The sequence below is a fragment of the Phodopus roborovskii genome, unplaced genomic scaffold, assembly GCF_943737965.1.
Source record: "Phodopus roborovskii unplaced genomic scaffold, PHOROB, whole genome shotgun sequence".
In the NCBI taxonomy this organism is placed as follows: Eukaryota; Metazoa; Chordata; class Mammalia; order Rodentia; family Cricetidae; genus Phodopus; species Phodopus roborovskii.
In genome coordinates this window covers 40,278,594-40,407,280 of record NW_026126517.1, presented here as the reverse complement: position 1 = coordinate 40,407,280, position 128,687 = coordinate 40,278,594, and the positions used below count along the sequence as shown (strand labels likewise).

The window sequence follows — 128,687 nt, the reverse complement described above, 5'->3', positions numbered from 1 at the left end:
TTTTTTTCAAGATAGGGTTTCTCTGTGGCTTTGGAGGCTGTTCTGGAACTAGATCTTGTAGACCAGGCTTGTTTTGGGGTCACAGAGATCTGCCCTCCCAAGTGCTGGGACTAAAGGCATGCACCACCACCACGTGGCTAATGAACATCATTCTTTAACTAGATATTACAATTAAGGTTGTTTTTAATATTCAGTATTTTATTATAAATAATTATATAATAGCGTTTATAATATTTATATAATATTATATATTATTATATTATATGTTATTATATATTATATATAACTATATGTAATATATAAAAATAATAAATAATATATATTATTGTACATTATTATATATTATATAATTATATATAATATATATAAAATAATAAATAATATATATTATGTATAATATAATAATATTATAATATAAATATATTATACATATAAAATAATATAATATATAATATATATAAATAATATATATAAATAATATAATAATTATATAATAAATAATTATAAAATAGTGTTTATGGAGTGCAATTTACCACTCTTCAGAAATAGCACAGATGCAAGCACATCTGTATGGGGTGTGATTGGTTGAGAGTGAGGACCTAGAGATACAGGCTGAGACGGAGGACTCAAGAGGCCTCCTTCTGCCAACATTTCTGGGGTGTTCCCAGGGTGCTAGACTAGGGGTATAGAAAGTTATCTCCAGTCCTGAGGAAGAAGGGCATGCCAATGTGAGGGTCCTGCAAGGAAGGGAGGCTTGAGGTCTAGAGGAAGGCAGATGGACCACCAATGGCAAAGCCTAAGGTGTTGGATAGTGTGTGGGGAGCTCTCTGAGGTCAGGAGACAGAGAGAAGAGGAGAGATGCAGGTAAACCATCTAAGGGCATGACATGGCAGCTTGGAGGCCAGCCTTTAATCTCTAGGGGGCTGATGAGGCCATCTCCAGCTGGCAGCCTGGTTAGAGAGTAAGGAAGAAGGTTCTCTCGTGGAGGAGTGATTGACAGGTGTGGAGGAGTGATTGACAGTGCACCATTTTACACAGTCCTTCAGGTAATCTAGCCTTGGAAAGCTATGCTCAATGGAAATGTGCTCAAATTCAGCTGTCCTTGAATACTATCTTTCTTTCTTTTTTTTAAAGATTTATTTGTTATGTATATAGTATTCTGTCTGCATGTATGCCTGCAGGCCAGAAGGGGGCGCCAGACCTCATTACAGATGGTTGTGAGCCACCATGTGGTTGCTGGGAATTGAATTCAGGACATTTGGAAGAGCAGCCAGTGCTCTTAACTTCTGAGCCATCTCTCCAGCCCCCTTGGATACTTTTCTTGTACAGAGGCCATGCTAATCTCTGTATTGTTCCAATTTTTAGTATATGTGCTGCTGAATCGAGCACTGGATACTTTCTTATGTGAGGATGTCTGTCTGAGTTTCCCTGAAGGTTGGGAGAGTAAGTACCTGGAATCAGGTCTTAGGTCAGTCTGGGGTAATGTTCACAGTGGTAGTGACAGTCTCTGATCAGATATTTATGGACATTTTCATTCTACGCCCTGGTATATCTGGATTAGTTTTTATATTCAAAAGGTAATCTGTTGTTAGTAAATATATGTCATAGCATAGGGAGGGATTAAGAGAAGAGAACAGGGAGTGAAACAATTAAAAGTCATTACATAAATGTTGGAAAATCAAGCAATTAAAAATTTAAAAATATATTTATTTATTTTACACATTTATATAATATATATTAAAGAAAAATATATCATGTAAAAATACATTTCCTGGTGCTGGGTAATGTAGCTCAGTTGGTGGAGGGTTACCAGCATTCAGGAAGTCCTGGGTTTGATTCCTGGCACCTTATAAATCTGTCATGGTGCACTCCTGTAATGTTAATATGGAAAGGTAGAGACAGGAAGCTCAGGAATTCAAGTTTATTCTTGGTTGTACAACAAGTTCAAGGCCAGCTTGGGCTATATTAGACTGTTTTAAAGGACAAAAAAATTTTTCCAACACCTGAGTCAAGTCACTTGTCCAGGAAAAAGCCGTTAACTTCCCAAGGCCTCAAAACCCTCACTCCGGGTGCTTGAACCCCTCGTTCAGCCTTGGTCGTGATCTCACTATAGCAGGCTTCGGGTCCCCACACATTCCCTGGAGAAAGCTGACAGTGGTAAGGGTATTTGTCCTCTCCTAGAAGTACCCTGGGGGCAGACAGCTACACCTCCAACTGCTTTGCACAGGTGAGATCTCAGTTGCTTCCCTCTGTGACCTGGGTGCAGATTCTAAGAGTACTGAAACTTATTTGTCAGCTTGGAAAGCAGGCAAGTCCCTCCATGAGTCCTTTAGTGATCCCTTTGTGACCCTGGCCTGGCTGATTCAAACTCCTATGATTGCCAGCCCAAGAGATTTACCACTAATTTAGTGGTCCCACTGGGTAATAACTGGCTCTATTCTCACTTTGCTAACATGAGCTACAGTTCACTGAATCCTTATTCCATGTCAGACACTGTGTTTGTCTGTGTGCATGTAAATGTGCGCATGTATGTATGTATGTTGAAGCCAGTGTTCAACCTGAGTGCTGTGCTTCCTCAGGTACTTTTTTTTTTTTTTTTTTTTTTTTTTTTTGGATATAGAATGTCTCACTGGCCTTGAACTCGCCAAGTAAAGCTAGTCTGTCTGGCCAGGGAACCCTAGGGTACCACCTGTCTCTGTCGTCGTCTTGTCGTGTCGTGTTGTGTGTGTCCCCCCCATAAGATTACAAGCATGTACCACTATGCCTATGTTTAATTTAATAATTTAATTTAATGATTTATTTTGGTTTTTCAAGACAGGGTTTCTCTGTGTAGCTTTGGAGCCTGTCCTGGAATTCATTTTGTAGACCAGGCTGGCCTCAAACTCATGGAGATCCGCCTGCTCCTGCAGATTAAAGGCATTGCCACCACTGCCTAGCTATGCCTGTGTTTTAAATTTTTATTAATTTTAATTATGAATATGAATATGTGTTCTTTTTTCTTTTTATCTTTCTTTCTTTCTTTCTTCCTTCCTTCCTTTCTTTCTTTTTTCCAAGACAGAGTTTCTCTGTGTTACAGTCTGTAGATCTCGAACTGATAGAGACCCACCTGCTTCTGCCTCCCTAGTGTTGGGATCACAGGTGTGCGCCACTACTGCTTGACTGTATATGTGTCTTCTATGTGGGTATACACACATGAACACAGGTTCCTGAAGAGGTCACAGACACAGACACAGACACAGAGTTGGAGTTACAAGTTGTTGTGAGCTGCTTGATGTGGATGCTAAAAACTGAACTCATGTCCTCTGGAAGAGAGCAATTGTTTTTAACCATTGAGCCATCGATCCAGCCACCATAGCCAGCTTTTTTAGTGTGTATTTTTGGAATTGAACTCAGGTCCTTATGCTTGTGAACTTAGTATTTTTCAGAATGAGTCCTCTCTCCAGTCTCTAGACAGTGAACTTTGATATTCCAAACCACCTTTTAATATCAAACCATCTAAGACTCAGATTTTTATAAACTTGAAGTGATAAGACAAGCCTGTAACCCCAGTGCTGCAGAGGCAGGGGGATTGGAAGTTTTAGGATAATCTGGACTACCTACTGAGTTCTAGATCAATCTGGGTTTTGTACCAAGATTCTTTCTCAGGGAGAAAAAAAAAAAAAAAAAAAAAAAAAAAAAAAGAAAGAAAGAAAAGAAAAAAAAAAAAAAAAGAAAGAAGAAAAGATAAGAAGGAAAATAAAATAAAATTGTGCAGTGCAAAGGAAACATTTGAAATGTATCTTAGCTGTAGTATGTTTGCCTCCGAAGTATGACACCCTAGATTCAATATTCATCTTCATGACTACCACCACCGCTACAAAATACCCCCCAAAAAGGAGGAGGAGGAGGAAGAGAAGAAGGGAAGACTCAGGCAGTCTATCTGTAGACAGCCATCTGTTGGAGGAATTAGGTTTCCAGTCTAGGTCAGCTGGACCTTTTGGTCCAGGCTCTTAACCATTAGCCCATCCTGCCTGAGACTGTCCCCAGTGCGGGAGACCCGGGTTGGCTAGAAGAATGCCAGCAACTGGTTCAAGAAGTCTATGGAAACATTCCCCCTCATTCAGAGATAGAACAAGGAGGAATCATCCTCTCTGAGAGGCAATCATGAATAATGAACAAATGAAGGAAAAGCAAAGAGGGTGAAGTTAGAAACCGATTAAACCAGTGTGCCTGGTGTCACATGTCCACTGGTGATCCCCAAGTCATTTGAGGTGACACACAGTTAAATAGACTTACTTATTTGACACTCAAGTAGACATGTGTCTTTGTTTGCCAGTGATAAGTGTAACTAGCATATCCATGCCTTTGTAGATGTTATTAATTACAAGTGGATTGCATGCTGGAGTGGTGGCTCAGGGGTACTTGCTCCTCTTGCAGAGGTCCTGGGTTCAGTCCCCAGCACCCACATGGCAGCTCACAACCATTTGAAACTCCAGTTGCAGGGGATCAGGGATTTGACACCCTCTTCGGTCCTCTGAGGGTGCTGGGTATATATAGGATACACAGACATACATGCAGGCAAACAATTGATTTAAAACATCAAGTAAATAAGTATCTTCGACCTCCAACACTACATAAACAGAACACAGAGGTGCATGTTTGTAAAACTAGCACTTAAGAGGTAAGGGAAGGGATGAGAATCAGAAGTTCAAAGTCACCCTTGACTATATATCAAGTTAGAAACCAGTGTGGGTTATGTGAGGCTCTATCTCAAAAACATAAAAATAAATGCCAAATATTATGGGCTCCATCTTCAAATGTTTGACAGCAGAGCCTGGATATATGTGTCTTAGCCTTATCTCCTGCTCCACTTCCTCCATCTGCTCCCACCCTGGCCCAAGCTGCTGCTGATCACCTAGCTACCTGCAAGGCCTCCTACCAGGCTCCTGCTCTGGCCTAGTGTGCAGGCTACTCTCTACATGCAGTTAGGGGGAGTCTATTAAGGCAGAAAGCTGCCTGTGCTAAGTGGTAAAACCCTTGCCTAGCATGCACATGGTCCAGGGCTTGATCCCCAACACTGCAAGTCAACGATACAACCTGGAAAGCAGGTTCTGCCTCTCTTGCTCAGAACCTTCTGTGGCTTCCAACTGACTTAGAACACAAACCAAAGATCCAGAGATGGCCTGCATGATCCCACATCTGCCCCCAGTATTTCTCTAACCTCTTTACCTCTGTGAAGGCCCTGGAATGTTCTAAACACATGCATCTCAGGCATGCTCCTGCCTCAGGGGATTTTGCTCATTGCTATCCATTCCTATTACTTTTTGCAAGCAGACAATGTGATAGAAACCCCCTGACACACACATACACTCACACAACTACCACTATGATTTCAGTGTCACCACCAAGACCTCAATTTAGTTATGTCACCAATACAATCTTATTCCCTCACTCCAATGTCACCTTCCCAAGGAAGCCTTCTCTCACCTACCTCCTCTCTCTTTCCTCTCCTTTCTTTTATTTTGATCTTGGGGACTTTGTTTGCAGTACTCTGTTCACCCTGCTTGTTTTGTTGTGGTCTGTCTCTTCCCACCAGATTCCATGAGCTCTGGAATTACTGGACTTTGCTTATTGCAGGTTCCCAGCTCTGAGAAGAGGGTGGGGCACCCAGCAAGAGCTCAACAAATACCAATGAACCAAAAACTTCATTAGAGTATATGGGCATTTTTCCTCCCTCCCAAGAAAGTGTCTGTAGAGCACATATCAGAGTTTCAGAGGACTGTCTATCACTTTCAACTGTGCCCCAATTCTTCCACTTGGGGTTATGTTGGCCAAGTAGGTTGCTTTCCAAAGGAGTAGGCAACACCACTTAGCCAGTTGAGCCTATGGTTGTTCTATAACATTTGAATGGATAATTGTTCTCCGTAGTGTTAATAGGCAGGACCTGGGCATTCACATTACTTTCTGTGCAGTGGGTTATGATGAGTCTTCTGGTCAATTCATTCAGTTATGGCAAGAGGTGGCCAGGCTTCCTTATGATTTCTTTGTTTGCAAAATGTGCTCCCCAGATCCCAATTCCTTCCCACAACCCAGAAGCAAGCTCCAACTTCTTGGATTTCTGCTGTCTCATGTCTCCTTCCCTACCAGTTAGTGTGGAAACTTCCTAAGGATAAAAGATCAATTTTTTTTTTTTTTTTTTTTTTTTTTGTAGAACCAGGTGCACTCTAAGGAGATGCTCACACACCTGGTTTTGACTCTGCCACCTGCTGGCTGTATGACCAGAAACAAATAACCTAACCTCTGTGTTTCAGGCACTTGGAAAGAGTCTAGGAAGAAAAAACAAGACCTTCCTTGTGTTATCAGGAGACTGGGAGAAGATGATATCTAGGAGGGCTCAGCCAGGTAGGAAAGAGAGATCATTAATGGGAAATTTTAATTCAGCCGCTCCACAGTTACTGAGTGTTTGGGGGCCAGGGGAAGTCTCAGACAGGAGGGTTCCCAGCATCCCTATTCTGATCCACACTGATGTGGGTGACCTAGCCTGACAAGTTCCCCATCTCTGCCCTTGTAGGCTTTTGTTTCAGAGGGGAGAACATGGATCTGAACTGCCAAAAGTGGGGTGATGCTGAAATGAGGATCCATGGAGTGCCCCCAGGAGAGACGGGAAGGATACAGGAGGCAGGTGTAAAATCTAAGGGGTCAACGTCTCTTCTTTTCTTTCTGGGGGACTTCTTGCAGCTGTAGGACCTTGAGGATGGGCAACTGAGGTTTGCCTTCCTCCTTTCCTCTCCTTTCCCTACATCTCAGGGAATACAAATCTGGCAATTTAGTAGGGTGGAGGTCAGAGCTGTGGCTCCGAGGGCCTGCACAGTTGGGCTCTACCGTATACACCCTCTAGTGGCTACAAGGTGTGTCAAGCACTAAGTTGGATGGGCCCTGAGAAGGAGCAGTCAGTCCTGTGGCACAGAGCGCTGATCTAAGGCTTCTTGTCATTTAGTGTTGGCAGCTGCCCCTACTATGATTCCTATTCCCATTTTATAGTGGATAGATAACCCACACTTACCATGTGGAGAAGAACCGCAGCATGGACCCTGAACTCAGATCTACCAGACTCTGGTTGCAGCGCAGGAGTGCCCTATCCAGGTACTGTCCCCAACTGTCCCCACCCTATATCTCCCAGTGAGCAAGTGCCAAGAAGCTAAATTTTGCTTAAGCTAGCAGCCCTTATAGTTATTCCTTTATTTGATTTTTTATTTAGTGTGTGTTTATGGTATCTGTGTTGTGGGTATGTACATGTGTGAAGCCAGAGTTGACATTGGGTGTCTTTTTGATCACTCTCCACCTTATTTTTTTTTTTTTTTTTTTTTTTTTTTTTTGGAGACAGGGTCTCTCATTGAACCTAGAGCTCATTCATCCAGCCAGACTGGCTTGTCAGAGAGCTTCAGGCATCTGCCTCTCTCTGCCCCAGTCTCCCCAATTCTGGGTTGCAGACCAGCACTGCTGTGCTTGCTTTTTTACATGGACCTCTAGACACACAAATTCAAACAATCTCTACATCCCTTGGCTTAAGGTAGCAGGATTCTTGAGGGCCTGCTTTAGTTTCTCCTGGCCTGGTACATCTCAGGAACTTTGCAGGAAGAGATGTTTGTACTAGGAGTAAGGGGCAGGAGGGACCAAAGCCTCAACTCATATTCCTCTTCAGGGCTGGTATGGGAACCCTTATGGAAGTATCCATCCCTACCATGAGGGAGGCTTTTTGAATTGTCTATAGGCAGAAAACCCCTCCTTCAGAAGTCTTGGTGTCTTTGCTTCCCATGCACTCACTCTTTTTTCTTGGCCAAACTAGCTGGGTTCAAATCCCACCCCTGCCAATAATGACAGCTTGTGCAGGCTATTGTGTTCAAGGCCTTGTGCCGTAGTTTTATCTATAATGTTGGTTGTCAGTCATCTTCATCCCCAGAGCATTGTATTAGGGAGTTGTGGCTTCTTACCACATGTTGGTCCAGCAGGTCTAAGAGAGGCAGTACCCTGCACCACATTTTGGAAATCTAAAGGGTATGCTGTGACAACACAGGGGTATACACCTCTTCCAGCTTTGGGGATGTAAGAACACAGCTGGTACCTGCCTGTCTGGTTTTAGTGCTCCCAATGTGGCAAATTAAGTGAGCAAGTTTCTGTGCTTCAGTTTCCTCATCTGTACACAGAGAAAATTAAACTGACGAGGATGTGAGACCTAAGTGAATAAATACATGCTGGTTAGGCTTGAAACTTCTGTTACCAGGGTAAAGAGCTCAAAACATCTGCTATTATTATTGTAACCTGGAGCCAAGGCAACAATTATCTTCATAAAATAAAACATATTTGGTTTGTTATTGTATTTATTATTTTATTTGGGGGGACTTTTGGAGACAGGGTCTTTTATGCAGCTCCAGGCAGGATTCCAGTTCAATGTGTAGCCCAGGATAGTCTTGAACTCCTGATCCACTTTCTAAGTGTTGGAGCTAATGTGTGTTCACAACCCTATAGGGCTTTCTTTGTATTTTAGGAGCCATCAACTTCTTCACAGGAGAGAAAGAGACCCAAGGCAAGTTCTTGTGGGTACTGACTGTACACTCGTGTTGTGTACACTTCTTAGTAAGCACTGTTTCCTAGAATCTTCGTTCTGAGGCAGGCATCAGTCTCAGCATTTTCAAAGGAGTAACAGTGATCAGGACTATTCATGTTTCACCTTAGCTAAAATAGTGAGGGTAGGGTGTGACAATTGGCCCTCGCAGCACAGGAGTACCTGACTCCAGGTAAGGCTCAGAAAACGTTTCTAGCGCTTTCCGGCAACACGGCCCTTCCCCCAACGCACACCCAGACCTGGCCCTGGGTTTGGACGTTGCGGTCACACCAGCCCAGAGCACGGGTATTCTAAGTGGGGGGGATCACAAATCCGCGCCCCATCCTCTGCATCCCGCCTCCCGCGGGGAGCGGCGTCCAGCCTCAGGCCAATGAGAGTAGCGGAATTTCTTTCATTGAGCTCGGGGCCCGCTCCTGCCCGGAAGGGGGCGTGGCGCTGCGCCGGGGGTGGGGCCGCGGCGCGCCAGGGGAGGGCGGGGCCGGTCCTGTGGCTGAGCCAATCGACGCCACGCCCGGGAGGGGGAGGGGGGAACCAGGCCCTTTTTCCCCTCCGCGCGGGACCAATCCCGACTTTACAAGCTTGAACTTTTGCCACCCTCGGACTAGCAAGCACGCCCGAGGAGGTACCCCGCCGCGCCGGCTCCAGGGCAGGAGCGGCCTTAACCCTTCCCGTGCCGGACCCCCAAGTCTGTCCCGTTTTCATAGCTGGGGGAAAGCACGTCCCTCCATCCACATCCCTCTCGAAGGGGCAGAAAGTAAATCCAAGAAGGGAGAAGGAAGGCAGTGCCCGGCCTTGAGGGGGTACTGGAAAGACAGGCAGCCTGGCGGGAGAGCCCAGGCGACCAAGAGGAGCCATCCAAGAGCAAGAACACTCCTGCCCCTATCCCACCCTGACCAAGTCCCTACCTCCGGCTACCCTGGAGTTCTCTTGATCGAAGTGTTCTACCCCCACCCACATCGCCGTGTAGCCTAGTAGAGCGACCTCTAGTTCTGGGAAGGGGAGTCTTTGTGGGTCACGAAAGATCCCGCTACATCAGCTTCTCGGTCGCCCCCCAACTCCCCAGAGACGCAGGGAAGGAAGGCGCGCACACACGCCCATTTTTTATTATCCCGCGCTGAGGCTGGGGGTTTGGACCGGCTCTAAAGTGCAATGCGTGTTTGAGGCTGGGGATTTGGACCGACTCTAAAGTGCACAAGCCAGATAGAGGCATAGGGCCGCCTTGGAGTTCGGGTCGCAGTAGGTTCACGGAGCAGAGCTAGGTAGCAGGGTGTGTGTGTTTGCTTGCGCGTGTGCGGGATCGCTCGTATCCGTGCCCTAGGCGGGACGTGAGCTAAAGAGCGAGTCGCGGGCGCTGTAAGCCTCGGGGCGGGGGTGCCGGGGCGGGAGAGGGGCGGGGGCCCAGTTTCGTCCCGCCCAGGGAACCAGCCCCCTTGGAGCCTCGGGCTCAGCAATGGGACGTGTTCTCCTTTAAGAGTTAAGAAACTTGAAACCTTGTTTGCGCAACAATCAGCGCCGCGGAGCCGCCAAAGTGTCTAGACTGGCATATGATGGGAGGCAGCCAATGACTCCGCGGCGCTCCTCCGGGGGCCCTCAGTGTGCGTTTGAGGAGAACAAAAAAGAGAGAGGGCGCCGAGCGGGGGAGCGAGCGAGGGAGCCCAGCCCAGAGAAAGAGCCGCCGGGCGCTGCCTCGCCAAACCTCGCTGGGACCGCGGGGCCACCAGGAGGCACTTTGGTGGAGGGGGAGGGGGGGCGACCTCGGCAGCCTCGGCGCCCGAAGCGACCCAGCGTAGCGTGGGGCGGGCTACGACCTCTGCCTCGGTGGATTGCATTTTTAATTAAGGATTCCTAACAGCTCTTGGGATTTTTTTACGGCTTCCACTCATGTGTTGACACCCGCGTTCAGGAGAGATTTGCCCCAAGTGCACCGAGCGCCCGGGACCTGAGACGGAGTTGCTTTTTCGTGCGTGCAAATCCAAGTATTTTGGGTTTTGTTTGGGATCTTTTTCTTGCTTTGCTTTTATTTTTATTTAATTTTATTTCATTGCAGGGATCTGGGAATTATCCACAAGCCTGAGTTTCGGATCCTGCAGGGAAAACCCATGCAGCGTAGCACTGGGCTTTTGAAGGCAGAGTTGTGCAGACACATTTGGGGATACGACGCAAGCGCTTTGTGCTTGTGTACCAACCGCACAACTTTTGAAGGCTCGCCGGCCCATGCGGGGTGTTTCTAACATCGCTTCGCCGGTGACTTCCCGAAGGCTCCAGAGCGGCTGGAGTTGAACAGTCCCGGCCCATCGCGGTCGATGTAGCCCGCTGGTCCCGCGCGGACTGCGGCTCGGCGCGCGCGTGTCCCCGGCCCGGCCCGGCGCGAGCTCCCTCATGTTGCAGCCCTGCGGCGCCCCTTCGACGACAGGCTGTGCGCGGTCTGCACGGCGCCCCGAGGCAGAGCTTCATGTGGGGCTGCGGCCCGCGCAGCCGGCGCCTCGTTGAGGGAACGGACCCCCGGTAACCGGAGACCGCTTCCCCTCCCACCACCCCAGGCGCCAAAGGATATCGTATGTTCAGGTCCAAACGCTCGGGGCTGGTGCGGCGACTTTGGCGAAGTCGTGTGGTCCCTGATCGGGAGGAAGGTAGCGGCGGCAGCGGCGGTGGTGGCGACGAGGATGGGAGCCTGGGCAGCCGAGCTGAGCCTGCCCCGCGGGCACGTGAGGGCGGAGGCTGCGGCCGCTCTGAAGTTCGCTCGGTAGTCCCGCGGCGGCCCCGGGACGCCGTGGGACCGCGAGGCGCCCCGATCGCCGGCAGGCGCCGGCGCACGGGGGGCCCCCCGAGGCCGGTGTCGGAGCCGGGAGCCGGAGCTGAGGGCTCTCTGCTGGATGTGGCGGAGCCTGGAGGCCCGGGATGGCAGCCTGAGAGTGACTGCGAGACGGTGACCTGCTGTCTCTTCTCCGAGCGGGACGCTGCGGGCGCGTCCCGGGACGCTGGCGATCCCCCAGCCGGGCAGTCCCCGGAGCCAGAGGAGGGTGGCGGGCCTCGGGGTCGCGAAGCCCGCTCTAGGCTGCTGCTTCTGGAGCAGGAACTCAAGACAGTCACGTACTCGCTGCTCAAGCGGCTCAAGGAGCGTTCGCTGGACACGCTGCTGGAGGCAGTGGAGTCCCGCGGCGGCGTGCCCGGCGGCTGCGTGCTGGTGCCGCGCGCGGACCTCTCCCTGGGCGGCCAGCCTGCGCCACCGCAGCTGCTGCTCGGCCGCCTCTTTCGCTGGCCAGACCTGCAGCACGCAGTGGAGCTGAAACCCTTGTGCGGCTGCCACAGCTTCGCCGCCGCCACCGACGGGCCCATGGTGTGTTGCAACCCCTACCACTTCAGCCGGCTCTGCGGGCCAGGTGAGCGCGCGCGCACGCACGGGGTCGCCTCGACCTACGCTTTCATCTTCTGATCCTTTTCTGTAGTCATCTCTTTGTGGATGCTCTTGGGAAACTCCTCGGTGTTGGGAGCCTGCAGTGGGTTGAGGAAAGCTGAGGGGTAGGTGTCTGCAACTTCAGTTGGTAACTCCACTTGTAGCACCAGAGAATTTAGAAAGGACATGCTCGGATTTTCTGTATGCAGCTCCTAGGACTTAAAGTAGATCGCAGCTTTGTGAAACAGGATAGTAAACCATGGAGAGGCCAATGGAGTAGGCGACATCTCCCTTTTGGAGAATCACCCCAGTCGGTAACCAGCGCCTAGCATTTGTATGCACATCCTATACCCTGGCTGTGCTTTTCTGCACCCAGGTAGGTATGTCTGTAAAATTGTTTGCAGGCAAATCGTACCTAGCGGCAAAAGTGCTTGCAAAATGTTCAACTCGTCCCTTTCTATGCTGAGCCCAGATTCAGCAGGGCAATCTCTCTTGTCTCCAACATCCTTTGGGGACAAGAGGTGGGGGGCGCCAGGCTCCTCCATCATCACTGTTCTTAATTCTTGCCTTCAGCTCACCTCTAGAGTTGAGGGTCCTAAGGCATCTGAGCATCAGAGGCTGCTAGCTAGCCCTTTTGTTATTAGCCCCTTTGTTCCCCTGGGGTCTTCTGTGCACATCCTACCTTAGCTTTGCTTACCTAGACAGGCTCAGGTGCAGGAGCAGAGAGATTTAGACAGATGAAGGCCCCTGATGAGCCCGGAGCTCACACACACACACACACACACACACACACACACACACACACGCACACACACACGTTTTCTGTACCATTAGAAACACTCACTATAGGTGTTGGTGAACATATTCAAGGCATCAGAGGGTTTGCAGGGGAGAACAGGACAGGTTAGTTTCAGGCTCTTTGCTCTGGTCAGTCTCCTGACCTAGTGTGGAAAGAGAACAAGCTCAGGAAGCTTGGCCTCTTCCCTGTGTATAGATGAGGGCCTAGTAGCACGAAGAGAAAGTTTTCCTCCCATTATTGTGGTCCCTGATGTGCCTTCCTCATGGTTTCTCCCTCCAGGCTCAATGTAGAGGCTTTGGGTAGTCCCTGGCTGTCTGGGTGTGGAAGCTACCTGACAGCTTCCCCTGGAGGAAACTGCAATCTCTGTCTCTGGGGAGGAGGACCCTATTTGTACTTGTGTTGACTCCTCTCGTTTTTTCTTCTAGTAGAAAATGGATGGTAGGGCCCAGTGTACTGCCATAAGGCAATAGTGGATATTTCCCCCTCTGTGACTAAGACACAGTACTAACAAGTTTGTTAAGCTTTTACTCTGTACCAGGTACTTTATGTGAGTATATGTGATGTATGTGTGTGTGTGTGAGAGAGAGAGACAGAGACAGACAGTAGCATTCATACTGTCAAGAAATCCTCCTGGGAAGTGGGAAGAAGTGGGAAGGAGGTGAGGGGGTGGGGCCAGGTCAGTGGTCTGAGCCACCGGGAGTGCTGTGGGTGTGTCTGTAACTAGATCGCCTCTGAGAGTGCCCCGCCTTTAACCTGGAGCAGCCTCAGAGGAGGGGGGTGGACCTAAAGAGGGCTTGCACAGGTGGGTGGACCGGATAAGGAGGAGCAACGAGCAGGAGGCCTTAGGACCAGACCCCACTCTGCTCCTACTCTTTGTACTCACTCAGAATTGACCCTGCTTGGCCAGGAGGAGATTGAGAGAGACCTGATGAACTATAGAATCTGGACCTAGGCTCTGTCCAGACGGTGACCTTGGATGAGTGTGTATGTGTGGGAGGGCTCTTTAGAGACATTTTCAACTTCACTGAGTATTGGAACTTAATTCCCTGCTTCCCTCATGAGGTACTTCCCGCTGGGCTGGTGGTGGAAGAGCATGCTGCATGAATCTATTCCCTGCCTCTGCTAGTCATGAACCTAGGAGAGCTCTAGTCAGCCAACTAGGGGGACCTCTGAGGACTGTGGTTGTGGGAAAGAAGCAAGAGTTTCCAGTATGCAGGGTTGACCCTCTTGCTTTCCCTTGGACTGGGGACTGGGGAAGCCCTTTGCTGCGCACTCCGCCCCCGGGGCTGGCCGCCAGCCTGTCTCCTCGAAATGGGCGGGCACATAGCTGGGGTTCAGCCGAGCGAGTCCTGATAAGGAGACCGCTCCTCCCAACTTTCCAGCTCAGGGAAGAGGGCTGGGGCATGGGGCAAGCGGGCAGACAGACAGACAGACAGACTGTCTGATCGCACATACAACTAGAGTAAAGTGCATGGGAACTCGCGCCTAGCCTCCACCCTCAAGGTTCCCAGTGTCAAGACATGTGGGAAGTATGGTCCCCTTCTGAGCCTGGCAAGTTGATGGCCCTGGCCTCCTCCCATCTGTAAAGGTCTGGGTTAGCCCTAACACCTGAGGTCAAGAGGTGACAGGCAGGTTCCCAGCCCCATGGGCTCTGTCTTAGAAATTGGTGTCCTGCGCAGTCCTCGCCCTTAGTACCAGGCTCAGTGGTGACACAGTCTGGGGCCCCCTGGGAATTATCTTTCCCCGGGCCTTTCTGTTTAGGACTAAAGGCAGCACTGAGCTTGGTGGGTGCCTATGTGGACGGAAATGTGGAGAAATACTTTAATCACAGCTCTGACCTGTTTATAGAGTTCCTTTCTCTTGCAAGTATCCATTAACTCTGGAATGAATCTCCTGCTCTTTGCTTCCCTACTTTTTTTTTTCTGTAATTATATTCAGTAAATTACTATTATCCAAATTGTGCCCGGGAAAGAGAGAGAGAACTTCTAAAGGGCTGGAGGAGGCTGCCTAGGAAAACACAGGGTTCCCAGGCCAGGCCTGGAGGAATTAGAATGGGCTAGAAAGTTTTTCCTTTTATTTGGCCTGGCATTATCCCTTTGAAATGAGATCAATTTCAAGTTGGGCTTCCCGGCCCTGCCCCGCCCCCTCGCAGCCCCTCTGCTCCCCCGCTCCTCTCTTGGAGGTGAGGAAGCAGTGATAATGCCCAGTTTGCCTCTTGCTGGCGCCAGCCGGCTGTGCTGTTTATCTGGCTGCTGGGGGAATCTGGGCAGTTAGGCTCCTTCTGCCTTAAAGTGCCAGGAGCTCCTTTTCTGTCCCCTGATCCTGAAGCTTGGGGTTGGAGTCTTTAGGTTCTGAGGGAAGAAGAAACCGGCATCCAGGAGCCCCCCTCCACTCCTGCCTGCCTGTCACCCCTTGAGAGGAAGAAAAGTCCGAGGCCCAGGCAAGCATGTGGATCTTGTTGTACAGCAAAGAGCTGCCCTGCAAAGATGGGTGGAAAGTGATGTCAAATGGAAACTCCCTCCAGGCTCAGGGAAAGGCTGGCCTCAAATGGAGGTCTAGATTCCAGAAGGCTGGGTATCCCCTGAAGGCTGACCAGAGGGTCCTAAGCTGAGCTGACTCTGCTGCTGTTGGCCCCTGGCTTTTGGAGGAAGTTAGGGGAGAGTCTTCCAGGTCTATGGGCTTGGAGTTTTGATCTTTTTCTCTTGTCCATGTCCAGTTCTCTCTGAGGATCCTACAGAGACTGGAAGAGTTCTGTTAGAGTTGCAGTGTGTAAATTATTTTCAAGTCAACATAACTTTTAACAAGGGCTAGGATATCTTCTGGACAGTGGGTGGAGAGCTAGGGGTCAACTTGAAGATTCTCTTCTGGTCCTATGTCTTACCTAGTGGACTGCTCACCTAGCCTGCCTGAGTTAAGTGTCATATGGTTCCATTTTCCTAAATCCTGGAGGCTGTGTGGGAGGGGAGTGGGAACAACAGGAAAGAATTACTAGTATTGTTCACTGCACATCATTCATAACAGCAAAATGTGGAACCAACCCAAATGTCCATTAGCTGATGACTGGATAAACAAAGTGTGATGTATCCACACAATGGAATATCATCCAGCCATAAAAAAGGGCGAAGTGCTCACACATGCCAAGGCATGGATGAACCTGGAGAACATTGTGCTGAGTGAAAGAAACAGACACAAAAGGCTATAGAGTATATGATTTCATGTACATGACACTTTCAAAATAGGCAAATCCATAGAGACAAAAAGTAGATTATTGGGTTGCCTGGGGTTTGGAGTTAGAATATAGGAAGTGACTGCTAGTGGGGATAGGGTTTCTTTTTGTGCTGATAAAAATGTTCCATAATTAGATATGGTCGTACAACTCTTCTAATGTACCCCAACTAAATTGTATACTTTAAAGGGGTGAATCTTGTGATCTTTGACCCCCCCCCCAAGATTACCTGGTATTGGTTTCCAACAGCAACATGATGACTTCCAGCATGGCCTTGGGAGGTCCTTTACTGGCTGGATATCAGGTGCCCCATTGATAAAAGGAGTTGAGAGCTTCTGTTGGTGGTACATGCCTGTGACCCCAGTGCTCAGGAGGCAGAGGCAGAGGCAGAAGGATGCTTGGATGCAATTGGAGCTAGCTTGAGACCCTGTTGAGTTTGGTGAAGCCTCACCCCCTTTGATTTCTGACATGCTACAGCTCTGCATTCTGGTCTGGTGACTATAAGCCTTATGCTTTTTACTTTCTAGAAGGATCTGTGGTAAAATGAAGTGCCTCCCAGAAGCTTGGCTGTCTTTTCCTGGCTGCATGTCTGCAATTCTGGCTTACCTGTTTTCTTTCTGTCTCACTGACAATGTTAGAAACCTCTACCCTAGGTATGACTGTGGTTAATGGGTGTTTCAGAAGGGGAAACATGATGAGACACTGTTTCAAAAACAAAAACAAACAAACAAACTCAGAGAAAGAGGGGTTGGATAGGGAAGGCTAGGATTGGTGACATTTACTTGTCACATTCTAGCTACTACCGCTGTTGCTGGAGACAGGTGTGGGGGCAGGTGTCTAGCCATGTTCTGGGTTTCAGGGATTGTAAAAGGGGGTGTGTACCAGACATGGCTCTGGTTCTGGCTCCACAGCCGGTTCCTCAGGAAGTCACTTCCACTCACCAGGCTCAGTCCCCTCTCCCTGAGAGCTCCAGGCCTTTCCATTTACTGAAAGTGTGTAGTCTTCCACCCCATGTCCTGTATGAAGTCACTGGCAGGTCTTCTTTGCCTCTCAGATCCTTTATCCCATTTCTTTGTCTTTGCCTGGGAACATTATGTGAACACTGGATGCAGAGGGGCCCTTTAGAATAGTGAAGCCAAATTCAGGCCTGGGGGAAATCTCAGCTCTGTCATGATTGTCTTGGGTGGCAGGAGTCAGTCTGTTTTTTCATCTCCAAAATGTGGATACTGTCTTATGTATTTTTTTTTTTTATCTCTGAGAAAAGATTAAATTGAAACAGGTGTCTGATGAGTGTGATTAACCATTGTGTTCTTGGGGTTTATAAGAGTTAGAGATGAGGCTGGAGAGATGGCTCAGCATTGGCTTCCTTTCCAGAAGACCCAGGTTCAATTCCCAGCACCCACATGGCAGCTCACAAGTGTCTATAACTCCAGTTTCCAGGACTTCTGATGTCTTCACACAGACATACATGAAGGCAAAACACCAACGCTTATAAAATAAATAAACAAATCTTTAAAAAAAAATTAGAGACAATACAGAAACTTGGAAGCATCTGGCACAGAGTGAATATTCAGATCTCTTCAGTGGCTTTGCCCTAATTGACCTCTCCTCTGACCCCTGACCACAGAGTCCCTGCCCTGGACTCAGAGCCTTCACTCTGAGGAAGCCACTTGTGGCTTCAGAGGACAGGTTGGCAGGAGAGGGAAGCTTCCTTTGGGTGTATGGAGCGCACATAACTAATGCTCCTGTAACTAATGGTGCCTTATTATAATTGCGAAAACAGTCATTACCCTGTGTCATTCCTGATACCCACCTAATAATAGTTATTACTCCTTTATTACTGTCGAGTTTGCTTTACCTTGCGATCTGATGGGGTTCAGTTTCATTTACAGAAAATGGAGGGTCATCTCATTCATCCAGATTGTTACTTAGTTTAGCAAATTGTTACTTCCCGGTAAAGCAAGAGCCTAAGAAATTCCTCTGAAGGCAAAGTATATGTTTTGAAGGAGGAGTATTTTAGGCAAATGAAAGGCAGCCAGAAGGAAAACACTATAGGCAATCAGGAATCAAGGGTCTGAGCTGGAAGGCTGGGACCCAGCCCTGGCCTTCCCTTACAAAGCAAGACACCGAGTCCAGAGTCTGGAAGTGACTAACTTAAGAGTGTGAAGGAATCCAGGGCCCCATAGCCTTGCTGTCATCCCTTGACCCAGGAATAGTGGTTCTAATGTGGGTTAAATAATTTTTTAAATGAATTATTGTTGTCATGTATGTAGTGGGGGTGTGTACATGGCATGAAATACATGTGAGGCTGTCCTCCCCTTCCAGCATGTGGGTTCTGAGGATCAAACTCAGGTCCTTAATCTTGGCAGCAAGCTTCTTTACATGTTAAGCCATCTCACCAGTCTCCCTGTCCCCCCTTCTCCTCCCCAGCCATGTTTCCATGTGTGGGCCCTCTGAACTCTGATTTGGCTTGTTGGGCGTAGCAAATAAAAATGTAGGATGCTCATTCAGTTTTTCTTTCACATAAGCAACATAAAATTTCAATGTAAGTATATCCCAGATATTGTGAGGCCTGTGCTTACACTAAGAGACCGTACTTGGTGTTTAGCCCTAATGCAAACAGAGCTGAGCCTCCTGTATATTATCTGGCAGGCCGAGCGCTGACTTCTGTACTAGTGTTTTTCTAGTCGTAATGATAATAAAGGTGCTGTTTATGGGAGTGTGACCAAGAGCTGTGCTAAGCATTTCACATATGCTATCTTTTGCCCTTCTGGCAAAACCAAAAGGTCTGTGATTATCACCCCTGTTTTATAGTTGAGGAAATCATTTTAGAGAGGTAGGGAACTCTCTCTCACAATGCATAGGTGTCGCAAGTAGGGACTGAGCCCCAGGGAACAGCAGAGATGGTGGAAGACGTCCCGGGGTCAGAGGTTATTATTTGAGGAAACTAATAGTTAAAAGCATGTGGAATGCCAGGTGTGACATGCTGTATCCTGTCTTCCAGAATCACCGCCACCCCCCTATTCTCGGCTGTCTCCTTGCGACCAGTACAAGCCACTGGGTAAGTGTGCCCTCCCCTTGAGGGGTGGGCTGAAGTGGGTGCTTTCAAACAGGGTGAAGTTTTACAAACACTCCCACGGTTGGGCTGCTGCAGGGAGACTATTTACATCTTCAAATTCCAGGCTCCTCGTTAACCTCTCTATGACCTTTTAAACATGGGCTTGTGGGAGATGAATGGGTTCTGACTTAAGCTGCTCTTTGGAGGTGGGTTGGAATTTCTGGGTCTCCTTCCCTTCCTTCCTCCCCAGTTCTTGGGTTACATCCACCAGTGTGTTAACTGGGAGTGTGGCAGGCAAGCAGGGAATGGAGTCTTTGTTGAGCTGTATCTGTCCTTGTCCCCCACCTGGACAGGTAGACAGGTGGCTTAGCTGTCTCTGAGGGGACTTAGTGGAGAGGGTGTGACATTTCAGACAAGTCCCGTGCAATGGCAAGACATATTTTCGATACAACTTTGGGGCTAAGTGTCAGCTCATGTTCTGGGGTGCACACATACAATCTTAGAAACAGATGAGGAGATGGAGAGATGGCTTATGGGTTGAGAGCACATATTGCTCTTGCAGAGGATCTGGGTTCAGTTCCTAACACCTATACTAGCAGTTCCCAACTGTGTGTAACTCCAGCTTCAGAAAATCCAATGCCCTCTTCTGACCTCCAAGAGTACTTGCATGCATACATGAACACACACACACACACACACACACACACACACACACACACACACACACACAATAGCTAAATAAATATTTAAAAGCAGAGATGCCTTGGGCCCTGGGCTCTCCTTAGTGGATTTAGAGCAGTGATGTAGTCTGTGAAGTTCCAGTAGATGAGCTAGCCTTGAGTTCCATAATTAAAAATAATACAAGTAAATTTTTTTAAAAAAATAATAGGGCCCAGCCTGTGACCTGGTGTTGCTCTTTCAGATGAAAAATAGCATCGAGGCTCCAGGCATTCTGCATTAGGGGCAGTAGATATTAAATGCAAACTCAAGGTAGAGAAGATGGCCCAATCAGTAAAGTGCTGGGACATGAGTTCAATCCCCAGATACGGTGGTATGCTTGTCTCACCGCTGAAGAGGCCAAGGCAGGAATTCTCCCTGGAACTCACTGGACAGCCAGTGAACTAGCCAGTGAGAATCCTGCCTCACAAAGCAAGGTGAGGAATGGGCACCCAAAGTTGACTTCTGGTGTATACACTCACATGTACAATGTGCACTTACATATAAACAAACATGCAAACAGACATACATTCACACAGTGCAAAATTTTAAATCTTTATCATTGAAGTTTTTTTTTTTTTTTTTTTTTTTTTTTTAAGATTTACTTATTTATTGTGTATACATCATTCTTCCTGCATCATGTATCCCTGCAGGCCAGAAGAGGGCACCAGATCTTATTATAGATGGTTGTGAGCCACCATGTGGTTGCTGGGAATTGAACTCAGGTTCTCTGGAAGAGTAGCCAGTGTTCCTAAACTCTGAGCCATCTCTCCAGCCCCCACTGAAGGTTTTTTTTAAAGATTTTTTTTGTGTGTGTGTGCGCCTTTATTTTCAGTATTGTTACCAGCAGATATTTTTTTTGTGCCTTGAGAAATAGTACAATATTTTTAAAAATAATGATTTCCTTTACTTTAAATTATTTCTTTTTACACACACACACACACACACACACACACACACACACACACACACACTTCACTTCTGGTCTCTCAGATCATGAGACCAGGAACCAAAATAAAACTCAGCATCTGGCAAGTGGGAAATGAAAAAAAAAAAAAGAAAGCCAAATTGGTTAATGTTTCATCTTTCCTGCTCTTCAAGCTATGCAATAAAAGGGGGAAAAATTCCTGCAAGATGAAATGGAATTCTAGCTAGCTAGAGCCTAAGCTGAGGGAATTGTCCCAGGAATCCCCAATCCCTGGTGGCTGCTGGGCCAGCTGGAGCTGGCTGAGCTGGATCTGGTGTGTGTTGGGTGACCAGAAGACAAAAAGATTTCAGGCCCTCTGGTCCATGTCTTCTCAACTCCTAGCCAGGCTTTACTGGAGACAGCCCCAAACTGCTAGTTACAAAGTCCCGGACCTAGGGGGAAAACTTCCCCGTCTTCCTGTCCCCCAGAGCATGAGTTTATGAAACTAGTGGAGCAGAAAAGGTTCCCTTCCGACTCAGCGCACGCAGGCAGGGGATGGCTGATGATGCATGCCATATGAAGTACTTAATTAAGTCTGCTTTTCAAAACACAGGCACCAATACAAAACCCAGCCCGAGCTCCACAGGCCGTGTGGATGCTGGGGAGTGGGAGAGGTGAGAGAGACAGCAAAAGTTAATCTGAGAGCAAACACTTGGGTCTTAATTAAAGGCGTGTGGGGACAGAGGTGGTTAGTGATTTGCTCTTTTTCTCCAGCTCTGGGAGGAAGAAAGGAAGGAAAGGGGGAAGGAAGCAAGAACGAACAACTTCAAGAATTTTAATAGTTGTGATTAAGTTTAGCAGCTATGAATTGTTCAGGGACTTAATTTAACCTTACCCAAACAGGCTTCAAGCTGGTGCTTGCTCAGTCCCTTGAATGTGGACTGTTCCTGTGGTCAGGGCCACTGAGCTCTTCCAGGTGTCAGGTCACGGTGGTCTGGGTTTTTCAGGAAGAGATCTGGGGCTAGATGGTTGGCCTGGTCTGGGGTGATCCTGAGACTGGGTCACAGAGTGACACCAGAAACTTGTGAGGGGGCTGTGGGTGTAGCTCAGTTGGTAGCCCGCTTGCCTAACATACATGAAGCCCTGGGTTTGATTCCCCACACTGCGTAAACCCAGTTTGATGTCCTGTGATCTCAGCATTCAGGAGGTAAGAGCAGAAGAATCAGGAGTTCAAGGTCATCCTTGGCTATGTACTGAAATAAAGGAATAAATATATAATAAATATATAAATAAATAAGTGGTCACCAGGCACATCTGCCCTTTGTATGTGGGAACAGATGCTTTTCTCCCAACTGAGTTCGATTTCTTTTTCCCCTTGAACAGATCTGTCCGATTCCACATTGTCTTACACTGAAACCGAGGCCACCAACTCCCTCATCACTGCTCCGGGTGAATTCTCAGGTTGGCATATTTCTTCTTACTTAAGGAGCGGTACTTACTGTGGGCGGTACAGTGGGGACAGATGTGGGTGCACTGATGGGAGTGATTTTTGGAAAGATTTTGATTTTTTTTGTGATTTTTTTTTTTTGTGCTCGTGTGTGTGTGTGTGTGTGTGTGTGTGTGTGTGTGTGTGTGTGTGTATGTGGTGGTCTTGGAGTTAAGGACTGGGTGTGGTATTATTGCATGCCTGTCAGCCCGGTACTCAGGAGGCTGAGGCAAGAGAAGTTCAAGGCCAGCTTGTGTCTATGTGGGTAAGAACCTGAAGGTAATAGCCTGCCAGGTTTAACCTGGTGTCTACCATGTTTCTCTCATTCCCATGACTTAGGCCCCTCCATCATTGTAGCCAGGGACACTTCTCAGAAACAGGAGGCCTCAAGTGGGTGTGCTCAGGGAGGGCCTGTGGGTAAGCAAAGGGGATAGCATGGGCTGACTGGCACAGGAGGAATTTGCTAAAAGCTGCTAGTATCAATGCCCTGTACTTGGCAATAGATGGCAGGCAGGAAGCAGGTGGAAAGAGACTTTGATGCTGTCCCCTAACTGTCTGAAATGCCCAGCTACTGGCCCTAAGGCCCCTCACATACAAGGGAATTCTTGTGATAGTGTAGTTAGGGGGGAAGGGGGACAGGAGGGCCAGGGACTTGGGTGGTGAAATCTGTGTGGCCTTCTGGGAGCATGGTGGGTAGGGTGTGTAATGTGGCAGCTGGGCTTGTGGCCTGGGGGCAGGGATGGCTAGCTGGGCCTCTGTATCTTTTCCTGACTCTACACCCAAGCTATAAAAGCAAAGTGTTGGGGTGACAGGTCACCCTGAGTCAGGCCCCACCCCAGTACCTTACATTGTTTCAGGATGGCTGGGCTATTGAAAACCATAGGTATAGTGATTCCTTGTGTTCCTCAGGGCCACACAGAAGCCTTAGTGGACACAGGCATCTTGCTTCTCAAGCCTGAGCTCCTAGCTACTATTGTGTCCCCCTTCTCCGTCTGAAACAGTTTAGTGTAGCTTGATGAATATATTCCCAGAGTTCCCTCTCTAACTTCCTATCCTAAGGTGACACAGTTCCGACTGCTCCCAGACACCTATCCGTTTCCCTAGCCTTGAGCCCTCACTGTAGTGAGATATCCACCCCGCCCGCACCTGTTGCAATGACCATGCCTGTTGGGGCATGGGGACAGGTGCGGGTGTGACCTGGGGGGACTGGGTCTGGGGTCCCGGACCCCAGCTCACTCTCTTACTTCCTGGTCGGAGACAGAACATCTGGAGGCATCCTTGGGACGGGAACCTGAGGTTGTCATCTGTTTCTGGTGTTAAGTGATTTCTCCCCCAATAAAAATCCATCAGCCTATCGTTTCCCAGATTCTTATTTACCACCCATTACTTCCCTGTCCATTCCCTGGTCTCCCCATAGTCCTGGGAGGAAACCTCAGGAGCATGGCTGTTTTAAGAGATGGAAACAGAAAGCAAGACTCTACAGTGAGCTCATGGCTGAGGTGATGCAGGAGTCCTGGTCTCCTGTCCCCAGCTCCTGTCTACCCCCTGGTCCCTGGTCCCCTAATCAGGCCACTTTACTCTATACTCTTCTTGTCCAGTGTGCTCTCCCTCTCTCAAAGATCCAGCCCAGGTGGCTGGGTGTGGTGGAGCGAGTCTTCAAGTCCAGCACTTAGGAGGCAGTGGCAGGCGGATGTCTATGATATAGATCAGCCTTGTCTGTAGTTCCTTCCAGATGAGGATACATAGTGAGAACTGTCACAAAACAAAACAACAAAACAAAACAACAACAAAGCTACACTAAAGATCCAGCCAGGTGACATGAAGTTAGAGCATTCTTTCTCATCTGTCGATGCAGGCTCCAGCAAGGGGCTCTGATTTTTATTTATTTATTTTTTTTTTTTGCATTTATAATTCTGGGTTTCTGCCAGCTCTCATGGCTGTTGTTAGCCTGTATTGCCTTGGTGTGGATTGCAGGGCAGATGGGTGCTTTGATGTCCTCTTTCCTAGTTAATAGTGGAAACTTGTATGTGTGTCTTTCACAGAGTGTTTGCGTTTGTGAGCTCCCTTGATTCCAGAGGAGGCCTAGTGCATGGTTCCTGCTTGAAGGAGTGAACCTCAGCACACCTCTAGAGGCCTCTCCTCAACCTAGCCCCTGCAGAGAGCCCCTCCCCGCCCACCCGCGTGCACACACAGCACATGGGGACTGTAGGCTGGACTGTGTTGCAATGGCCTGTGCTGGGGATTTCTGTCCAGGTATCTCAGAGCTGAGCATCTAGTACAGGGCAGAGAAGAGACCACTGCTGGTCTTGACTGTCATGAAAAAAAACAAACCTGCCTATGGTTGGCATTCTGAGAGGCTAAAAGATGTGGGAAGAAAGTTTGGGGTTTCCCATGTGGGAGGATGGAATGAGGTGGTAATGGGCTTTGGGCTGGGTTCCTCATGGCCTGAGTAAGCAAGTGGAACATTTTTTTGTGTCCTGAGCTTTGGGCTGTGTTGGTGTTGGCTGTCACACTAGAGGAAAGACTCAGGGAGGGGTCCTTTGCAGGTGGGGAAAGGCTCCAGGAGGTAGCAGGCCTTGGTGGATAGTAGAGTCACAACTACTCCATCCTGTGGGCCAAGAGTGATGTCACACAGGAGGGAATCAAGGGGTTCGACGGCCGGGGGCAGAGTGGGCACAGGGTGTGGGTCAAGCCAGGACCTCTGATGGTTAGGGGCCACCAGGGTGGAAGAAGTGCCGGTGGTGATGTTGGTGTCCCTTGACCCTCACACTCAGATCAGTACTGGCTGTTCTTTATCTCCTTGACTCTGTTCTAGCATCCAGTGAGACAGTTGGGATCCTTCCAAGTGTACCCACAGTACCCCTAAAGCCCCGTCAGACTGTCTTCTCTACACTGCTTCCTCTCACTGCTGAGTGGTCAGCCCCAGTTCCCAGATTGTATGTGGGGAGGCTTGGGCAAAGGCTTGGCAGAGGCTTGGCCAGCTTCAGTGCCAGGGCTGGGGTGAGGGCTCACTGACACAGGACTTCATGCCTCTGTGCAGCTCCTGCGCAAGCCCACCAACCAACTGTGTCACCCTTCTGTTCTGTGTCCTGAGGGCCTGGTGCCCCTGAGGGCCTGGTCCCTCTAACATCACAGCATAGGCATCTTGCACACAATGACAGTCACAGCCTGGCAGAACTTCCTGTTTCTCTGAAACTCCTGTTAAGAGTCTCTCTGTTTATCTTTCCTGTTGTGTGACTGAGGCCACAGAGGGAGATGGCCAGATTTAGGGGTTAGTCTCAGGCCCTGGTGGACAAAGGACGCATGAGGGACTGCAGGAAAGGGGGTGCTCCTATTTGACAGAATGCGGTCTCGTTTTGGGGGACACACTTGGAACTTTGGTGCTATGGTTTCCATGCTTCACTTGGGTACTATCCCTTTGCTATCCAGAGTCCCCTTAGGCATCTTCCTTACAGCGCTAACATTCCTCTCCTGTTCCCTCCCGTTAATTCGAGGATGAAGTATGAGGAGCTAACATAGGGTGGCTGTAGGTTACCCTCTTCTGGAAGGTAGAATATGCTGTCATTCAAGGAACCTCAGAATGAGAGGGCAGAGGGAACCGGTGTTTTGAGGAAAGCTGGTGGAATAGGAGATAGTCTCATCATCCTCTACTCTAGCCAGAACAAGAGGGTGCTCCTGAGACAGGAACGTTGGGCCCTGGCTGGGTGAAAGAAGGAAGGAGCCTCTGTCAGTCCAGGTTGTGTGTTAGTTGTCCTGTGAACACTAGTCATTTAATGGGAACTCTAGGTGATGGGTCTCTGAGCACTTAGGTCTGCCCAATCCCATGCTCTGGGTTCAAGTCCCCTGCTCTGGGTCCTGATTAGTTGAGATGGGGTGGCTGCATAGCCATCCTGCCCTCAGTTTTCCCACTTGTGGGATGGGGATAATAATAACATGCCATTTTAAAGAAGGTAACTGAGCCTCTGGTCAGCAAGGTGTAGTCTTGTGCTAGGGTGTGGCTGTTAGGGGGCACCTGGCCCGGAGATGAGACTTGCATCAGTTGTAGCCTCCAGGTGTGCATAACAGGTGCTGTGGCAGGAGGCAATTAGGAGCCTCCTGTTGAGAGGCAGCTAGAAGTCTCAGAAGAGGGGATACCCACAGGGGGTTTTAAAGATGACATCCATCCATTCATTCATTGTTAATACACATGTGAACTTGAGTGTCACATGTGTGGAGATTACATGACAACTTGTGGGAGTTGGCTGTCTCTTTCTGCCCATGTGGGTTCTGGGGATCCAACTCAGTTGTCAAGCTTGGCACCAAGCACTTTTACCCAATGAGCCATCTCACCAGCTAAAATCTGAGTCTGATTTTAGCCAACATTTTTACCAAGTTCATAGCATGTAGGAATATAGGGCCAGCTCAGTGAGTTTCAGTAGCAGTCATACCTAGTGGCCAGCAGGGCCCGGGTGCTACTGTCACTGAATGATGTTCTTGGGATGAGCCTAGGTACACTGGGTGGTTTGGAGGAGAATGGAGATAGCAGGGAGGAAATGTTAACTGAAGAGATGGTTTTCTTAGGCCTCGGAGTGAGAGGGATTGTGACACTCCGTAGGGGTGGTGCGGTCTCATACTTGATCCTGGGGACACATTGGGGGACTGGTAGGGGAGAAATACGGTCCAGTGCTGTCTCAACATGAACAGCATCAATCCCCTTCCTTTTTAATCTCCATTTTCTCTCCTTTATGCTCCTGACACTTCACAGAGGCTTCATCCTCCCAGGCTGGTAGCTGGAGGTGACAGGGCATGCAGAGTGATAGAGATGGCTACTGTAAAAGGACCAAGTGCCTGCTATATGTGTGTGCTGAGGTGGGGGACATCTTCAGGAATATGTGATGGAGCATCGTGGATAAGGCAGCTTTCCAGGGTGGGTTCCGAGCTTAGCTTTGCTCTTTCCTGCCAGGTGACCCCAAGCAAGCAAGGGCCTTGCCTCTCACATCTCAGTTTGTGGTGCTGCACAGGAGCCCATTGAGCCAGAGATCCCAGACTCCATGGTCCGGATGTGCTCCTGAATGTTGGTTCCTGCTCTTAGGCCGTAGGAGGAGGATGGGTGCAAAGCTGGCTTTTGTGGCCTACACCATCCTAGCTGCTCTTCTCATTATTGTCCTAATGCACAGTAGTGGCTTGAGACACAGCTCCTCAGGGTGAGAGGACTGGTATCCCGGATGCCAGGATTCTGCTGGGAATGTGGGTGTTAGGGAAAGCTTCACAGAGCGGGCCATTCTGGGTTTGGTTTTGTAGGCTGACTAAGCGCTAGCTGCGAACAGACTGTAAGTGTTCTCTCGGTAAAGGGAACAGCTTGTGCAGAAACAGCTGAAGGTAGGCGTGGGAGGGTGGGAGGATGTGGAAAGATGAATTCTGAGTGCTTGTCCTGTATGATGGAGGGGTGGTTGAAACAGAGGGATTATGGCCACTGGGGCCAGGGAACCCTAGGACATCCCTGGTCCTAAAGGGCATTTTGTAGCATTAGGCTGGCCTCACAGCAGGGGCTCACTTTTGTGAGCAGAGAAATCCTGAGGGAGTTCATGGAGATCAAGACAGAGCAATCATCACACACTATTTAATGACCTTGGAAGCACAGAGCCCGGTGCCAGGCGCTTTCTCAAGTGCCATACATCTATGAGTTCATGGAATTTTCCAGCATCTCTGTGAGCAGCCACTTTATTAGACAAATTAAAGGAAGAAATGACTGAGGCTCAGAGAGGTTAAGATGCTTGTCTTGGTTCACTCAGCTGGAAAGTGGTAGAATTTGGAAGCTGGGACGCTTGGATGCCCACCCCACCCCATGGGGTCTAATAAGGTACTCACTCTGTCTGCCTCCTTGGAAAGTGAAGGGCTCAAAGTCTTTGGGCTTCTGGGGCTTCTTTGCCCTCAGGGAAGCAAGGTTTAACATGAACAGATGTCTTTTCATTCCAGTTAGGGGACCGGTGATCAACAATAGTATTTTATTAATGTTCACCTTGGGGAATCAGTGAGTTTACTGGTTTATTCACAGAAGATGGGTGAAGGGTTCCCTTTAGGAGCCTCTGTGACTCCAAAGCAGCAACATCATTGCAAAGTTCCACCCCATCATGGAAGGCGACCATTGGCTCCTTCCTAGCACCTTCCAAGAGCACTTACTGCTGGGGAAAGGCAGAGGGAGTGATGGTTGGACACAAGGTCCTCACCTCCCTCTCTTGAACTAGGGCGTGTCAGCAGCTTCTTGAGTATTACATAGACCTAGCTATCTCTGTATTGTTCTGCTGAATTAGTTGCCCTAGTTACCAGGCCACGATGGTGATGGAGTAGTGAACATGTTATCATTTGTAACAGGGCATCTCTGCTCCTGGGCTGGTGGTGAGTAAAGGAATAAATTGCCAGGGAGATAGTAAGAGAGCTGAGATGATGTGGCTTCTGGGATTGCTGGCTAGATTTTTTTTCTGGGGTGCTCTGAGCCAGGTTAGATGGCCTCACTCTCAGGACACCTTGAGGACCCTTCTTCCAGGTAGGTGGGTGGTCTATGGCACTGTAAAAGCAATCGGCTTCCTGAGGACCGTCCAGAAGGGACAGTTAGCTACCTCCTGTCCTTTGACCCTCGGTCACACTTTCTCTCTATCCCAGTCTGGGCATCTGCAACACTCAGGTGCTACCCTTGAAAGTTTCTTTGTCTGGGCTGAGCAGCATTTCTTTCATGCAGAAAATATCTCCTGAAGATACTTGACCAGATGTTTTCGTATGAAACATTTTTTTATCCCTGGCCCTTGGCTGCTTGTCCCCTTTTTGTGGAAAGAATACTTGAGACTCATGGGCCTGTCCCCATGGTCCCCAACCAGTCCCCATGGCCTGAGGGACTGAACTCCGCAGAGCAGTCCATTACCCGCCTTATCCCAAGCCTTGTGTTAGAAGGCCCTACTCGACGGGCAGTGGTGGCTCATGTCTTTAATTCCAGCACTCAGGAGGCAGAGGCAGGTGGATCTCTGTGAGTTCGAGGCCAGCTTGGTCTACAGAGCTAGTTCCAGGACAGGCTCCAAAGCTACACAGAGAAACCCTGTCACGAGGAAAAAAAAAAAAAATCAAAAAAGAAAAAGAAAACAAAGGGGTGGGGATCGGGGAGAAGGCCTTATTTACCTTATGGTAGAAGTTTCTGGATTTGGATAAAAAGAGGTGTCAGGTCTGAAACTGGCCTCAGAGCCACCAGCCCAGACTAGGTGAATCATTGCCAACATATTAGTGACATTAAAAAGAGGAGCGAGGGACTGGGGAGGTGGCTTAGTTGGTGGAGACCTCGCTTAGCATGCACAAAGCCCTGGGTGCAGTCCCCAGTATCTCACAGATGGGCATGGTGGCTGTACTTGTAATGCGAGCACCTGGAAGGTGGAGGCAAGAGGAACAAGATCATCCCCAGCTGCATAATGAACTGGAGGCCAGCCTGGGCTACATGAGACCCTGACTCAAAAAACCTAGAAGTGATTTTATTCTGAGTGGCCTGAGGTCAGGCTAGAGTGGACAGAGTTGGACAAGCCAACCATCCTTGCCCGGTTTGGGATAGTGCCAGATTGATGAGGTTGCAGGAAGGTCACTCAGTGTGAGATTGGGAGGGACCGGGTTGGCTATGTGCAAAGAGGCCTGGGAATCAGGGAATTCCACTGATAAACCCATTTTACAGATGGAAAGTCTGTGCAGTGGCAATCTGAGATGACCAAAAGTAGAAGGCCTGGGCCTCCAGGATCCCTGGCTAGGTGGTGCTACTTTCATACCTCAGAAGCTGCTGGGGCTGTCTTTGATCTCTGCTCAGTGAGAGAGAAAGTGGCAGCAAGCTCCAGATGGGCAGCCATGCAGAATGGGCAGAGCCAGAGCCCTCTCCACCTTCCTCAGCACTCAAAAGCTCAGATAACTGCAGAGTCCTACAGGTGGTGTAACCCATTTCTGTTCCAGACCAGAGGCCAGAGTTTCCTCGGCTAGACTGGAAGCCCCAGCAGTCGTCCTGCCCCTGTTCCACCCAGGTTGGGGTTACAGCTGTGTTCAGGACCACACCCAACTACTTATGTGGGTGCTGGCCTTGAACTTTGGTCCTCATGGTTGTAGAGCCATGCTCTTACTACTGAGCTATCTCTCCCGTCCCCATATCTAGAGTGAGGGTATGAATGCCCCATGCTGCTGCTAGTTGTGGGACGTGTGGAGAATCTGTGAGTTCTGTGCATCTAGTTCACTTAACGTCACTGTTCTAGGAATCTGTGGCTCCTAGTTCGGAGCTCCTATCCATGATGCAACCAACAGTAAACATTCCTGAGCTGGCCTTCTCAAAGACACAGGGACATACTTCTCTTGGGAATGGTGATGCTGGCTGGCCATGGTTAGCCTGTCACCTTTTACTAAAGACTCTGGGGGATTGTTTCCAAGGTCATAGCCTACGTATGTGTATGTATATGTTTATGTATATTGGGATGTATTTGCAGGTCACAGGGAAACCTTAGGTGTCTTTCCTTCAGATGCCATCCACCTTGTTTTTTAAGATATGATCTCTCTATTGGCCTGGAGCTCGCCAAGTCGGCAAGGTTGGCTGGCCAGTGAGCGCCCCAGCAAGCTGTCTGTCTCGGCCTCCCCGGTGCTGGGAGTATAAGCACATGTCACCATTCCTGTTTTGTTTTGTTTTCCCTGTCCCTGTGATGTGGGCCCTGTGAACTCAGGCCCTCATGTTCACAAGGCTGAACCTTGGAGACGGTCTTTCACACAACCTCCTGTCAAGGCCACAGTGTTTCATTTGGGGTGATTGGAGGGGAGGTTTTGCTCATTCTAAGTGGCACTGCTGGGCCTAGATATGGGATCTCTCTTCTGGGTCCAGGACCTGCCCACATGGCAACAGTGGCCCAACCTGTCACTCAAATGTGAGTCCTTGTCCCTGGGCAGTGCACTCTGGGAAAAACAAAAAGGAGAAAAGAGTGGAAGGAAACTCACCACTGGAAAAGAAGTGTGTCTCCAACAAGCCAGGCCTTTTACTGGTGGCGAAAACATGACATTCCTGTACCCTAGGAGCCACAGCCAGCGTGGCCTCTGAGCTGTAAATCTTCCTGGGAGCTGGGTTGAGATCGTCCCTGGGACACAGAGACGGGCAGTGTCTTTCGGGCTGTTTGATGGCGCTGGCTTTTGGGGCAACTTCATCATTTTTCAGTACTTGCTATGGCCCAGGTGCCAGGGGCTTCTTGTAAGCCACAGGAGGGGCAGTGTGCCACTTACCCTAAGGGCTCCTCTGCCTGCCCACCCTCCCTTTCTTGGGTGCTTTGATGGGTAAGAGGTATTTATAGGCTTGATTCACGACCCAGTTACCAGGGTTTTCCACGGAAATAACTTATTAAAGGGGCCAGGCACACAGCAACATTGAAGTCTAGAGGGTGGTGTGCATCAAAGGCAACACTGGGACCTGCAGTCAGAGCTTTGAGGGGTCCAGGGCTGGGGACAAGGGCCAGGCCTCTGAGGGGTAGACGGGGCAGCTGGGCTGCAGAGAAAACACTTAGGCCTAAGAAAATACCACAGACAGACTGAAATTAAAACTATTGGAAAGAAACGTGTATGCTGGGACCCGTATATGGGTGGGGGTGGGATGGGTAAGGCCCACGGTCCCAGACCAACCCCACCCACCAGGAATGGGGACACACACGCAGTGCCTAAGCTCTGCTGTCATGCCCCTTGGCACAAGTCTGTTTGAGGGAGGAAATGCCAAGGATGAACACTGCTGGGCACCGGCCCTAGGAGGATGGGCAGAGCCATCTGGTGGAGAAGAGAGGTTTGGGAAAGGAATCTTTCAGGCCTTCCCTTCCCTGGTTCTTGTTATCCTATTTGGTTTGCCCAGGCTAGCTTTAAACTTGCTATATAGCTGAGAATGGCCTTGAACTTCTGATCCTCCAACCTGCCTCCTTCTCCTGAGGGCTGGGAATATAGGCTTGTGCCACTGTGTCCAGCTTTATGTGATTTGTGGATCCCAGGCAAGCACTCCACTGACTGAGCCACAGCCCCAGACACTCTGATTTTTTTCTTCTTTTGCCTTTGTATGTGTGTGGTATTCATGGGTGTGTATGTATGTGTACTGATGCATATGGGCCAGAGATGGATACTGAATGTCCTCCTTTATGGCTTCATCACCCACCTTAGTTTTGGAGACAGTCTCTCACTGCTCTGGAGCTGACTGTTTTAGTTAGTTAGGCTGGATCGCAAGCCTCTGGGATCTGCCTGGTTTTGCTCCCTTCCCCTACTCCACACGTGTGCATTGGCGCATGTGTGTAGCGCCACCCCCAGCTTTTACTTGAGTGTGAGATTTGAACTCAGATCCTTGTGTGTTCCTTATACAGAGAGCACTTTGCCTGCCGAGAGATTTCCACACCCCCTCATTTGGTTTTGAACTTTACTAAAAGCCCTCCTCCTCCAGGAAGCCTTCACAGCAGATTGCAGCCCTCAGTGGCGTCTCTTTTCTGTGCTTTTAGTGGCTGTTATATTGCTACTGTGCTCAAGCAGATTTGTATAGACCTTCTGTCCCCTGCCAGATAGTGCATGGCTTTTGGGAAGGATCTGGGTCCGCTTCTGCCCTTTGATAACACATCATGCTAGAGGTGTGGCTCAGAGTCACTCCCTGTGACTACATTGCTCTTTGGTGTAGTCATGATAGTCACAGTAGGGGTATCGTAGTGACCAAGAACAGCATGAGGGGGACAAATATCATGCCCCTTCCTTCCTTCCTTCCTTCCTTCCTTCCTTCCCTCCCTCCCTCCCTCCCTCCCTCCCTCCTTCCTTCCTTCCTTCCTTCCTTTTTTGATTTTTCAAGTCAGGGTTTCTCTGTGTAGCTTTGAAGACCAGGCTGGCCTCACACTCACAGAGATCCACTGCCTCCTGAGTGCTGGAATCAAAGACATGCTCCACCACCACCCGGCAATGCCGTGTTTCTTATTCTGTATACTTAATCATTTTATGGAAGAGAAAACTAAGGCTGAGAATGGAGAAGCTACCCAAGATTGCCAAGAGAGTAAAAGTATCAGGGACCTGCACTCAGATCCACCTGTATCCAGAGTCTATAACCCTGATAATCTAGGCTGGCATGGGTCCCTAGGCTCTATCACTAAGTTTATCTGTAGCTAGAAAAACAAATCAAGCCCTCTGGAGCCCACAGGGTTTGGCCCAGGTTTTTGTTTTAAAGCATCCTATTGCATAAAGTTTGTCCCTTTGGACTATCACCACACAATTAAGATGGAAAACAGGGCTGTGAAGACAGCCTGGCAGTAGGGTGCTCTTATATGTACTTGATACCCAAACATCTCAAACGCTATCTAAGACTGGGCATGAGGTGCCTGCCTATAATCCCAGCACTGGAGAGGCAGAGGCAGGAGAGCCAGTTCCAGGTGGTCCTCCACTGCCCCAAGTTTAGGACAGCCTGGGCAGCGTGAGGCTGTCTCATACAAACAAAAGAAGCATTGTCTTTGGGTTTCCTTGTGGCTCCATGGTTCAAGTCACTTGTGTATGTGTTCCGTAAGGTTGCTGGGTTTTAATTCACATTTTCCTATTGGGGAAATATAATGAGATTTTCTCTGCACAGCTTACTTCCTGTGTGTTTTCTTGGATGACGTTACTTATTCTGATCTTTATATGACTTTTATATTGTATTGTATGCTTATTGACTTTGGCTGCTATTTATATATTCTAGGTATCAGTGGTGTAGAAGATATTTGCAAACATTTTCTCTCAGCTTATGGTTTGTCTTTCCATTTTTTCCATGGAGTCTTTTGAAGAACAGAAGGTTTTAATTTTTGTTAAAGTTCTCTTTATCAGTTGTCCCATTTCATACTTTTCTTGCTTTCTGAAGGGCTCTTCCAAACAACAAGGTCACCATATTTTCTTCTAGAGATTTTATTGTTTCGGTTTTACATCTGTATAATTATGATGAATTCATTTGTTTGTTTGTTTGTTTTTGTACAAAGTGAATATATATAGGTCTAGAGGGTTTTTTTTTTTTTTTTTTTTTTTTTTTTGACAGGGTTTCTCTGTGTAGTCTTGGCTATCTTGGAACTCGCTATGTAGACCAGGCTGGCCTCAAACTCAGAGATCCTCCTTCCTCTGCCTCCCAAGTGCTGGGACTAAAGGCATGCACCACCACCAACCAGTAGATCTAGATTTTTTTGAATGGTTATCTCCTACCATTGATTCAAAAGACATTCTCCCTTCTTGAGAATTACATCAGTTGGTATCTTCGTCAAAAGCCAATTATGAGACCAGGGTGTGGCTCATTAGAGTGCTTACCCAGCATACAGGAAGCCTTAGGTTCAAACTGTAACACACATCAACCAGGTGTGGCACAGGCCTGTGAATCCTAGCACTGATGAGGTGAAGGCAGAAGAATCAGAAGTTCAAGGCCAGCCTGGGGTACATAAGACCCTGCCTTAAAAACAAACAAAACCAGTTTATGATGATGACACGGTGTGTTTCTACTTCTGGACTCGTCTGCTTGTTTCAGGGTATGTGCCTTTCCTTGTTCGTCACCTTGGAGTATTGATTGCTATGGGCTTTACATTTTTTATGATGAGCTTGGAAATCAGGTAGCATGAATTATCCAATTTTGTTCTCCTCGGAGTTTTGGGTCTTACAGGTTACTTCCGTCTCCCTATGAATTTTAGAACAGTCTGTTGATTGCCACAGACAGGCCAGTGCAGGTTTGCTTTGGGATTGCCTGGAGTCTGAAGGTCAATATGGAAAAGACTGTCATTTAACTCTTCCAGCCAATGAATATGCTTTCCCCCCAATATTTCCCATCAGGGCTTCAGCATACAGATTTATACATTATTGTTAAGTGTGTACCTAACGCTTCATAGTTCTTTCTCCTTTTCTTTCTCTCTATTTTGCTTTTTGAGACAGACATGATTTCTTTGTGTAGCTCTGGCTGTCCGGGAACTCATTCTGTAGATCAGGCTGGCTGGTCTTGAACTCACAGAAATCCATCTGCCTGCCTGCCTCCTGAGTGCTAGGTTTAAAGGCATGCATCACCACCCAGCTTCATGGTACTCAGAATCGTCACAAAATGGTACTTTATCTTTTCCAGGGAACGTCCCTGGGTGGGTACAGTGCTTGGCTGGTATGCACAAAGCCAGGTGTTCGGTCTCCAGCAACGAAGAAACTACATGTGTTAGCTCACACATATAATCCCAGCTCTAGGATGGTGGAGTCAGGGGGATTGAAGTTCAAGGTCATTTTCTGTGCATAGCAAATTCAGAGGCAGCCTGTCTTCAAACAAAAAAAAAAAAACCCTCCTAAACCAGCAATTCCTCCTCTCCTCCCAAAAAACACATTTTCCAGCTACATACTTCTAGTCATTAGAAACTTAAACATTTAAAATTATATTTGTTTACTTTGTGTGTGTATTTGGGGGGTGCACTGCCACAGTAGGTGTGTGGAGGTCATGGGACAACTGTGGGAGACGGTTCTCTCCTACCGTGTGGGTCACAGGTAGGCAGCTCAAGTTGTCAGGTTTGGAGGCCTATGCCCTGACCTGCTGAGGTTTCAGAAATGGCTAAGGCCTTATTTTGGAATTTTCTCTTTTTTCCATGAATCAGAGAGGGCAGAGTCTTAGCCTAGGGAGTGACAGTGGCTGAAGGGAGGAGCCTAGCTCCTCAACCCCCCCCCCCATCTGTACCCCTCACCCTCCACCCTGTACCCCTGCTTTGGACTATGTGGGGCCAGAAGGAGACTCCAAGGCCAGCATAGGTGCTGACAGCCAGGAGGCCTGAGGCCCTTCCAGGATTGCTGACACTCAGAGGTGGCCAGTTCATGTTTGACTGTTTTCAAAATCTGAAAGCCCCAGGCTTGGAAGAGTGATTTTGGCTGACCTCACCCTGAGGTGCTGAGTGTGGACTTTAAAGGCCTTTGTAACTCTTTGGTTTGGAATGGGGCTCTGGGCAGAGCTGGGGAAAACACTGGAACCTGTTACTACTGGCCTTGTGGCTCCACCTCTGGGAAGGGAGGTAACTGTCCCTTCCTTTGTTACCACAGAGGTCCCAGGAACCTGACAGACAGGGTGCAGAAAGGCAGAAGAGGGCTGGAGAGGGCCCTAGCTAGGCCTTCAGCTCAGAGCCAGGAGTGGCTCCAAGCATTTGCTAACTGCTCGTTAGTCTTGGCTTGCATTGGAACCTCTGAGTTATCTCACCTTACAGGTGAAGGAACGGAAACCCAGAAAGGGGTACCTCACCTTCCAGTCACTCCAGGAGCAAGTGAAGGAACTGTGATTCAGATGAAACTGTGTGTGTACTCACGTGTGTTTATTTTTGTATGGGAGGGCAAACATGCATGCACATGCATGTGGAGGATAGAGGAGAGACTGGGATTCCACTTTTTGTTCTAGTTAAGGTTGCTTATTGGCCTGGAACCTCACTGAGTAGATTAGGACAGCTGGCTGGAGAACTTCGGTGGTTCCCCGTGTCCTTCAGTCTCTGCCCCCATCTTACTGTCGGGATGCAAGTGTGCCCATTGTGTTGGGCATTGTGCATGGGTTCTGGAATATTCATTTTTGCACAACATGTGCTTAACTGATGGAACTGTATCCCAGCCCCAGTTTTTATCAGTGATGGAGCATGATGACTTATATATAGGGCAAGAAGTTCTGGAGCCAGACAGTGGTGCTGGTTATACTATCTTATGACTATATCTACCTCCACAGGACTAAAACTCTGTGTAGCTTTGGAGCCTGCCCTGGAACTTTGTAGACCAGGCTGGCCTCGAACTCACAGAGTTCTGCCAGCCTCTCTGCCTCTGAGTGGTGGGACTAAAGGCTCGTGCCACCACTGCCTGGCTATTTACTATTCTTTTGGTTACATTTATTTATTTGTGTGCACGCTATGTGTTTGGGTGTGTATGTATGTATGTATGTATGTATGTACGTACATAAGCCATAGTATGTGTTTGTGGAGGTCAGAAGACAACTTGTGGGAATCAGTTCCTTCCTTCTACCATGTAGGTCCCAGGGATGGAATTCTAGTTGTCAGGCTTAGTGGCAAGTGCCTTTACCCACAGAGCTGTCTCACCAGCTGTGTTGGGTGTGTTTTCCTTTCTTTAAATTTTTAAATTTTATAAGTGTGTGTGTGTGTGTGTGTGTGTGTGTGTGTGTGTGTGTGTGTGTACCATGTGCATACCTGGTGCTCATAGTGGTAAGAAGAGGGCATTGAATCCTCTGGGACTGGAGTTACAGATGGTTGTGACCCACCATAGGATACTGGGAGTTGAACAATAATCTTCTGCAAGAGTAAAAACCTTGCAGCCTTAACCTCCGAGCCCTCTATCCCTGGGGTGTATTTGTTTTGTAATTGCCTATGCCAGGCTGCCTGTTGATAACACAGGTTCACTGTGTGGCAGAGGATAGACCCTTCTGTCTCAGGTCCAGAATAGTGTGCTGCTGTGGACTCTGGAGAACAGGAAAGTTAGGGTCCTGGCAGCACTTGGAGGATGTCAGGACACTCACTGTCTCAGAGATTTTGATTCATGTAAGAAAGGCGGGGCCTGGGGTGACCACAGCCTGTTGGACAACACAGTCATGCTGTCATTCAGGACTGGTGAGAGTACATGGCATGATGCCTGCCTACTGACCCCTGCTCTTTGTCCTTTGGCATTCGCTGGGAGCAAATGACTTCTTCCCCTAGTAGAGAGACACTGGAGCAAGATCAGGAAGGACATCTAATCCCAATTTCCTGTTGGGCCATTCACACTGGTAAAAAACAGCTCTTGAGAAGCTGAGGCAAGAGGATATGAGTTCAAAGCCAGCCTCGGCTACAAGAGATGCTGGCTCAAAACACCAAATTCTGTCCTGAAGCAAAGTTCTAAGGGTAAGGAGGCAGCAGGGAAGCTCCCTTCCTCCTCCTTTCAACAAAGGAAAACTCAGATGAAGTAACTAGTCTTAGGTGTAGGATTAGCATATAAACACAGGCTGCCCTCTTGCATTTTGAGTGTGTATTCATGTGCCGGTGGGGGATATGTTTACCCATATATGTACCCAGAAATCAGTAGTCAGGTGTCTTCCTCCCATTTATTTGCTTGTCTAATTTATTTATTGTGGCATGTCTCTCACTGAAGTTAAAGCTTGCCATTTCTGCCAGACTGGCACCCCAGTGGTGAAATTATAGGAGCATGCCTCATTGCTTAGATTTTATTTTGGTTATGGGGATGCAAATTCAAGTTCTAATACTTGGGCACCTTGCCCACTGAGCCATCTCTTCGGAGGCTCCCTCTACCACTCCTGCATGTCTATTGTAGCTCAGGCTGCCCTTGAACTCCTGATTCTCCTCCCTCTACCTCCTGAGTGCTGGGACTACAGGCGGGCATCACCCCCACCTGCTCCCACTGGCACTGAATCTGAGATAATAAATGAAAACAATTTGCATAGGCATGTCCCCAACAGTATTTGAGACAGTGGTACTAGAGCATTCTTCGATGTACATGGGAGATACAGTTTGCCTGCACAGCCTGTGAGTCTGAGTTATAACACTGACTGACCAGTGCAGATCCTACACATGGTTTATGGGCTGTTGTCTTCTCCTGCCTCTGGGCAGCAGAGACTGCAGTGGTAGGATCCTCTGGCCATACCAGGGGCTCACCCCAGACACCTATGAAAGCAGAACCTCTTCAGTACACCTTGTCCCCTCAGGTGGCCATGAGTTCTGTAGGTGGCTTTAAAGGGTGACATGGGCCAAGGGTGATGTAGGCTAAGGATTCCTAGCCTGAGGATTCAAATTCCATTGTGTGTGAATGTAGAAAGGAAAATCAGAAGTGGAGAAGAAACCAATAGAAATTTCCTGAAGCCCCTGCCCTAGTTTGTGCCCAGGAATGTGCTAGGAATGAGCTGGAGCTCCAGCCTCTTGGGAACTCACACCCTTCCCCAACTTAGCATCGTCCCAAGAATCCACAAGAGGAGGGAAAAGTTCAGCAGGGCTCCTTGTACATGGACTTTGCCTCAGGTTACCAGGACATCAGACTTTCCCAGTCTCTATTGGTCCCGTACTTGAGTGTCCTGCCAGGCTGTTGTCATTCTCCAGCCAATCCATCCTATGTCATCATGTGTTATCTTTTTGTAAATGTCCTCTGAGGAAGTATTTCTATATACATGGCTGGGAACAGGTAATGAAGCATTGCCCAGTCCTTGGGAGGCAGAGGCAGTTGGGTCTCTGTAGACCTGCCATAGAGGCCCCAGGTCATCTAGGGCTACATAGTGAGACTCTGACTCAAGCTCAAAAGCAAAAGATGGAAAAAGAAAAATAGTTGTCCTCTGACCGCCCTCCCACGCAAATGTTATATGTACTCTTTCTCCCTGCCCAAATTTAAGAAAAGAAGTGAGTCCTTGTCCTTGCGCAGCGCCTATTCTTGGGGTGCAGGGACAGACAATCTTGGGGAGGATAGGACACAGAGTTTATCCAATCACACAGATTGATTGGATGAACATCCTGGTTACAGACTACAAACAGATTGACACGATGATGTCTGTTTGCATCACCATAAGAATTGGTGGTGACTGCCTAGGGGTGGGAAGAGGTCTATGATGGACTGGGTATGGAGTGTTTGCCCAGCAGTTTGGCAGCTTGGGTGGGGGGCTCTTCCTTTTGGAGCAAGGGCAAATGCCGAAGGAGCCAAGATGACTCTTGAGTTACTGTAGTGAATTTCTTGCCATCTTTGGATCCTGAGTTGCTTTGGGGAAGGAAGCTAAGGCTCCCTCCTGGTTGCAGGTGAGTCCTGGGAGTGGATCACTCCATCTTGTAGCCTGAGGGACACTGTGAACGTTAGTGCCTATTTTCCTGAAGTTCCTGTGGTAGGCCTTCTGTCTGCAATGGTGTAGTACTGGGTGGAGCGTGCAGGCAGGGTCCACTCGGGACCAGGTGTGTGTGCTTTGCCGTTTGCACGTGCTTCTGTGTTCATCGCTCCTTATCGGAAGTCTCAGGAAGAGAGCTGAGAGATGCAGGGAGGGAGAAATGACACAAGGGGGAGGGAGGGTGTCGGGCTCCCAGGGTTAGATTTTGCAAATAGCATCATTGTTAGGGTATTTTAACTTCTTCTGCTTAACTTTTACCCCCGTTTTTTTTTTTAAAAAAAAAAATACAGTTTTTTTGTTTTGTTTATTGAGACGGGGTTTCTCTGTATTGTTTTGGAGCCTGTCCTGGAACTCGCTCTGTAGACCACACTGGTCTCGAACTCACAGAGATCCGCCTGCCTCTGCCTCCTGAGTGCTGGGATTAAAGGGAAAAATACAGTTTTGGTACTGGGGGTGTAGCTCAGAGGTGTAGCACTTGCCTAGCATGCATGAGGCCCTGGGCTTGATCACTTGCCCCACGGTAAACAAACACAAAACACATATATACATACACACATAGGTTTTGCATTCTGCCCTTTCTCCCTAGCATATAAATGTTTCCCTATGTCATTACACTTTTTATAAACATTGCTTTTGATGGCTTTGTTCTGTTATAGCTCAGCGCTCTAAGGGCAGGCTTCTTAGCCTGAGACCCACAGGGGCTTCCAGGTAGGCAGAGGGGCCCTGGCTGGGGTGGGACCTGTGCAGGGTGCGTGAGGGTTCTGAAGTTCCTTCCTTCAGAACCCTACTGCATACAGCTGGAACGGTGGGGTAGCCTGCTGAGCACGGTGTCTCCCCGGCTTCTACTCTTTCTCTTACCCTCCCCTTTCTCTTTTGCAGAATTCTGGCTTTAGAATAAGGCTTTGCCGTTCATTAGCTCCGACCTTTGTCAAGTTCCTTAACATTTCTGAATCTTAATTTCTCATCTATACAATGAATGACAATGACAACCTATCCAGGGGTTGAGAGATGGCTCATCAGTGAAAGGACCCCAGTTTGGTTCCAAGTAGCCACATGGCTGCTCACTACAGCCTATAACTCCAGTTTCAGGAGATCTGATGCTTTCATCTGGCTTCCTGGCACCTGCACATATATGGCACACACACACAGGGCACAAACACATAAAATCCAAAAACTAATTTTTAAAGAAAGATGGCTGTCTGCTGGGTCCTTGGGAAAGATAATTGGGATATGCCCTTGGTGTTTAGTCCTGTGTCAGGGTGCTTCAGTACTTAGACCCTGGCTTTTGGTTACCTCCCCTTTCACTCACAGGAGCAAACGGCCCTGTTGGTAACGTGGACGCCATCACAAATGAGTGAGCCAGTCTCTGTCCCTTCCTTCTGCTCACACTTCATTGGGGGCCTAAGGCCACCCAGTGTTTGATTCTCAAGTCCCCTGGAGGGTGGAGTGTCAGAGATGCTGGGCTGGGCTCTGTTGTTGAGCTGGGGAATCGGCAGTACTATTAGCAGTGAGCCTTAGCTGTGTCTCTCTCCAGCTGCCAGGCATTTGTGAGGCTGGCTGTGTGCCGGTGGCCGGAGGACTCCAGTGGTCCTCATCTCTCTGCCTTCCCGATGGAAATAATTTGTGTTTGAGAAATAACAACAATAACAAAAAGTTCCATCTCCTTTGGACTTCAGGACCAGGTGGGAAAATGGCGGATGCATGTCAGCTATCTCTAGAGGCAGGTGGGTGAGAAAGACCCCCCAGTCCTCACTCACCACTCCTGCTAACCCTGGCTGATCTGTAGCATCCTGGAGCCCACACTGGTGTCCTTTGAACTCACAGCACAGAGCTTCCCATCTGCCCTGCTTAAGCTCTGCCCTTGCCTAGCTTATATCTGATTAGGGACATCTAAGAGCTTTGGGTCACTTTCCCCATCTGTAACATGAGAAAGGAGGCCGAGTGGGAGGAACTGTCACATTCGGACTCAACATCATACAGAAAATAGGGCCCTGAACCTAGGGTCTCATCCAGGTCAAGAGGCCTGTGTTTCATGCTGAGTACAGACCCAGGTCCGCTGACTCAGTCTCCAGGGTAGGGCCTAGGAGTATGTAGTTTGGGGGCAGTTTAAAACTGGAAGTTAAGGGGTGGGCAAGATGGTTCCATGGGTTAAGTTCATCAGTGCAAACAATTGAATTCTATCCCTGGATGAGAACTGACTCTGCCAATATGTCCCACTTCCTCTGGGGACTTCTGTGTCCTTGCGGGGACCCCTGTCTGACAGTGAGATGCTTGTTACCAGGCTGAGAGTCAGAGTCACAATCTTCCTGAACTAAGATGACTTGCAGGGCCAGGCATGTGACTCAGGTGGTCCAGCACTTGCCTGTCTTGACCTAGACTCTGTCCCCAGCACTGCAGAAATTGTTTGTAGTGTCCTGAGCCTGGGAGTCCCGGCCCTTGGGAGGTGGAAGTAGAAGGATCGGAAATTCAAGGTCATCCTTGGCTACACAGGAAGTTTGAGACCAGTCTGGACTATGTGAGAGTCTATCTAAAAAATAATAAATAAGCAACAAACAAACAGATAACTAGCCTTCCTACAACTTTCCAGGGAGCAGAGCCCACCAAAGCCCCTAAGAGGTGAGTCTAACCCCAACTCAAGTTCAAGCAGCTCATGGCAATGAAAGAGGTCACGGGGAACCCTTACCCTCAAGCCACCCCTCTCCTCTGCCTCAGGCCCCTCCCATGCCAGTGTCCCCCTCACTGCCATGAATCGGCACAAGGGCCTAGGCTTTGCCCCCATAATCCCACCCATACCATATCTTCCCCAAATGTCCCTTGGAATAGCCTAATGTATCTAGAAACTTTGCACCCTAGCAGGCAGAGTTCCATGAAAATCACAGGATCTTGGAGAGGAGAGACAAGTTACTTAATTTTATTTTATTTTTGGTTTTTTGAGACAGGGTTCTTTGTGTGGCTCTGGCTGTTCCAGAACTCACTCTATAGACCACTCTTGACCTCACAGAGATCCACCTGTCTCAAGGCGAGTGCCACTACCACCTAGGGAGACAAATTGCCTTAGCTCCTATCTTGTCAGTGAAAGGGACAAGGTCTTACCCATTGCACTTTGAGCATCCAGCAGATGATGTAGCAAGCCCTGTCCTGTCCTAGAGTGTGCAGTACTCTTGACCAGGACAGTCCCTCTCAGGTCTCCTGAGCTTTCTTGGGCATTGAGACCCCACATAAGTCAGCCCTAGGGGTGCTGTGGTCCCATGTATAGTGAATGGAGCTCCCATAGTGGGACCCGGCCTTTCCCTAGGAGGGGCTGGAGGGTTAGCCTGGCCTCATAGCTCTGGGATTCTCCTGTCAGACCCTGGCTTCACCACAGACTATTTCCTGATTTTTCTGACATCATGGCTGTGTAACCTTTTCCTCTGTGGGTCTCAGTTGCCACATCTGCATAATAATAGGTCCTTTCTCCCTGACCTTCTGAGAGTCATTGATGCCTTTGGGGTAGAAGTTTCCCAGGGAAGATGGGAGTGATATCTGCTACAGCCAGCAGTACCTCCACCCCTTCAGAAGTCTCCTCAGCCTTCAGAGGGAGAATGGCAGTTGTCAATTTTCTTCTTAGAATTAGTAGTTCTGGATAGGGTGTTTTTCTCCAAATACTATCCTCCAACCCCCACCCCCACACACGCCAATACCACGGGTCTGTTGTGCTATGTTCTCTTGGAGCATCAGCTGTGAGAGCCCAGGAGATGAACAGGTGGCCTCTGAGCTGACACCAAGTCAGATTTTGCATCTGTTAAATGGGTGTGCACTCAGAAGGGCCTTTGTGAGCATAAAATGTGATGACATAGGACAAGCCTTGTGCAAGAATTCCCTTCTTGGCTGTCATTTTCTGTGAGGCCCTCATTTTTTCTTCCAGTTAGCAAATGAACCAGTAGATTTTTCTCTTACTCTATACGTGTATGTGTATGTTCACATGCGTGTGGATATGTGTATTTTACTGTATGTTTGTATATGTGTTCACACGTGTATGTACAGATGCATGTACATGTATGTGCATATGTGTGGAGGCTTGAGATTTATATCAGAGGTCTTCCTCAATCATTCTCCACCATATTTATTGAGGCAGGGTCTCTATTGAACCAAGAGCTCCCAATATGGCTAGTTTGGGCAGTTTGCTCCAGGGATCCCGTCTGCTTTCTGAGTACAAGAATTATATATAGACAGGTTGCCATGCCCACTCAGCATTTAGGTTTTTATTTGTTGTTCCTGGGGACCTGAACTCCAGTCCTCAAAGCAAGTGTTTTTGAACAGTGAACCACCACCCTAAACCTATTTATTTTTTATGAGTATGTTTGTGTGTCCCAGGGTATATGTGTGTATGCTGTTGTGTGCACATTAACCCAAGGAGGTCAGAGGAGGGCATCTGATCCCCCGAACTGGATTTATAGATGGCAAGCATGAACCACCAGGTGGATGCTTCAGTACAACCTGGGTTGACAAGATCACATGTAGCTCAGACTAGCCTCAAATTTACTATGCAGCTGGGCATGACCTTGGACTTGGCTCCTCAGGCTTACCTCCAAGTGCTGGGATTATACGTGTATGCCACCAACACTCTATTTCTTGGTCTCCCTCCCTCCCATCTCCTTTCTTTTCTTGCAACTCATGATTAATACAGAACATTTAGAAAGCAAGAAAAGCCTAAGGGAAAAACAAACTACCCTCAACTCTTGTTACTCTGAAAGCAAATAATCCTGTTGTTATAATCATTTGGAATATTTTTTCTTGCCATCTTGTTTCTCAGCGAATAAAGGAGCTCCTTTTTAAAACATGAGATGGGGGGTGCATTTTTCTCCATACGTTGATACGTGAGATACGTGTGAGAAGAACCCTACACAGTAGAGACGCCTTTCCTTGCAGCCATATTGAGGATATTTCCTTAATTCAACACATATTCCCTGTGACCTTCAAGGCCTGTTTAGTATTCTTTCTCATGGACCCAGCATGTTTACCCAGCCAGTCCCTTTAGAGGGAGCAGTGGGTCTCTCTCTCTCCCCCTCTCTCCCTCTCTCCCTCTCTCCCTCTCTCCCTCTCTCCCTCTCTCCCTCTCTCCCTCTCTCTCTCTCTCTCAGACCACAGACACAACCTCTGATCAAGCATGCTTGCACTTGAATCCAAATCACTGGCAGTTTCCTTAGGATAAATTCCTAAGGAATCTTGTAGCAGCGATGGAAGAGAGGACCCAGATCCTGTAAGACTCAATCCTTTGTGACTTCCAAACCAGCAGCCCAGAAAGAGTTAGGGGGGAAAAAATTAAAAAATAAAAACCAGTGCTCTGGGAGCGACTTCCTGCCAGAGGAAGGGAGGCATTAGGTAAATAGTCCGCTCCCAGCTTTTGAGTGAATGTCCTGCCGCCTGCTAGGCCAGGCCCCTGGGCTGGTACCTGGCTGCTGTCCTCAGGTGGCTTCCACCTGCCTGCAGGAGGAGGACCCACAGTAGACCCACAGACACCCACCTTGTCACTTCTGTCCCTGGCATCTGGCTAGGGCTGCATAGAGAGCATCACCAGTGGCCAGTAGCAAGCTCCTGGCAACAGAGGCTGTTTTGTTCATGGCTTCACCAAGCCAAAAGTCCAATCACTGCACAGTTACTGGCTGAGTGAGCAAGCATCCATAGTTCAAGAAAGGGGTGAAGTGTAGGCTAGGAAAGAACACAGGATGGGACACTATGCTGGGCCGCTCGAAGGCTACACTCCCCTGTCCTCATTCTAGGTCACTGTAGGACCCGAGTTGAGCCCAGGGTTAGTTAACTAAGCCTTAATTTGTTTTGTTTTTAAGGAGTCTAGTCTTGGTTCTGGAGTAGGGGAGCTTTTTGCTGTTTGCTTTTGGACCAAAAGTCTGGTGTGGCAGGGAAAGGGTTGATTTGGCCGCACTCCAGCTCCCCAGGTGACTTGGGGTGAGGGTCATTGCTCTCTCTCTGGTTCTTCCACTCCTCACTCCTCACTCCTCCTCCAGAGAGCATGGCAGTCGCCCCTCCCTTGGCCCCTCTGTTTTGAATAAGATTGTGTGCTGTTTATTTTCAGGAAGAGAGGCCCCAGCCAAGCATCCTGCTTTGGAATCTTAAGTTCTAAGCAGCTCTCTCCCTATGCCCAGACCCCTGTTTTGCCCCTTCAGGCTGGTATGCCTTCTGCCTGAGCTCCTGACTCCAGCAGGGGAGTCTTCCCTTACAGCAGCACTCAGTGGCTCCCCTATCCCCCCCCCCCCGAGTTTCACCCCTCCTTTCTCAGGGTACTTGACACAGCCCAGTTTTAGGAGAAAGGCTGGAAAAGTGCACTGTAGTGCAGCCTTTGCCTCCAGCTTGTTGTGTGACCTTGGGTGAGTCCTTTCCCTTTTCAGGCCCTGGATGCTTAAGGACAGGAATAGTTGGTAGTAAGTGCTCTCTGGGTTCTTCCCACATCTACTTTTCTTTGTAGTGATGATCACATTGTATTAGGTGGGTCAGCCCCTCGAAGTCCCTGCACAGTCCTGTGGCACTCCTGTTGCACACCACTTCCTGCAGTCAGTTTGGAGCCAGAGACAAAGGGCCACTTCAGGCAGGAGGTGTGGCCTTCAGGGGTTTTGCAGGTACCTGGCTGGCCGCTCCTGTGATCTGCTGGAGGGCATCAAGGCAGGAGCAATGGAGCAGGCTGGGCTTGCTAAGAGAAAGGGGCATGGCAGCCTTTCAGTCTGTGACTCCTGTCTTATTACATGTTTGCAAGGCTGGGGATTTTCTGTTCCCAACAAACTTGAGACTTTCAAAAGGCACATGGGGCTGTGTGTAGGGTGTTGGATGTAGGATGTAGGGTGCGATTAGGTTGACATGTGAGTTTCTGGAAGTAAAGGTCTCCCTCCCTGCAAGCTGGCTCTTTGTTCTACATCCTCAAGGTCCCTGCCTGCAGCCTATTGTTTTCTGTGTTTGCTGTTCCTCTCTGGCTTAGTCCTCAGATGGTGTGATGCATGGGCTGGGGATAGAGTGGTGTACAGATCTACTTAATAAAAGTCACTGGGGTGATAGCACAGTGGTTAAGAGTTTTGACTACTCTTCTAGAAGACCCGGGTTGGATTCCCAGCAGGGGCATGGTGGCTCACTGCCAACTGTAATTCCAGGTCCAGATGGTCAGACGCCCTCTTCCGGCTACCATAAGCATTGCAGACATAGCAGGCAAAATACCCATGCACATAAATAAGTAAAATTTAAAAAGTCAGTTCTGGGGATGTAGCTCAGTCAGTAGTGTGCTTGCCTAGCATGTCTGAAGCCCTGGGTTCTGTCCATAGGCCACATAAGATGAGCATGGAGATGTGTAGCTGTAGTCTTAAGCCTGGGCATGTGCAGGCAGGAGCATCAGAAGTTCAAGGTCTTGCCCAGCAATATAACAAACTCAAGGCTAACCTGGGCTACATGAGACCCTGCCTCAAAAAATGAAACCGAGCCAGGTGTATGGCTCACACCTTTAGTCCCAGCAGTAGGGAGGCAGAGACAAGTGGTTTCTGTGAGTTTGGACCAGCATAGTCTACAGAGTGAGTTCCAGGACAGCCATAGGTCCTAGGTCATAGACCTACAAAAGAGTCACTTCTTTAGGGAAGGGTGCCATCTTGAGACATCATTTGAGTGTGGGAGGGAGGTACAGTGACGAGTTACCTTGGTTTTTCTATCTGGGGTTACAGCTACTTCCAGTTGTGGCTGACTTCAGGCTCAGGGGTCAGGAGAAGAAGTTTCGATTTGAAAGTATCTTGACAGAGGCGTGTGAATGTGATGGCCGGTGACCCACCTATGAGCACAGCATGGATCCGTGGATTTGGATGTGTGGGCTCAGGGCTGCAAAGAACATGAGCTTTCAGGGTCAACTTTATTTTGTAGTCTAAGTAAGGGACAGGAGTGTTTAAGCCACTTTCCAGGATATTGTGTGCAGGGACATTTAGCATGTCAATTATTGGGATAATAGCGCTAATATGTGAAATTCCTTCTGGCTGATTTTCATTTTATAGAGTAATCCAGTTAATATAACTGGTTCCATTGCTCTTCAGTGACAGCCCTCAGCCAAGACAAAGGAATAGAGATTGTTTTCTCTGTCTGGCAAGTGGGAAGAGGATGGCCTGGCCAGAGGTTGCCTGGTTTGAGGGGCCATAGGGTTTGCCCCCTAGGGCATGAGTGGCTATATGCCTCTGGCTGGCAAGGTGTTCATAGCGGGAACCACTTGTACAGACTGACTTGTGCCAATCTTTTTGAGTTCCAGCCCATTTCTTCTCTAGGAATTCCTGGTGCTTAGGTGGAGGGAGCTTGGGAGGTAGGAGGCAACTTCTGTGTTTCCCTTTTAGTTCTAGCTGTTGACTGAAAACTGAAAAATGGGCCGGTGGGATGGCAAAGGTGCTTCCAATAAGGGGACCAAGCCTCACTTTTTTAATTCAGTCCCAGAATCAGTCCCAGAAACACAAACAGTAGGAGAAAACCAGTACTTCTGACCTTCAGGCACATGCCAGGCCTCCGAGTAAATAAGTATAATTTTTTTAAGGAGTTGGAAAGTGAAAGGTCTTTATTCGACAGAGGTTCAGCAGGAAGTCCCAACTCATAATGTAAGTATGGTGGCTCACTGGGAGACGTGCTCACCATGCATGTATGAACACCAGCACCTACAGAGGTAAAGCCAGGCACGGATACCCCTGTAATTCCAGTATAAATGGGTGGGGAACAAGAGGGTCCCTGGCTGGGGCTTGGTAGCTAATCAGTGAGCCCCAGGCTGAGTGAGAGACCATTACCTCAAAAAATAAGGGAGACAGCCATTGAAGGAGACATTAAATTGACCTCTGGTCTTCATACACAAGCATGTGTACACATGTTTACACACATGAACAATACAAGATCTCACACAGACAAAATGGATGGCTGAGGTAGGACACTGAAGTTGATCTCTGGTTTCTATATACACACGTACATGTGTACATGCACACATATACACAGGCATGCATGTGCACCCCCCCATACCACACAAAGAAAACACAAGTACAAGCAAGCTTGATGGCACCTGCCACAAAATGAGGCAGGTGGATATCCAGTTTGAGGACAACCTGGGCCACTTAAAGAGACCATATGTCAAAACAAAACAAAACGAAACAGAGCAAAGAAGTGACTCCAAGGCCTTTAGAATTAGTCCTTGGCAGTTGAGAACACTGGTTGCTCTTCCAGAGGTCCTGAGTTCGATTCCCAGCACCCACATGGTGGCTCACAACCATCTATAATGGGATCGGATACCCTATTCTGTCTTGCAGGCATACATGCAAATAGACCACGCATGTGCATAAATAAATAAATCTTTAAAAAAAAAAGAATTACTAGATGTCAGGGACTGTCTCTGGTGGTCACTCTTACCTCGGCCATCATTTTCTTGGCCACTGATTACACCCTTCTGTCCCATTCAGACCCACTGCCCCTCATCCTATTCACCCTTGCAGAGGTGACTTGCCATCTCCCCTGAGAACCCAGCTTCTCCTGACCCTGGCACTTAGCCAGCCCCACATCCTAACCCGCCTCACTGCAGCCAGATCCTTCCCTCTCTAATCACAAGCCTCCCCGGGCACCATAAATCACCCTAAGAGCACATTCCTTGGGGGATTTGTAAAATAATCAAAATATTTGGGGGAAAGACCTTCAGATTACTTATGGCTATTAGTGGGATCCATATATTTTGGCACCAAGCATGGCTTAATTGAAAAAATATGTGTGCATGATGATTTCTTTCTTTCCACCACTCCCCCTCTCCTCTATAAGGAGTAGGCTCAGAGAAGAGTGGTGGGGTGGGGGAGCTAGGGAGGAATTGAATATCAAAGCATTTGTGTGGAGGACCTGTTTACAGAAGGGTGGAAAATATAATGCTCACTGGGAAGCAAGCCCTGCCCATATAGTCCAGGATTATTAATAGAGCCTAGTTACCCTGCACATAATGAACCTTTTAAGAGGCCTGGGACAGCTTTCCCCTTTGCAAAACAAGTTTCCCTCGAATAGCACCATTCACACTGCTAAGGGCATTGGGTTACAACAATAAATAAAAATGAACAGTGCCCTGAGATATTCAAGGAATGCGCAAACGCTTCAGTGATTTAGTATGAGAAAACACGGTTTCAACATTTAATTGAAGGGTATACTTTCATCTGAAGGTTGGTGTTGGAAACTGCCCTGCCTCTCCGCATTAACTCTCTGGGCCCTTTTCTGGGAGGGGTCACTCTGCTGCCCCCCTCTCTTGCTTTTCCCCTCCCTGCTGTTCGGCTCCTTAACTTGCCTTTGCCTGGGATTATCGGGAAAAGGAGACTCCATGGGAGTTTCCTTGTAAAGCCACCAGGAGAGACTTGGTAGAGGTGTGCTTTTCCAAATGTCCCCAGTGTTTTCTTTGCTAGGCACGAACCGTGTAGTCCTGGTTGGTCTCTGGCCATCTGTAAGACTTGGTTCCTTCCCTTCACCCTTCCCCTTTCCCTGCTTTGGACTTCAGTGTCTCAGACTGGCCTAAACTGGCTACCTGGCTAAGGATGACCTTGTACCTCTGACCTCTAGCTTCACTTCCAGAGTTGGGTTCCTGTGCACACACCTGCTTCAGGCAGTACCGGAGCCCGAACTCAGGCTCCCCTGTACCAACTCACTTTCTAACTTTGTCAGTACGAGTCTGGTACCTAGGCTGAGTCTGTGGCACTCGACTGTTGTCTAGTATGTACAGGGTTTTAAAACATGAGTAGAAATATGTCCTTCAGGGTCTCTGCAGAGCTAGGAAAGGAAGGAACAGGGACACAGTGTCCCTGGGCATCCCCTGGCCTGTCCAAGCGCTTGGTGTTTAGTGCCAGGTTACTGTGATAGTGGAGCCAGTAAGGGGCTGCTATCAGGCACACACAGACACTGTGTTTGTAGGAGGGTGGCCAGCTTTTGTCCTTCAAGGTTAGCATGTGCACACCTGAGAGCATGAACAGATGGACAAATGACTCTTTGTTGATAACCTGAGCCCCCCACCCTTCCTGTTCCGTTCGTCCCCCGCCAGCTGCCAGGGGCATACAGGGGCTTCTCACAACCTGACCCTGGAGGAGCTTGGAGTCATTTTTCAATGAAAGATAGCAAGGCTGTGACTTGGGCCTGTAGCCTCTCAGGGAGGCAGAGGTCTGCCCTAGGTGCTGCCCAGGCAGGCCCTGGGGTGGCACACACCCCTTTCTCTGCAGGCATTTTCCTCTTATCTCCCAACTTGACTGGAGGTGCCCTGAGGACAAGAACAGGCTTTCTTCTGTATGCTCAGAAGATTGGGACATCCTGTGGCCAGTGGATGTTCCCAGAGTGACTCACCAAAGTTGACATGCTCCATGTGGGTACCTCCTAGGAGTTGACTCATGAGTAGCAGCAGAGAACTGAGCAGATGGGTAAGCATTGGTCCTTGGTCCTTGGTCCTTCAGCATGCCTTGGCTCTCAAGGAATTGGGGCCTGGCTACAACACAATATGCTCAGTGCCAAGGAGACATTTTCTCAGTTTAGATGTTAACAAGGGCAGGGACTGAGACAGAAAAGGAGTTGACCCAGGAAAGGCCGGAGAGAAGGGAGGAGTGGGGCTGGGGACATTTGGAGCTCCTTGTCTCTGGGCAGCTGAAGCTGTGTCCTGTGGGGACTTTGGGGACCAGTAGAATGTGTGTTGTGTCCTTCCTGGGGTGATGGAGCTGTGTTGTTATCCCACTCTGCTTAGGTATGTGTTCCTGGCACCTGAGTGAGTGCTTAGCAGCCCAGGTGTGGACATCTGCCTTGAGTTGGTGAGGGCTCAACATTCAGTGGTAGTATTTGTTTAATTCATGGAGCTCACATCTGTTGTGTCTCCATGTGCTAGGCACTGGTGGCTTACAGACGACTCACTCTTGTGGGGAAGCCTCTCTCTCTCTCTCTCTCTCTCTCTCTCTCTCTCTCTCTCTCTCTCTCTCTCGTGTGTGTGTGTGTGTGTGTGTGTGTGTGTGTGTGTGTGCGCGCACGGCTCTGGAGAAAGAATACACCCCAACCCTGTCGGCCCTTTTTGTGGAAAGCTGGGAGGATGCTGGTGACTGAGATCTGCAGGCATTTCTCCTCCTATGGCAGAATCAGAAACAGGCTAGCCCCAGTTCACCAGCTGATTGTTAGTTAGCCTCAGGTGGTAGCCTGCACGATACCTCGAGATACCCACCAGATGGGTACCCTTTTCCCACCCAGCCCTCCTGTGGCCCTCAGTGCCACTTTCACAACAGGAAATCAGTCCAGGCATCTCCAGAGCCTCTGCTTTCCTGATGACACAGTCATGTATTGAGGTCAAAGGCAATATGGTAAAGCTGGTTGGTGGGGGGAGCCCAGAATTCCAGGACTGATTCCAGCTTGCAGGTAACATGGGGAACTTTTGAGTCCTTCTTTTGAGATAGATGTTCCTCACAGTACTGCAACTGATTCTCCCCTCAAAATGCTCACAGTTTAATGGAACAGAACTCACTTAGAAACCCATACAGACCTCTGTATGCTGTAGCGGGAATGGTCCAGGTGAGTGTGGTGAGGCTTTCCTGAGGAGGGAACCACTAGTCTGGATAGGGTACATATACCGAGTGACATCCGAGGGGCAGAAACTTGGGATGAAACAGAATTTGCAAAGATGTACTATGGTCTTGCTTATTAGGTGTGGACATCATGATGGACATCCCAGAGTTTGCCTAATCATTTCCAGTATGCTGATGAGCCCAGGTACCAAGGAACGTACACTCCTGGCTGTACTTCTCTACAGCCTCACACACAGGCCCTGAGGCCCACTGGGACCATCACACTTCTTTTAGGATCGGATGTTAGAGATAGGCGATAAAGCTGAGGGAGTGCCCAGGGAAGGGTACAGAAAGTCCCCTGGCCTGTCCTGGTGTCACCTTAGTAGTGGGCAGCTTCTCTGGGTTTTGTGTGAGTCACGTCATCTCTGAGGAGTCCTATGACTCCTCCCTATCTCCCTAGCTCCAGCATCACTGCTCTGAGGTCTGTCTTTCCCTAGTCCCTCCGACAGTCTGGCTCCCTGGGGTGACCTTGGACACAGCCAAGCAGGCAGGCAAGGTTGGCTTGGGGCTCCTCTCCAAAATCCCTCAGTGTCCCTTTGTGAGACATGTCAGGTGTCGCTCAGCTAAAGAGTCCATTCCAGGGGACTGGAGCAATGGCTCAGTTGATGGGAACTTGAGCTTGAAACTCCAGAACCACTGTGAAAAGCCTGACATGTGGGCACATGCTTGTAATCCTGGCGCTGGGGAGAGAGAGACAGAAGGAGTTCTGGATGGCCACTCTAGCCAGGTGAGTGAGAGCCTAGTTCAGTGAGAGTTCCTGCTTCAAAACACAGGGAAGAGGGCAAGTGAGAAACACACATGATGGTTGGCCTCTGGCCTCTATATAAGCCTAGACATGACTTCTCTGAGGCTCAGAGAAAAATACGCCTCGGCCCTAGACCAGATACTTGTGTACACATGTGCACACACTGGAACATATACACAGACATATTACCCCCCCCACACACACACACAGAATATACAAACTAAAAAGTACTCCAGATAGGGAAACTGAGGCTCTGAGGAAGGGAGAGACTTGTTTGTGCCCAGAGTCATATGAAATCAGAGACCAGGCTGGAATGCTTGGTGACCCTGACACAGTGACCTGGGTGGCTTATCCAGTCCCCCACCATGATAAAACGGTCCCGGGAATCCACAACTTTCTCTCTACCTTGCTTGGTTCAGATCTTCCCACCCCCAAAGCCCTCGCTGAATTTGAAGAGTAAACTTCCAGACTTTCCCTTAACTTCCCACAAGGCTTTATAACTCTGGAGTGTTGCTAGGACTAGAGTGCCATATGGGGGCTCAGGACAGCTCCCTCTGGTTCCTTTCAGGAGCGCCACAGTTAGCTCCTCACATGTTCTGTCCTATTCAAGCGGTGAGCAGTCCTGAAGTCCCAGAGACAAAGGGGCAGCTCCAGTGTCCTCAGCCCTCCCATTCTAAGGTTTCTGGTTCTGTCGGCGTAGAGAGTCACTGTCACTAGTGGGTTACCCTCATCTGCAGCCAGGTGACTCTACCCAGGAGGGGGCAGGCTTCCTTTATCTAGGCTGTGTCCTCTAAGTACCACACTTAAGCCACAGCCCTGTGCACCCTCTGTTAAATCTCCTGAGTGGGAGAAGCTCGACACTGCGGGGCCTCCTTTTATTGTTAATTATGCGTGCACACACACACATGACTGCAGTTCCCACAGAATCCAGGAGGGTGTCAGATCCCCTGAGCTGGATTACATGTGGTCGTGAGCTGCCAGGCATGGGTGCTGGGAACTGAACTCTTGGCATCTTGTGAAAGCAGTATGTGCTCCTAACTACTGACCCATCTCTCCAGCCTTAGGCTTTCCTCTGCTGCCCAGTGGAGGGACTCAGTCACCCTCCTTGGTGTATTCTGTATGGATTTCTCAGAGGGTCCCTGGGGTGGCAGATGCGACTGTCTGGAATGAGTATCTGCTGGCTGACCAGCAGAGACATTTTAGTGTCTCTGAGTCCTGACACCAGTCTTGAGGGTGTTAACCACAGGTCAATTACAATCCTGGTTTTACAAATGACTTCTCAGAGGCTCAGAGAAAAAAAATGCACCTTGACTCTAGACCACTGGGTCGTGTGTGTCTGTGTTTTGAGACAGGGTTTCTCTGTGGAGTTGTAGACCAGGCTGGCCTCTAACTCAGAGATCTGCTTGCCTCTGCCTCCTGAATGCTGGGATTAAAGGTGTGTGCTACCAATGCCCGGTGACCACGGGTTCTTAACCTGTGGGTCACAACCCCTTTGGGGTTGCATATCAGATATTTGCATTATGACTAGTAATAGTAGCAAAATTACAATTAGGAAGTAGCAACAAAAATAATTTTATTGTTTTGGGGCACCACAACATGACGAACTGGAAAGGGTCACAGCATTAGGAAGGCTGAGAACCACTGGCCTAGACAATAGTGTCAGAGCTCAAAAGTTTATTGACAACACCAATGCAAGGGTCCAGTGAGACTCTGGCTCCCAGCAGAAGCAAATTAGGGCTGAGATGAGGTTGAGGGTGGGATTCAGGAAATCAGACATGCAGGATGCTTGACTCAGTCCCTCCTGTTGTTCACTTGCTGTGTAAGCTTGGGTAAGTGTCTTTCCCTTTCTGGTCCTGTAAATTACACTCAAACAGTTCATATTTTTGCAGTATATCTTGTTTGAAATTTCAACAGTGGATTGGTTGGTTAAAGAAAGGAGCTATTTATTGAGCTATTTATTAGCTCTGGTGCTCTCTGTATCCTTCAAGGTTTCATTCGCATATTTAGGGTGGGTCACAGCTCAACTCAAAAGAGTCATCCAAATGATATTCTGCTTGCCTGCAGGAAGCCACCAGGTAGGTCTTCCTGAACTTCCAGGATTCATCAGTGTGGAAACAGTCCCCCACTTTGTGGTGAAGATCAGCTCACTTTCTACTCATTGCCCGGCCTCAGTTTCCCACGTGTGCCAGGAGAGGAAGTTTGATTCTCAGGCAGGGTGGGCAGTTGTCATTTATCTGTTTTAGATGGTTGACTAAGGAATTCCTTCAGAGTGGTGGGGGACAGCGTTTGTGTCACTGTTAAATACCAAGGCAGACCTTAAGGTCCAGGAGCACTAGGGTAGTTTGGTTAAAATATGTGCTTAGCATAGACTGAACCCCAGCCTCTTCCCCCACATTGCAGAATCAAGAACCAAGAAGTTCCCGACCCTTCTTCTTTAGTGGCTTTTACAACACTGGTTACTTATTCCAGCCCCAAAGCCTGGCTGCAGTCCCCCGGCCCTCCCTGGCTGCAGTGGTCCCCCGGCCCTCCCTGGCTGCAGTGGTCCCCGGCCCTCCCTGGCTGCAGTGGTCCCCGGCCCTCCCTGGCTGCAGTCCCCCGGCCCTCCCTCCCTGGCTGCAGTGGTCCCCCGGCCCTCCCTCCCTGGCGTGGTCCCCCGGCCCTCCCTGGCTGCAGTGGTCCCCCGGCCCTCCCTGGCTGCAGTGGTCCCCGGCCCTCCCTGGCTGCAGTGGTCCCCCGGCCCTCCCTCCCTGGCGTGGTCCCCCAGCCCTCCCTGGGCTCTGTGGGCTGCTTACATGTTATAGGGTATTTTTCTCTTTGCCTCTCACTACCCCACCAGTACCCCAGATTATGGGCAGTGCTGTCCGTACCCCACTTTAAAAATGAATGATAGGGGCTCCAGGCTGAGGAGGATCAGGGACCCTTCACCACCATATACCCTGGCCTTTGGGCCCAGCCTCCACCTCATAAGGACGTCTTGCCAGGCAAAGCCACAGTGGGGCTGGGCTTCAAGGCTTGGGAGGAAGGGAAAAAGTCCCAGGGTTCTGTGCTTCTAGCCATTTTGGTAAGGGGGGAAAAACATCCTAATTAGAGGTGACAGTGGTGACTCTGTGTGTTCACTTTTTCCTCCCTCTCCTCCACACCTCCCCCTCTGCCCCCCCCATTTGTCATATCCATGGGAAAGCTGGGGAACGTAGGTACCACTTCGATTACAGAAAATGCTGTTGGAGGCTGGGGGAGGGGCAGTGTGCGGGAGGCCCTCCTGGAAAAAAACTTTTATTTTTTCCCTTAGATTTTATTTTATTTTATTTTTCCTTTCGTTTGGAAAAGGAGCCCTTTTGCAGTCATACTGTCACAGTTAAAATAAGGTTTAAATTACAGGCCAGCCCGTGGCTTTTCCCCTTTCTTTCAGAATTTTTGCCAACTTGCAATTTACTTAATGAAATCCTGCGATTCTGTTTAACGGGGATATTTTTTGCAGATGTTGGTTTAACTTAGCTTTGCAAAAATATGTGAACTGTGCCATTTCTTTTCCTATTTTTAACGGTTTCAGGATTCTGGTTCATCGGCTCTGCCTGCTCTGCCAGCCAACAGAGCTGTTTAGTCCAGCTCTGAAATGCTTGTTTCCATTGTCCTGCCTGCCCTCCTCTCTGCCTCCCTCCCACGTACCCACAAAGGGGAGGGTCCCCTCTGCATAGCAGAGCCTTCCACGCAAAAGCCATCTACCCCAGTGGTTCTCCGGGACAGCAGAGTTACTAGCCCCCACAGTTAGAAGAAATGAAGTCCGGAGTTCGGCAGTACCTTGCCCAGAGTAATAGTAAATCTGAAGGGGAGTGGAGTGACTAGAGGCCACAGGTTGGATTGGGGACAGGGCTGTTTCTTCTGCCTGAGAAGGCATGTTCTTCCTCCTCCTCCTCTATCACAGCCAGCCTGGGCTACCAATGAGTTTCAGGACAGCCAGGGGTAGACCCTGATTTAAAATGACAATTAAATTGTTGAGAAGCAATCGGTTTTCATGTCTGTCTGAGGCAGTTGTACTGTGGTGGACAAAAAGCCCAACTGGAGATCCTTGTGTGTAGGTGAAAGCAGACCCCCTGCTATTGCCTGTCTTGAGTTCCCCATCTATGAAGTTTAGATAGTAGCCTTGTCTCAGCAATGTAAAGATCCAGTGTAGAGGCAGCAGATGGCCAGGGAATGCCTCTGTAAACTCTCAGACTACTGGCTCCTAATGGGATGAATGTTGGAGCTCAGGAGGATGTGAGGTGTATACTCCAGACCTGCCTCAGAAGGGGCAAGTCTGGGTCTGGGAGGTGCCCGGAGCCATGATACACAGTGGGAAATGTCCTTTCCTTGAGATTGGGAGCTCCTTTAGCCACCCTTTCCCTAATGAGGAGCTACCAGAAAGGCAGAGGCCCTGGGCACTGAGAGAATGGACAGACTGGCTTCTGGAGCAGAGACAGGATGGTACTTGCTAGAGCTGCTGTCTACCCTCCTGTTGCTCCTGGGGACACCCATCAGGACCCCTCTTCCTCAAGGCTGAGTCTCCGGCCTCTGGGGCCTGGCCTATTCTGACTTGTTGCAGACTCTCTGGGCTCTACCCCTCAGCCAGCCATAGGATGCCCTGCCCAAGTGTGTGGGAAACAAGCAATTCGGAAGCTCAGGGCCCTAAGGGGTCTGTCCTGCCCTGAGCGTAAACACTGCCATGAATGCTTACATATGCACAGGCCAAGAAGGAAGTGCTGGCAAGTGACAGAATGGGAGGCCTAGCCCAGAGTCTGCCTGGTAGACATCAGATTCTCTGCAAATGTAGGGTGGCTACCAAGCAGGACAAGAGAGGGACAGGCACACTGGTATGACTGACGGGGTGAGGACCCTCCTTGAAGCAAACACCACACTCCCTTTATATCAAGTTTCTGTGTCTGAGGGATGCAGCTCTCTTAGTCAGGGTTTCTATTGTTGTGATAAAGACCATGACCAACAACAACTTGGGGAGGAAAGGGTTTATTTCAGCTTAGAACTCTTAGGTCACACTCCATCACTGAGGGAAGTCAGGGCAGGAATGGACGGACGGATGGAAGGAGAGCTATAGAGGAGGGCTTATACTGGCTTTCCCCCCTTGCTCAGCCAGCGTTCTTACAGCACCCAAGGCCACCTACCCATGGGTGGCACCACCCACAGTTGACTGGGCCCTCCCACATTAGTCATTAATCGAAAAAAGAAATGTACTTCACAGGCCAACCTGGTTGGGCATTTTCTCAATTGAGGTTCCTTCTTCCCAAATGGCAATAGCTGGTGTCAAAGGCACTTACTTGGTAGAAAAGTGAAAGGGACTTTGTTGATGACTTTTTTTTTTTTTTTTTTTTTTTTTTTTAAGACAGAAGGTTACTATAACCCTGTCTAGCTTTGAACGTCTATGTAAACCAGACTGGCCTTCATAGAGATCTGCATGCCTCTGTTTCCCAAGTGCTGGAATTAAAGGAATGTGCCACCATGCCTGGCCCTTTTCTTTTTAAAATTTTTAAAAAATAAGTTTTCTTTTTTTTTGATAGAGGGTCTTAATAGGTAGCCATGGTTGGGCTTGGACTTGGGGCAATCCTCCTGCCCTTTCTTCCCGAATGAGGAACTTACAGGAGTGGGCTACCTCATCTGGACTTGGTCAAAGGATAGTATTTATGGGGAGCCTTATGTGCCATGCCAGTCTGCACCCTCCTCTCCTCCTTTTCTGCTGTCATATGTATTGACTCAGAGTTCACTGGATAGTCAAGGGTCATCTTGAATGTGGAATCCTTCTGTCCCTACATTTGGGGTGCTGAAATTATAGGTGTGTGCCACCATGGCTGGTTCATGCTTGTGCTGGGGCTTGAACCCAGGGCTTGTTGTATGCCAGGCAAGTGTCCTACCAAATGAGCTACATCTCTGCTCTCTTGGCTCCTCAGAACTCCTGCTTTGTCATTAGACCTGTAGCAGTGTGATGTTACATACATAGTGTAATTATATATGATCTTTAAAAAAAAAAAAGCCAGGTTCTACCCCATCCAAGTGGAGATGGAGGAGGAGTGAATAGGGCAGGGTAAGGGGGAGGGAGTGGGAGGAGAGGAGGGAGGGGAAACTAGTTGGCATGTAAAATAAATTTTAAAAATGATGGGGAAAACAAGTCAAAACGAATGGATAAAGCAGTGGCCTCTCTCCTGTCACTCCCTGTTGTTCCTACGAGTTAACTCCTGGGACTGGAGGCATGCGCGGTGGTTAAGAACACTCTGCTCTTCCAGGGGACCCAAGTCTGGTTCCTAGCAAACACATGTGGCCGTTCACAACCACCTGTAGCCCCAGCTCCAGGGAATCCAAAGCTCCCTTGGCCTCCTTGAGCATCGCACGCACACACTCTCCCATCAACATACACACATAGTAAATGTGTCTTTTGAAAAAATAAAAATCATCACCTTTGTCTCTCATGACTGGAGAAGTGGGAGCGAGGGCGCTCAGAGTGGGTAGGTCTGTTGGCCAGTGAGCTCCAGGAATCAGGCTGTCACTTTACCTTCTCAGTTCCTTCCCAGCTTTTACGTTGGTTCTGAGGATCCAAACTCAGATCCCTCATGCTTGTGTAGTAAGCTCTTTATCAAGTGAGCCGTCTCCCCAGCCCCTCCTTGGAGTTTTAAAACAAGAATAGTGTGTCTTACCTCTGAATTGGAGCCTGGAACCAAGAAGTTTCTTCCACACTGGACACTGTGTACACTCCTCCATTCAGCACTGGCAGAGACCCCGCCTTTTAATATTTGGTTGTTCTAGGATCCAGTGGGAGTGAGGGCCATAGTGCCTGCCGTTTATGGTCTGCTGGATGGGACAGGGTGGGTCCAGGACCCCCTCCCCCCCAGCATCATGCCATCACTTGCTGTGTCCACATGTGACACCAGTACTCACCTGGTCAGAGGTGCCAGGTTTTGTATGCTGGGTCTGTGGTCAGATCAGAGAAGCCACTGTAGCCTTGTCTTCCACTTGTGTGCTCTGCTTGTGTGCCCCACTGAGTGGCTCCCCATACTTCATCCACTTGACACCCCACCTCCAAATCTCTGCTCACCCTCTCCCCATAGCTGGACTTGCTGTCCCTCATTTATAATGTTGTCTTCGGGTCATGTCCTTACAGACAGGCGGGCTAGGCAAGTCTTGTGCCTTTCAGGCAGAGGAAGGAAGGCAGTTAGTTCAGTGGGGAGCCTTCCTGCCTGGAGTACAGCCTCAGACTGGATGTGTGAATCCCGGGCCACCCACTGGTCATGACCTTGAATGGATCAGGAGGCCCTAGTTTCTTTTCATCAGTAAAGCAGGATAGTTAATGACCTCTTGCTCTCAGGGTCTTCTGAGAACGGGCTGTGCCTGCCACCTAGTGAGCTCACAGAATGTGGTAGCTATTAGGTCTTTCACCCTCCAGCAGTCACCTGTAACAGGTGTTCTTGACCCATTGTGCAACTGCAGAAACTGGCTCAGAGACCCTAAGGCTATTCATCCCAGGCATTCATGTGGACCAGTGGTAGGGGCAGGATTTGAACCCTCATCCTGGATTCTGAATCCCACAGGAAAGGTATACACTCTCCCAAGGGCCTGTCCTCAAACACACCGGACCCACTGAGTCAGTCATCATGCTGGCTCCAGATTGTCGCCTTCCCAGCCAGTCTTGAAGGCCTGGCACTGGAGCAGCTGCTGCATCCGCCTCTTGCTAGGAGGTTGGTTTGGTTTGATCTCCTTGCCCTTGTCATCTGTTGATGAGGGAACCAGCTCTCCCATCCCTGTGCCAGGCTGCTGAATCCTCCACACTCATGCGATTATGACCCATGGGGCCAGCAGAGGGGCCTCTTAAATCTTGTGTAAAACACAGAATCTCAGGCTCCACCCAGGACCCATGAATCAGTCTCCAGGGGTGGGGCCTGGGAATCTTGACATGTAGGCCCTGAGTAGAAGGCTCTTTTAACCCTTTCCTGTTGTGTGTTGTGGATGTCAGGACTTGAAGAGGAGTCTCTGGCTTTGCTGCTGGGAGACCCAATGAGCCTATGGACTGTAAAGCCACCCTCTGGTCTCTTACCTAGGCCATGGCTACTGTCATTCATGACACTGTCCCTGTCCTGCACGCCCCCCTACACCCCCCACCTCAGATTGTCTAGAAGCCTTGCACAATGGAGGTGGCTGTGAGTGGGTGTGCAGAGAGGCTTTCTGGAAACACAGGCCTTGCTCGCAGACTTCCTGTGTCTTACAATGTTATCTTCAGAATAGGAAACTTTGCCCCATTTTTGCAACGCACATCCTCTGCCTGAGAGTCCATGGTGGTGCCTGGGCGGGTCATTTCTCAGGCACAAGCAGGGAGTTATTCCGACAGCTCGGGGGGGGGGGGGTGTTTCTCCCTGTTACCACAAGAACAAACAGACCATTTTGAAAAAGTAATTCATGTTGGCTAGACTCATTGGTGGCACTTGTCTCAGTTTCTCGGACTCATTGGTATCCACGACGGGGTCCCACCTGCCAGATCAAGGGATTTCTGCCTCCAAGCCTCAGTTTCCTCTTCGCTAAATGAAGGAGGTCAAGCTCAATGACCCCCAGCTCTGAAGGTCAGCAATTTCCCACAAATCCATTTGAACCTCTGACTTCCCCCAGTTTCTTCTTAGAGGCAGCGTGAGGTTGCCTTTTGACATCAAGTTGCAAGGGCTCTGCTAGTGTGTGATGGGCAAGCCCCCATGCTCCAAAACCTTCATGTGACCCACTGGGGTGGTGGCCAGTCTCTCCAGTCCACAGAACCCATTCAGAGGCAGAAGTAGGACAGTGACTCTCTGTGAGTGGGATTTTCTATGGGCTTGGAGGTAACTCTGGAGCAGCAGCTAGAATTATTCGTGTTGTTTTGGTTGGGAGAAAACAATAAAATGTGCTTAAGCCCCTAAATAACTGGGAGCTGACCAGAAGAAATAAACAAGAGTCTCCTCAGTTTCCTTTGACAGCCCCGGTATTTTCTCACGTCAGTCTCCTGCCCCTGCGTGCAGTAGGCATTTGTCTGGTACAAGAGGAGCCCAGCTCTCAAGCAGACTCTCTGTTCACGTCTCAGTGGTGGTTCTGCTGGCTGGAACCCAAACCCACAATGAGTGGTGTTTGAAAACACCCTACCCACGCTTTCCCTTCAGGGAGTGTGCTTCCACCATTTCTGAGCAGAGCTCTACATGTTCGAGGCTTGGGTAGGGTGGTTTTCTATTGGTTGTGTTGTGATCCAGCATGAGGGGCTCTTTGCCAGGTAGAAGTGGCTAGACTCTGGCAAGAATGACATGCTAATTGCATGCTTGCATTGAAGTGAATTGGTTTGAGAGTTTTAGTAAAAATGTCAAGAGAAGGGAGAGGGGGCGAACTGCTTGCCTTGAGGTCAGATTGCATGACTTTTGAGAGTCATGGTCCCCGTGGTGCTGGTGTGCAATGTCCATCTTGTGACAGGCCATACTCATATGGTGAGCTGGGCTATCATTGTCTTATTGATTGATATATATATAAAGCTAGGACTTTGCACTTTGCACCAGCCTTATTGATTCCAATATATAATGCCCTCCAGAAAGGGGCAGAGGAGCTGGTAATGTAAGCGAGAAGAAGACATCCTCGATACACCAGTTTTCCTACCCTGAAGGATGATGACTTCTCAAAGGACACAGAGAGGCCCTGACCAGCCTTGAGATCCATTTCAAGGCCGGTTCCTTCACCTGCTACATGCAATCAGGGTCTTGGTGGACTAGAAGATTCCAAGATGTCTACAAGGGCCCTGGTGGGAGGTGGTCTTGGTGGACTCTGATGAGCTTCTCTGGGATAAGGAGCTGTTAAGTGAGGAGAGAATGGTCCTGTGTACTAAAGTCCAATCAATGCTTCAAAGGCCAGTATGCACTTGGCGGGTCCTTAGGCTGCAGTGCTGTGGGATAGCGCCAGGACAGAGGTACCCTGGGTCTGCCTGGCTAGACCTTGAGACCCAAGAGGCTGCTCCTGTTTCTGTGCCCTTAGGAACCTGCCTGTCCAGAACCTGCCAGTACCACCACACACACCATCCCCATCAGCACTGCCTTCCCGACTTGGCACAGTCACCTCTCCAAGCTGGAACAGCTTCGGTATTTCCAGCTTGGCCCCCTGCCCACATCTCTGGGGCCTTGCAGTCTGTCCCTCTCAAGCCAGGACTGAGGCACCCTGTCAGCTGACTGCTTCAGAGGATCACAGAGCCTCTTCCTGCCACCCTACACCCTATATTTGTCTGTGGGCCCCTCCGCACCCCTGACTTTTTGTGTGTATGTTGTGGCTGGTGGCAGGGCCACACGTTTGCAGATGTATATGCAGGAATATATGTAGGCTTAGAGGTCAATCTTGTGTTTTGCTTCTCAGGAGTTGTCTCCCTGGTTTGGTTTTTATGGGGACACAAAGTCTCCCTGGCCTAGGGCTCAGTGATTAGGCTGCCTTGGTCATCAAGTCTCTGAGATCTTCTTGTTTCTACCTCCTCAGTGCTGGGATTACATGCACATACTACTACTACCACATCTGGCTTTTATATGAGTGCAGGGAGTTGAACTCAGGTCCTCGTGCTTGCACAGCAGGCTCTTGTATTGACTGAGCTGTCTCCCCAGCCCCTCTTCCACCTTCCTGCTGACTGCCTTTCTCTGGGGAGGAGAAAAGCAGGTTTAATTCCTAAATCGCCCCAGAGGGAGGTCACCAACAGGGCACCTTGGTTGTTAGCTGCAGCTGATGTCTGAGGGTTTCCTTGCCCACTCTCAGTGGGAATGCCTGAGCTGGCAAGGTCCCCTGGCCAAAGGCCCTAGGAAATGCTACTCCCTGAAGCTGGGCACAGAAAATTGGGTGGCACATAGAGCCAGGAGTTGCCACTGTTTCCTGGGTGGCCACTGGCTACCAGAGGAGGGCCAGGGAAGTTTAGCCATCCCAGTGGCTTCTTTTCCAAATATAGAACTTCAGCAACTCAGGGGCTCTTCACCAGCTCAGGATGACCGGGTGAGGGGTGACAGGAAAAGACACTAAGAACCCAGGTTTTGTGGTTTTTCGACCACCCTAGACTGCTGCTGGCTGGGAATGTTTCCTGGGAGAGGTCCCTGGTGAACTGTGTTATGGACAGATGAGTGCAGTGTGTAACTGGGATGCACTGTTTATATAGCGCTAGTAAGATAAACAGTTGTTCTAAATCGTATTTATATTTTGCATTTGTTTATCAAAACTTTTTCTCAACTTTGACCCAGCTACTTTCAGAATTATTACAAAGCCTGGATTTATGGGTCCTAATTACTGATGCTTTATTGTACGTGCATAATAATTTATTTTGGCAAGATGCATGCTTTATGTCCAGAAGTCTCTGTGCTTAGGGGAAAGGGAAGACAAAAGTCTCCCTGTATCCCCAGGGCATCAGAGTTATAGAAAGCTTTAGGGTGTAATCATGAACTGAGTGTGGGGACATAGGCCTGTAATTCCAGCTACTTTGGAGGTTGAGGCAGGAGGATCACAAGGTCAGGTCAGCCTGGGCAACTTAAGTGAGAAATTGACCCCAGATAAAGAGGATATAGCTCAGTGGTAAGTGCTTGCCTAGCATTCAGAGGTTCCTCGGTTCAACTCCCAGTATTGGAAGTGAGGAGCCAACATAGGCACACAGTAGGTAAACAGGAGATGAAGAAACCTCTGAAAAGAAAAAAAAAGAAAAAAAAAAAGAAAAGAAAAGAAAGAAAGAAAGAAAGAAAGAAACCTCTGGACTGTCCCCCTAAGGTGCTGAGTCTCTGGCACAGAGAGATTGACCAGCTGTGAGTTCAGGGCACCACCGTGTGGTGTAGGTCAGGTGGAGAAAGACAACCACAATACTGTATTGCAGTTAACAGCAGCAGCAAATTGTTCTTGCTAATGACCCCATGTATTTTGTTCATTTGGTTTCTCTGTAAGTAGCAGCACCCTCCCCCCCCCACCCCCACTCTCCTACCTCAGCCTGGGACCTGGATTCTGGCCTAATTTTGACATCACCCGACTAGCAGCCACCACTCCGCTTTCCCGGTGGCACAGAGTGCCCATTTGAACTTGTAGCATACTGCAGGGGAAGATCTCTCTTGTGTTTAGGAGTTAAAGACACTGCTTGGCTCTAGGGCTGTGCACTAAGCTGGGGTGGGGTCCTCTGATATCCCAATCGGATTTTCTCCTCATCTGTTTGGATTTCATGCCAAGGCTGAGCATGTGGTTTCTTTCTTCTTTTCCTTCCTTCTTTCTTTCTTCCTTTCCTTCCTTTTCTTCTTTTTTGAAGCAGAGTCTCGCTGTGTAACCCTGGCTTGCATGAAACTCACTGCGTAGACCAGGCTGGCCTTAAGTTCACAGACATCCATGTGCCTTTGCCTCCTGAGTGCTGGGATTCAAAGTGTGCATCACCATTCCCAGCCCACATAGTTACTTCTTCGAGTCACCCAAAGACTTGATATGGGCAGAGACATGGGTCTCACATTGGCATGTTTTTTTTGCCTGTGTTCCACCTTTCTGCCCTCCCTCCAATGTCTGAATGTCTGTCCCCTCATCATCTAGTGAAAGGTGAAGTGAGTGTTGCATAGTCCAGACTGCCCTTGAATTAAATTACCCTTGAAGCTGAGAGTGACGTTGAACTTCGGGCCTCCTGCCTCTAACTCCTAAGTGTTGTGATTATAAGTGTGTACCACTGGGACGACTGTATACTGTGCTGGAGATTGCACCCATGCATACTAGACAGCACTCTACCAACTGAGTGGAACTTTAAGCTTTGGTTTCACCATTCTGGCCAGTAAGAATGACCAGATAGAGATGTGAGGCCTTTGTATTAACCCCTACCTCTACAAACACAGTTCCAGCAAGTGGTCAGCACAGTCTCTTATCCTAAGGTCACCTATGGGTGTGACTTAACACCCCTTCTACAAGCCTGGTGCTGACAAGTCACCATCAACCCTTCTTCCTCCCTTCACATGGGCACTGTGGTGGCCTGCAGGCTGCTGGTGTCTGCATTCCTAAAGCCTCAGCCCCAGGCAGCCACTGGGGAGGTTCTCAAGTAATCCAGCCCATAAATCATGGCCACTGTGTATTCCCTCTTAGCCACAGGCAAAGGAGTACTTCTCCTTCCCCCTTTGCAGTTAACTACCTCTGGGTTCACTGAATATTTCCAACTCTGCCTGGGCAGAGGCCAGATCCCAATTATTAATTAATCTGGGAGGTGCATGTTGCATTCCTGGTCACCTACCACTTCCTTGGTAAGCAATTCACGGGCCTTTGAGTGACATGGAACCTTTTACAAAATTCCAGCTATGTCTCGTGGAAAAGGTGTTTAAAGCCAGAGTTAAATAAAGATAACAGCAGAACACCCAAACACCCTGACATCTCCCTTTAGACTACCTGGTACTACTGCAAGATGCCTCAGTTTCTCAGTCTGTGAAATGGATTGGTGTGCTTGTAAGTGAGGAAATCAGCTCTGCCACCCAAAGCCATGTCTGTAGCCCTCCACACTTGTAGACTCGACAACCCAAGGAGATCATAGTCTCTCCATTGCCAGGCCAGGTACCCATGAGCTTTAGGTGAACCTGCAGCCTTTCTCCTCTGCCTACTGAGTGCTGGGATTGCAGGCAAGCACCACAATGCCCCACTTCACCTTTGGATGGGACATCCCCTGGAAGAAGCCAACACTCCCAAAGGCTGATCCATGTGTGCCATCATGGGACACTTCCACCGCCCACTAGAAGGCTTCCTTGCTTAATTAAATGTTTGCTTCACATTCCTAAAACTTTTAATGATTTTTTTTTTTTTTTGAAGAAAGGGCCCTGCGTTTTTATTTTGCATTGCTCATCCCCCATCAGACAGGTGGTCTGATGTAGTTGCTGGCTTAAAGAAGCACAGCAGTTTGGATTGGCATCTCTTCACTTCTCAGTAGAAAGGTTTGAGATGATAGCTCAGGCCTAGCCTCTCGTGGACTGGTAAACATCTGGGAATTCAGCAGTTCCCTCATGGACAGCATGAAGGAGGAGGTCCCCAGCTCCCCATTCTTAGCCAACTCTCCAGGGATGATAAAAAAAAAAAAAAAAAAAAAAGTGAGGCCTCCCAGCCCTAGATGGTCCCTAAATAAGTAAACAGAAGCTCAGTATCTGACTTTGGGATAAAAGAGAATGAGGCCTTGGAATGGGAGCAGAGGTCAGAGTCTTTTGTGATGGGAACTAGTTCTTTTCCTAAACCAGGTGGATTCCATAAAGCTGCTTAGCTGCTTGCTCTCCAACCTTCCCTCCCTGCCTCCCTTCCTCCCTCCCTGCCCCCTCCCTCCCTCCCTCCCCCCCTGCACACATTTTTTTCAGTCCTTCCCTACCTGCCTGTTTCACCAGGGGTGGGGGCAGGGTGAAGGGGGTTCCTGTCCAGGGGCTGAGGACATCCCTGCTCTTTGGGACTTGGTCTTTTTGGTCTTTTCTTACACTGAAGTTGTTGGTTTTCACTCTGTGTCTCTGGCCCCATCTGCCCTACCCCACTTGCTCTGACATCCATCTTCCTTTGGAGTAGCTAGCCATGTGCTGTCAAGCCTAACACTAAAGCCTGGGGAGAGACTCCCTGGGTGGGAGGTTGTCTCTGTCTGGCAGGGAAAGGCTGGGACGCTATAGGTGGAAGGCTGTAGAGGGATGTAATGGATGTGGACCTTCTGACTGGTCCCTCAGCCCACTGAGGCTGAGCCTGCAGTTTCTGGGGAGATTGCCCTGCAGGGAACCATCACAGAGCAGACCTGGGTGAAGCTTACTCTGGATCAGGCCTGCTAAAGGAGTTCGTTTCAGAATCTGTTTAATTGTGCAGGAGATACAAGAGTAGAAACCGTACCCAGCACAGCCCAGGCTGCCACTTGTTTCCTCCAGAGACCAGAGGCTGGGCAGGCCAAGGTCAGGACACTGAGGCTGAAAGGGTGTTTCTCCAGGGCCTGCTGGACCTCTCAGAAGCTGATCACCAGATCCCTTCTAGGTGGCTCCTCTAAGGATAACCCAGACCAACAGATAGATGAGCAGCAGGAAGGTCCCAGCAGAGAAGGTCATTCAGGGGCAGAGGATCCCCTCTCCGCAGTTGCTGGGGCAACTCTGACTTGGGGCCTGGCCTAAGAATGGGGTGCTAGAGCACTCATAACTTGCTCATTACTGCAGCCTGCATGGCAGTCATCATCTTGGGCAGCAGCCACTGCTGTGTACCCACCCCCCCAGAAAACTCTCCCTGCTGTGGTTTGGAGGAGTGGAACATTTGGATGTGAGAGAGAAACTAAACTAAAAGGACATATAGTTGCAGAACAGCACTAGGCTCTCTGGATAGTGGATAGAGGCTGCATTTGGAAACCTTTTCTGTCCTCCCAGGAAGGTGGTCAGCATGCAAGTACTCTCTACTACTAAGTTACATCCCAGCCTAGAGGACCCCTTTTTAACATCCCATCTTTGCATGGCTTGGCATAACATTTTAGAGCCGGCAGAGCATGAGGTTTGGGCATGGTGCCTGTGATGTTATCCTTGCTACTGCTGGGTTTGGCAGCATGCATGGGAATAATGCTAAGAGCCCCCATCTCTAAGCCTAGATAGACAGGAGATCAGATCCTAATCTTGTAACTTCCTGGCTGCTGACTCTGGACACAACCTTCTTAGGATGACACAGCTCCTTGATCAGAAAATGGGAGGATCTGGGACTCGGAGATAGTTTAGTTGGGAAAGTATCTATTGCTCAAGTGTGAGGACCTGAGTTCCTATCCTGCCACCCACATCAAAGCTGGACAGGGTGGCTCACATCTATTAATACCAGTGCAGGGGAGGCAGAAACAGGATCTCAGGGGCTCAGTGGCCAGCTAGTCTAGCCTAATTAGCAAGCCCCAGATTCAGTGAGAGGTCCAGTCTCAAAAAAATAAGGTGGATGGCTATAGTGATAAATTCACCAGATGGCTCTTAGTTTGACCTCTGGCCTCTGCACACACGTTTGAACACACAGATAGATATCACACAAGCACCCCAAAACACAAAAGGAGCTAAGGGGATTAGCAGTTTATTCACTGAGTGTCTTTAACCTATTTCACTCTGCCTGGCATTTGTCAAGGCTTCCTTCAGTGTTGACTAATATTATTAATTATTTCTTCTTGTCTCAGTCCCATTAGCATACCTTATCTTTGCCATGGTCATCACCCAACACGAACATCCTTGTGAACTGTGCATTATATAATTGATGCAGATAATTTGAATAGCTTCGATTTTGAGATCTGGTAAACATGAGTTAGTGATGTCTGTTCATTTCCAGGTTGCTCATTTCCAGCCAGGCATCATCTGATGCAATTGAAATTGATCTCAATACCCTATGAAGTAACCACTGACTGCACCCCCATTTTACAGTTTAGGAGACTGAGGCACAGAGGAGCAAAGACACTTGCCTGAGATGTTATTGGCATTTTGGGGTACAAGCTGGGCTCTTCTATCCATCCTCTATAGGCCAATTAAAGAGACAAAGAATAATGACAAGCAGAGGAAGGTGATCTATTCAGTGTGGCCACAATAGGTAGTGGAACAGATAAATAGGTTCTGTGACTACCCACCCAAGGTCATCATTAGGGTACTGACATGGGAGCTTCAGGTTTCAATAGATAGTAAGAGGTATGTATGGCTAAGCAGACCTGGTCCAAGCGATGGTCCTGCCCATCACTGATCCATCCTCTGAGATCCTGTTCCTCCTGCAAGGTGGTTGGACAAGTTGTCAGAACTGTGTAAAATCTCCTGTTCCCCCTCTTGCTGACACCACACTTCAGCCTTTTCCTGCTCCCAGCATGAGATTCCTGGGGAAATTCCAATTCCTTGGGGACAATTGTCTGATAGCCAAAAGGAGGGGCACAAGTGCCTCTCTAGAATATTTTCTGTTGGGATGGTGACGATTGCTGGTGAATGGCAGAACTGGGGTTTGCATGCATGCTGCTGTGCTCCTGACCAATGCTTAAATCCCAGCCCCATAGAGCAGATACCAAACTGGTCCCAGCTCTATTGCTAATTTCTGCTGTGACCTTGGCAAGTCACTTCACCTCTTTGGGCCTCGAGTTAGCCATCTGGGTCATCGGTCAAGAGGACTTGTGTGTTCCTGGGCCTCTCTCTTCATGCTGGAGTCTCCTTTTCAGCACCCATCACTCTCCTGCCAGCATAACAACCAAGTAGCCCTCTGAGGGGGGGAGGACAGTGCTGTTCCCATACTGGAGACCCACAGTTGGAAGAGCCCCTGCGGGGGGCCTGTGCAGGGCCCTGTGCAAGCAGGCAGCAGCAGTGGCCAGATCGCCCGTGATGTAATGACCAATTAGGAACTTCCTCTTGGAAGCCACGCTTCCTCTGGGAGCCAGAGGTGCTGGCTCTGAGGTGGGGGCTGGGAAGGTGGGTGGGAGCTAGGAGGAGGAAACCCCTGTCTGTCAGCTGGGCCGGCTTCTGGACCTCGTTCAGCAGAGCTTGGCTGGCTCCAAGCTGCTGACCATTAACATGGCCCTGAGCACATTCTTTTCCTGCTTTGCTGCTGCAGCCAGGGGGAAGGACAGGCCCTCCCTCCCCTGTGAGGAAAGCGAGCCATTAATGAATGCCGCTTGCTGGACTGGCTGCAAACCTGAAGCCATTTCTGTGGCCCCAAAAGACAAAGGAGAGTTGGGTGGAAACTCGTTTCTTCCTCTAAGTTTGATAACAAAAACTACTTATCTAATGGGCAAACAAGGCTTTAAAAGGGGTGTTAGGTTAACCAGATGCAGGGCCTGCATAATTGTTCCCAGGCCCCGGAGCCACAGATGAAAAAGCTGTCGGTTGGATGAAGGGAACTTGAAGCCACAGGCATGACATGGGACAGAAGAAAGCAGTTTTCCAGGAGAGTGGAAGGCCCCCATGCAAAGGGCTTAGAGGAAGCCCTAGGCTTATTTCCAGTTCTGCCACCAACTTGCTGTGTGACCCCGAGCTAGATGCTTCACCTTTCTGGTTTTTGAAGAGCTGGTCTCTCTTCTCAGCACTCTGCCAGAATTGAATTTGTTGTTCCTTGCCGGGAGCATACTGCTGAGCAGTCTTTTTTTTTTTTTTTTTTTAAAGCTGGTGGCAGGGCAGGGGGTGTAACCCAGATGTATGTGAAACCCAGCATTAGTTAAGAATATGGTGGGCACGGATGACCCCATGGGCTTCCTGAGAGTGATGTGACTTCCCATCTAACTGGGGCATGTTTTTGGTTTCATCTTGGGATGGCCTACCCTGGGCATTGTGGCCAAAAGGCAAGGGGAGGGCAGAAAAAAAGTTTCACTGTGCTGGGCTTTAACTGAGTCCTGTGGGGGGTGCACACAGGAACACGCTCCTGCCCTTTGTTTTCACAGAAAATTGCTGATTTGAAGAAGCTAAAGGCATTTCTTGGGATTTCAACCCTCCCCGCCTCCTCCAGACTCCAGCCAGCCTTCTTGAAGTCCAGTAGCCCACCCCATCCCCAAAACACACAAAATTACATGTTGGTCTCTAGGCATCCTGGTTGGGCAGAGAATTCTGGAGAAAGGCCTGCCAGCCTGTGGCTGGGCCCTACTATGGGGCTTAGCCTGGTGCTCTGAGCAGGCAGCCACCACCCTCTGGTGGCAGGAATGTGGGTGCCTCTGGGAGATCACCTGGGTACCTGCTGAGCCCTCCTTAGGGATCATAACTATAGCAAAAGCCTGCTTAGCCTAGTGTTTGGGTGATGACAGTGTATATCCCAGTTTCCACCATCCTGCCCTAGAAGTCCTCAGTCCCTTCCTGCTCACCCCACTCTCCCACAGCCTAGGTTGTCAACTATTCTGATCCTTTTTTTTTTTTTCTCCTTTATTTGTATATTTCATTTATTTATTGTGGTGGCAGGGGGATTGGAACCTGAGGGCTTGAACATGTAGACAAGCCCAGCTTTACTGTTGTATTTCCCATCATCTGCTCTGCCTGCCATGAACTTCTTGTCTCTGGCCTTCAATGGGTTTTCTGTGTGTGGTTTCCTTGGCCAAGCAGGTGACCTTGAGGGTGGTCCATACTATTGCTTGTTGTTTGTGGATTTGGTCCCTTTTACCCCTGAACAGTGTCCCTGAAAGGGTGGCACCTTCCCCCTGTTGGTGCATAGATGAACAGGTCTCCAGGCAACGGAACCACTAGAGCTTGCTGGGAATGGAGAGTTAGAGCTGAGCGCTGAAGTTACCTCCTTGTTACTCAGGTAGCATCTGAGGTTGAGAAAGGAGGCAGTTTAGTGATCCTGGCCAGAAGGCAGGGCTCCCAGCATTTCTCCTCCTCCCACCCACCCCTCCCAGCAGGACCCATGGCTGGCTGGGAACTAGGCCAGGCCCTGAGCAGGCCAGGGATTCAGAGGGGGGAAATGGGAGTGAGCGGGAGTTTCGGTCAGACCTGGGTCATCTTTGATGTTGCTCTGGTCTGACTCCCCTAGTATTTATTTGCAATTAAAGAGATGGTTCCTAATTAGGCTGGTGGCTGCAGGAGATGACAGGACCAGAGCTCTGGAACCCCAAAGAGAAAAGGCTACCCCTGATGAGCAGAGCAGGGCCATGTGGGCTCACTATCACTGAGACACATCAGTTTACAGCAGACATGTCTCCACAACACTAGGTTCTTAGAAGTTGTGGATGTGAGCATGGAGCCACAGCCAGGTTCATTCTAGACCTTCAGTTTTCTTTCCCGTGCCTTCTCTTATAGGGCAGGTCCTTCACCACAGGCCAGACCTGGAACTAACGGAGATGCTTTATAGAGTGTGGAAAGGGCTTCCCCACCCGCTGTCCTCTCAGAGCACCTCTAAGCCGGAGCCCTTGCCTGGGTTATTCCAACAGGCCTGGGGCCAGTGAGACGAAGACTGTCTCTTTCTATACCTGCTTGATTTACTGTTTGAGTTTCTAGCAAGTCCACAGTGGCCTCCTGTGAGCAGAACCTGAGATGACTGATAAGTCTTCGGGGGGTGTGGGGTGGGGGTGGGGGGATATACATAGCAGCTTGCTGGTGGCTGCATAGCCAGTCAAGTGACTTCAGCCTTTGCCCTGTATCATTCAAAGTGTTGGACTCATTCAAGGATTGTAAGCCCTGGCCCCGGCTTTGCCACTCTGTGCTTCATGTCTTCAGGCAAATCACACTACACCTCCCCCGCAACCTGGGGTGCTACCTTCCTGGTGTAAGGCCACCCACCAAACTGCACTTGTGGAACCCACAGGCCCAATCTAGACCATGCTTTCCTTGGTTCCAAAGTTAGAAAATAAGTACTCATAGGACAAAATGTGGCTTGGGCTCTGGTTCTTGCTCAGGGGTAGAGCTCTTGGTTCTTTCCTAGCATGCCTAAGGTCCTAGGTTCACCCCCTCCCCAGTACACACACACACACACACACACACACTCACACACACACACACACACACTAGGAACACTTTGGTATTTCTGCCGGATGAGGTGAGGCTGGGAGATCACTCAGGGTCCTTAAGTCCTTGCCCACCACCCTTCCACTGCCCTCACAACCAAGGCTGAACTCACCTTCAGGGCAGGCTCCCTGTGAGCTAGGTACATGGACACGGACACTTAAGCTGTGTTTCATTTATTTCCTTCCTCGCTTTAGTGAGCTCACTGCAGCCTAAGGATTTGCAGCTTTGGGGGAGGGCACAGAGGACAGAGATTCCTCTGTATGTGGCAGCGTGTGGGGAGTAGGCCATCCCCAGAGTCACTGACCCAAGTAGTCACCTTGTCCGGGACCACAGGATGCTGGAGTTAAACAGTCCAGGAGAGTGGTCAAAGAGGTCATACAGGTCAGTAGAATGTCTACCTTCTGGAATTTGGAAGCCATAGCGGGCGGAGATGGGTCCAGCAGGGCATCCAGAACCAGGCAGCTGGAACTGTTCACCCCAGCTCATAAGGTAACCAGCCATCCCTATGAAAGATCCTGTAGCCAGGCTAGGGACCAGGGCAGGGAGCTGAGAGAAACAGTGAGTCCCACTGGACTTGAGTTTCAAAGCCTTATAGAAGCTGGCTGGCAAGGAGAAATACCCCACACACACAGACACACACACCCCCACACACACATATGACCCCTGGCACATTTCCTTATGTGAAGCTGTCACTTTGACCTAGACACGGTGATGCTTTATGCCCAGTGATTCCTTTCCTAAGCGAGAGAGTAAAGTAAGCACCTACAGGACTCACAGCCCCTTAGAGCAGTTGCCATTACAGACAGGGAAACTGAGGCTCAGAGAAGGGAAGTGACAGGCCCAAGTGTGCAGTTTTAAGCAAGGGCCTGTCTGACACTCTGCCTAGAGCAGCAGTTCTCAACCTGTCAGTCAACACTCCTTTGGCAAACCTCTGTCTCCAGAAATATTTACATGACAATTCATAACAGTAGCAAAAAATGCACTCATGGAGTAGCAATGAAAATTTATGATGGGGGGGGGTTCACCACAACATGAGGAACTGTATTGAAGGGTCACAGCATTAGGAAGGTTGAGAACCACTGGCCTGGAGGATGGAGAAGAGCGCCCTCTAGCGTGGCTGACTTGGGAGTCTGGGTGTAGCTCCGCTGGAGAGTTGGTGCTGGCAGTTGGTGCTTAAAGTGTGCAGGCCACCTTGCATCATCGAGGGCACCACACACACTCAGTGAGGCTGGCTCCAGAATGCCGGGGTGTGCAACCCGGGATTCAGCTTCCTCACCTATGAAGGCAGTGCCTAGCCCAGAGGAGGTGCCCAGTGATGCCTGGTACCCACCCTGGCACTGCTGCCAACATACTCAGGCTCCTGCACTCAGCTTCTTGGCCTCACTAGGTCTTGCTGGCTGTGAGCAGTGCCGGAAGCTCATGGCCAGTAGGCATGGCCCTGTTTTTCTGGCTCTCGAGTTCCCCGAGCCTGTGCCAGCTAGATGGGCACAGAAAGGAACAGCGGCTTTGGCAGGGTGGAGTTCAGGATCTCTCTGGTCCTGGTCACTTGCCATGGGCTTGAGCTTGAACTAAGTCCACTAGCGAAGGATAGCCAGGATCTCCTTGTCTACCCAGTCCTCAACAGACTGCGGAACCTGTGACTGGCACCTGATGGATCTCTGTACAGACAGGGACTTACAAGATTTCGGTACTTGCTTCATAAATTATAGCTCCTATGTGTGTTTTGTTGGTGTTTATCTCCCCACTGTGTGCTATATCATTTGACGGTCTGACAACACAGTGGGTTGGTTGGCACACATGTGCTGGTTGACCTTGGAAAACCATGCCCATCCTCCCCTCTCGCACCGGCAATAACCTTGCCATTTCCTGTGCTTGCCCTGCAGATGCCAGCATGTCTCCAGACGCCACCAAGCCGAGCCACTGGTGCAGCGTGGCGTACTGGGAGCACCGGACGCGCGTGGGCCGCCTCTATGCGGTGTACGACCAGGCCGTCAGCATCTTCTACGACCTACCTCAGGGCAGCGGCTTCTGCCTGGGCCAGCTCAACCTGGAGCAGCGCAGCGAGTCGGTGCGGCGCACACGCAGCAAGATCGGCTTCGGCATTCTGCTCAGCAAGGAGCCGGATGGTGTGTGGGCCTACAACCGGGGCGAGCACCCCATCTTCGTCAATTCCCCAACGCTGGATGCACCCGGAGGCCGCACCCTGGTCGTGCGCAAGGTGCCACCGGGCTACTCCATCAAGGTGTTCGATTTTGAGCGCTCAGGGCTGCTGCAGCACGCGGACGCCGCCCATGGCCCCTACGACCCACACAGCGTGCGCATCAGCTTCGCCAAGGGCTGGGGACCCTGCTATTCACGACAGTTCATCACCTCCTGCCCATGTTGGCTGGAGATACTCCTCAACAACCACAGATAGCATCGATGCTGCCACTGCACCGCAGCGTTCCCCCACCTCCGGGGGTCAGCGCCCAGAGACGCCACCCCAGGGACAACCTCGCCCTCCCCCCAGATATCATCTACCTAGATTTAATATAAAGTTTTATATATTATATGGAAATATATATTATACTTGTAATTATGGAGTCATTTTTACAACGTAATTATTTATATATGGTGCAATGTGTGTATATGGAGAAACAAGAAAGACGCACTTTGGCTTGTAATTCTTTCAATACAGATATATTTTTTCTTTCTTTCCCTCTTTCCTTTTTTAAAGAAAATTATACAGCAGAACTAGGTGGAAAGCCTGGGTTTGGTGTATAGTTTTAAAAAAAATATTAATGCCCAGACAAAACTAATACCAGTCACTCTTGATAATAAAGTGTTTGCATTATAGCTTTTTTTTTTTTTTTTAAAGCTCTCTTTCTTACAAAAAGGAACCTTCAGGAGTTCAGGAGCAGAAGGAGTCAATTGAAAAGGGAGTTATCTGGACAAGGTGACAGACACCTTTAATCCCAGCACTCAGGAGGCAGAGGAGGTAGATCTCTGTGAGTTCTAGGCCAGTCTGGTCTACAGAGTGAGTTCCAGGACAGACTCCAAAGCTACACAGAGAAACCCTGTCTCAAAAAAAAAAAAAAAAAAAAAAAAAAAAAAAAAAAAAAATCAAAAAAGAAAGAAACAGGCGGCAAGAGTGTGTCCTTCCTTGTCCAGGCTGGAGGTGTTCACTGGGTATGGGAGGGATGAGAGAAAGTACAGGCCTGTCTGGTTAGAAAGATGGAGACCTACCTACCTCCTGGAGTGAGGCTCCTTTTAGGACCTTGATAGGATACACCACACACACACACACACACACACACACACACACACACACACACACACCCTACCTGCCACATGAACTCTGTTAAAGGTATGTTAAAGGCAGCGAGTATACTTCTGATTCATTATTGGGGCGTGTTGCAGCTCTAGAGGTGGTAGTTGGGTGCTCCATCACACTGTAGGACCAGATGTGAGAGCAGTTTTTTGGAGGATAGCCTCATATAAAGAGCTCTGAGAATTCAGTAAACTGACCCACCGCAGGTAGCTTTAAGTCCCTATTCCCTACTGCCCACAATGGCTATGGCAGGAGCAGGTGCTTCTGTCAGCTTGCACAGAATTTATAGTCAAACTAGGCATCAGGCTGTGGCTGCCTCAGGCTAACTGGGCTGAAGGATCTAGTCTGTGGCCACTCACAGGTCTGATTCCCCACCGAAAGGTCCACCCCTCGGAGTTCTCATGACAAGGCTTTCCAAGAGCAAGTCCATTCATGGGACTGACCACTCTGGAAGCTACTGAGCTCCACAGTCAACATCACCTCTGCCACCTTCCACTGGTCACATGAGCCCTTCCTGTCACCATGTGTGGTGGCTACAAGAGGATGCAGGTGGCATAGGGCAGGTGATAGGAATCATAGATCATTTGTTTCCCAATGTTATATATCCATGGACTGTCCCCACCTCTGGTAATCCTATCCCCATGCCAAACGTCACTGGGATCCTTCCAGGACCTCCCCACTGAGACCCTGTCCTAAAGATACCAGGTACCTCTCCCTCATGACCTGATTCTTAGTATAGGACCCTAGGTTGCCACAGGCCATTAGTGAGTTCAGGAATAAGTTCTGTGGTGAGCGGAGGTAAAATTGGACACTCTTCTGGGATATCTCTCTGTGTACTTCATGGGCCATACTCTCGACACAGATAAAACACCAGGCTGATGCTCCATAGTAAGTAGGAAGGTAGGGTGGGTTCTAAATGGCCCATGAGATGATCAGCACTGGGTTTACTTCCTCAAATTTACAAATTTATTTATCTTTGTGTGTATATGGCTCTGTGTGTACCATAGCATCCATATAGAGGTCAATTTGCAGGAGTAGGTTTACTCCTCCCATCATATGGGTCCCAGTGATCAAACTCAGGTCATCAGGCCTGGCAGCAAATGCCTTTATGTACAAGGCTATCTTGTTGGCTCTGAGGGAGACTTTCTTAAGGATCATTAGTAGAGACCCAGCTGCAGAAGGGGACTGAACCTTTTAAATTACATCCATTTGTTTGTTTGTTTTGTGTGTGTGCACCTGTGTGGAAGCCTAAAGGGTCTCCTTTCACCACGTGGCCTCCAGATCCTCCGGTTGACCCCCTGTGTCATTACCAGCTGAGCTAGCTCACCTGTTCTGTGACTGCCTTTGCTCCTGGGGGCCTGAGTTCTGTTCCAGCCCCTCAGGTTACAGTAAGGATGCTGAGTCTGTTGAGCTGGTTGAGTTGCTAAGTTGGCCATCTTGGGTAGCAGCCGCCTCCAGCCTAATACCCAGCAGTGACATCCTGCCCCCCCCCATCTCCCAGACCACCCAAGATCTGGTGACTCATTTTCCAAGGAGATACTTCTAAACAAAGCCTGGATCCTTGGAGAATGCTGAGATCTTGGTTCCTCCTGGAGCTAGAAAAAGAGGTAGGTGGGATTTACTGTCCCCCCCAAAAGGAACTGAGGTTTTGAAGAAGCACTAGCTCCTACACTGGGTTCTTCCCGTTCAGCGCACCACCCCCATCTCTGCCTCTGGATATATTTGAGGGTTAGGGTTCGACTAGGAATGAGAAAAGCAGGCTGATGGGGAGTGGTACCACCAGTCACTGAAAACTGTTCATGCCTCCAGTGAGGTTCAGGGAGAGTAAGAGTGCCCGAGGTCACACAGCATGTGCACATTTTATTTATCTAGGGAATGGCTGGTGCTGCAAACCTCTTAGTCCCCACCCAGCCCTCCTCCACTCTATAGTCTCCCATCCCACGCATGACAGAAGCCTAAAAGCTTCAGCTACCTCTAGCTGTAACTGCCCTGTTCTATGTGACCTTGCACAAGTGATTCACCATCTCTGTTTCAGTCCCCTCGTCTGTAAAGGTGGCCTTGGCTAGTACTGGGAACTGGGAGTATGAATTCATGCTAGTGCCACTCAGAGCCAGCACACATTGAGGATCCAGGGCCATTGCCGAGGGGTAAGGAAAACTTGGGTTTGGATACTCAGCAAATGGAAGGACTTGAGGCTAGATCTGTCACTTTCTGCTGATCCTGACCAGTCACCTGTGACCCCATGTGCCTAGTCATGGGCACCCAAGCTCCTCTGCTTCTCCAATCCATTTTCTACCCAGAGTGCTAAGGTTCCACTAACAAGTGGGAATGTGCTTCCTCCTTGGTATAGAGCTGCCTCTCTGTCCCTAAGGATGGAGGCCAGCCTTTAGAGTGGCTTGGGGTGATGGTGGAGGTAACCTGGCAATGCCTGTCTACCCAGGTCCCTGGTGTTCCCTCTTCCATCAGCTGCCTCCTCTTCAGGTCCTGGTCATTCTGTGCTCATTGCTCCAGCCAGTCTGTCCCATGTTGTGACCATTATGACTCCAAGCATCTCCCTTCCCCCGTGGTTCTGGGCTATCCCAGTCCTGGGCCCAGGGACAAATTGGGGATGTTTGTAGAATGAAAGGGTCACAGAGAGCATGGGTGTGGGAGTATTCTATAAACTCTAAGGGACCACGAAGGCCTCCAGAAGGGTGTGTTTATTAGAATGGTGTGACAACACCCAGCTGGCTTTTCCCATAGTCGATAAGACTATTCACCCTGCTCCAGGCTCAGGGACTGAGGGCCTGCAGCTTTGTTGTATCTTCTTAGATGTTCATGGAAATGGGAGGTCTATTGGGTGATATGGAAGGCAGGTTGGGGCATTTCAGTGCTGGGAAAGTCCCAGAGTGCCTCTAGTTCAATTCCCATGACAGAACTGAGGACCAGAGGGTGAAGTGCTCCCTGGGGCCAGATAGCAGGACAATGGCAGAAGGAGGCCAAATCTGGAGCACCTTCAGTTGAAGCCAGCACCAATGTAAGCAGTGCCTTGGAGAGTCAAGGAAGGCAGGAAGGCAGGTCAGGGGTTGAGTTTTACTTTGGTAAAATATATGTAACAGAACATACTGTGGTGTGTGTGTGTGTGTGTGTGTGTGTGCATATGCATGCATGTATGCATTTATGCATGTTTGTGCATATGCCTGCGCGTGCATGTGTGTGTGTGTGTGTGTACTTATGCAGGCAGGTGTGCATACATAATCGTATTTGTGGAAGAGGTCAATCTCAGGAGCCACCCCCTTGAGTTTTTTGGTTTTGTTTTGTTTTTTTAAAGACAGGGTTTCTCTATAGCTTTGGAGCCTGTCCTGGAACTTGCTCTATAAACCAGGTTAGCCTCAAACTCACAGAAATCCACTTGCCTCTGCCTCCCGAGTGCTGGGATTAAAGGTGTGTGCCATCACTGCCTGGCCCCACTTGGTTTTTAAATTAAATTATCACTGTGTGTGTCCAAGCATGATATACTTCATGGAGGATATGTAGAGGTCAGAGGACAAACACTGTGGAGTTGGTTTTTTGTTCTGAGAATTAAAACTCAGGTTACAAGGCTTGCACAGCAAGTACTTTTACTCGTTGAACTATACTACCTTCATTGCTTTAGTTTGTTTGGTCAACTTGGCACAAGCTGGAGTCATATGGAAAGAGGGAACTTCAGTTAGAATACCTCCACCAGATTGGCCTGTGGCAAATCTGTGGAACAATCTTTTGATTGACGTGGGAGAGCATGTGGTCCTAGGTGGTATAGGAAAGGTAACTGAGCCAGGCATGGTGGTGCACACTTTTAATCCCAGCACTCAGGAGGCAGACACGAACAGATCTCTGAGTTCAAGGCCAGCCTGGTCTATAAAATGAGTTTCAGGACAGCCAGGACTATACAGAGAAAGGAGCGAAAGACAGAAAGAAAGAAAGAGAGAAAGAAAGAAAGAAAGAAAGAAAGAAAGAAAGAAAGAAAGAGAGAGAGAGAGAGAGAAAGAAAGAAAGAAAGGTAGTTGACCAAGCCAGTAAGCACCACTCCTCTGTGGCCTCTGCTTCAGCTCCTGCCTCCAGGTTTCAGCCTAGAGTTTCTGCTCTGACGTCCCTTGGTGATGGACTATGGTGTGGATGTATAAGCCAAATAAACCCATTCTGTAGCCAAGCATGGACTTGAACTTCTGATCCTCCTGCTTCTACCTCTCAAGTACTGGGACAGGAATGTCCTACCACATCCAATTTTATACTAGGCAGGTACTTAACCTATTGAGTAACATCTCAACTTCCCTTTCTACTTTAAAAGATTTTTATTAGTTTTAATTATGTGCATCTGTGTGTGTGTGTGTGTGTGTGTGTGTGTGTGTGTGTGTGTGTGTGTGCACATGAGTACAGATGCTCTCAGAGGCCAGAAGAAGGATCAGATCTCCTAGGGCTGGAGTAATGGATGTTTGTGAGCTGCTGGATGAGGGTGCTAGAAACCAAACCCAGGTTCTCTACAAGAGCAGACATGCTTTTAGTGCTGAGCCTCACCAGTCATTTTACTCTTAAGTGCATGCATGGTTCAGTGGCGTGTGTATCAGTGGCATATGCACACTTACATCATTATCATCTCTCTCTCTCTCTCTCTCTCTCTCTCTCTCTCTCTCTCTCTCTCTCTCTCTCTCTCTCTCTCCCTCTCACACACACACACACTGCCAGCCTGTTCTCTTCCCTGTGCTTTTAAAGTCTCTTTGGTACCAGACACCTGATGGAAAGGATGGTTTTTCCAGCAGCACAGGGTTCTGATCAGTGAGTTCACTTTTATTGTCTCAAAGCTGTATTTAATGAATGGCAAATGAAAATAGTTCCTGATTTTTTTGCCTTTGAGGATCCCATATCTTCCAAGAGCCAGAGGTCCGCTGTCACTTTAGTCTAGCCAGGAATGGGGAAGCTAATGGGGATGGTGGGGAGGTGTCAGAAAAAGCTGTCCAGGCTAGATGGGCCATTGCTGTGGCGGAGGAGAAAGAACCCAGAAGCCTCTGTGACAGTTATCAAAGCAGACAATAGTGAGCTCAAATAAAGCACCCAGAATTCCCCAACCTATGGGCTGAGAGGGAGAGCTGTCCTTCAACCTGGTCATCTTGGAATGGGTGGCTGTACAATCAGAGATCCAACTGAGTAATGCTGAGAGAAACCTCTGTCCGCCTAAGTTTCCCTTTCTAATACAAGACTAAGCTTGGTGGTTTCACGGTAGCTTCTTTGGAGCCCCAGGGGGCTCTAAAACTCCTTCTCATTATCCCAAAACCTATGTCCCAAGAGAGTCTGGGAGTGAGGAATTCATGTTGAGCTTCTGGAATGAGGGAGAACAACCCCTAGAAATAGGATTCTTGCCTGTTTAGTGACATTAACACTGAAGGCTTGCTAGCTACTAGGCTCTGATTTTTATGTTCATCTGACAGAGAGCCTCAAAGAGGTGTGAGGCGAGTTGTCCAGGTAGGAGGACAGGAGTGGAGGTAGGAATCACACTCATATCGCTCTGGTCCCAGAACTGCAGTTCCCTGCATCCCTTTGTTGGGACTTTCCTTCTGAACTTCAGTTTCCACTGTTGCTCAGGCTTCTAAGTCAGCCCCCCCCCCCAGGGCTCCAGACCCAGCTCAGCCTCCAGCCAAGTGACCTTAGCAACTCATCAAGATCCCCAGCCTCAGTTTCCTCATCTACTGAAGTAGGGAGAAGAGTAGGCCTTGTGCCCAGGGCAGCTAGGAAGACACATGGTTACAAGAGTGGGTGTTTGGGAACAGTTGAGACAGGCCTGGCCACAGTGAGCAGTGTTTAGTATTTGTTTTTAAAATCTTGTTTATTGTCAGGGTTTTGTTGTTATTAGTTCCATTTAAATAGCATATTCATTGTAAATATTTATTTTTAACAGTTTTGCTTTCAATTTCTCATCAATGAGCAACAAACAAAACACAGACTTTTGGAATGTCAAGAAATGTGCACACAAGCACACACACACACATATACACCTATACACACACACCACACCAATACAACACAACACACACATACAACACACCCATGTAACACACACACACACAACACTCCATCCCCACCTTGTATGCATTTGTCAGCAGCTCAAGATGCACTTTTGTTAACACTTTAATGGAGACATATTTGTTCAGAAATTTGTAGAGGGGAAAAATAAAACCTTTCAAGAGACCCCATTCATTGTGGGATACATAGATGGTCTGGATCAATAGCGTTTTGATGTGTGTTGCGAGCAGCCCCTTTACAGTGACCCTTCGCCACTTTCTTCCTCTTCTCTAGGGGGTGCAAAGAATTCAACAATTTCTGGCCATGATGACAATTTTTTTGTCTTGAGGGATCACTTGCTTGGTGTTTAGCCTTGACCTCGGGTCTGGACTGCACATGTGGTGGTTTATAAGGCTGAGGGTACATCCGTAAGTCTCAGCTCCTCGTCTGGGAAGCGGGACTGAGCCCAGGTTCCCTGTCAGCTTTCCTCTTGGGCTAGAAAGGAAGTGCCATTAGAGAAGTAGACTAAGCTTTGCACATATGTTGACAGGAGCCCTGAGACCATTCTCTAAGGGAATACTGATGCCAGACTCACGTTCTGAAAAAGGAGGCTCAGCCAGGCTCACTACCTTGCTTACAAAGGTAAGAGGTACCAGGCAGTGGTGGCGCACACCTTTAGTCCCAGCACTTGGGAGGCAGAGGTAGGTGGATCTCTGTGAGCTTAAGGTCAACCTGGTCTACAAAGTGAGTTCCAGGACAGCCAGGGCTGTTACACAGAGAAACCCTGTATTGAAAAACAAACAAATAAAGAAGGTGAGGGCAGAGGCAATGGTTGGCTAGCATCTCTCTTTGAGCTCCTTGTTGGGAAATTTATGTACTTGTCCCTTGCAGCTCTCTTCCTCCCCACCCAGCTGTAGAACTCCCGTGCTCTCAAGGTTGATCAAACAAGGCTGTTCTTGACCCCAGGTGTGGGTGTTGCCTGATTTCCTCCTATGATTAGCCCATCCCCTGACTTGGGTATATAAGCCCATTACTCTCTGTAATAAAAGGCGGCAGCTTCCTCTTCATGGTGGTCTGTTAAGTGTTTCAATCCTGACACCCTCTGCCAAGCTTGGTACTCTGGCCACGCAGGTATGGCAAGTGGAGTTACCACTGAGATTTGGAAAGTGAGGAATGGTGAACAGGGTCGCTCTGTAGTCAGCAGGAACGTATTGGGGTAAACTAGGTATGTACAAAAGAGAATAGCTGGGTGTGATGGCACACACCTTTAATTCCAGCACTCGGGAGACAGAGGCGGGCAGATCTCTGTGATTTCGAAGTGAACCTGGTGTACAGAGTAAATTCCAGGGCAGCCGAAGTTACACAGAGAAACCCTGTCTCAAAAAAATGAAAAAGTAAAAGAAATGGAGTAATAAAAAAGCCATGTGAAGATGGGAAGCACACAAAGGGTCTGGATACTGTATGCTATTGCATTGTCTTTAAATTTCTCAATTGCTAAGGAAGGAATAATTGCTACAATACACTTGATTAACAATGCTGCTGAATTAATCCAATTTATATATTTTAAAAATTCTTTGACTTCAAAATTTAAGTCTAAGGACAGGTTACTGGGGAAAAGGATTTCTATTTTTGTTTCCATAGAAAATTAAAAGCTGTGGATTCCTTCCAGACTAACATGGTTTGATCAAACAAGACCCCCTGAAACAGTATCCCAGGTGATCCAACATTCAAAACAGCTGGGATAAGGCAGCCTTGCACTACTACAGCCAGGATTTCTATCCCATGACAACGCTCCCTACCAGCAGGAAGCAGTTTGGAAAGAACGATGCCCAAATTCCCAAATATTGTTTACCCCCCCCCTTTTATCTGGAACGGGTCTGTGTGTGTGTGGGGGGGACTCTTAATTGTTCTTCCAGAAACTCCTCCCTGACAAATTACTGGGTTCATGAAGATAACACCATGGTGGTACGCATTCCTGTGGTAGTTCCATAGCCTGTTATAGAAGATGGAAGGACTACAATGACTTTGTATCAACAAATAGGGGACTTTGGAATTACTGCTGCAATTGTGGCCACCGTTGCCATTTCTGCCACCACTGCCACTGTGGCAGGATTTGCCATTTCTCAAAATGTCCAGACCGTAGCTGTTGTAAATGAACTCTCAGAGAAAGTTAGCCAAGCTTTGGACCTCCAAAATAGTTTAAATACTCATATTCAATTAGGAATATTGATTTTAACTCAACAATTGGCTTTAGCTTAAGAACAGATTGATTATTTATGGATTCATCAACAATTGTCTTACTATCATTCTGTTTGTGTGATGCCTGGAAATGTTGTTAATGCTTCTGATGGAATGTATCTTCGTCAATTTCACTACCCAATTGAGCCACGCTATGAAGGTGATTAATGCCACTTGTATGGATCCTACAAAAGCTAGTGATTGGTGAAATTTCATGTTCCATGTGGGGGAATGGGTACAGCACTGGTCAGGGTCTATTGTGTTATCCCTACTCGGGATCCTGGGTATCAGTGCCTGCATCTGGATTCTGCAACCAGTACAATAGACAGACAAGTGTCACCAGACAGGCTCTCATGGCCTTGGCAGTGTAACCTGAATCAGCCTAGGTATGGTTACAGATGCTGGAGAAGCGATAGCCAATGACGGGCAACTCCTTGCGGGATCAATGCTGCCTAAGACAGGGGATGATGAGAGCATTTCTCCATGATGGGTGAGGTATTTGTTCCCCAGGTGACCTAAGACAGGGATCGCTTCATTAAAAAAAAAGGGGAGGAGGGAAACTGTTGGGAAATTTAAGTACTTGTCCCTTACTGCTCGCTTCCCTCCCAGCTGTAGAACTCCCGTGCTCTCAAGGTTGATCAAACAAGGATGTTCTTATAACTTTCTGGTGTGCAGTGCCAGTGCCTTGACCCCAGGTGTGGGTGGTGCATGATTTCTTCCTATGCTTAGCCCATCCCCTGGCTTGGGTATATAAGCCCATTACTCTCTGTAATAAATGGGAGCAGCTTCCTCTTCACTCTTCGTGGTGGTTTGTTAAGTGTTTCAATCCTGACACCCCTTGCCAAGCTGGGTACTCTGGCCACGCTGGTGCAGCAGCTCCTGAGGTTTTTTGGTTTTGTTTTATATAGTTGGCTCTTGTCCCTAGAGAAGCCAAGACACTGAGGCTGGACCTGAGCAGAAGTGGCCCAGAACCCTCCCCTAAGTATATAATACACAACTAGTAGACACTTTTAGGTGCCTACGGGTTTATCTCCTCCTAGCTGGCCCAGCCCAGATCTCCATCGCTCCAGATGTGTTGCAATGTTGTTGCTGCCGTCCCTCATAGGTAACCCAACTGACTGCAACAGCTATTTTTGTCTATAGACAACTTAGTGAAGCTGCCTAAAGTGCAGCCCAGCCCAGGCATCGTTCTGGGCAAAGCCATCACCCCCTGGTTGCCTTGCAAGTCCCAGCTCCTCATGGGAGCATAAGTAGGATTCATTTACAGTTTGCAATCTCTCCCTCTCCCTAGGTTGAATCAGTAATGCTCCCTAAATTGGGTAGCTGGTTTATGGCTCCAATCCTCTGCTTAAGATGTCCCCTCTAGTCAGATGTGATGGTGTACAACTTTAATCTAGCGCTTGGGAGGCAGAGGCAGGTGGATCTCTGAGTTCAAGGCCAGTCTGGCTACAGAGCAAATTCCAGGACAGTCAGGGCTATGCAGAGAAATCTTGTCTTGAAAAATCAAAATCATAATCTTTAAAAATTATTATTGTTGGGTGTTGGTGATGCATGCCTTTAATCCAAGCCCTTTCGAGGCAGAGGCAGGTGGATCTCTGTGAGTTTGAGACCAGCCTGGTCTACAAGAGCTAGTTCCAGGACAGGCTCCAAAGCTACACACAGGGAAACCCTGTCTCAACCAAAAAAAAAAAATTATTATTGTATACGTGACAGAAGATGGCATGATGTGCATGTGGGGATCAGAGTACAACTTTGTGGAGTTGGCTCCTCCTTCTGTCTTTACACATTGTGGTGTTTGAAAGGAAGCCCCCATAGGGAGTGTCACTTTTAGGAGGTGTGGCTTTGTTGGAGTTGGTGTGGCCTTATTGAAGGAAGTATGTCACTGTGGAGGTGGGCTTTGAGGTCTCGTATGCTCAAGCCACACCAGTATCTCAGTTCACTTCCTGTTGCCTTTGGATGGAGATGTAAGGACTCTTAGCTCCTACTTCAGCTCCATGTCTGCCTGCATGCAGCCATGTCACACCATGATAATAATGGACTGAACCTCTGAAAATGTAAGCCACCCCAATGAAATGTTTTTTCTTTATGAGAAGTACCATGGTCATGGTGTCTCTTTACAGCAATAGAAACCCTAACTAAGACACATGTGTTGTGGGGATTGACTCCCTGGGACTGTGAAGGAAGTAACTGTTGTGTGTGTTTATCCTCCAAGAAATGCAACCGCAGTATTGGAGAATTCAGCTGTGGCTCTCTGCAAGAGAACTATTCCAGCTGGGCTTTGCTGACTACATCACTGCATGGATGGCTCTGAGGGTTTCAAGACCTTCACCTGCTTATCCAGGCACTCCCTACCACCTGTTTAATGCAATGCTTCTGTATTGCAATTGGCCTGGGAAGGGGCTAGAGGTTATAGGCCTGGACTGTTGGAGGAGAGGCATTCATCTACACAGGCTATGGGAAGCCCCTATCCCTCCTGGGTAAAGAGTTTCCAGGTGTGGCCTTTGGGGGGAGGAGCACCTACATCCTGTAAGTAACCATTTGTGTTGTGTTTTACAGAGCCCAACAAACTTACTGGTTCCACAGAGTGAACTTCAGTAGAATCATGTCCTGATTTGCTGTTGGGACATTAGAAGGAGGGCTAGACATTGGCAACCATGCCTTTATCTGCTGAGCCATCTTACTTACCTCAAATTATGACCTTTATAGACAGCTAACATCAGTACAAAGAGATGCACACACATGGACAAAATGGTAAGCATTGTCTCCTCACACCCAGATGTCCTGATCCTCTTGGGTGACCTGTATTTCCCTCCAAACATCGACCTCTCCATAGTATTGTTCACCTGTCCCTTCCTCTGGGATTTATGTCCTAACACTGTCTCCACAACTGGTACACACAGTGTCCACACACTGGTGCCGCTCACCACCTCATAAGGCTTAGTTTAGTTTGATAATCTGTTTGTGATCTATTTTTCTCTGGACCAAAGAGATGCTTGAGGGTGTTAATGGTGCTGCCTTGGTTCCTGTAGCCCCAGAAGGAGGTTGAGGCTCTTGACAATACTGAATACTCACTCAGTGGCTGTCCTGCTGGAGGCTGGCAGGGTCTCTGGCGGGTGACAGAGTCAGAAGCTTCCAAGCTTCACAGAGGCCGCTGGAAAGGAGATAAGCTTCTCTCCAGTGGTGCTGGGGAAACTGAGGCAGTGAGGGCAGGGGACAATAGATACATTTTCTCCACACCTACAAAGCAGAACACAGTCCAGATGGATGAGACTGTGAAATTCCAAAACAACAAAACCAGAAAACAACTTGCACAAATGTTCACAATTTTGATTGCTGGATGGGAAAGGCCTCTTCAAGCATGGCCATAAATGGAAGGAATTATGCAGAAAAAGATGTATGTATTAGTAGGCTTAGCATTGGAAACTTCTGTAGCCAAAACACAGAGAGACCCTATTTCAAAAAATAAATGAAAAACCAAACAAATAAAAGGAAAAAAATCAGCAAGTGGAAAAACATGTAAGTAGCTAAATGGGAAAAACTGTTAGAAAATAAGTATCCATTGAAGTGGAAATATTGCAGTGTGTGTGTGAGAGAGTTGGTGCCTCTGGAAGCCAAAGGCACAGGCTCTTCCTAGATCTAGAGTTACAAATGGTTGTGAGTCAACGTGTGGGTGCTGGGAACTGAACCCATGTCCTCTGCAAGAGCAGCAGGTGCTCTAACCACTGAGCCATCCCTCCAGGCCCAAGACTGAATATTTTTCATTATGTTAAGGCATGAGTATCAGAATGTAACTTGTAACTTGTGAGCCTGTTTGCGGTCTGCAGTAAGGGAACTTGTCTGCATCCTTTTATACTTCATCAATTCTTTCAGATTTCCCACACAAATCACATCCTATCTTTATTACAATAAACTTCATCACACATCATAATTATAAGCAGAGATCCTCTGTGATAAATGTCAACCAAGAAGCTCTGGTGTTGAATCTCAATTAAACACTTCTAACCACTGCTGTTCTGCTTAATTGAAGTTTATTGTATCAACTGATGATTAAAAAAAAAAACCCTCACATGGGTAACACACTTGTTCCCTGAAGCACTCCAGCACGGCTTCAAGACACCAGGATATCAGTCAAACAGAGTGGGACCTGCTGTGGCTTTAGGTGGGTCACTGTCCTCTCGGTCTGCAACTGGCAGCTTCAGAAGCACAGGCCACATGGTGACTTTCCAGCCGGCCTTCTACTCTGTGGTTTGGTGGACACCAAGGGGAACTGACCAGACAGGAGGAGGAGAGAAACACTCACCCCACACACGGTTCTTGTAGGGTGGTGGGAAGCACTGCATGCCTCCAACTTTCACAGGAAGCCTACTGGCTGCTCTGCCTGGAACACTGTGTGCTGGCACACGAGGTGTTTTTCCCTGTGACCCGCAGCCTGCCCTTCTCAGCCCTCAGCAGGGATGGCCAGGACTGGAGGAACACCTCTTTGGAAGAAGTAAGGATAGGCCTGTGCTTGTGCATAATTGCTACCCATCCTTTTGGTCACCGGATCCGCACATGGTCTGCTTCAGAGGCGGGATGCAGAGAATTCTCAGCCTCAGGGCAGAGACACCAGTGCAGGTGAAGAAGTTTTGGGAGAGCCAGGAGGTTTCTCTGGGAAAGAGTTTCACTGAGGTCAGAAATTCTCAAAGCTGGTTCTGGAGCCAGCAACATCAGTAGCACCTGAGGATGGATCAGAAACACAGCTTCCCCGAGTCCCCTCCAGACGCATAGTGGAAAAGCGTGGGCTAGGCATATATACCTTTAATGCCAGCACTCAGGAGGCAGAAGCAGGCCAATCTCTGAAATCCAGGCCAGCCTGATCTACATAGTGAGTTCCAGGACAGCCAGGGCCATATAGTGAGTTGTTGGGAGAGGGCAGTGGCACAAAGACATGCACGTGGAAAGTCACACATTAGAATCTTACATACTGGCTGGGTGTTGGTGGCATGCACCTTTAGTCCCAGCACTCAGCAGGCAGAGGCAGGTGGATCTCTGTGAGTTTGAGACCAGCCTTTTCTACAAAGCTACACAGAGAAACCGTGTCTCAAAAAATCAAAAAAATAAATACATAAATAAAAGAATCTCACTACTTCAGGGTGGTGGCTGTGCACACCTCAATCCCAGCACTTGGGAAGTAGAGGCAGGTAGATCTGAGTTTGAGGCCAGCCTGGTCTACAAACTGAGTTCCAGGGCAGCCAAGACTGTCCTAAGAGAAACCCTGTCTGGAAAAGCAAAATAAAACAAAACAAAAAGCATCTTCCATATTGTCCTAATACCTGAGGCCAAGTCCTACAAAGGTGTTTCAAAAGAGCAACGATGGTAATACTGGTGATGAAAATGATAAACAATGACTGCTTATTAAGCACCTGTTGTGTGTTGTCTGTCATTTCACTGTTTCATCGTCCCTGTTACACCCATTTTACAGATGGTAAAACTGAGATTCAGCGGTGTAACAATGAGGATCCGTCCCATCCAGATACCTGGTGAGTTGGCATTAGACTTGGTATTCAAATTTGAGTTGCTCTGCCTCCAAACACATGTTTAGAAGTTACCTCAAACCTGTATTCTCAATGAGGGTTCCTTTGTATGCAGTGTGGTGCTGGGAATTGAACTTCGTTCCTCACACATACTAGGTAAGTGCTCTACCATGGAGCTGTGTCTCAGCCTTCTACGGGAACACTTTGAAATAAGCAGACTTAAAGGGTGTCTACTGAATGCTAAGCCCTGGCATATGTACTTTTGGTATGCAGTTTCATTTAATCTTCAGGATGATCTCTGAGTGTGTGTGTGTGTGTGTGTGTGTGTGTGTGTGTGTGTGTGTGAGGGGGGTAATTATCCTCATTTTGAAAATATGAGGCTCAAGACTTGTCCAAGGTGACACTGAGCCAGAAAACAGCCTTTTTCTGAAACCCCCTAAGGGGAAGAATGCACTGGGAACACGCTGGACCACATCCCCACAATCAGAGGAGACAGTAGAGTTGGGGTGGGGCTACTAGATGTATCCTGCCTCCATGCACATGCAGCAGCAATGAAGGTCGGAGAACATCTGTGGTTTTTGGATAGGTCAACACCGGCTCCAATTTCCACATCTTAAAGCGGGGCCGCTGACACCTACTGCTCAGGTTGTCACAAAGGTTACCTATTCCACAGGGTGTGCCTGAAGAAGGACCTCTCTCCTTCCTCATGGTGTCTCGCAGTCGGTTCCCAAGGAGATGTGACTGTAAATCTAACCTGGATCCACCCCATCCCTCCCTAGGGCAGTGGCATATGACAGTTTCTGGAATGACGGCAGGGAATATGGCTCAGCCAGTAGAACGTTTGCCTAGAATGCAGGAAGCTCTGGATTTGATCCCCAGAACTGTGGAGACAGCAAGATCGGGAGTTTAAGGTTACCCTTGGCTACATGGCCTACTTGAGACTATTAGTTTCTAGAATGAACCCCAGTTGAGACTTTATTTTTTTTTTAAACCGGCTTTTCAAGGCGGGGTTTCTCTGTGTAGCCCTGGCTGTCCTGGAATTCACTTTGTAGACCAGGCTGGCCTCAAATTTATGGAGATCCTCCCGCCTCTGCCCCCCCCAAGGGCTGGACCATCCAGCCAGATGAGACTCTTGCTCCCTCATGCCTTCATCTTTGGGACAGGGCAGGCAAAGGTGGGGAATGCAGGCTGAATCATCACCAAAGGCCTCCCCAGATCGAGCTCATCCCCACCCAGCTCCACTCCTGCTCCCAGCCTATACTGCCTTCACCCTGAGCCAGGGCACAAATGGTCACAGGCCACTACCCCGTCCCTCAGCACCAGCCTCTGAGGCCTGAGCGCATACATACAATAGTGACGTGTCATGTTTGGTCACTGCAAGACCACTTGCCTTTCCTGTGAGTTGCTGGTACTCATATCCACCAACTCCTGATCTTGGGTTCCACAGCAATGTGGCCCTAAGCCCCTGGGAGGAATAGATCAAAATGCTGCATTATAAGGACCCCATGGTCAGGTACCCGATGGAGGTGGCAGGGAAAGAAGGGTCAGCAGCTTCCTCCTCCTGCCATGGACACCAGGATGGCAAAGTGCACATTGTGTGAGATGCTCCTTGGCTACCAGGAATACACAGCAGTGTCCCTTTGGTCCCTTCCACCGGGTCCCTGGTTCCCACTGACTCTTCCAGCACCCCCAGGAGATGGCTCCTCAGGGAATGATGGTCAGCTTCTTTCTCCCAATGCCCTGGCAACCCCCTACCCCAGCAGACTGGAAGGTAACTCAGTCCCCACAGACCTCTCCTCAGACACCCAGCACAGACTTGCTTTAGGAAAAGGGATGGTTTTCATTTCTTTCCCAACCCCCCACCAGCTTCAAGTGTTCTTGTAGATCTCCCAGGCTGTCTCTCCCATGAGCCTCTGTGGTCTCAGCCAGAGGTCTTAGTGGACCTTGACCCAGGACAGAATGGTCTATCAGGGAAGGCTGTATGGCCCTACTGTGTACAAAGGGAAGAGGTGACCCCCCCCCAGAGGTGGCTGCTGGCCCCCTGTTATATTGGCTTCTTTTTAATCGAAACACATAGCACATTGATTACACAATAAACCACAGCTATTTCATGGATCGAATTAAGTTTTATTTGGGCAAATTACAACCTTTCCTACAGTTGTGCCTTTGTGAAACCATTCCTTTTTAATAAAAGCAAGCATTTCTGGGGCTGGCCTTCCTGAACCAAAGCTCTATGGTGGGTTGGGGACTCAGATTGGGGCTGGTTTGAGGATGAGATGGAAGGATGAGAGAGACAGAGAAACACAGACACACACACACAGAGACACACACATATACATACACACACACATACACACAGACACATACACACAGACGCATAAACATACTCACAGACATATACACACGCATAGACACAGATACACACACACACAGACACACACGCACAGACACAGACACACAATACATTCTTGGGACAATTCCTTGGGGCTCCTCCAGGGAATAGATTTGGCCACCCCTTCCCTTATCCTCCACATCCTTAGGTTGCCGTGGAAATTTACAGATAATTTTTCACTAAATAAGAAGAAAGTGGCAGTGGTGGCAGGAAGGCATTTCCCGGAATCTGAGGGGAAGCATGAGTCACTGGCCTGCTAAAGGAGGCCTGTGTGGCCACCTCTGCCTGGCCCAGGAGGCCTGGAGTGTAGAGACAGCCATCAAGGCTGCACCAGGCCAGGCCCACATAGACACGCCTGCTGTCCAGGCTGACACAGGCTCCAGGAATGCAAACAAAGCTGGGTGGAGGGGCCTTCAGAGGGCTGGGGTGCTGAGCCAGGCAGGAGGCAGCAGGCCTGTGGGAGAGGCCTGCAGAGGGGCCTTGGCTCTTGGCCAAGCACCCCACCCCTTTGGAGTTATTGGCACCCAGGCTGCTGATAAGATTGCTACCTCCTGATGTGATGAGTCCCAGTATTGGCAGCTCTGGCCTTCAGGTTTCTCTGGGAAGAAGATTCCCCTGAGAACAGAGATTCTCAAAGCTGGTTCCAGAGCCAGCAACATCAATCAGTAGCACCTGAGGATGGGTCAGAAGCACAGCTTTCCTGAGTCCACTCCAGACCCGCCCAGCATGAGTTGGGAAAGCATTGGTGGCAGCACACTTGCCTGAGTGAAACCCTGATGTGGAACTTAGCAACCTCTCAGCAGTGATGCCGAGTGCTGACTTTGAGGGACGGGTGCTTAATGATCTGTAGTCACCTTCAAACCCACATCCTGTGACATATTCAACAGAATAAGATGTGACACATAAACTCTGCTGCTGTGTGCCGGGTACCCAGGTCCCTAGCTGCCTGATTTTCATGCTCAAACCTAGTCTACTGGTCTGCCCTTCTGGGGCCACTTCTGTGATTATTCCTTTGTTGTACAGGTGACATAAGTGCCACTCGGTCCCCAGAAGTGCTGGAGATCCTGGGCCTGATTTGTGATTGAAGCTAGATTGTGGCAGCTGACCCCCCACCTCCCAACCCCCCGCCGGGTAGCTTTTCTTTTTACTTTTTGTTGTTGTGGTTTGGTTTTGGGTTTTGAAAGATGGTTTCTCTGTGTAGCCTTGGCCATCCTGGAACTTGCTTATAGAGCAGGCTGGCCTCAAACTCATAGAGGTCCACCTGCCTCTGTCTCTTGAGTGATGAGATTGAAGGCATGCCACCACCACCTGGCACTGGCTCTTTTTACTTTTAAAAAATTATTTGTGTGTGTGTGTGTGTGTGTGTGTGTGTCTGAGAGAGAGAGAGAGAGAGAGAGAGAGAGAGAGAGAGAGAGCACCATCTCGCTGACCCTTAGATAGCTTTTCTTAAAATACCTTACGGATCCCCTGCCACTTCACAGGTCACTGGTAGGCAGAGCTCTCTTAGAACTGGGGGATAAGAGGGAATTGGGCAGGTAATGTAACAGGAGAGATGGAGCATTGCAAAGCCTGAGAAAAGATACACAGTCCATGTTTGCCCAGCCTTTTGATATTGCAACACAGTGTTATTGACTATGAAGTTCACGCTGAGGGCTGCACGACTGAGTTGCTTTTAAAAAAAAATTCTCAAAAAAAAAAAAAAAAAAAAAAAAAAAAAACCCTTCTAATGCTTTAGGTTTACTACTTTGTGTTGGGTTGTACTAGTATCTATCCTGGGCCATGATCAGACCCAACTATGAGAGTCATTATTAATAGCACTAATAAAGCTGGAAGCCTGTTAGGAATGCACAGTCTTGGGCCCTCCCCCAAACTTAGTGAGTTGGAATCTGCAGTTAACAAGAGCCCTGGGGGATTCATGTGCACAAATTCAAGAAGGATGGAGGAAGCCTGGCATCCTCCCATGCCTGGGACCCAAGCACTTGAGAGACAGAAGCAGAAGGCTCAGAAGATGGTCAAGACTAGCCTGGCCTTTATATTGAGCCCTTATTTGAAACAGGGGGGAGGGAGAAGGGCTGGGGAGATAGCCCAGGTAGTAAAGTGTTTGCCAGGCAAACTCGGAGACCTGAGTTTAATCCCCCAGAACTGGCGTTAAATAAATAAATAAGTCAGCGTGGTGAGATGGCAGCAGGTGAAGGTGCTTGCAGCAAGTCTGACAACTTATGTTTAATTCCCAGAGTTCACAGTGGAAGGAGAGCACCAAATGCCACAGGTTGTCCTTTGACCCCCCCCCAGATATATTTGGCGTGAAGTGCTACACTCACATATCACACTCACACATGCTGAAATAAGAAGAGTTTGTTGCAAACTCTTGTAACCCAGGGATGGAGAGGCAGAAACAAGACCCCTCCCCCAGAGCTCGACAGCCAGCAAGCCTAGCCAGACCTGCCAGTTCCTGGAGGAAAAGACGTTATCTTCCCCCTTCCTGCAGGAAGATGTCTGTACCACTATCCAGCCACTATCCAGGCACCAGTGCAGGGCCTTAGAGGAACTAATGACTATCAGCAACCCTTAGCAGCAGGCTCCAGAGCCATGGGGACTCCAGGCAGGCAGAGTTAGGGAGCAGAGGAGGAGGCACATTGGGTCACCTTGCTGAGACACTGTGGTTGCAGAGTATCCACCTGCTCACACCATCCCAGAGGGCAGTGCAGAACTGGTGGGCTAGATGAACACCTGTCACCTATGTAACCCTCTTGTGGGGTGCTGCTTCAGCACCAGCCTCTGAGGCCTGAGCACATACAACAGTGACAGTGCCATGTTTGGTCACTGCAAGACCACTTGCCTTTCCTGTGAGTTGCTGGTACTCATATCCACCAACTCCTGATCTTGGGTTCCACAGCAATGTGTCCCTAAGCCCCTGGGAGGAATAGATCAAAATGCTGCATTATAAGGACCCCATGGTCAGGTACCCGATGGAGGTGGCAGGGAAAGAAGGGTCAGCAGCTTCCTCCTCCTGCCATGGACACCAGGATGGCAAAGTGCACACTGTGTGAGATGCTCCTTGGCTACCAGGAATACACAGCAGTGTCCCTTTGGTCCCTTCCACCAGATCCTGCCCTTGCCCTCTGTGGCAGTGATGATCTTGGAGTTACCTCCTGCTGTCCTTCATCCCAGAGCAGCCAAGAGTGGTACTGTTCAAGACTTTTTCTTACTTATCTAGAAGGTGCAAGAAGGGCAGGCAGGGGCAGCAGTGAGGATGGGCTGCCCCTGGATGATCTCACCCAGCACGGCTGAGGGTGGCACTGTATAAGCCACCCAGCTCCAGTCATCAGCACCAACAGCTTTCATGAAGCCGAGGACCAATGAGTAGCAAGGCGACTGATGAGGAAAGGGCAGAGAATTCTAGTCAGCCTGTTAGTGGGGTATGTTCATGTCACAGAAGACTGTCTCAGGGTTCATCTGAATCACTGGCTAGCTCTTCACCCATACCAGGAGGTGCCCACATCACTGCTTGTGTTGTCCCAGGCCTTTCTAATCTCCTTATCTGTCAACTAACTCACATCCACATTCAGACCCTTCTGGGGGGCTGGTGAAGAGAGCCCAGGTGAGCATGGGCCAAGTTGAGGGTAAACAGGTGGCTAGCGAGATGAGGCGGGAGGCTTAGACTGCAGGAGGCCACCCAGAGAGTCTTCTGAGAGGGAACTGCAAACACCCTCCCAATGGGAGATGTTGCCCCTGGGAGCCAGTCACCCACCTTCAGCTAGAAGTGCCTGCTGCCATCTGTTAGAGGGCCTGAAGGACCCACCTCCTGTGGTCCCAAGGGAGGAGGAAATGACTGAGGAAGGTGACATCTTCAGTGGTGCATGTGGGGTCTAAACAGAAGCAGCAGAAGTCTCTTACCAAGGAGGAAGAGGAGGAGCTGCAGCTAAAGGGGACATGCAGGATACAGGGAGGCCTTGGGAGAGAACCAGGTGGGAGCTTTCAAAGACTGTACATGAAAGAATCCAATGCCAGCCAGAAGCTCAGAGACAGTGTAGTAGATGATTGGGCAACTAGACAGCTTATCTCACACCAGAGACATCCCAGAGGCAAGCTGGGCTCAGCAGAAGGTTCACCTGCAGGGGACAATGTGGGCAGTATCACAGAGCTTATCAGTGCCATGAAACAAACCAAGCACATTCCAGAAAAGTAGCTAGCTGATCATTTCAACCTCCACACCAACAGAGATGGTAAGATTAACACACAGGGCTCCATCAAGGCCTTGGAGCCCTAGGCCGGTGGTGGAGACTGTGGCGATACCAGAAAAGGAAGAAAAGGTATAAGAGAGCTAACAAGGGCTGAGGGGGCTGCAGGAATGAAAGCTAGTGCTGGCCCCAGCTCCCAGGCATGCTGGTGACCCTGTGAGGGTCTGCTCCTATCTGCTGTACAACTACTGTGGTGATCACAGGGATACTGATGGCTCTGAGGTATTCCAACTGTAAATCTAATGTTTCACCTGGAGTAAATATCAAACTTTGGTTAAGACAAGTGCACATGAGCTTGAATGCTTGTACATATACATACACACATACACACACACACACACCACACCACACACCACACATTCAAGCTGTTCCAGGTTTTTCCAAGTTCACAGATAGAAACCTTGTTAAGACTACTTTTTTGAAATGGGGTCTCATGTCTTTCAGGCTGGCCTCACACTCCCTATGTAGCTGAGAATGACCTTGGACTTAAGATCCTCCTGCCTCCACCTCCCAAGTGCAACAATTAGAGGTGTGTACCACCACACCCCATTCACATGGATCTGATCCAGGGCTTTATGTGTGCCTGACAAACTCACCAGTGACTGAGCTGCATCTCTAGGACGTCATTTCTTTTGGATTTGTTCTGAATGTTCAACACAACCCCAATTAAACTCAGCGAATTACTTTGTGGGTATGGGCAGAAAAGCCAATAAAATCATTAAAGCAAAGAACAAAGAGAGCTGATATTATCAACCTTGGAGTGTACTATGAAGAGGCAGCCACCAGCACTGTAAGATGCTGGTGGAAAACAGACCAACACACCAGGGAGAGAAAAGAGGCCTAGAAATAGACCCATGTGACCATCTCTGAAACTCTCAGAAATTGTGGAAAGATAACACTGTCCACATGGTACCAGGAGAATTGGACATCTGGGTTAAAATAGATGTCACCTCTTTGTTTTGTTTTGTTTTGTTTTGTTTTGTTTTCAAGACAGGATTTCTGTGTAGCCCTGGCTGTTCTGGAACTTGTTCTGTAGATGAGGCTGGCCTGGAACTCACAGATCCGCCTGCCTCTGCCTCCTGAGTGCTGGGATTAAAGGCTTGTGCCACCACCACCTGGCAATGCCACATCTTTTATAAAAAGCAACACATATTTAAAAGTAAAATGAAACTATACATTTCTAGGTGAGCATACTAGGAAAATCTAATAACTTTGGCTTAGCAAGTGAGTTTTCAGGAAGAGCAGAAGTATGACCCATGAAGGAGAAATTAGTTACCATTTAAAATTTCTGTTCTGAAAATGAAAAAGGGAGATGGTTCCGTCAGTAAAACACTTGCCTTGCAAGTAGGAGCACATGACTTCAATGCCTAGAACTCAGGTTTTAGAAGCCAGGCATGGGCCAGTGCGATGGCTCAGTTGGAAAAAGGATTGCTGTGCAAGTTTGAGGGCTGGAGTTCTGTCCTCAGAACCCACAGGAGAAGGAGGCACCTTACCCCTGACCTTCACACACAAGCCATTGCAGGGGTGTGATTACACCCACACATATGTATGCATGTGCACAGATGTGGTGACACGTGGGTGGCTGATGCAGATGCCTGGGGTCACCTAAGTAATGTGAGTCCCTGGCTCCTCTGACCTCTCCTGGGGTCTGAGCCCTGTTCCTCCTGGTCCCCAGTAAGCTAGCAAGGACCTGCTCCCCATTTTCTTCTTCTAGAGGAAGAGGAGGGTGCTGTGTGTCTTCAGCATCCAGTTTAGATGAGAATGGGTGCACTCAGGGTGGTTCCTTAACTTAGGAGACCCTGCTGCCACAAGGAAGACAAACAGAGGGTGGACATGGGGGCCGCTTCCAGTCCCAATTCCGCGAAGCCCCTGGAATTCCTGAGCTTCTCTGTGCCTCAGTTTCCTGTTTGTTATTCAGAGAAAGAGCAGAATGGTTAGGCTTATCTAGTTGGGAGCTGGGGAAGCTGGGAATTAGCATCCACAGATGATGACAAATGGGCGACATTTTTGTAGCCTGACAAGAAGCTCCTGGTTTTATCTGCTTTAGGTTCAGCTCTGGGGAAAAGTAACAGGAATCAAATCAAAACTATCAAATACAAAAATCACAATCATTTAACTGTAAGGAAGCTTATTTGTGACTGGCATAGAAATCTGGTCTTCAAGAGGCCCAGAGCTAAGAGAGGATGCCACAGTGACAGACATCCAGGCCCTTCCACTTGTTTCTCTGGTATGCCCAGGACCCTCAGTCCATGCTCCCCTCATGGTACAGGGTGACTGCTGGAGCTCCAGCAACTGTCTGCCCATGATGACACTCCAAGACATATATACTCACAAGCCACTGGCAAGGCCTCCATTCTGTAGAAATACATTTTTCACTATGGACATTCATGAATTCTGCAAGCTAAAGCTTCAGCATTTCTACATTAAGGTAGATGAGGAAGCAGCGTCTGGAAAAATGGCCACACTGAGGAAAGTATGCAGAGCACTGGTCCTAGGGGAAGAGACACCTTCGGAGGCCTTCACTCCTCCTCTTCTGGGACCTCAGCTGGCTCCACCCAGCGACTCTGTAGACACCCTGTTATGTGGCCTCTTACTAGTCAGACACATCCCATCCTCAGCTCTCCTGTGCCTCTGGAGTCTCCCTCCCACCCACTATCACCCGTGGGAGAAGCTGTGCCGGTTACTATTTTTGCCAACATGACACAAGCTAGAGTCATCTGGGAAAAGGAACCTCGGTTGAGAAGATGCCCCCATCAGATTGGCCTGTAGGCAAGTCTGTAGTGCATTTCCTTGATGAGTGATTGCTGTGGGAGGACCAGCCTGTGGTGAATGGTGGCATCCCTTTGGCAGATGGTCCCGGGTTGTATGAGAAAGCAGGCTGAGCAAGCCATTGGGGGCAAGCCATGCAAGTGTCCCTCTGCATCAGTCCCTGCCTCCAGGTCCCTTCCCTGACTTCTCTTCATTATACTTATAAGCGATCCACTGAAATAAACCCTTCCTCCCCAAGTTGCTCTCGGCTGTGTTGTTTATCACAGCAATAGAAAGCAAACTTGAACAAAGGGCTTCCTTCTGGAGAGGCTGGGCTCAACTCTGAACTCAGCAGAGCCCAGCTGGGGCTCTGGTAGCCTGTGGGTAGAATGAGAGTGGAAATTCCAGGGCCATGGAGCACAGGGTGTCTGTCCTTCTAAAACTGCCCAGGCCAGCTGAAGATTGGGAGGCCCTAGGATGAAGTTCAGTGAAAGAGCTCAGAGAGATTTGGTCAGGGAAAGTGACCCTGTCACAGGCTTTGGGATCTGAGTAAGTTTCCTTTTCTACCAGTGAAGTCTTGAGGTCCTTCACCCCAGGAGGACCAATTCTGAGGTTCTGGCAACAATAGATGGGTGAAATACCCCTAACATTCATTTACAACCTTATCACTGACTCATGACAGTGTAGCCCTGGCTGCCCACCCATGATCCTATTTATGTGGTTCAAAGCCTGAATGGAGGTGGGAGAGGATAGAGTGGGGGTGGGTGTCCCTGGGGCCAAGCCATGGGAACTCTGGGGAGGTGGGTGGTCCAGGCCTGGGACAGGCAAAGCACTAATTAGCTGAATGCCTCTGGAATGTTAAGTGCCAGCCCTGGAATGCAGCCCCTGCTGCTGCAAACTCCCTGGCCATCCAACAGACACAGCCATGATAAAGATAAAGACAGGGTAGACAGGCTTTGGACTTTGGCTTAGGGGCCCTCCTAAGCATGCTGTGGGTCCTCTTCCTATGGCCTTCCTCCATGTAGGATGTCTGCTAGAGTGATGGGGCAAGAAATATCTAGAATGTGTCCCAATAACCCTACTTCTGGTCCTAGTACCTGGTGTCTGGTACCTGCTTGCCTCTGACAACCAGACACAGCACAAGTGTGGCAGCGGAGTGTTTCTCCTCATACTAGGTCATTGGGAAGGCACCATGGCTTTCACATTGGGTACTCTCTTGCTCTCTCTGAATAAAACCAGTGTTGTGAAGTTGCTGAGTGGAGAAAAGTAGGTGGTAAGAATCTATGAAGGAAGAGGGCTCCAACCCTCTTTAGGCCAGCAAGGCCAGAAAGAAGCCTTGGGCTCCCAGGCCAGTGACCTATGAAGGCAAGATGAAGACTGCAGGCTTGACCACAGCTTGATGGAAGCTTGACTTTGGGGCAGAGGACCCTGCCAGGCAATGCCCAGACCTCTGATAATGCAAAACTGTAGGATGATAAATATTTGCTATTATGTGTTATTGCTCTTTGGAGCAGTCAGTTAAGTCATAACTGACTATTAATACAGCACCTGTCAGTCAGCCCTTTCCTGTGACTTGGGCCCCTCCTGTGTCATCCTTTCTAATCTGTACATGGGAGGTCATGCCCAAGCAGAGACAAGATAAGGAAATAGAAATAGAAGGGATCCCAAGTCTGTGCTCTTTAACCAAGTGACACTTGCCTGAGACCTGCTTGTTTTGTTTGTAGCTCCAAAGTCAGGCAGATAGTATGATTCCATTTTCCAAAGAGGAAACTAAGGCTCAGGGACAAGATTGACAGACAACTGCAAAGCCATAGTTGGAATCCAAGTTAAGTCAAGTCTTGGAAGTCATCCTTCCCTCCCCCACCTAGTCCAGCTGTGACAGCATTCCCTGGGGATCCATGGAAGGCAGACACACATGATCCTAAAGGCTGCTGGGGAAAAGTCTGGCCTTTTTTCAGACTTAGGAAAGCACTGTTGGGAGATAATAGCTGCTCTAGCCTGTCCTTTGGGAGCACAAGGGTTTGAGCCTGGACTCTGAAATCTAAAAGATCTTGGAAGGGGACAGGGATGTTAGCTCCTGTTATTTCCTTGCCTTACCTCAGGGCCCCTTATCTTCAGGACCATACTGAGACACTCCCATTGGAGAGATATGTGTCCCTGACAGGACAATCTAGGCAAATGGTTTCTGCAAGAGGATGTCAGATCTTTTGGAGCTAGAGTTACAGGCAATTGTGAACTCCCCGAAGCAGATGCTGGGACCTAAAGTTGGGTTCTCTGGAAGAGCAGCAAACACTCTTAGCCACTGGGCTATCTCTCTAGTACCCAAAGTGTTTTTTAACTAATTTAATTTACATACATGCTTTGTCAGCACATATGTTTATGCACCACATTTGTGCATTGCAGGCAGAAACCAGGAGAGATTGGATCTTGTCTTAGTCACTGTTTTATTGCTGTAAAGAGACACCAGGACCAGGCAACTCTTATTGAGGAAGGCATTTAATTGGGAGCTTGTTTTTCAGTCCATTAGCATTACTGCAAGGGCATGGCTTCACACTTGGCCTGGAAGTAGTAGTAGCTGAGAGCTACAGCATAACTATAGGCAGACACAGAGAGAGGTTGCCCTGATGTAGGCTTTTAAAACCTCAAAGTCCTCCAGTGACACACACTTCCTTCTATGAGGCCACACTCCTAATCCTTGTAGTTTTTCTCAAGTAGTTCAGTTCCCTTATGGCTTAGCCCATGAGCCTATGGAGCCCTGCCCCCCCCCCCCAAAAAAAAAAACCAGGCAGGGTCTCCTCTGTGTAGCCCTGGCTGTCCTGGTATTCGATCTGTAAATCAGTCTGGCCTTGAACTCACAGAAATCCACCTGCCTCTGCCTGCTGGGATTAAAAGTGTCTACCTTTGATTCTTATTCCGACCACCTCAGACTCCTCAGCACTGGAGTTACAGATGGTTGTAAGCTACTATGTGCATGCTGGGACCTAAAACCTGGGTCCCCTGTAAAAACAGCTAGTGCTCTTAACCATTGAGCCATCTCTCCAGGCCCCAGTTATGTTTTATTTAAAAATCAAACAAACAAACAATTTTTTTTTTTTTTTGAGACAGGGTCTTGCCTGGAACTTGCTACAAAGAGTAGGCCAGCCTTAAACGGGTAATGATCCATCCATCCACCCCTGCCTCCTGGGAGCTGGGATTATAAGAATCCTATTATCCACATTTTTAAGTGGTTGGACAACATGAAAGAAATATGTTTGGGGGGATCATGGAAATTAGATCCTATACACGTTTCAGTGTGCATGAGCAAATGATTTTGGAGGTGCTGACACACTTACTCCCGTGTGACGGGAGCAGCCCACAGAGAACAGTATGGCCCACAAAACTCTCTGATCTTTTACAGAAAAAGCTTATCAATTTCTGTTCCATAGTGTTAAATCTCATGGTTCCTTCTTTCTTCCCAGGGTGGGAACCCAGGGCCTCAGCCATTAGGCCAGCACTCTATGTTTTGTTTTTGTTGGGCATAGGAGTTACAAGGTTATGAACTATATCGCCCTGTGTCAGTTGCTTAAATTGCACCAGTGAGCTATGAGCGGAAGTGATATACCCTGTGGATAGAGAGCTTGTCCTCCCCTTCTCCACTGGGTACCCCAAGATGGCAAAAGCTGCCTAGGTGCCCTGATGACCTGACCAAGTGTAGGATCCTAGATCCCATCCTGGGACAATCTACATCTGGGGGTTATGTTCAGGTGAGAAGAGCAAACAATGGCTGGTATGGGGGCTGAGACATCTTGAGCATGTCTTCCCCAACAGATAAGTTCCTGGAGCCCCCAGATGATATCACAGATCTTGTTCTGAGGCTGGCGAGGTCTCCTCCACCCTCACCCAGCTTGCCCTCCAAATGCAGAGACAAAGCAGTTCTCTTAACCGGTCTCCAGTGCTGGGTGTAAAACCTGGACAGCAGCAGTTCTTAATAGCTAAAGAAAATGGCAGCTATTATCCAGTGATGAGCTTCCAGAAATCTGACCGTGTCTCTCAGCCCTGTTTTAAACCTCTGCTCCCTTCAGCAGGAGTCTGAATTCAATAAGACCCTTTGTGTTCCATCCTGCCCACCAACTCAGCCGGTCCACAATGCAGCTGATGGAGTCACTCTGACAACCCATCTAAGGGTGCCCTGAGCCCAGAGGCTAGCACACACAGCAGAGGAGCCAGCACACAATCAGTTACAGTGCTGAGATCAACTTCCCCACCAGCCCACATTGCTTTCCTCTAGTGTGTGCCTCTCCTTAGTTGAGCATCAGGTAAAGTAGCTAGCTTGTATTGAAGGGACTCACAGCTCCAGAAGTCCATCTTTAGTCAGTGGAGCTTCACAAATGTTCCTGCTGTGTGTCTCTGGTGGATGTCCATTCCTGCAGGGATCCACACCTGAATTTTCACCTCCAGCTTGGGTCTTCTGTGTTCTTGTCACCCAAACACCTCACCTGCTTCCCACTAGCCTCTCCTTGGCCTTCCCAAACCCATTCCTTTTCCATGTTTTCTCTAATGCCCCTGGACCACTCCCAGGAAAGGCCTTGGCTTATCTAACTAAGGATGCTAGCTATTCTCTGTCTCTTGGTCTCTGCCCCCCCACCCTCACCCCACCCCCACCCCTGTGTCACCCCTTTTCCTTTCCTCCCAGTATCAGAGATTGATGCAGAAGATACCAGGTCAAAGCAATGGGAAGCTTGGGCCCAGAGTGCACGGTGGGGAAGGCAGGGCCCCCTTCTGCATCCTGCAGTGCCCCGAGGGGGTGAGGCAGTACCCTGGGGCTTCCCAGACCCTTTCCCTGCCCAACAGGGCGCCACTGGCCTGTCCCACACCCTCTCTGCCGCCTGCCCAGTGACCTAATTATTGTTTTTTCTTCCAACCCCGCGGAGGGGAAAAACAGAAATTCCTGGTGGATGACACAGGCCAGGCGGCCGCCCGCGAGAGAGCACGGGACCGGCTGGGCCGGCTTGCGCCCGCCCTGAACCCGTGCCCGCCCGGCCATTAGGGCCGCGGAACCCTTCATCAGGATAAGTACAGAGCGGCCCTGGAAATTGCCGGTTACCCTGGCCCGCGGGGCCTGCGGCGCCCGGAGTCTGGGGGCCGCGGCATGGGTCAGGGTAGCCCGCGGGTCCCGCTGTGCTGAGAGCGGTGTGCCTCTCTGGGAGCTGATGCTCTGCTTTTTGACCTGTGAAGGTCAAGGGTGCTTGTTCATTCATGCTTTCTGCCAAAGTGACCATGGGACCCAGAAGGAACACAGGCCAGGCTCTGAGTCCAGCCTTGAGGTTAGAATGGTGACAAGCCAGAAGAAAGGGTTGGTATGTAACTCGGTTGGTAGAGTGCTTGCCTGCCTCGAATAAAGCTCTGTGTTCACCCCCAACACTGGATGAAGGAGCCTGTGATATCTGGCTGGTTTGTGATCCCCACTTGGGAGGTAGAGAGCAGGATTAAGGTCGCCCTCATCTTCAGAGTGCAGCATGCAAAGCAGTCCTAGTTTGCTTAGTATTTTATTTTATTTTAGGTTGGTAGATTGAATACAACGTTTGGCTGTACCACTAGCCCCAGACCTGGCTTCAGATTCTGGCTCTGTGAATCATTAGCCTTGTGACCTTGCACAAATCATTTGCCTTTGTAAAATAAGTCTCAAGCACCTGACCAGTGGGAAGGACAGAGGTGAGAGGTAAAAGCTCAGTGAGGAGAACTGACTGTTGTATCTGGGACTCAGGCATGCTTACATGTTCATAAGAACATGGCTCCCCTTTCCTGTCCTAACCCACCCCACCCCCATTCTACAGGATGGAGTTAGAAAGGTGAACGAGTAAACTGGCCATCTCAAAAGATGCTGGAAGAAAGGAAAGCCTGCTTGCACTCAGGAGAACTGAGGGACTACTTCCACTCTCTGAACCCTCCTCTCCATCCCTTGAAATGGAGCTAAATGCATCTGATGTGAAAATGGCTGCTAGGGCCAAGGGTTCAGGTATCCACCCACAAAACCGGGATGCACATGGTTAACAAGCTCATGTTGAGGGTGCTCATAATAGCCCTCAGTGGGATCCACCCTGGTGCCTATCAACAAAAGAATGTTCTGGTACTATCTGTAATCCCAGCTTCCAGGAAACTGAGGCATGTGTATTGTGAGTTTGAGGCTTACCTGTGCCACATAAGGAGTTCCAGGATAGTCAGAAATACATAGGTGACATTCTGTCTAAACACACACACACACACACACACACACACACATATATTCTAATAGACACAAACACTCACATCTCTCACATACATGCTCATAAACATGCTTACACACCCACACACTTTTATATATGCACTCACATTTACACACCCATTCACACACACATTTATATACACACACACACACTCATATACATATACACAGCTTAGTGTGGTGTGTTCATGCCTATAATCCTAGCACCAAGACAGCTGAGGCAGAAGACTTGTTGTGTGAGGCCACAGTGGTCTATTTAATGAGTTGTTCCAGGCCATTCAGGGATACGAAATGAGACCCTGAAAACACAAAATCAAATTGCTGAGGAAGGGGGGCTGGAGAGATGGCTCAGCAGTTAAGAGCATCAGCTGCTTTTCCAGAGGTCCTGAGTTGAATTCCCAGCAACCACATGGTGGTTTACAATCATCTGTAATGAGATCTGGGGCCCTCTTCTGGTGTTCAGGCATATGTGTAGGCAGAACACTGTATACATAATAAATAAATCTTTAAAAACGATTGCTGAGGAAGTAGCCCAGTAAGCAGAGTGCCTGCCTGCTGTGCACAAAGTTCCAGGTTCAGTCCTCAGCACCATCTAAACTGGGCATGGTGACACATGCCTGTAATCCCAGCATTCTGGAAGTGGAAGTAGGAGGATCAGAAGATCGATCCGTGGCTATGTAGTTAGTTTGATCTTAGCCTTAGCTAGAAGAGATCATTTCTCAAAACACATATGTGAGGGGTGGGGGAGGGGAAAGAGCAGGAGGAGGAAAAAAACAGGCCACAAGTTATTTCCTGCTGCAGAATATTATAAAGAGACAACATTTAAAAAGACAGTACCAAAGTTGGCATGGTGGGACATGTCTTTAATGCCAGCACACAGGAGGCAAACTCATAAAATTTCTGTGAGTTTGAGCCCAGCCTAGTCTACATTGTAAGTCCCTCGACAACCAGGGCTAGGTAGGAGACTCTGACTCAAAAACAAACAAAATCAATAATAACTATAAAACAAAACCCACCAGTAGACTCAGCAGTATAAGCCAGTATGACATTTTGCTAAGTGAAAAACCCAGATGCAAAGGAATAGGCACCAGGGGGTCCATTGATGTGTTCAAGAGCAGACAATGCAGTCTATGGGGAGTGGTCCAGGCTGGTCATCCTTGAGGGAACTGCTTGGAAGGAGTCTAGAGAAGGTTCTGGCACATTGGAAGTATATATATATTTTTTAATCTTGACCTGACACCATGTATGGCTTTATGTATACACACATACCTGTTTGCATGCTTGCTACATACACAATGGAGTTGCATACAAAGGATAAATGAATGGAAAACTCAGAAAGCCTGTGTGGGCAGCTAAGAGCAAGGGAGGCTGCAGCCATGCCTTCCTCAGATGGGTGCCTCCTGGCACCACACCAGAGGGACAGTGTCTTCCTCCAGAAGGCTGTCCCTTGCCCTGTCCACCCCACCACTAGATGCTGCCACTGCCATGGCCACTGGCAGCAGAGTGTCTACTAGATTACATGCTACAGTGCTGTTGGGCTTTGGGTTTGTTGGCTTTTATTTCATTATTTGTGTTTTGCTTTGTGCTGAGAAAGTTAGAGCACTTATGATGATATAATGTCACTACTCACTGGCATTCAGGTTCCCAGGCCTGGTGTGCAGTAAATATCTTGGAGTTAGGGGTGACTCTGCCCTTTTGACAGAGTCCCCCAAAGAAGGGCTGGTGGGTCTCAGGCTTGCCAAGCAAGGTGTCGCTCTACCCAATCTAGGTGTCTGCAAGGCCACCTACTTGGGAACCTGTACCTTTTGCGCCCATCCACCCTGTCCCTGTTAGTGTTCCAAACCTGGAGCAGAAGTGACTTTCCCAAGGTCACAGGAGAAGTCCGCAGCAGATCTAGGCCATGCTCTGGATTGTTGGTGGGTTGGAGGCTAAGTCAGACCCTTCCTGAGCACAGGCTGGGGTCTGTCTACATCCCCTGTTCTGAAGGGGACACCACTGGATTGCTGAGGGAGTGCTGTTAATTCAGCATGCAATGACCTCTCCACCTGGTTCTGTACAGGGCAGGCTCTGCAACCCCAGCCCTTCTCTCAGGGTCAAGGTCTAGGTCCACTTCTTTTAGCCCCCTGCTTTGTCTCCACACCTTCCCTATGTCCTAGCATCATCTTGGTATGAGTAGTCTGGCACTCTGCTAGAGTGAGGAGGTGGGCCTCAGGGAAGGACCAGGGTGACAGTGACCCAGCCCAAGAACTGGCCTTCTTCCCTTGTTCCTGTGGCTCTATGGCTCTCTCTGTCTTTCCAGGAGGCTGGTCGTGTCTGGGGCAGACACTGGCTCTGTTACCTCCATCCTGGCTTGTGCTACTGAGTTATATGGAGGTGGCTGAGGGCTGCACAGTAAAAACTGTTCTAATAGGGACGAACGACATGCTGGGGGAAAGAATGGTGTTTGATTATGGAAGAGGAGGCCTGTGTGCCTAGGCGGGACCCTGGTCTGGGCTTTGCTTGGGGAGGGTCTCTGAGAGCTGGGCTGGGTGAGTCTGAATGACAGGGCAGAAGGCCTCATGAGCTTTCGTGAGGAAGCAGAACTCCAGAACCCCAGGCCTTTCTTTCTGAGCTGGAGAAGTGGGAACGGGGCCTAGCTGTGGGACTGTCACATCCCTTGGAGGAACTGTAGATGCAGGGGCCTGGGTGCTCTTTCTCCGTTCTCCCTAGGGCTTCTGGCAGTGAGAAACACAGGCCACTCTTTTCAGACCACACAAGCCACTGATCTGTGGCTATCTCCTGAGGGTTTAATTCCTTAAAGGCCCCAGAGAGCCTTTAAATCAGAGAGAGCCATCAGAGGCCACAGTCGAGGGTGAGGGACAGCTGGGATTCCCTGTGCCTAGCCAACTTCCAACCACCTACCTTATAGGAAAGCCGTGATCAGGCTGGCTGCCATGTGGCAGCTGGCCAGCCCTGACCTCCATTTACTCTGGATAAATCTGGAGCCCAAGGTACCTTTGGGGCGGTGAGAGGCCTGGCTTCAGAAGAGCCAGTTTTCTTAGTCTTTCTAAGGGTGCCTTGAGTCCTTATGTTGGTTAATACTGATTGCCAACTTGATGTGATCTAGAGTCACCTAAGAGGCTTTCTGGTTGTGCCTGTGAGGAAGCTTTTAGATTGGGTTAAGACTTACTCTGAATGTGGGCAGCAACATATTCACATTGGGCTGGGGATCCAAGCTGAGTAAAAAGGAGAAAGCGAGCTGAGCCCCAGTGTTCATAGCGTTCATCTGTCTCTGCTTCCTGACTGCAGATGCACTATGCCCAGCTGCCTCAAGTATCCGCTGCCATGCCTTTCCCACCACCATGGACTGCTTCCTCAAACTGTGAGAGAAGACAAACCCTTCCTTTCTCAAGTTGCTTTTCACAGGTAGCAGCTGTGAGTAAACTAACACACATCCCAAGAAACCAGTCTTCCTCAGGGCAGGGTAGGGCAGGGCCAGGCCAGGCCTCCATCAGACTAGAGACCCTTTACTCCCAGGCACTTCAGCGCTGTAGTCTTTGTTTGTTGCTTGCTTTTGTTCTTGTTTTGTAGAGACAGGGTTTCTCTGTGTAACAGACCTGGATGTCCTGGAACTCACAGAGATTCACCTTCCTCTGCCTCCCAAGTGCTGGAAATAAAGGCATGGACCACCACCATCCAGCACAACGCAGCACTCATTTAGTACTGAATTTTATCTCCAGGCTCCTCGACTCCCCAGGCTGGCTGGGTGCCCCTCCACTCTGTGAGCCTGGGCTGGAAGCCTGGTTTGGGTAGGTTGGTGAGTGGTAGTTGATCTTCCAGCTGCTTCCTCGTGGAAGCCCCATATAGTCCTGAGCCATGTCTTATCTCTTCCCAACCCTTATACCCGACATAGAGGGGGCTGTGTGTATCCAAGGCAACTCTGATGTTATTTGAGAGGATCTAGGAACATCCAGAGACACCCCCAACCCCAGGAATACCATTGTATAGGTATGTTATGGAATGCCCGGGGAAATGTCTTCCCTAACATTCTCTTCAGGGGGAGAGTACTGAGGCAGCTAACACTGCTCTGCGCCTGGTGCCTCTGGCTGCTCTGCTAAGTTCTCCATAGAAAACCCCCTCTAGCCACTGTTTTGGCCTATGTGGGGAGGCTGAGACCCCAGGGGGACTGCCCTTGGGTGACAGCCATTGATCAAGACCTCCTGGACCCATGGGAGCAGTGGGGCCTGCCTGGGAGGGAACTACTGGCAGACACCTTATCAGGCCCTGCCGCCCATTGTCTGTGTCTCCTCAGGGAAGGAGCCACCATGCTCAGACCACTCCAGGCCCAGAACAAAAGCATCCGAGTCAGCTGGCATCCCCATGGCTCCACATCAGCCTGTGGCCCACAGTGGATATTTGGGGGTGAGAGGGGGTGGCTGTCTAGCTGGCGACAGCCAGTCTGCCTATCCTCCCCACACCAAGTATCTACATGGCCAGGACCAGCCCTCTCTCCCTAGAATGGGCTTGGGGCTTGGGGTTACCCCAGCACTGCCTGACCCTAATGAAATGTCAGCCAAAGAGGATAGGACACAGAGGGGCCTGTCCAGGAACAAGGGCCAAGTGTTGGCGTGGGATGAGGGCTAGTCAACTATTTACTTGTAGCAGGCCATGGGGCAGCTAGCGCCTGGCATAGGGTCCCTCTCCCTACTACGGTGGGACACACTGTAAATAGGGCCCAAGTCCAAAAGCACCAGAGCACCCAGAGCATGCTGCCAGCTGAAGCCTGGCTGTGGCCACACCCTGCCAGTTCTTGCCATACCAGCACACAGCTAGGGAGAAGCAAGAGCTGGAAGGCTGGCTGCTCATTCAGGAAGTACCTGCTCATCTGCCCTCCTGCAGAACTACCATGGACAGTTGGGCAGGTTGCATACCACAGAGCGTGTGGCCTCTGAAGCAAGCAGGCTTGGAATCCTTGTCAGAAGGCAAGGGGATGACTCAGCTCAGAGGTTGCTCTTTTTTTTTTTTTTTTTTTTTTTTTGCTAGGAAGGGATACCTCTGTATACTGAGCCCTGGGGACATTAAGATGGCATGTCTCTTTTTGTAAGAGTGCATGGTTTCTCAGAGGTCATCTTCCCAAATATAATTGTTCAGTTGAGTCTGAATTCCAGATAAACAATAGAATTGTATTTTATATAGGTAACTATGGCCCTTACAGTGCTGCAGCCCTTGAAATGTCATGGACTGGGCCACCGCTGTGGCAGCTGAGCAGGCAGACAGATGGAGTTAGTTTATAAGCCTGTTGGTGTGGAACTAGTACAGAGTAAGGCTGGGCCAGGCTGGAGGGCCTGACACTGTCCAGGGCTCCCTCTGGTGGCCATGTGGAGAGCACGCTGGCCACAGGTAGAATATGAGTGACAGCCTGTGTGGGTCAGTCTTGGAGCATTGGGCTGTGTATGGATGTATGAACTCTTTTTGAGACAGCATTTCAGGGAGCCCAGGCTTGCCTTAAAGTTTTTGTGTAGCTGAGGCTGACTTTGAACTTCTGATCCACGCACATCTACAGCTTTGACAGGGTTTCTCTGTATTGCTTTGTAGCCTGTCCTGGAACTTGTTCTGTAGACCAGGCTGGCCTCGAACTCACAGAGATCTGCCTGCCTCTGCCTCCCAAGTGTTGGGATTTTTTTTATACTTTTTTTTAAATTTTTTGTTTACTTATTTTTATTACATATACAGTGTTCTGTCTGCATGCCTGCCTGCATTTCAGAAAAGGGCACCAGATCTCAGGATGGATGGTTGGGAGCCACCATGTGGTAGCTAGGAATTGAACTCAGGACCTCTGGAAGAGCAGCCAGTGCTCTTAACCTCTGAGCCATCTCTCCAGCCCCAAGTGTTGGGATTAATACAGCTTTTTTTATTGTTGAATTTTCAAGACTGAGTTTCTCTGTGTAGCCTTTACTGTCCTGAAATCCATTCTGTAGACCAGGCTGGCCTCGAACTCAGAGATCCTCCTCTCCTGCCTCTGCCTTCCAAGTGCTTGGATCAAGGCATGCACCACCACGAGTGACTCTACCTCCATAGCTCCAGTGCTGCTTTACAGGCATGCGCTGCCATATTATTTTGGTTTTGTCTTAAGATTTATTTTAATTTTATGTGTTTTGGTATTTGGCCTACACACACGTCTGTGTACCTTGTGTGTCCACAAAGGTAGAAGAAGGCATCAGATTCCCAGGACCTGGAGTTACAGACAGTTGTGACCTGCCATGTGGGTTCTGGGAATTGAATCCAAGTTCTCTGAAAGATCAGCCAGTGCTCTTAATCAATGAGCCATTTATCCAATCCCCATTCTTGTCTTTTAAAAAAATAATTAATTAATATGTGTGTATGGGTGAGTGTGTGTGTGCATGCATGTTTGGATCCATACATGAAGCTCCAAGAGTCAGATACAATACGTTCCCTTCAAGGAGAGAGAAATTGAAATACAGAGAAGGAAAGAAACTTGACTAGGCTCCCCCAGCAAGTAGCTGGCACAGTCAGGATTCCAGTACAGACCAAACCCTAGTTTTTGTATCCCGATGCTTTCCTGGTGTTCAAGGCCATTCCTTGGGCACACCCTTCTCACCAGGCCTCATTCTGTCATCATAATCAGCCACCCGTTGAGAGGCCAGCTCACTGACCTCTTCTGTTCTTTCACTAGAGAGTCCCCCATGGGCAGAACTCAGTGGGCATCTGTGACACCAACACCTTTCTGTCATTTCCATCCAGATGTGGAAACAGATGCCCAGAGAGGTGCAGGGGACTGGCCACAGCCACACAGCATCATAGTGGTGGGAAGCAGGTTAGATCCAGAATCCTGGAGCTGTAGTTGCTTCTTCTGTCTGCAGAGCAGCAACCCATCTAACAACCCACTGCCCTTCGTTGCCCTGGCTGCAGTTAGCAAATCCGTGCTTTTTGGGGATTCCCCTGCATCGTCATCATCCTCTTTCTCTCTCTCTCTCTTTTGATTTTTCTTTTTCTTTTTTTGTTTTGTTTGTTTGTTTGTTTTGTTTTGTTTTCGAGACAGTGTTTCTCCGTATAGTTTTGGAGGTTGTCCTGGAACTTGCTCTGTAGAAAAGGTTGGCCTCGAACTCACAGAGATCCGCCTGCCTCTGCCTCCTGAGTGCTGGGGTTAAAGGCATGGGCCACTGACGCCCAGCCCTCCATCATCTCTTGCTCTTTCTCATCTATGAAGGGCAATTAATATCACTCAGCTCCTGCAGGTGAAGTGGCACATGAGCCCCCGGGGGGGTGGTATCCAAGTTTCCTCCATCTTTTGTGAGCTTGGCTCACTCCCCTGAGCAGCCTAGCAACACCCCTGTAGCTCCTTGATGAGGTTAAACTACCCTGATCAATGTGCATTATTTTCTTCCTCTTTTTGACTCAGAACCTCCTTACATACTGAAGCTGGGCTTTCCCCCAGTTTGGACCCACCCTGTCCATCCTTGCTGAATATTCTTAGCTATGGCTAAAACACAACTGCCCTTTGCAGCTCTGTCTTCAGCAAAGTAGGGAAACTAATAGTTCCAGCAACTGGGGTGATTGGGAACCCTGAGACCCACAACGGTGCACTAGACCTGCCTAACCCAGGGACACTTTGGGATGTGAGGTCTGTGCTCTCTCATCAAAGAAGCGGGTGGGGAAGAGGCGCTGCCTGGCTCCTTACTCCCATGGGTGACTCTCTGCTCCCCACACAGGGTGAGAATCCTGCACTTTCTGATGCTTGGACAAGGTACAGAAACACCAGGAAGGTTCTTGTGGGCCTTTCTACACACACAGGCTCTGCTCAGCTCCCAGGGGAACTTGGACAATGATGTGAGTGAGCTGGGTAACACATGCAACTGAAGATTTTTTTTTCAGGAGGCAAGGAGGTGTGTATGAGTGGAGGGGGCAGAATTCAGAAGGGTAGGCTAGTTGGGAGTCAAAGGTCTTGTAGCCTCCAGGACTCCACCCTGAGTGTCCTGCTGCCCACTGATTACCCCCTCCCTAAAGTTCTGTAGGTCTTAGAACCATTTTCCTTATGTGATTCCTTCTCCACTCATGTATCAGATAGTCAGTCGACATGCAGGTGATTGGTTTTCAAGGGCCATGTTCTATTATTCCCATGTTGGAAGAGTTATCCCTTGAAATTGTACAGTTATATGAGACTTGACAAATGTTTAGCAAATATGTAAACACCATGACAATCGCGATATAGAACACTTTCCTCAAGCCTTGTTGTAGGCAGCCGCTCCTCCCACCTCCAGCCTGTTTTCTGTCTCCATGGTGTGACATGGAATCTGTCTTCTCTCACTTGGCTCCAGGGCTTAGAAAGCCATCCACACTTGGTCCTTCCTGTTACTGTTCAATGGCTGTGTATGGACACAATGCCACTTGTTTATGTGCTTGTTAGATGAGGGACATTTGGCCTTTTTCTAGCTTGGTGTAGTTATGAAGAATGTCAGTGATACGTTACAAATACGGATTTTGTGCAAATCTAGATGTTCACTTCTCTGGGGTTGGCCCCTACCAGAGGGACTGCAGGGACATGTGTGTTTAGTTTCACAGCTGTGTGACAAACTACAGTTCAGAACAGCTATTCCAAAGTATAACTTTTAACATTTAAATTAAACTCGAGTATCAAAACAAACAAACAAAAAACCCAAAAGCAAAACAAAAAACCTTAACCAAAACAGTAACAGCTCTCTCCTTTCCTCTCCTCTCTCCTCCTCTCTCCTCTCCTCTCATAATTCAAGGCCCATGCTGATGGGGAAGTGGGGTAGCAGGAGCTTGAAGCACCTGCCACATCAGTAGTCAGAAGGCAGACATCGAGTGAACTAGCTTTAGCTTTCATCAATGGCTGGCTGAGGGCGGAGCTGCTGGGTCAGGCGTTTGGTGTTACCTAAGAAGCCCTCAGGGCTGGGCTGGAACTCAGTAGGTAGAGTGGTTGCCTAGCATTCATGAAGACCTGTGTTCCATCCCCTGTACCTCACAAGCTGGGAGGTGGAAGCAGGAGGAGACCCTACCAAGAAGAGGAAGAATAGGAGGAAAAAGAAGGGAAAAAGAAGCAGCTGCTTTCCGCAGTGAACCTTTACCAAGCACCCGACTTAAAAAAATTTTGTCATGAAAATGTTTATTTGAGGTCCTGGGAATTAAGTTAGGGTCTCATGCTTGTTAGGCCAGCATTGTAACACTGCAACACTGCAAATTGCAAAAATTTAACACCACAACATTGTAACACTGAAACACAGTAACAGTGTAACAGTGTAACACTACAACTCTGTAACACCGTAACATTGCAACAGTGTAACACTGAGCTGCTTTCCCAGTGCTGTTAGGAAAATTTCTCTCTCTCTCTCTTCTTCCCTCTCTCTCTCTCTCCCTCCCTCCCTCCTTCCCTCCCTCCTTTCTTTCTTTCTTGCTTCCAGATGGGGTTTCTCTGTGTAGCCCTGGCTGTCCTAGAACTTGCTCTTTAGACCAGGCTGGCCTCAAACTCACAGAGAATCACCTGCCTCTGCCCTCTGAATGCTGGGGTTGAAGGTATGCACCATCACTGCTCTGTAGGAAAATTTCTGACATCTGTGAAAATAGAAAGAATTGTGCTTGATGAGCCTCTGTGACCCATGGTAGCTTCAGCAGTCAACTCTGCATGGCTTTTCTACCCCACCTACCCCGTATGTATGTATGTATGTATGTATGTATGTATGTATGTATATGCCTGTATGTGTGAGTGTGTCTGTGTGTGTGAGTGTTTATGTGTGTGTTTGTGTCTATGAGTGTGGGCTTGTGTGTGTCATTGCACGAGTGTGTGAAGATAAGAAGATACATCTGTGGAGTCACTTTTCTCCTGCCACCATGGGATCCAGTGGTCACACTTGAGTCACCAGCTTTGCATGCCATGAGCCATCTCACTGGTCCCCAGAAGTCATTGTCATTTCACTTACAGTCAACCCATTTCTAAATTAGAAGAATCTCGTGTTTGGCTTTTTTGAGACAGGTTTTCTCTGTATAGACCAGGCCGGCCTTGTACTCATTGAAATCCATCTGCCTCTGCCTCCTGACTGCTGGCATTAAAGGTGTGTGCCACCACCACCCAGTTTATTTAGAGATTTTAATTTTTATTTATGACTCCAACGTCACTTGTTATGAATTGACTCATAACTGTCTCTCAAAGGCTTTTTTTTTTGTTGTTGTTGTTGTTGTTGAAAATGGCCTCCACTGATGGTGTTACTGGGAAATGTTGGACCTTTAAGCTGTGGGATCCACATTGAAGGGATATTGGGATCCTGGTCTCTCCTTTCCTATTATTTTCTCAGTTGCAGTTAAGTGAGCAGCTTTCTCCACAGGCTTGGAGCAGCTAGACCAATAACCAGTAACTGATGCCTCTGAACCTATAAGCCCAGACAAACCTCTCCTCCTTTTTAAGTTGGTTTCCTCAGGTATTTTGTTATAGTGATGAGATGATAGCTAAACACATTCACTAAACACAATAAAAGGTCTGCAGAAAGACCCACTTTCTATGTCACTCTACTCAGCCCTCCTCATAATGTTAATTAAGAATTTCTGCCTTATCCTTACATCAGTTTATATTAATTTAATATCTATAAAGCATATTTTCTGGGACTGGAGGGATGGCTCAGCAGAGGACCCAAATTCTATTCCCAGTGCCCATGTTGGATGGCTCACAACTGTCTATAAGTCCAGCTCCAGGGCCTCTGACGCCCTCTTCTGGCCCCTACAGCACACACACTCAAATGCTCACCCCCACACACATATACACACAATTAAAATAAAACAAAGCACCGTTGCCTGCCGGTATTCATCCTGACCCCATTTCCTTAGGCCACACTCTCCTACACCTTCTTTTCTCCAGCATCACCCCACCTCCCCTCTCACCCAGGCTCAAGGGAGTTCTTCCTGGGTCCTATTGGCAGCCACCAAGTCCCCTCTTGTGTTGCCAGCTCCAGCCCCTGCAGATGGAGGTCCTTCCTCTCATCCCAGGCATTTTCTGTCGCAAATAAGATGGCAGGAGGTTTCTGTGGACACAGGGGCATTTGGGTTGACGCTGGGGTCTGTTTGCAGCAGTGGGATTCCCCAGGCAGAGGCTGCATTCGGCTGGGGAGGGGCCCTATGGGAGAGGGCTTGGGTAGCATGCCTGAGGTCATGGGTTCAGTCTCCAGCACAGCAGGGAAAAGAGCAGCTCTGGCCCCTGAGGAGCAGAACCATTTCCCCATTCCCATCAGCCCCCTGTGAGAGTGAATGTGTCTCAGCAGCCTTCCCAGCAAGGAGGGTTGCCAAACTTTTGAATCGATGCCAATCTGATAGGTGAGAAATGATATCTTGGAGCAGTTTGAATTTGCATTTCCTTTATTTGTGCCATGTTAGGAATCCTTTCAAAGGGCTGAAGGCCATTTGCATGTCTTTTTCTGTGAATTGTTTGTTAATGTATTTAGGGTCACTTTTTTGCTCCCCTCTCTCCTTTGAGGCAGTCTTGCTATGCACTCTCACCCTGAGCTTTCCATGCTCCCAGCTTAGCCTCCTAAGTGCTAAGATTACATCTCCACATGACCATGCCTAGCTCTGCACTGTGTGTGTGTGTGTGTGTGTGTGTGTGTGTGTGTGTGTGTGTGCACAGCGCTTGCACGTGCTCCTATGCACCTGTGCTGCTGTACACATCCATGTGGAGTCCAGAGGGGAACATCAGCTGTCTTTCTCTGTGACTCTGCCTTGTCACCTCAGGACATCATCTCTTGCTGAGCCTGGAGCTTGATTGGCAGCCAGCAAGCCCTGAGGATCTCCCCACCTCAGCCACTACAGCACTGGGGTCATAGGTGCCCAGGAGGCCAAGCCTAGTTTTTTTATGTGCTGGGGACTTGAACTCAGGTCCTCATGTGTGTGCAGCAAGCCCTCTTTCCCCCTGAGCCATCCCTCAAAGGCCCCCACACTTTGAGTATCATGATGTTAATATTTGTGAAATGAATGTGTGTTGTGCTCATTCTCCCACTCAATTTCTCCCTGCCTGCTTCTTCCCTGTAAAACAGGGGCCATACTAACATATCCTTCATAAGTTCCCTGTAAGGGCAAGTATGGAGTGGGGTTTGGATATATTCTTCGTAAGAGGGAATGTGGGGTGGAGCTCCGATGTGACTGTGGCAGCAAGTCTTGTCCCTGTGTTATGAGTCACCAAGATCTAGGAAAGGCACTTGACACATGGTGGCCAGGTCAGAGGTTCTGGATTCCTACCCAGGGTTCCCTTGCCAATGTGTGTTCTTCCAAAGGATAAAGAGGGTCCAGAACAGAGATTCTCAACCTGTAGGTCACAATCCCCAGAGTGGTCAACCCAACTCTTTGCTGGGGTCACATAAGACCATCAGAAAACACAGATATTTGCATTACAATTCATAACAGTAGCAAAATTATAGTTATGAAGTATCAACAAAAATAATTTTATGGTTGGGGGTCACCACAACATGAAGAACTCTAGGAAGGTTGAAAACCGCTGGTCCAGAAGAGATGGGGACACTCCTTCATGCATGTGAGTCTGTCCCTGCCTGGTCCAACACCTGGCTGACCAAGATGGCCTCCTGAACCTTTGAGTGGGCCAGTCTCAGTTCTGTTCACCTCCAGATTTCCCAAATTCAGACATTGGTCTGGCACCCACTGTCACATCTGCTCTGTGGCCTTGCAGAGGAACTGGGAAGCCAGGGGCCGAGTTTAAAGTGTTTTCCAGAACACTGTGCTTCTGCAGAGAGAGGAGGCCACCTGGCTAGCCTCAGACACTATTCTGTACCTGCTGCTGATTGAGACTCCCTAAGCCAGGCATGGTGGCGCACTCCTGAAAATGAATTCAAGGCTAGCCATGGCTGCAAAGTGGCACTCTGTTTTAAAATAAAATAAAATAAATCTAGGCTCAGTATATCGACTCTGAAAGGCTTTCTTTTAAATTAAAAAAAAATTTTTTTTCCCTACCTTTTTGGTTCTCAATATATAGCCCCAGCTGGCTTGAAACTTGCTATGTAGACCAGGCTGGCCTCAAACTCACAGAGATCTGCTGGTCCCTGTCCTCTGAGTGCTGGGATTAAAATCATGGGCCACCACACCTGACCCTAGAATTTTTCTTTAAGAAACTTAATCACACTTTATTTATTTTGTGTATTTGTGTCTGTGCACATGCCATATCAGGTATGTGGAAGTCAGCTCTCTCCCCAGAGCCATCTGAAAGGTTCTCTGAGCTCCAAAGAAAATGTGGATTATCCCTCTGGGAACAAGCCCATTCTGCTCTGTTTAAGCTCAGCCTACGGGGCAGCACACAGTAGCTGCATGTCTCCATTTTAGGCACTGGAAGCATCCTACAAAGACAGTAGGGAGGGCTGTTCCTGAAGGGCCATCAAGAACAGCACTGCAGACTCAAGATATGTGTGTGTCCAGGCGGTTAGTCTCATGGGGCAGAGCAGGGAGTAGAGAGACCTCCCCTTACCCCATCCCCAGTGCTGGTGGCTGAACAGGGCTTAGACTCCAGGTCTCCTGGTTCTAGCCCCGGCTCTGGCTCTAAGGGTGTGGGGCGCTGTTGAGGATGTGGGCAACAAGAAGCTCAGGTGGCTTCCTTGGTGGACACTGGGATAGGAACTTGCCTGAGTCATGAAATGTGGAAAGCTGGTGGGTGGTTCTGAAGAATGGTGGAGAGCGAGTGAGAGATTGAAAGAGAGTTCAGAAGCTGAGTGGGGATGGCTGGGCCTCCCCAGGGACACAGGGAGAGGAGTTCTAGGAAGGAGGAAGGAGGGGAACCATGCCCAAGTTTGCAGTGGATTCCTGGGGTGCTGTGGTCAGAACCCCTAGAGCCCAGGACTGACCAAGGACTTGTGGTGATGCTTTGTTTATACTGTAACAAATAAAGCTTGCCAGAAGATCAGAGTACAGAGCTAGCTACACTAGGTTAGCCATAGAGGCCAGGCCATGGTGGCACACACCTTTAATCCCATCAATCATCCCAGATGAATCTCTGTGAGTTCAATTGATCCAGTCTAAAAGAGAGCTCACACAAAGGTGATCCTAGCACTTAGGATCACACACCTTTAATTCCAGCACTAGGGAGGTGGAGTCAGGAGTAATGGTTGGGCAGACAGAGGAATATAAGGTTGGAGGAGCACCAGGCAGTCTGAAGTTTTGTAGACATGGATGCAGCCTGAGGAGCAGTCAGTCTGAGGATGCAATCTGAGGACAGATCGACCCTTTGGTCTGAGCATTGGTAGAGATACGAGCTCTAATGTCTGGCCACTTTGCTTCTCTGATCCTTCAGCTTTCATACCCTGATAGCTGACTCTGAGTTTTTATTATTAAATCCAAAGAGAATTCGTGCTACAAGGACTGGTTATAACCTATTTGGCATGTCCATTGACAGAGAGGCTGCTGGAACATGGTGTGAACTAAGAGTATTCCCCTGGTGGGAATGCAGGGACATGACAGGTGGTAAGAAGGTCCTTGCCTAGGTAGGGGTGTGATGGTTAACATTGGTCATCATCTTGAGAAGAAGGAGCCTCAATTCAAGAATGGCTTCCATTAGATTGGCTTGTGGGCATGTCGTCAGGGTATTTTCTTGCTTGATAGCTGATGTAGGATGGCCAGGCCCACTATGGGTAGTACCATCCCTAGGCAGGTGGGCCCCAGCTGTATAAGGCTAGTGTTCCTCTGCTTCGGTTCCTGCCTCCACATTCCTACCTTGAGTTCTTGCCCTGGCTTTCTTCAATAATGAACTGTAACTATAAGCCAAATAAACCCCTTTCTCCCCCCTTGTATTGTGGCAACAGCAAATAAGGATAGTATCAACACTCAAGTATGTGCCTACATGGGGACAGGTGCCTTATTCCTGGGCTTAATGTATCTGCTGGCATCTATCTGTTGAAGTGGCCACTCCCTCCTTTCTCACTTTGCTCAGGTCCCTACTTCTGAGGAAGATGGGTTGGTTTTCTTAGTTGCTCGGCCGGTTCTTTCAGAGCTTATTGCTGAATGTGGCGGCGCCCTCTGGCGGTCAACATTAGGCATGCAACCAAGGTTCTACTTGCTCCACCTGAGCATGTGGGTGTGCCTGTGTATTGGGGGTGACTGTGACCGGGTGGAGATAGTTTGTGACAGGCTCAAGATCAAAGAGAACACAGTTTCGACAACTTTCATTTCTTTCTATAAACATGGACAGAGAGGTGGGAACTATTTAAAACAAAAGCAAACCTGGTAAACCCTAAGGGTGCAGGTCTGGGACATCCAGGTTTCCAAAACACTCCCTGCACCCATACCCCCCTTTACCCAGCCCCTAGAGTTGCCTACCTCGCTGCTTGTGTAGCTTCTTGCTGCTTGTAGCATTGCTGTGCTCAAACTCCTGACCTGGTGCCTCTCTGCTGAAGTCCTGACCTCTGACCCTGACTGCTTACATTTCCGTCCTTTCTCTCCTCTGCTCTTAGCCACTTCAGTTGCCCACTCTTCTTCCAGCCTCTGCCGCTGTTCATTTTGTCTTCCAGAGTCTCCAGCCCCTGTTTTCAGTCCCTGAAGCATCTCATCCTGTACGGCTTCTTGGGTTTTCCCACTTTGGTCTGAACTGATTATTTTTCCGATTCCGCCCCCCTCCCCCTGCCCACCAGAAACTGTCCACATCTGTCTCTCTGGTGAGGGAAGTTGAGGGTTTAGCTGGGGAACCTGGGCCGAAGGTTCCCCTTCTATGAGTCCCTTCTATGAGAAGCAGCTCTGCCTTAGCTCCATACCGAGGTCCTTCAAGAACACAGTCCCCAGGCTGCCCTCTACAGGCGGACTTCCGCACTTCTTCTGAACTGCGGGCATGGAAGGGGCCCAGCCCACGAGAGTCTAGACTAGACCCGCATTGGAGTCTCCCCTTCAGCAGGCAGGTAGCTGGGGCCCGACAAACCTCATCTATTGAATAGCCTGTGGGGAGCTGGTATCTGGCTGCCCAGAATGAAGGGGAGGACCCAATTAGCAGCTTCAAAGACAGACTAGCTGTTGCAAAAGCAAGACCCCTGGGAGACATCTGCTAGTGTCAGCGAATACATTTTTTTTTTTTTTTAAACCACAGGGGAAATGTGTAGACACCAGAGGGCAACTTGTTGGTTCTGCCCTTCCAACATATGAATAGGCATCAGGCACCTTTACCCTCTGAGTCATCTTGCCAGCACATTCGCTGTTTAACAAAAGTAATTTATTTTTATTTAAGTGTTTGGGTGTTTGGACTGCATGTATGTCTGTGTAACACATGTGTGCAGCATCCACAGTGACCAGACGCCATCAGACCTTCTGGAACTGGAGTTATGGACAGCTGCTAGTTGTCACATGGGTGCTGGGAACTGAACCAGGTCCTCTCCAGACTCATCACCTTGCTCACTGAGTCTGGAGCTCACCAGTTTTGCTAGACTGGCAGGCCCAAGTCCCAGAGACCCTCCACTGGCCTCATCAGCCCAGGGATTACTGATGTGCCTCACCATATCTGGCTTTTATGTGGGTGCTGAACTCAGGTCCTCAGGCTTGTGCAGCAAGCACTTTATCCGCTGTCCTACCTCCCCAGCCCTGAGCCGGGCATTTTCACAGCCTCCATGGTCTTGCCTGCTCTCACTAGCCTGGCCTGGAGGATGTCAGCTCCAACTAGCATCTGCAGTTTCAGGGAAGGTGGTTGGGGCCTCTGTGTGTCCAGCTCCTCTCTAGTGAATAAGGTAGATTCACTTGCTCAGCTACCCACCCAGAAGGAGCTAGGGGCACACCCTCTGAGGCAAAGCACCCACAGAGATGCAGTTTGAGGAATGTTCCCCAGGGTGGGAATGGACATTGGTCAGGGGACAAGGCAGTGTGAGATGTGGGTTCTAGAGTCTTGCTGAACACAGCCCCTCACTGTGACAAACAGTGGCTCCTTGAAGGGGACCTTTGTTTCTTTCAGTACAAGGGTAGGCATACTATCTGCTGTGGGGTGTCAGAATAAGCCCCCTTTAAGGCCCTGAAAAGGGGCCACCCCATTCCTCACCAATGGTTGCCACCCTTGGACAGCAAACAATATAGGTTTTCACTATAGCCTTGAAGGCCTGGGAGGAAAAGACCACTGAGGCTAAACAGCACAGACTACGGTCTTGGGCTGGGACCCTTTGTCCCTACTAGCTTGGGAAAGATCCACATGTGCTCAGACCTCAGTTTCCCCATCTGTCTCTTGAGGCTTATCAACTAAAGAGAGGGAAGAGGAGTGTGGTGTGAGGATTCCAGGTCTGTCTCAGAGTGGTCTAAATCTTCAGTTCCCTGCAGGGGTGCTCAGTTCCCTACCAATGGTGGGGGGAGGGGCTTCCTTCCCTGAGCAGATACATGAGGGATGTGATGGGCAGATGCGGTGACATGTGCCACATGTTGTGGGAGGGGTACACTCACTCTTCCCTGTCCTTGTGCCTCTACCCAGGCCCACACCCCACATTTCCCTGAGTAAAGAGCCAAGCAGTGACCCTTGATCAGCCCATATTCAGGACCCAGCCATGCAGGAGAGCAGGAAGACACTGCAGACCCCTGGCTGCATGGTCCCAACCTCTTTCCTCAGGATCTATGGAGCATTTCCTGCGTAGCAGGTGCTGGACTGTGTGCCTCAGGACAGGGTCTTATAGAATAGCAGCTGCTTCAGCACCCTGTTCTGGGCATGTTGTAGAATGTCATTCCTTTGGAAGGAGTCTAGTTCGGAAGGAATCAGACATCTGAATTGCAATCCGGGATTTATTTCTCACCAACACTTACAACTAAAGAGTGAACAAGGAGGAACGAACAAGGTACACCTGTAGAGAGGCCTGGGGCTCCTGCTACGGCCCAGGTGGGAGGAGCCTGGGCTCCTGTTACAGCCAAGGTGGGAGGAGCCTGGGGCTCCCTGGATTATGGCAGATTTCAGAGTGGAAGTCCGAGGTTAAGAAGTCTTCCTGGGAGGATGTAGCAATGTCCCTGCCAGGTGAGCTCTCTGATGTTCGTGCCAGAATTTCTCACAACCTGGAGACCCAACCAAGTGTGACACAGACAAGATATAAGAAGGTAGGAAGAGAGGCTTGAAGTGGGGCTGAGGGAGGCCATGACTAGCACAGGTTACCAACAGCCCACATCCAGACAGCAGATGAGACTAAGGAGCAGGGCGCATTCCTCTACCCACCTTGGCACTGCCCACTCCCAAGAACTACCCTGACCAGGATCAGGACCTTCCATTCCAGGTGAGTCAAGCCTCCAAGGGCGATGAGTACAGGTGGGGAAGGCAGGTGAGACGAGCCTCCTAGGATGATGAGTACAGGAGGGGTAGGGCACGTGTGCTGCTCACGGGCTTCGATTTATGGTCTGAGATCTTAACTGTGGGGCAACGGGCCACCCTGTAAGTGCGACTGGCTACATGTGTTGTACATTTGAAACCTACTTAAATAGCAGAGCAAAAGGCTTTAAAAACTGAACCAGGGTTTGCAGAAAATTGGTCGGAACCTGTAGCCTGGACCTAGCCCAGGTCAACTCTCTGTTAAAATCATTCTCACCCGGCACATTGGTGTTTTCTTGGGATTGAAGCAAGACCCATGGTTTCCTAAAGTGCTGGTTGGTTTTTAGTCAACATTAACCAGAGCTACCTTGGTAGAAGGAACCTCAATTGAGGACTTGCCTCCATCAAACTGGTCTATGGGGCATTTTCTTGATTAGTGCTTCCTTCATGTGGGTGGTGCCACTCCTGAGAAGGTGGTCCTAGTTATCAACTCCGGCCGGATCACTCCAGTACATGAGTCTGGGGGGGGCATCCTCATTCAAACCACCATAATCACTGTCGTCATTTAAGAAAACATGTTTATTTTGTGTATATGGGTGGCTTTGCCTGCATGTATGTGAACTGTGTGCATACCATACCTGTAGAAGCCAGAAGAGGGTGTCAGGTCATTTAGAACTGGAGTTAACAGGGTTGTGAGCCACCACATAGGTGCTGGGAACTGAACCCAGGTCTTACGGAAGAGCAGCAAGTCTTCTTAAGCCACTGACTCATCTCTCCAGCCCTAATTACTATTATTATTGATTAGTAGTAATCTCTTATTGGTTGGTTTATAAATTGTACAGCATCACAGGTATGCATAAATAAAAAATGATAAGTTATGTATTTGTGTATATATTGTGTGTGGACAAATGGGTGTGTGTAAAAACCTGCACATATTGTGGCTCAATTGTGGAGGTCAGTTCTCTCCTGCTACTACGGATTCTCGGGATTGGACTCAGGTTGCCAAGCTTATGAGGTGAATGCCTTTACCTGCTGAGCCCTCTCCTTGCCTCAAAACATGATATTAATAGTAAGCAATACTTACCTGCCCTTGTGGGGTCTTTAGTGTTCTAGGCAAACACTCTGCCATCAGACTACATCACCAGCCCTGGTATTTTGTGGGGTTTGTTCCTATCTGAAGTTTTAGGCAATCATGAGACATGTGCTCTTCAGATAAGGGGGTGATTCCTGCATTTGCTGTGTGGCCTTAGGTATGCCACTCAACTTCCCTGGAGCCTAATCTCCTTGCTGTAAGATGGAATGGATAATACCAAGTGTAAGTTCTGTGGATACAATGAAACAGGTGTGACATGCTTGGCTCCCTTTTGCTTTTGTTTTAGACAGGATGAAAACAGCCTATAGTACCATGTAAACCCTCTCCCTCTGCTTTTTCTCTGTGGGAAGCCCTATGGTGGGAATCAAATGTAACTTTTTTTTTTTTGGTTTGTTTTTGAAACAGGGTTTCTCTGTGTAGCTTTGTAGACCAGGCTGGACTTGAACTCACAAAGATCTGCCTGCCTCTGCCTCCTGAGTGCTAGGATTAAAGGTGTGTGCCACCACTGCCTGGCTCAAATGTAACTTTTAAAGCAGTTTATTTAAATTTATGTGAGTGTTGGTCTACGTGTATGTATGTGCACCATGTATGTGCAGTGCTTACAGAGGCCAGAAGAGGGTGTCAGGTCACAGGTAGTTGTGAGCTGCCCTGTGTAAAATCGGCTACCTTTCCAGTCCTTGAGTTTTAGTGTGGCAAAGCCACATGCAGACTGCAAAATGTGTCTGTAAAATGTGAGGCTCCAGGAACCATGAGGAAAGGGATCCTAGCTCAGTCCTGCAGGGTTGGGGTGTGAGTCTTCTGTCCTCATGGTCCCTAGATACCCGCTCTGTGCTGCCTCTCCTCATCATGTGTTGGGTAGCACTATAGAGGGAGGAATGCAGGCACTCCCAATGGCTATCCGTTTCTGTCAGATGACCTGCACTGGCTTTGGTAGGTAAGGAGACTTGGATGCTGAATTAGTTAAGGTTAATATCCTAGAGAAACCCTCCAAAGCAGCTAAAATGATGGGTCAATTTCTTTTTTGGGTAAAAGAAATATGGAGGTGACATTGAAGGGCTGCTCTAGAGGAGCTTCAAAGCCATCAGGGCCCCAAGCTGTCAGCGAGTCCTAGTTTCAGGCAAGTTGTCCTGCCTTTCACATGTTCCCTGGATAGAGACAAAGTGGCTGCTCCACCGTGCACTGTTTTCTCTGTCTGTCTGTCTGTCCACCTCTGTAAACTGGTTAGTTTTTATTTTCAACTTGACACAACCTAGAGTCACCTGGGAAGGAGAAACCTCAATTGAAAATTGCCTCAATCAGTTTGTAAGAAACTGTCTTGATGGATGATTGATGATTGATGTAATAGGGTTCAGCCCACTGTGGGCAGCACCATCCTTAGGCAGATGGGCTGGGTTGGACAAGAAAACTAGCAGAAAGCAAACTGTAAGCAGCATTCCTCCATGGTTTCTGATTTAGTTCCTGTCCTGACTTCCTTCTGTGATGTGCTGGGACCTGGAACTAGAAGCTAAAATAAACCCTTTGCTTCTCAGTCGCTTTCAGTCACTGTGTTTATTACACCAACAGAAAGCAAACTATAGGGCTGGATGGGTGCCTCAGCAGTTAAGGGTGTGTAGTGGGCTTACCAACGATCCAACTTCCATTCCCAGCACCTATATTAGGTGGCTCGCAACTGCCTGGAACTCTATTTCATGAGACCTGGTTTTCTCCTCTGGCTTTCCTGGGCATTACAGACATGTGTACCCCCCCAAAAAAAACCCTCACACTGTTCTAGTTGCTTTCTTTTTAAAAATTTGATCCTAAGTTCAAGGACAACCTTGTGTGTAATTTTCTTTTTTTTTTTTTCTTCTTTTTTTTTATTTTTTATTTTTATTTATTTATTTTTTACATGTTGATCCCAGTTGCCTCTCCCTCCCCTTGTGTGTAATTTTCATGAATGATGGCTAGACTGACTAGCCACCAAGCCCCATGGGTTTGCCTGTTTATGCCTTCCCTGTATTGGGATTACAAACATATAAACCACCACTCCTGACTTTTCTGTGGGTACTGGGGATTGAACTCAGGCCCCCACTCTCCCATCTGGACCCTCTACTCCCATCAGCCTGATTACTTTTGAGGGGCTTCACCAGAAGCTCATCCATCAGCTTCCCTCGCATCACATTGCCAACACCAGGAGGATTTCCAGGAAGGCTAGGGAATATTTTCAAGGCTCTACAAATGCTAGCTGTTATGGCAGTGAGGAGGGGCAACACCAGGCAGCAGAGAGCGGGGTTTCTGCTGTATAATCTTGGGAATGTTGACTCAGGGTGGGGAGTGGCTGGTCACTGTGGAAGACATGGTTTATCTTCTGGAATGTTTGTCTTGAGTATGTGGCAAGCAAATTGTAGTAGCAGATGGGAGGGTATCCATGTCAGATGGCAGTAGAAACAGCTGTTTGAGGGAGGAGTGACTGATGGTTGGTACGTGCCAGGGTTACCGACCAGTGTCCACTGAGGCCATCACCACAGCCTTTCCTAAGAGAAAGGCCTATGTGCCTCAGGTGGCCATGTTTGGTCACAAGTGACCTGATCCAGTCCTTACCTCCCAGTTTCAGCCAATTAGAAAAAAGGTGGGTGCACCCGACCCATACGCATCCGGTCTAGAGGTGGGACAGCCCCTAGTGCAAGCACCTGTGAGCCATTGGGACTGGCAGGCTCAAGAATCTAAGCTAAAAGTACAGAAAGAGCTTGCAGGTCCTGCTGGGGAGCCAGGTTAGATAGCTTAGCAGGTAAAGTGCTTGCTGCCCACACACCAGGACCTAGATACAGTCTCTCACACCCATAGAAAATAAACCAAAAAAACTAAAACATCCCCCAGGCATTGTGGTGTATGCCTGTAATCAGCAAGCTTGGTGTTCGACCAGAGA

At 48.9% G+C, this 128,687-nt stretch overlaps 1 protein-coding gene across 1 annotated transcript; it reads left to right on the top strand.

Annotated features, from left to right (window-relative positions):
* The first annotated feature begins 10,077 nt into the window (after positions 1-10,077).
* Positions 10,078-76,594, top strand: Smad6 (SMAD family member 6). The gene is made up of 5 exons (XM_051197721.1): positions 10,078-10,562; positions 10,650-11,982; positions 19,026-19,082; positions 22,087-22,164; positions 75,643-76,594. The coding sequence occupies exons 2-5, from the start codon at positions 11,160-11,162 to the stop codon at positions 76,173-76,175; spliced, it is 1,491 nt and encodes a 496-aa protein (XP_051053678.1). The 5' UTR covers positions 10,078-10,562; positions 10,650-11,159; the 3' UTR covers positions 76,176-76,594.
* The last annotated feature ends 52,093 nt before the right edge of the window (positions 76,595-128,687 follow it).

Bases quoted from the DNA above. Each gene is read 5' to 3' on its own strand.
- Smad6 (XM_051197721.1), top strand. From the start codon at position 11,160: ATGTTCAGGTCCAAACGCTCGGGGCTGGTGCGGCGACTTTGGCGAAGT. The intron at 11,983-19,025 runs GTGAGCGCGCGC...CCTGTCTTCCAG, and splicing joins CAGCCGGCTCTGCGGGCCAG to AATCACCGCCACCCCCCTAT. The intron at 19,083-22,086 runs GTAAGTGTGCCC...CCCCTTGAACAG, and splicing joins CGACCAGTACAAGCCACTGG to ATCTGTCCGATTCCACATTG.